This window comes from Myxocyprinus asiaticus, chromosome 15 (genome assembly GCF_019703515.2).
Source record: "Myxocyprinus asiaticus isolate MX2 ecotype Aquarium Trade chromosome 15, UBuf_Myxa_2, whole genome shotgun sequence".
NCBI classification, from domain to species: Eukaryota; Metazoa; Chordata; class Actinopteri; order Cypriniformes; family Catostomidae; genus Myxocyprinus; species Myxocyprinus asiaticus.
Genome location: NC_059358.1, coordinates 43398981 through 43536453, shown reverse-complemented (window position 1 = coordinate 43536453; position 137473 = coordinate 43398981). Strand labels below are relative to the sequence as shown.

The window sequence follows — 137473 nt, the reverse complement described above, 5'->3', positions numbered from 1 at the left end:
GAGTCAGGGTTAGGGGTTAAAGTTAGGGTTGCGTTAGAGCCAGGGTTAGGATAGGGGAACACCCCATCACCGAAGTGGTAGGTTTGCTCGGGCACAGAACTCTTTTCCACACTCAGAAACAAAATATAAAAAAAAATTCCCCAAGAAAAATGTCATTCAATCCATCATTTGTGTATGCATATGTAATAACCTTCTGTAATGTGTGCTGGCAATGATGATGAAGACGAAGATGATGAGAACCCAAGTGCAGTTTTAATTACAGAACGTGAAATCCAAAAACCCTAACTAAATATAAACATGGCTTGACTAAAAACTTGACAATAAACGTGGCCTGACATAAACTTCTACACTCACATTCAATACTTGACCACCAGACAATGAAAACATGAGGGCTTAAATACAAGACATGGGAGAACATAAACCTATGAACAAACAGAACTCATAACAAGCTAATTAAACAATAAACCAATGAAAACATGACACATGAACATGGAGGGAAAACAGAAATCACATGACAAGGGAAACAGGAACACATGACATGAAACAGGAACTAGAATTTCAAAATAAAAGACATGAATCAACAAAATACACCTGACATATCCCCCCCACTAAGGGGTGGCTCCTGACACCCCAACACATAAACAAAATATGTAAAACATGACATAAATTCAAAGTTCTGTGGGGAGCTGGGGGGGGGGTGTCTTGAGGTGTGGGGCGTGGCGTGGCGAGAAAGGGCGAGGGGCATGGGACCAGGGCAAAGTCTGTGGGGGGTGAAGCCATGAGAGGCTCGAGGGGCGGAGCCATGGAAGGTGGAGCCGTGAGAGGCTTGAGGGGCGGAGCCATGGAAGGTGGTGCCCGGAGAGTAGCCGAAGACTCGAAGGGCCAGGGTGGAGCCGATGGCAGGGAGGACCAAGGCGGTGCTGGCGGCTCGGAGGAGCAAGGCGGAGCTAAGGGATCGGAAGACTGAGGTGGAGCCGGTGGGACTGAGGACCAAGGTGGAGCCGTAGGGAAGGAGGTCCCCGGTGAAGCTGACAGATCGGAGGGACGAGGCGCAGCCAGAGGATCAGAGAGCCAAAGCGGAGCCAGGTGACCGACAGACCAAGGAGGAGCCGGAGGGACGAGGGACCCCGGCACAGCCGACAGGCTGAAGGACCGTAGTGGAGCCGAGGGAACGCCGAGCTGAGGCAATGTCGAGGGACCGACAGGCCAAGGCGAAGTCCAGGGCTCGGAGGGTCCAGGCGGGGTCGGAGGGCCGAAAGTTCCCCTTGCCTGCTCAGGAGAACTAAGGGTGGGTATAAGGGTGGGAACCATCTCCAGGTCCCACTGCTCAGGTGTGGCTGTGACGTGGCATGGAGCAGGCTGAGGCGGCGGCCGTGACGTGGCATGGAGCAGGCTGAGGCGGCGGCCGTGACGTGGCATGGAGCAGGCTGAGGCGGCGGCCGTGACGTGGCGTGGCATGGAGCAGGCTGAGGCGGCGGCCGTGACGTGGCACTCTGGCTCGGCGGCGGCCGTGACGTGGCACTCTGGCTCGGCGGCGGGCGTGACGTGGCACTCTGGCTCGGCGGCGGGCGTGACGTGGCAATCTGGCTCGGCGGCGGCCGTGACGTGGCAATCTGGCTCGGCGGCGGCCGTGACGTGGCACTCTGGCTCGGCGGCGGCCGTGACGTGGCACTCTGGCTCGGCATCCGCCTCCCCCACAGTGAACAGGGAACCGATGAACCGTAGGGCGAGGTCGATATATCGAGCCAGGCTGAGGGAACTGTGACCGCCAGGCATCAAAAAAGAAATGGACTCATTCAGACCAAATCTAAAACGGTCTTTGAGGGCAACCTCATTAAAGTCCACCTGGCTGGCTAGACCGCAGAAGTCCTCAACATAGTCCTCCAGGGGACGATTCCCCTGACGTAGGTGCAGAAGTAAAACTGCTGGGTTCATGGTTGGTCAAGTATTCTGTAACGTGTGCTGGCTGCTGGCAATGATGATGAAGACAAAGATGAAGAGAACCCAAGTGCAGTTTTAATTACAGAATGTGAAATCCAAAAACCCTAACTAAATATAAACATGGCTTGACTAAAAACTTGACTTGACAAAAACCGTGGCCTGACAAAACCCGTGGCCTGACAAAAACTTCTACACTCACATTCAATACTTGACCACCAGACAATGAAAACATGAGGGCTTAAATACAAGACATGGGAGAACATAAACCTATGAACAAACAGAACTCATAACAAGCTAATTAAACAATAAACCAATGAAAACATGACACATGAACATGGAGGGAAAACAGAAATCACATGACAAGGGAAACAGGAACACATGACATGAAACAGGAACTAGAATTTCAAAATAAAAGACATGAATCAACAAAATACACCTGACACCTTCACTTAACTCGTTTCCCTATTTCTTCTCTCCCTCTCTTAGGCTCACCCACCCGGTCTCTGCAAGAGCACGTCTCCAGGACATAGGTAAGTTATTTTTCTTCCAATCTTTCTAATAATTTTCATTCAGCCACCTTGGATTGATTGTACCAAGGGAATTAATCTATTTCCTTTCCACCAATTGTCTCTGTTTTTTGTACCAAGTAATATCTGTTTCCAAACCCATTAAAATTAGATGGTCCACATGATGTTCTTTAAAATGTTTATATAGGACACTATCCTTGTCCTTAGAAATGTTATATAAATGTTGTTTTAACCTAACCTGTAGTGTATTCCCTGTCTCCCCAATGTAAATTTTATGGCAGCATTTGCACTCAATCGCATAAACTGCATTTGAAGTCCCTAACTCTATCACTTGCCTAATTAGTTTCTCCAACCCTGAATGTTTATTTATAAAGAATTTTGACATAAGAAAGTGTTTACTTAGGTCTCATCTTGTTTTTGTTTCTGTTAATTTGGCATGAACTAATCTATCTTTTACATTTTCATTCCTCCTGTAGGCTAAAATCATTTGATACCTTTGCAAAGATTCTTGTTCTTTTTGAGCCCGTTGGAAACTCGCCTTAAGACCTCAGTTAAATCTCCATACGGATTGCGAGTAGGTTACTACAAAAGGTATGATACATTTATTGAGTTTTTGTACTTCTAATTGTTCTCCATTCTCAAAACTGCATCTAACCTCTGCCTTAACATATCTCAAAAATCACTTGGAGTAACCTCTACGTCTCAACGCTTGAAATAAGATCCTTGTAGCCTCCTCCACATACTCTCTAAATGTACAGATTCTATAAAAGTGTATTAGTTGAGATTTGATCAACACTTTATTTGTATGTTGTGGGTGAAAACTGTATTTATGCAACAATGCATGTCTATCAGTGTCTTTTTGTAGCCAACTGTTTAACATTTTCCACAGTTTTAATTTAAAAAAACTTGAGTATCTAAACTCCAATTTATCTTCTTGTATATTATGAGAATTGCTGCATGATGCATATCTAATATTCTGTAACGGGTGCTGGCACTGGCAATGATGTGAAGATGAAGAACCCAAATGCAGTTTATTTACAAAAGTGAATGCCCTAACTATACACGTGAACTAAACATAAACATGAACTTGACATAAACCTGACTTGATATAAACTTGGCTTGACATAAACGTGGCCTGACATAAACATCTACACTCACAATCAATACTTGACAACTAGACAATGCAAACATGAGGGCTTAAATACAAGACATGGGAGAACTTAAACCAATGAACAAACAGAACTGATAACAAGATAATTAAACAATAAACCAATGAAAACATGACACATGAACATGGAGGGAAAACAAGACATCACATGACTAGGGAACAGGAACTAAACTTTTCAAAATAAAAGACATGAATCAACAAAATACACCTGACATATTCCTAAAAAGTCTTTAAAATCCTGTATTGAATGTTCCCAGAGGCCAAAAATATAATCGAGATATGTAAAGTAAATCAACAGTAAGTATCTACATTTGGGGAAAGCCCACATGCTCAAATATAAGTTTGCATATGCAGGAGCAAATTTTCTGTAGATAAAGTTTGCCATTGAATTCAAAGTCATTTCTTATGATGCTTAATGCTCTATCTACAGCATTATCTGGTCTTTTGGAATCAGGGAATGTTTTAAACACCCTCCTAACTGCATGTAGACCTAGAGCCATTTCTATGTTTGTATATAAGGAATTAATATCTATGGAGAACAAGAGTGTATTTGAGGAGGTGTGTTGAGATCCAGGAGTTTTGGTTGAAGGTTCAGAGTCTGGTGTGCAATGTATTAGGCACTTGGGTATCATTTTGCCCCAGACTCTGTATTTTGGGTGATGGGGTGGTCATCGACATTGAAAATAGACACATAAAGAGTTGGGTCTTAACCAGTGTCATGATTGCCAGGCAGATCATTTTAAGGGGCTGGAGGTCGGCTGGAGCACCCTCCTTTCAGGAGTGGTGCTTGTAGATGGGAAGGGTGGCGGCCTTTGAGGGGGCTGGTTTAGAAGCATGGGGAAGTACAACGGGTTCATGGAGAAATGGGGCGGGTACATGTAATTTATCGATGGGTGATAATTATTATTATATATTTTTATTTTTTTATTTGTGTGTGTGTGTGTCTATATAGTTTGCGACCACTGGGATGTTGTTGGGGCCAGGGTGTGATTGGGGATTGGGAGGGGGAGGGGTAATAGTGGGGGTTAAGATTGATTCTGTGTATATATGTTTTGTTTTTGCTGTGTTCATTTATGAGAATAAAAAAAAAAATTGTTAATCTGAAGAATGTATTTGAAAACACTTTCACTCCTTTAAGTTTATTCACAAAATCATATGTGTCTTTAATATAGCTAGAATGTTTTTGAGACAACAGATTGATATAAAATTCAATAAACTCTGCTACTCTATAGGATTCTGAGAAGCAATCACTCACGATAGGGTGGCCACAAGGAACCTCAAAGGAAACTGTCCACTTCTCAGGAGGTTTATGGATTTTAGGATGTAAGTAAAATTGTCCTTGTCTAGGTGGATCTGGACCAAAAATATAAGTCATTTGTTGCTTATTTATGTATTAATCCGAGTAAAGTTTTGACACTATTTCCCAAATCATTTTTGGGAATCGTTTCCAATTGGATAGAATGTGATAGTAACATTTTTGAGTTTTATTATTTAATTGTTTATATGCTTCAAATAAATATTGTGCCCGATTCATAATAGCTATTTTTGAGCCTTTATCTGCAGATTTTATCATTATGCTTTGGTTTTGAGTTAATTGTTCTAATGCTTGTTTTGTTGATTTGTCAAATTAGGATTTGTTTCAATCTCAAACGTGAAAATGCAGTTAAGTCTCTTCTTACTAGTGTTTGTATATTGTCTGAAACTAAATGATTTTCCGGTTCCAACATAGATGGACCTGATTATTTCCTGTTTCATAACTGAAGTAATCAAGTATTTTCAATCTCCTGAGGTAGTTGTGAACATCCCTACGAAGTTCCCTATGGCTCATCTGACTCGGGGTGGGGATAAAGGTCAGTCCTTTTTCTAAAACCTCCATTTCTGCTTAAATCAATCTGTAAGATGAAAGACTAGTAACATTTGATTGAGCTTGGGTTGTTAAGGTCACCTCCTCCCCACTCGCAATTTTTAACTGATCTAGCCAAAATTGCAAAATATCTGAAGCAGTCTTTGAAGTCCAATGAATTAGATCATGGAGTTCTGTACGAAAAAGTAATTTGTTCAGATCTAGTTTACCAATTAATCCTTTATACTATATATAATGATATATCTGGTCCGAGCTCCTCCCTCTCCGGAACTACCATCACCAAGGAAACGGGTAACGCCTCTCTCCATGGTTTTAGTAGGTTGATATGGTAAATCTGACGTGCCCCGCCCCTATCCATACCCACTACCTCATAATCGACTTCCCCAACTCGCCGTGTGACCTCAAAGGGCCCTTGCCACTTTGAGTAATTTTGAGCTCGATGTGGGCAGTAATACAAGTACTTAATCTGCCTGTGCAAACTCCCTTTGCCGAGCTCCCCTGTTATACAGCGACACTGCTTCCAGATATCGTGTTGCGTAATCCACTAGGACTAACACAAAGCAATTTCCGTGTGTGGTCCATTCTAATGGCACGACAAGGTCCATGCCGATTCGCTCAAAAGGAACCTTGATCAATGGAAGAGGGCGCAATGGCATTTTTAGTTTGGCCGGCAGATTCACCAGCTGACATTCACGGCATGCCGCACATGTTGTGGCTTCTGCCACCTCTGTGAGAAGTTACTCTCGAAGTCTTGGGGTTTTGATGCCAGAAGATAGACTTTATTATCAGAGATAAAAAAGCTGAGTTGCTTTGCAGAGCAACTCCAGCAACTGGGTTTCTTCCCACTTATATATGATCTACCAAGGCATGGCTAATACATGTCACTATTATCTATCATTTTGTTCTGTGACTCCAGTCCATTTTTTTTAAGGAGTGGACAGGAAACATCTGTGGAGGGGCCTCACGATATATGTTCTCTAGTGTCAACACAGAAAACTCAGTTTACCATATGTGAGCAGTTTACCACATGTGAGCACATTCCATTCCTACACAGGCCTCTAAACAGACACACACAGTAAGATACATGCTTGACCATCAGAAATAATTGTAGAATAAAATGGCTATATTTACATTGATTATACTTGATTAATTTATATTCAATTTGATAAAAATATTCCACACACACCACCAGCGAACATCCCCGGAATCCACCAAGGCTTGGTATGTACCCCCTCAATACTCATGGGTATTTGGTACGTCCCTGCTTGATCTGAGATGGTATGTGGGGTTTCAGGGACCCGGATCAAGGCCCCCACCTTCACTGCATGTGGCCATGTCCCGGCACCCCGCAACTCCAGCAGACCAGCCCAAGCCTTCTGCCCACACTCGTGGATGCGGGCTCCTTCACCTGGAATGAAGAGTGGAGAGAGTTGTTTCAAATGTTTCCCCGTTTCTGGGGAAACGAAATGGGACTGAAGGAAGGAGGGGGGAGAGAGAACAGGGGTGGTGACATTAGTGGAAGGAAAGGCAGGGGGTGTGCCTGCGCATGGATACGCTGCCAGATGGTCCTCCGCAATCTGGAACGCTTCATCCAGCGATGCCAGTCAGTGGCACTGGACCCACTCAGCTGTCCCCTTTGGCAACCAGGAGACGAACTGCTCCAGCACCACCAAGTTGGCGATATCGGCGTCACTGTCCTCCTTGGCCAGCACCCACTGGTGGCAGGCATCGCGGAGCTGCTGGGCGAAGGTCGACCTAACTCAGCGTTAAGGAGCGGAAACGCTGGCGATGTTCTTCTAGGCTACGGCCGATCCGTTGCAAGATGGTCTTCTTCAGCACTGAGCAGTCCAGGAGGTTGGTGACCGGAAACTGTTGCACCGCGATCTGGGCTTCCCCGGTCAGCAGTGGTAGCAGATGCACCGCCCGCTGGCCCTGTGTCCGCTTGAGTGCTTCGGCGGTATGCTCATAGAACTCCAAATATGCTTCAGGGTCATCTTGGGGGCCCATATTGGTAAGCAACATGTGGGGGTGCAATGCTGCCGGGGTCGCGGCCGCCGCCCCCTCCTGAGAAACCAAGCTCCGCAGCACCCGCTGATCTTCTTCCTGGGGCCGAAGGAGCACCTCAAAGCACTGCTACTGCTCTTTTCTGAGTTCCATGAGAGCCTGGTGTTGGCCTTTGTGGATGCTGGCAAGGGACCGGAAGACTTCTTCCAGTGGAAGAACTCCATGACAGCATATACTCTTCCTCTAAATCCCGGGTTTCGGCACCAGTGTAACAAGGTTCATTCATGGAGGAGAGAAAGGAGGAAGCGGGAAGTGACGGATCCAACTCAAAAGTTATTTTATTTTTACAATTAAAGAAAATGTCACACTCGACACTGCGGGCTGCACTGACACACACACACATGCAGGCTCAGCTCTCTCTCTCTCTCTCTCTCTCTCTCTGAGGTTTTGGGCAGCCTTTTCAAATAAAATAAAATCAAATCACTTTTATTGTCACACAGCCATATACACAAGCGCAATGGTGTGTGAAATTCTTGGGTGCAGTTCCAATCAACATAGCAGTCGTGACAGTGATGAGACATATACCAATTTACAATAACATCAAATTAAAACAACACAATTTAAAGTCTAATATACATATAATTACACACAACACAATATACAAATAATAACATACACTGTACAATATACAATACACACAATATAGATACACATTATTCAATAAAAAAAAGTATATGTAGTATATATAGAATGTACAGTAGGTTGTATTGTACTGTATTGACATTCAGGTTGTCGGTTAATAGTAAGTTGTTAAGAGAGAATATAATATAATAATAATAATATAATTTATGACAGTCCAGTGTGAGATACACTATATTGCCAAAAATATTCGCTCACCCATCCAAATAATTTAATTCAGGTGTTCCAATCACTTCCATGGCCACAGGTGTATAAAATGAAGCACCTAGGCATGCAGACTGCTTCTACAAACATTTGTGAAAGAATGGGCCGCTCTCAGGAGCTCAGTGAATTCCAGCGTGGTACTGTGATAGGATGCCACCTGTGCAACAAGTCCAGTCGTGAAATTTCCTCGCTACTAAATATTCCACAGTCAACTGTCAATGGTATTATAACAAAGTGGAAGCGATTGGGAATGACAGCAACTCAGCCACGAAGTGGTAGGCCACGTAAAATGACAGAGCGGGGTCAGCGCACAGTGGCGCATAGTGCACAGAGGTCGCTAACTTTCTGCAGAGTCAATCGCTACAGACCTCCAAAGTTCATGTGGCCTTCAGATTAGCTCAAGAACAGTGCGTAGAGAGCTTCTTGGAATGGGTTTCCATGGCCGAGCAGCTGCATCCAAGCCATACATCACCAAGTGCAATGCAAAGCGTCGGATGTAGTGGTGTAAAGCACGCCGCCACTGGACTCTAGAGCAGTGGAGACGCGTTCTCTGGAGTGACGAATCATGCTTCTCCATCTGGCAATCTGATGGACGAGTCTGGGTTTGGCGGTTGCCAGGAGAACGGTACTTGTCTGACTACATTGTGCCAACTGTGAAGTTTGGTGGAGGGGGGATTATGGTGTGGGGTTGTTTTTTAGGAGCTGGGCTTGGCCTCTTAGTTCCAGTGAAAGGAACTCTGAATGCTTCAGCATACCAAGAGATTTTGGACAATTCCATGCTCCCAACTTTGTGGGAACAGTTTGGGGATGGCCCCTTCCTGTTCCAACATGACTGCGCACCAGTGCACAAAGCAAGGTCCATAAAGACATGGATGAGCGAGTTTGGTGTGGAAGAACTTGACTGGCCTGCACAGAGTCCTGACCTCAACCCGATAGAGCACCTTTGGGATGAATTAGAGCGAAGACTGCGAGCCAGGCCTTCTCGTCCAACATCAGTGTCTGACCTCACAAATGCGCTTCTGGAAGAATGGTCAAAAATTCCCATAAACACACTCCTAAACCTTGTGGAAAGCCTTCCCAGAAGAGATGAAGCTGTTATAGCTGCAAAGGGTGGGCCGACGTCATATTAAACCCTATGGATTAAGAATGGGATGTCACTTAAATTCATATGCGTCTAAAGGCAGATTAGCGAATACTTTTGGCAATATAGTGTATAAGAGTAAGAGTAATAAAGTGCAGTGCTGATGTATTTGATCATGGGAGATCAAGAGTTCAAAAGTCTGATTGCTTGGGGGAAGAAGCTATCATGGAGTCGGCTGGTGCGGGTCCTGATGCTGCGATACCGCCTGCCTGATGGTAGCAGTGAGAACAGCCCATGGCTCGGGTGGCTGTTGTCTCTGATGATCCTCCGAGCTTTCTTCACACACCGCCTGGTATATATGTCCTGGAGGGAGGGAAGCTCACCTCCGATGATGTGTCTGGCAGTTCGCACCACCCTTTGCAGTGCTTTGCGGCTGTGGGCTGTTCTATTGCCGTACCAGGCAGAGATGCAGCCAGTCAGGATGCTCTCTACAGTGCAGGTGTAGAACTGTGTAAGGATGTGGCAGTTCATTCCAAACTTCCTCAGCCATCTCAGGAAGAAGAGGCGCTGATGAGCCTTCTTCACAACGACTTCAGTGTGGATGGACCATGTGAGTTCCTCAGTGATGTGGACACCCAGGAACTTGAAGCTGCTGACTCTCTCCACTGGTGCTCCATTGATGGTGATGGGACTGTGTTCTCTGTCTTTTCTTCTGAAGTCCACCACAAGCTCCTTTGTCTTACTGACGTTGATGGAGAGGTTGTGCTCCTGACACCAGTGTGTCAGAGTGTGCACCTCCTCTCTGTAGGCTGTTTCATCATTGTCAGTGATCAGACCTACCACCGTCATGTCATCAGCAAAATTAATGATGGCATTGGAGCTATGTGTTGCCACACAGTCATGTGTGTAAAAGGAATACAAGAGTGGGCTGAGAACACAGCCCTGTGGGGCTCCAGTGTTGAGGGTCAGTGATGAGGAGATGTTGCTGCCTATTCTAACGACCTGGCGTCTGCTTGACAGGAAGTCCAGGATCCAGCTGCACAGCGAGCTGTTTAAGCCCAGAGCCCGGAGTTTCTCATCTAGCTTGGAGGGCACTATGGTGTTGAATGCTGAGCTGTAGTCTACAAACAACATTCTCACATAAGTGTTCTTTTTTTCCAGGTGGGAGAGAGCAGTGTGTATTGTAGATGCAATGGCATCATCAGTGGAGTGGTTGTTGCGGTAAGCAAACTGCAATGGATCTAGAGAGAGAGGCAGCACAGAGCAGATGTAATCTCTGATTAGTCTCTCAAAGCATTTGCTGATGATGGGGGTCAGAGCAACAGTACGCCAGTCATTTAAGCAAGTGATTTTTGATTGCATTGGAACAGGCACAATGGTGGATGTTTTAAAGCATGTGGGGACTACAGACAAAGAGAGGGAAAGGTTGAAAATGTCCGTGAAAACACCAGCCAGCTGGTTCGCGCACGCTCTGATGACGTGGCCCGGAATGCCGTCTGGGCCCGCGGCTTTGCGGATATTCACCCGTCGGAAGGATCGGATGTACATCCGCTACAGAGACGGAGAGTTAACTAACCTCTGTAGCTTCGGCCGCGAGAGCTCTCTCCGCGAGGGCGGTGTTATTTCCCTCAAAACGAGCATAAAAAGTATTTAGCTCATCCGGGAGAGAGGCAACGGTTTTCATGGTGGAGTTTTTATTCCCTTTAAGTCCGTGATGTTGTTAATTCCCTGCCACATGCTTCTAGAGTTGGTGGTGTTAAACTGTCCTTCAATCTTGTTCCTGTACTGGCGTTTTGCTGTTCTGATTTGTTAACTGGCTTGTTTATGCTCCTCCGCGTTCCCGGAATTAAAAGCGGAGGTCCGCACATTAAGTGCCGCGCGAACATCGCTATTTATCCATGGCTTCTGGTTCGGATAGATCCGTGTTGTTCTGGTCAGAACAACATCCTCCACACACTTTCTGATGAAACACATTACGCTATCAGCATAAAGCTTGATGTCGTCATCAGAGGCGGACCGGAACATCTCCCAGTCCGTGTGATCAAAGCAGTCTTGTAGCGTAGAGTCTGATTGGTCTGACCAGCACTGGATCATTCTGAGGGTGGGTGCTTCCTGTTTCAGTTTCTGCCTGTAAGCGGGCAGAAGCAGAATGGAAGAGTGGTCCGATTTGCCAAATGGTGGGCGGGGGAGGGATTTGTAGCCATCCCGGAAGGGAGAGTAGCAATGGTCCAAAACCCGGTCCCCTCGTGTGTTGAAACTAATGTGCTGGTGGTATTTTGGTGCGACTGATTTGAAACTGGCTTTATTAAAGTCCCCGGTCACAATGAACGCAGCCTCAGGGTGCACGGTTTCCTGCTTGCTTATAATCCCATACATTTCCTTGAGTGCCCGGTCTGTGTCGGGATGTACACAGCAGTGATAATGACCCCTGTGAATTCCCTCGGTAGCCAGAATGGTCGACACAGAAGCATGAGAAATTCCAGATCAGGAGAGCAGAAAGACTTGAAAGAATGTACGTTCCTCTGATCACACCAGGATTTGTTGATCATAAAACATACACCACCACCTCTGCTTTTACCTGAGAGGTCTTTCGCTCTGTCCACTCGGTGCACGGAGAACCCCGCGGGTTCAATGGCTGAGTCTGGAATCTCCGCAGACATCCAAGTTTCCATAAGGCAGATAATGCAGCAGTCCCTCATCTCTCGTTGGAAAGAGATCCGCGCTCTCAGCTCGCAGAGCTTGTTATCCAGAGACTGAACATTTGCCAGTAGAATAGTGGGTAGCGGGGGTCGATTTGCGTGGCGTCTTACTCTGATGAGAACACCGGCTCTGTTTCCCCTTTTCCTCCTGCGTTTCCACGGCCAAGCAGCACAGACAAAGGGCTCCGCTTGCGTGTTTGTAAACAGCAGGTCGGCATTGAGGAATTTGAAGTCGGTTTTACGGTGTGAAATTGCTGAACCAATGTCCAAAAGTGTTTGTCTGTCATAGACAATAAGGCAGACAACATCCAAGACAAAAAACATAAGAATTGTAAACAAAACAAACAAAACACTACCATGTTGTGTCAGAGATCGCAACGCAGCAGCCATACTCGGCACCATCTTGAGCATCTTCCTGCCTCTTTATTCTTATCTCCCCGCCTCTCACTGTGAACACAGAAATCACAATTATCAGCAATTCATCTCAGGTGAAAATCCCCACTGCTTCCTCTCTCCCCAGACGAATGCTCCTATTATACCTTTTTTTAATCTGTCTGAAAAATTTATCAGTGGAACAAAAATTTCAGCATTTGGGAATTTGATCCTACATGTTCTTAACAGTTGTTGTAATTGCTTCCAAGAAGTTGTTGTCTCCTGTCTACTCAAGCAGTTGTTTAAGCCCACAGATGACACAACCTTTTCAGTTAATGAATTTGGTTCTATTTTTTTCTAATATGCCTCGAATATGATAAAAAGAGGCCCCTGGGAAGCTGTCTATTTGAACTCTGGATTAGAAAAGAATGGGATATGGGACAAGTTAGAGTCTCCCAAGATTTAAACTGCCGTTTCCACCTTTATTTCCCATTCAAAGATCTTTCTATTAGTCTCGTAGGTTCTTGACGGCAGCCCCTGTATGCTCATTTTCAAGACATTGGAGGAGGACTCTGATTGGCGGTCACTCTGGAACATATTGTCTTTTGAGGTGTCACCCATCATCATGTTTTGCTTATCTACCTCCAACCTCTCGACCGAGACAACAGCCTGCTCTGTCATCACCTAATAGACTTTCTGATCTAAATCAACAGCAGGAGAAGAAGAAATAATGTAATTACATGGAACTACTACATTATTGTAAATTACTTTCTTGAGGGGAGATGTCTTTTGTTCCCTAACCTTATGAGGCCCTAAGGTTTCTTTCTGTTCAGTGAGGGAGTATCGAAGACCAGCAGGTTCTACATCCACTGACACTTCCACCTGTATTTTTCTTGAAGGCTCCAGTATGGTAGGTGTTATTACATTTCCCTGTGTAGAAATATGAAGTTGTTGAACACTATATTGTTCTAAAGTCTGTGATTTGATCTAATCTTCTTTTCTCCCTTTTTCTCCCATTTTGCTATCACCGTTTCATAGGACATTGGAGTCACTGATTTTCTAGACTTAGTTAAAGGTGAAAAAGACACTTCACCTACAATGGAATCAAAAGTACTGGCAAGTGAATCTTTCATGGTTCTTTGTAACATAGATCTCAATGTTTCAACTGAACTTTATGTAAATTTGTGTTTATATCTCAGTTTACCCCACACCACAGCTTTGTTAAAAGCTTGTATATCAAACTTTTGCATATCGTTTAATCCTATCGCTATCACCATGTCATAATGTTCCTTTGGAATGGACATGTTCTTGTCCATCCATTGGTCTGTATTTTCTTTCACCTTATCCAAGTTTTCAGAATTGGGTGATGAGAGCTTAATGAATGCTTTGAGTTTTGTAACTTGTCTCAACATGCCAGAAGGATAAGACTTTTTAGAAACCGATTCTGCTAAAATCTCTGAATTATGTATTGCTTGAAGCAATTTAAAATATTTCTTGTTCAAGACTAGACCAATTTGGATTTCCTTGTTGGGATTTGTTTGGTGATCATTCTTAGTCAAAACCCATTGAGCCCTATGCTCACCTGAAGGAGTATCCGTGTCTGATAACACATCAAACTGATTGTGGAGAGGAAGGGGGCATTTCTAAAAACAAAGTTTTCAGATCTATAAAAAGGTCAAACTTAAGAGTTAAACAACAAACCAAGAATAGAAAAGAGAACTGAAAATTCAAAAAGAAATAACAAAGTTAATGTAAGTTATAAACCTGGATCAGTTTCACCTATGGCTTTGCTGGTTCTTATTGTAGTAAAACATCACCTTTTCAGTCTTAAAAATTACCTCCACTCCAGGGTTCGTTTGATTATTTCCTCTTTCTCCCCCTTCTCTTAACAGAGTCCAGCCCTCTAGGAAGACCCGAGAAGTTTGGGGTTTAAAAACTACAAAGTCTATCAGTTGAGTTCTGAGTAAATCCTCTTTCAGATCTTCAGTGTGCACACCCTTTGTTGAAGAAAGTAAAACCAGTATTCATGCCACTAATATCTGAAGAGGAAGAAGATCCTTTCTGAGTTGATGGCAAACTTAGTAAGTTGATCCATGTTGAGCTTTGTTGTGAAAGGGGAAAAAAGGATATTTCCCCATCCAAGTCTCAGGTTAAAAACTTTTATAAAACTTTATTATATAAAAAAATGTATAAAACTCACAACATTTAATTATAAAAGATTTTAAAAGGAAAAAAGGAAGACCTGATGTTTTGCTGTTTAGGCTTCATCAGAGGATACTGGTTCAAAGACAAGGTAAGGTTTTAAAAGAACAAAAAAGAGTAGAGTCAGGGTTAGGGTTAGGGGTCTGAGTTAGGTTTTAGGGTAAGGTTTGGGGTGAGAGTTAGGGTTGGGGTAGAGTCAGGGTTAGGTTTTAGGGTAAGGGTTGGGGTAGGGTTATGTTTAGGGTTAAGGGTAAGGTTAACAGTTTAACTACAGATGTAATTAAATGCAGGTACTATAAATGTAAGAACATTGCAACAACACATACACTATGTATATAATTAGTACACTATAAAATGCTTAAGTGCACAGCAGCAAAAGACAACTAGTAGAAAGCAGAACCAACAGTTTTCTTTAAAAAATTTGTTTGTGCTATCTTTAAAATATATTTAATGACTCTTGCTTTGATATTTTATCTAATGCAATGATATTCTTACAATTTAAGTCCAGCATAAGTGCCCATTCTATCCAAATACTGAGGCACTGTGTCATTGAAGTGTTTCAGGCAAGCCACTAGATGGCATAACTATCCTTTTTTAAATTTCAATGAGATCCGGTCAAATCTCTTCAACAGGATATTCAATATTCTTCATTTCTAAGAGATTGTCTGTTTAAGATGAATATGGCCATAATATCTGTTAAAAAGTAAAATATTGATGAAATTTGGAACCGTCATTTATAACAGAGCAGTTGATGTGTGGATTTATTTTTTATTTTTTTTAAACCATAAACTAATATTTGACAAATGGTTGTTTCACACTTGAAATTGTTAACCCAGGATTATCCTAAACCCTGGGTTAATGTAATCCTGGGTTTTCTAGTTTCATATTTCACACTGTTTATTGTTTACTCTGGGTTTATTGTTTTCAGGGTTTCACACTTTAAATTTGTTATCATTTGCATATTTATAGATTGGACGTATATAGCCCTTGACAGCACGCAGCGTGTGTTAATAACTACTTCTCCATGGAACGGCTTATCTGTGGAAATGTTGCCATGCAAATCCGCTCTGTTTGTCTTCAGTCTTCTGAAACATTCTACAAAAACACATGCAAAAGTCATACAGCACTGCCATCACTGTTCGACATTTTTGATGGTATTTTTGGATTGTTAGCGGTGGGATGGGTGGAAAATTGTGGCCTGGTGTAAACAGCATTATAATGTTACCATAAAAACAGGGCCTCTTTAGTGGTGACTGCTTTTTTTTTTGCCTTAAATGAATAGTTCATCCCAAAAATTCTGTTGTCATTTACTCTCATATCTGTTGAAATGCCCATATTGTCTTTCTTCTATTGCACACAATAAATTATTTATAGTAGAATGTCCAAGCTGCTTTTTCCATACAATAAAAGTGACCACAGCTGTAAAGATTTCCAAAGTAAGATTAGTAGTGAAAAGTACATAACTCAAATGTCAGTCTGTTCCTCACACAAAGCTATGTGGCTTCAGAACTCTTGGAGTGGTATGGACTACTTAAAAGATGCTTTTATGGTGCTTTTTTGTACTTTTTGGAGCTTGACGGTTCCAGTCCCCATTCATTTTCTCTGTATGGAAGAGAGCAGCTTGGACATTATGCTAAGTTTCTCTTTTGCATTCCAGGAACAAAATCAAGTTGAGTAAATAATAACAGAATTTTTATTTCTGGTTAAATGATTCCATAAAAATTGACTGAAAATGTACAGTCATTAAAAATGTGAATACCCCCCCCCCCCCACTATGATGAGACTACATTTTACATAAAAATACTACACTGCAAAAAATGACTATATTATCCAGTATTTTTTTTCCATTAAAAAAATAAATAAATAAATAAATGATAAACAAATAAATACAGTAGGTAAAACCTTATTGTTTTGACAGATTGACCCCAAACATGATGAATGTCATAATTTTCCTAAATATACAGTGAATTAATTTGCCCTTTCTTACAAGACTAAACATATATTATTTAATGCCATGAACCTTCAAACAGCACAAAGTATTGTTAACACAATTGTGATTTTGCTGTTATAAAAAATGTTTTTCGTATGCAAAAACAAATGTCATTATAAATATAAAATAAACATTTGTAGCCAAGTGGAGAAATTTCATGTAATTTAACTCACAAATTGACATAATAGTGTAATTTAAGTCATAAATTGGACATGGCCACAGCAATGCCCGCTGTGTTACACACATGTGTGTTGGTTAGAACGTGAGAGCATGTGTTGAGCAGGAGAGCTCTTTTGTTCATCTGTTGATAATTCTTTGGGCAAGTATCACATTTTACACAAAATGCTCATATATTGCATTAATTGAGTGTTTGTTATGGGTTATTTTTGAAGGATGCATATGGATTGCATGTGTGGAGTTTGACCACGTTTATACACACATGCAAGGAACTGAGTATGTAGATACATTAAGTGATTTAGTAAGTTCTTAAATGCATAAAATGCTGTGAATAATATAAGTGTAAACCAGGTCAGACTTGAAAAAATAATACAAAATGTAATAATTGTATTTTCAACCAAAGTCATTTAAAAGATGTAATAAGACTTATAACCAAAGTCGATGTGTAAAATAGATATAAAAAGAGAAGATAAACTAAATAATAATTAAATACGCAAAAGTGTGATGTGTTTAGATGCGATGAAGCTGCGTGTGACATAGTCAGTCAGACAGACTTATGGAAGTAGAGAGAAGACACAGAGTTAAACACGAGGCGTGATGAGAGTGAAGTCTGAGAATGGTGATTGCTGATTTTGAAGCGGATGGTTACTGATAGTTAATCCTCTCAAATCAGATGTGGATTTTAACTGATTGTGAAACCCATGGATTTGATAAGTTTCTTTGTATTTTGTATTTTATTTCTTTAGAAATATGTACCACATACAGTGGCAGGCCGTGCATTTAAAGTCTATGACTTCAGTGTGATTCATGCCATTAAGAAAACACAGTTTCAGAATGAATATGACACCCTATACCTTTGGGCATCATACATTATGTCGCAGCTAACTATTAATACCAATTGGCATTTTAAAAACACGTCCACGCACGAAAGCCAGAACTTGAAAGACACTTTATGCTCAAGCAAGCCTAATTTTAACTGCAGCATGACTGTTTTGTGAAATGAACGTCAAAAATCATAATTTTACATATGAATCTACCAAGGAGGTCTATAATACCTGGAAAAATCTATCTAATAATATTTGCGATTTAAATGTTGCTTTCAATAAATTTCGTTTCGTCAGGGTACACGGTAATGCTGCATTCCATTCAAGTTGAATGTGGGATATTCCTATTTGATATCTCCGACCATAAATGCATTCCATTCCCCGATATTCGGAACTGCAATGCTCCCGTTAGCTTAGCAGGGGTTTGACTCTCATTAGAGTGTCGTGAAATTATATAAAAATATAACAATGTTTAATGAGTGAAAAGTTGAAGATGAAGGTGGAGGACTCTGACGGCGCAGCTGTAGCGGGGAGAGAGTAGAGGTAATGTATATTCCAGGGTGTGAGATGGCGACTACTGGAGCAGAGAGAAACAGAGGTGAGAAATCCTGGTGAATGGAGCTGATGGTAATAGGCAAAATATCCAGACTAAAAAATACAGAGAACAGCATGAGAACACGAGTAACAAAGCACACAACAAGAGAACGATCCGATACTGAACTCACACAAAAGGGCTGCATATAAGGGAGAGAGAAGATAGTGTGCAGGTGCCGAGCTAATCAAGCAGCGGCTGGTAATGAGCATTGCTGGGCAATGCTGCCACGTGATTAACGCCGCACCAGCAACAACACGACGGAGACACAAAGAAACAAACCAGCAGAATTAATCCTCCCATGATAGTACTCTTGGCGCGCTCAGGATGGGTGACCTGCTGCTGATGGAAGCTGTCAATGAGAGAATGGTCAAGTATGTCCCGGGCCGGGACCCAACTCCTCTCCTCTGGACTGTAACCTTCCCAATCCACCAGGTACTGGAAACAGCGCCCCCTCCGTCTAGAATCCAGAATACGCTTGACCGAATAAGCGGGTTCCCCGTCCACGAGGCATGGCGGTGGGGGATCAGGGGCAGGCGGATTAGTGGGAGAATGAATGACCGGTTTAATTTTGGAAATGTGGAAAGTGGGGTGAATCCTTTTGTACGCTAGGGGTAATTTGAGAAGAACTGCTACTGGGCTAATGATTTTGGTAACAGTAAAAGGGCCAATAAATTTGGGAGCGAGTTTATTAGAAACTGAATGCATAGGAATATCCTTAGAAGAAAGCCACACTTTTTGACCTACCATGTACACTGGAGGCTTAGACCGGTGGCGATCGGCTTGGGCCTTAGTGCGTCGTCCCACCTGGATGAGAGTCCGTCTGGCTCTGATCCAAATGCGACGACACCTCTGGATGAATGCATGTGCGGAGGGGACCACGACTTCGGGTTCCAGTGTTGAAAACAAAGATGGTTGGTAGCCTAAACTAACCTGAAACAGAGAAAGGCCCGTGGATGATACTGGCAACAAGTTGTGTTCGTACTCCACCCACTGCTGGCTCCAAGACATAGGGTTGTGAGAGGCCACACACCGTAAAGCTCTCTCTAGATTTTGGTTAGCCCGCTCGGCCTGTCCGTTGCTCTGGGGATGAAAACCAGAAGTAAGACTAACAGTAGCCCCCAGTATTTTACAAAACTCTTTCCAAAATTTGGAAACAAATTGGGGCCCCCTGTCAGAGACCACGTCAGTCAGGAGGCCATGGATTCAAAAGACGTGATCAACGACAGCAACCGCTGTCTCTCTAGCTGAGGGTAATTTGGGTAGAGGGATGAAATGTGCTGCCTTCGAGAATCAGTCCACCACGGTCAAGATGACCGTGAACCCCTGCAAGGGGGGAAGGGCTGTAACAAAATCAAGGGCTTTGTGGGACCAGGGTCTTGAAGGCACCGACAGCGGTTGAAGGAGTCCAGCTGGAGGGGTACAGGAAGACTTGGAAACAGCACAGACAGAGCAAGAATGAACATCACGGGCAATGGATGGCCACCAAAACCTCTGCTTGACTAGAGCCAGGGTACACCCGACTCCAGGATGGCAGGCTAACTTGGAAGAATGACCCCAATGGATGACGTCTGAGCAAATTGATTTAGGCACAAACAACCGACTTGATGGGGTTTTAGACGGGGGCGTTACCCCTTGTAAGGCCGTGTGGACCTTCGACTTGATCTCCCAAGAAACCGCCACCACCACCATTTCGGTAGGAACGATGGAATCTGGGGAGATCGGTTGCTCGGAACGATCAAAAATATGAGACAGGGTATCCGGTTTGATGTTCTTAGGACCTGGACGGTAAGAGATGGTAAAGTCAAAATGACTGAAAAAAAAGCCCACCGAGCCTGCCTGGAATTCAGACATTTAGCAGAACGGATGTATTCAAGGTTTTTATGATCAGTCCAGACGATGAAACATACCCCAGATCCCTCTAACCAATGGCGCCATTCCTTCAAGGCTAACTTGATAGCCAGCAGCTCATGGTTGCCAGTATCATAATTTCATTCAGTGGGAGAAAGACGATGGGAGTAAAAGGCACATGGATGCATTTTGTCATCAGAGGGACTTCGTTGGGAGAGTACCACACCTACCCCCACATCCGACACATCCACCTCTACCACAAACTGAAGAGAAGGATCAGAGTTGATTAGAATTGGGGCTGAAACAAAGCGGCCTTTGAGTTTGGTGAAGGCTAGTTCGGCCTCCTGAGACCACTGAAACTCAGTTTTGGCAGAGGTGAGACCAGTCAGAGGCACGGCTAGTTGGCTGTAATTGCGAATAAAACACCGGTAGAAAGTGGTGAAACCCAGGAATCTCTGCTGGGCCTTGCAAGTATCCGGGGTTGGCCAATCCACCACAGCCTTAACCTTAGCTGGATCTTCCTGAATTCCCTCCGGTGACACAATGAATCCCAGAAAATTTACCAATCGGGAGTGGAACTCGCACTTCTCAGCCTTGACATACAGCCCATTCTCTAGCAGCCGTTGGAGCACTCGCCTGACATGCTGAACATGTTCCTGGAGAGAATTGGAAAAAATCAAAATGTCATCCAGGTAGACAAAAATAAACTGATCAACCATATCTCTCAGCATGTCATTAATGAGAGCCTGGAAGACTGTGGGGGCGTTGGCTAGACCAAAAGGCATAACCAAGTATTCAAAAATGCCCCCTAGGGGTGTTAAAAGCAGTCTTCCACTCATCGCCCTCCCTTATGCGGACCAAATGATAGGCGTTGCGGTTGTAATTCTTACTTAAAGATGCATTCCACTGCACTTTTCCTAGTAGGAAGTTGGAAAATCCGACTTTCCAAATTGAATGGAACGCAGCACTACTTTTCAAAACTTGATCCAACACTGAATGCTCAAGCAGCCTAATTTACACTTAGAAAACTCCTGATGTTGCTATAACAATGCAAAAAGCACTTACCAATTTACCTGAAGTGAAAATCAGTCCTCCTTTCCTGTTTAATAAATTAAGCAATGACACGGTCATGCAGAACATCTCGTGTTTTTAAATCCATAAGGATCTCTTTCTCGATGGCGATAGCGGGATTGATGACGATCTCGCGCTCTTCGCTTTCTAATTACATACATCACTTAAAGCGTGATTGCGTCACTCAAGGCCAACTAGAAGGTCTGGACTGGGACATATCCTAAAGATCACACCCACAAGAACAAATAAATCAATCTGATTGGCTGATGAATCTGACAATCTGACTTTAGTTGTTCATTCATTTGCACTGTTGAGGGATTCTGTGGAAATTCTGAAGGCCTGAGGGGGTGGAGCTCAGATTCACGCGCTGCTTCGGGCATGCGATTTGTGAAACAGTTGTCACACTTTGCTTGTAAGCAAATTAAGAGTGATTAATTAAGAGTGGAAAGTGATTAAAAATACATAGGCAAAAAGGTGATTGAGAATGAAAGGATGAAAAAATATTCATTTATTTGGCATGTTAGGCCAGCAGAAAAGGCTTAGCTGGCCCTGAGAATTCACCACTGACCACATGAATGTTATTGTTGTTTAAAAATGGTTGACTATTGAATGTCAATAGGGAGTTTTGTGCAATGTTGAACGATATACTGTATATTCTAATTAGCCACCCATGAATGCTAATTTGCATGTGGCTATGTTACGACCTGTGGAAATGCTCAATGAAAAGGCTGAAAAGTCATTTTAAAATGGTTCAAGGATAAATTCTCAAGAGATATTTTGTTTAAGAGTCATATTGGTTATCTTTTGATACTCATGACACTGTTTTGGATAAAACAGGTAAAACAGATCAGGTTTATTTGTTGCTTGGATTGAAACTTCTCGGGATCAATATGACAAGCCACCCAGTGATTCGAATTTGATCAGAAAAAAAAAAAGGAAAAAAAGATTTCTGCAACATCGTTATTACAACAAATACTTCTACCATGTGCCAATGGGACAAAGACATAGCAACCATGTTATGTTCTGTTTCCCTTTGTCCAACGAAGGCCGTCTCGTTTAACGATGCTTGTTTAAAAGTGCCTTCTAAGAATTGAGTATTCTTTTTACTGACAGTTGAATTGACAGTTGAAATGAGTCATTGTTGTTTTACTGAACACTACTTTTGTGATACGAGATGTCTTGAGTTTTGTTTGGTTTATTGAACCTGGGATTTATTTAATATTGTACCTACTGTTCTAAGTCATTGTTCTCATATTGGAGTGTTATAAAGGTATAAACAGTGTAAGGGACAAACAGAATTAAATAAGACTAAAATAGTCATAACAAAACCAATGTGGATTAATAGAATATAGGATAATATTATATTATTATTAATAAACCAATGTAGAGAAATAAAACTATAAACTCAAACATAGATACATATATACAGTATGTGTCTGAGATACTGAGATTTTAGTTTTCTGAGTTTAGTTTAAACTTACTTGATTTTGTTTTATTTTTTTAGAATGTTATGTGTGTGTGTTTGTGTGTGTGTGTGTGTGTGTGTATGTGTGTGTGTGTGTGTGTGTGTGTGTTATATCTATCTATCTATCTATATATATATATATATATAAAACATTATGAAAAAACAAAGTCAAGTAAGTTTAAACTAAACTCAGGGAACACAAATCTCAGACTTCGAGGGTGTAAGAAATTAAACTACAGACAAAACGAGGGGTTGAAATTGTTTATTTGTTCATTTATTTTCTTTCCTTTTTCATCCCATTCTTATTTTGTATGTTTCCAAATTGTTATTAACAATCCCAAATACAAACAGGTACATTCCATTTGATTGTCTGCATATTGTTTATCTACTCACAGTATCGGCGCTGCTGTCCCTACGAACCTGGATGCTGGTCCATCTCCCTTGTGCTCTTAGTATATTCTGTTCTGTTTAAGTAACTACTGAGAGTACTTGCTACATAAGCATGTATTAAGGTGATGTATGCTGAAGCATATGGGTATGCTAATACCCTGTTTGTGTTTTCTTTTGACATTAGCCTCTACCATATTTCATAACTGTATTTCACTGAACCATATTTCAGTTTCTGTATTTTCTGTATTTTTTTTAAAATACAATACCGCTGTTTTTTTTTTTTTATTAATTTTTTAATTTATATATATATATATATATATATATATATATATATATATATATATATATATATAAACAACCATCAGAATAAAACCCCAAAAGACATTTTTGTATCCTGTGTTGTTTCTTTACAACCCAATTGCTGCATTTTTGGTTCCAGGAGTGAGGTATCTGACTGTTGGGAGCATATAGGTAAGTTTTTTTTTGTGTGTGTTTTTGTGTGTGCCAGTGGGACACAGAGTGGAGTCTGTCTTCCTTGGTGAAGTTGTCCAGTGAACAGACGTCAGCCAGAGGTGACATGGCAAGGTGACGAGACTGTTGGAGGAGAGAGATAAAAATATGCTGTCCACAGCAGGTTGGCTGAAGATAACAGCTGCCAACAGTTTAGACATACATATCTTGAGTTGGAGGTTGAAACCATGGGTATTACCCTACCAGAGTGTGGTTTCCTACACACTAAACATCATTAGCAGATGCAAACAACAGGTTCATGCAGAGTATGATACTACCCTAGGGGGAGAGTTGCAGTCTGATTGGAGGGAGGCATTTCAGCAGATGCAGAGTGCCAGCAGTCTAGAGAAGCGACACGTAGTCCAAGTAGTTTGAAAAGACATTGTAGACATACCTGCTTCATCAGTTACAACGATAATGGTCAAAGGAGCAAAGAATATGTTACATGATGGTTCATGTGACTTCCTGTTAGAACCAGCGAACACACCCTTACCTGGCAGTCTGATTGTTGTTCCCTCTCTTGTGTCTTCAGAGAAACTTTTGTTTCCTGTACAGGTTGTGAATCCCTCTCTACAAGATATCTGGTTACAGGCAGAACCAGACTTGGTACTCTGTCTTGTGTCGAGAGTGTGAAGTCCACTGAAATGTGTGAGGTGAGATTTCATAGAATTTCTGCTGATATCAAAGAGACCAGTGTAAACACAAAAGACAGTCAGTTATTGGAGGACAGCTCCAAATAGTTTCTCAACAAGCTACATATTGGTAGTACTCCTGAACAGCAGGCAGAGCAGAGAGATTTGTTGATGAAGTACTCTGATGTTTTTGCTCTCGATAATGAAGACCTCGTTTTTACAGACAAAGTGCAACATGAGATTCACATGGTGGATGATGTACTGGTGGTCCAACCTTATAGGCGTATCCCACCTACTCAGTATAGGGAAGTCAGAGAACATATCACCAAGCTCCTTAAGAAAGGAGTGATCCTAGAAAGCACTAGTGCTTATGCTTCACCTATTGTGCTAGTTAGGAAAACTGATAGCAGTCACTAGTGGATATCATCAGGTTGCTGTCCACGATCGAGACAGGCAAAAGACTGCATTTACAACTCCATTTGGGATCTTTGAGTATTCTCGGATGCCCTTTGAGGTTTGCAATTGACCTTCGATGTTTCAACGTCTTATGCAGGCTTCCATGGGTGATCTAATTTTTCAGATCATGCTAGTGTACCTTGATGACATACTAGTGTACTCGCCCACTTTCCCTGAGCACTTGCAGAGGCTGGAGACTAAAAGAAACATGTTTCAAAGTTAAGCCTGAAAAGTGTCATTTCTTGCAGCAAGAAGTAACTTTCTTAGGTCATCATATCTCAACTCGAGGTATTGGTACTGATCCAGGTGAAGTTGAAGTGGTCAAGCAATGGAAAGTACAGTTAAGGAAATACGCTTATTCGTAGAGTTCTGTAGTTACTACAAAAAGTTAATTGAGGGTTTTTCTAGAACAGCCGGCCTCCTCCATGATTTAGTGAACCTGTGTATCAAGCAGTTTGGCACCACAAAGAGAGAGTTTAGTGCTTTGTGGTCATCAGAGTGCCAATCAGCATTTGAGATGCTGAATGAGAAGCTTACTTCTGCTCCTGTATTAGGGTATGCAGATTTCAATCTTCCTTTCACATTGGTGACTGATGCAAGCACTGAAGTCCTGGGTGCTGTCTTATACCAGCAGCAGGGTGAGTGTAGGAGAGTCATAGTTTATGCCAATAAGAGTCTTTGTAAAGCAGAAAGGAATGACAGACATTACAGTAGCATGATGCTTGAGATACTGGCCCTCAAGTGGTCTCTCTCTGAAAAATTTAGTGGTTATCTGCTGGGTTACAAGTTTGTGGTTATAATAGATAACAACCCTCTGTGTCATCTAAAAATGGCCAAGCTGGATCGTTCAATAAGCCATCTTTGATTTTGAGGTGAAATACTGCCCAGGATGGCTGTGGCATGGGGGGGCATGGTCATGTGTCGGTCTGCAGGAGAGAGAGAGCGGTAAGGCTTGTCACCTGGGTTGTGAGTACTCTAACACCTGTCTCTAATTATAGTGATGGCAGAGGGAGACCTGAAAAGGCACGCCAGGGTGTCAGTGTGGGAGAGAGAGTGATCAGAAGGCATGAGAGAGAGTGACCAGTGATTTAAAGTGTTCCATTGAATTTATGAGTTTTTATGTTTGTTTGTTTTTTTTCTTTTCTCCCCAATTTGGCATGCCCAATTCCCAATGCACTCTAGGTCCTCGTGGTGGCATAGTGACTCGCCTCAATCCGGGTGGCGGAGGATGAATCTCAGTTGCCTCGGCGTCTGAGACCGTCAATCCGCGCATCTTATAACATGGCTTGTTGAGCGCGTTGCCACGGAGACATAGCACGTGTGGAGGCTTCACGCTATTCTCCGCGACATCCACACACAACTCACCACGCGCCCCACCGAGAGCGAGAACCACACGTTGTAGTGACCACGAGGAGGTTAACCCAACTCTACCCACCCTAGCAACCAGGCCAATTGGTTGCTTAGGAAGCCTGACTGGAGTCACTCAGCACGCCCTGAATTAGAACTTGCGACTCCAGGTGTGGTAGTCAGCGTCTTTATTTGCTGAGCTACCCAGAACCCCAAGTTTTTACTTGAAGGTTACCATTGAGTGTGTGCCTATCATTAAAGAAACTGACCTTGAACCTGTTTCACTGTCTCCTGACTCCTCCATTGCTCATGAATTCAAAATTATCACAATGGCATAATGCAGCAGCTGATGCCCTATCTTGGCAGCAATCAGCAGGGGAGCCTGTCACTCCTGAGGATGCAGGATATGATGACTGTATTGCCATCTGCAATATAATAAACAAAGAACAGCCTTAGAGCCTGACTTAGTGATGGCTGGTGAAAAGTGCTGTTGGGTTAGACAGATTCGGGCTTTCGAGTGTTGATTAGAGGAAGGCAGTAACCCTCACGGAAGTATACCTACTCTGCCAGGTTATACAACAGCTGAACTGAAGGATTCTCAAATGAAAGATCCCACTCTCAGTTCTTTCAGAACCTTTTGGGAATGTAAACAAAAGCCCACCACTCATAAGAGATCAGGGACCGGTTGCATAAACATACCCATTAACTTAAGACTTCGTCTAACAATTAGTCTGACTAGCTAAAGACACCATAGAAAGCCTGTTGCATAAAACAAGCTCACAGTTATCTTTAGTAAGACAGTCTATTTGCATTGTATTGTGGGAAATATAAGACACTGAACAGCTTAAATAAAATGGCCGACAGTGGGCGTTCAGCACAGTTTTCCTTTGCTGAAAATATTTGCCTATTAGAAGAATGCAATGCTCCAAAATTGATTGTAATGAACAAATTTAGTGATTTTAACCCAAATAATAAAATAAAACGCAAGGAATTGGTTTCCACTGAAGAAGTCAAAGTCTTCTACAAAGTCTCAACTCAAGCCCCTTTTAGCCCTCAACTGAAGCTCCCACTGGCCCAGCTGACAGTTATTTTCCATGGCAACACAGAATGTAAACAAAAATTAGCCTAGGTGTCTGCTGTCTTACATTTTAGATTAAATTAGATGGATCTATGTTTTTATGAACTGACTGAAAAAGTTAAGTCCAAAATTTTAGACAACTAACTTGTAAGGCTAGTCTTAAACAGTTTATGCAACCAGCCACAGGTCTGTCAAAGTCTGTACTGTCACTGATAAAGCAGTGGAAGTGTGTTAGACAGCTGGATAGCTGGTATTAATCATATCTTATTTAATAATTTATAGCTCTGAGTAATTTCCAGTTTAGTGAATAAGTGTAATATGTGTTATACTGTATGTGAAAACGTGTAATGAGAATGATATAGTTTTAAACTGTAATGTATGCCCTTAAAGCCTTTTTAAAAATACATGGAATGTTTTTCCTGCTTAAAATTGGACACTATAACAATATCAGTAAACATTTTCATTATTTTGAAATGTATTTATTTATTAAAAGTTTGTTGCCTCAAGGCAACATTGTACCACAACGGACAAATTGAAAAATTTGACATTTTCATGCAGAAAAAATAAATATATTTATTGAAAACATCAATTTCTTTAACCAAACACTTGAACAAACAGATTTATCTAGTTTTTAATGTATTACACATTTCATATTTAATAAAAAGTAACATTTCATATCCAGCTGTTGCTCTCAGGCAACATTGTACCATCGTGGAACACAAGTATTACCAAACCATCATATCATCAAGTTATCATTTCAAAACATTACAATCAGTGTTGTTTCAAGGTAAAACATTAAATATCACCATAACCTTATCCTAATATGCACCTTATCCTTACAAGCATGCACATACACACACAAGGATCTACATGTACACAAGCACATACACACAAAATCTCCTTCCTCACTAATGGCACCACACTGCTTGTGAAAGTTGAGGAAGCAATTCCTCTCAACAGAAAAACACAGGTAGGTAGCACATTTTAAGCACTGCACTTTTACAATGCCTGAACAACCTGGGTATTTGCATCGCCCCTTTTCTTTCAACCCAAACAGGCCAATGATCTGTCTGATCAAAGCAAACCAATGTTGATGGTCGTGGTTCTACAGGGGGGTTTGGACGCTTTTCAGGCTGTTCTTCCTCACTGTGCTGTGATGGTCTCCCCCTTCTCTTCAAGGCCTTCCTCTCCATACAGAGACATGTTGCATCTTCAGCTTTGAATTTTGCAAGGCTGCACACGTCCTTTGGGGGGATGTCACAGTCTCTGCTGTCTCTCCGGTAGGGGAGTCAGGCCTCAACAACAGCCTCAACAAACAGCCATTGTGGTACTGGAAGGATTGTCTTGCATTTTTCAGAGAGACTATGACCTCATCTTCCTCATCACTATATGACATCTCATCCTCACTCTCATCAACTGGCAGTGCTACCTGTGCTTTATACCTTTTTGAAGTACCATAGAAAACGTGCGGATTCATCTCCTGCATTAAATCATAATATGTGCAGATATAGTATGTGAATTACTATTCTTATAAAGGCATTACAAAATCATGTAAAAATGCAAATACATTTAGATAATTCGAACTCTTTTCCTTACAAATAAAGTGTACTTTTATTCCAACCTAGTATGCCTGGTATAGCCTTATGCGATTCCATTATGTTACAATGTTGCCTCGAGGCAACATGCAGTTTTTTGTAATGTCCTATGATACATTTGATGATATATAATGAAAAGTTTTTGAAAATACTTATTTACTTATCAATGAAGGTGACTCAGATTTTTTGTAGGCAATTATCTGGATGAAAATTTGTGAAAAATGCACTTTTCATTGGAGAAAACATGGAGCCATGTGACATGTGCTGAAAGAGGAAACAAAATGGACCCCTGTGGGTCATGTAACCACTTTTTTTGCGTTTTCATTGGTTAGTATTTGAGTTCTCCTCCCCTGAGATAGCACTGACAAATCATTTTATTAAAAAAACAAAAAAAAAAACACTTTTTTTGTTTTATAAACAGCCGTCAGAATATAACCACAAAAAATAATTTTGTATCCTGTGTTGTTTCTTTACAACCCACCAGCTACACATATAAATATCAATATAAATGGCATGTTTTCTCCTAATACTTTGTATTAAAAAGATTGGTCAGAAGGGACACAGTCGGTAGGGATGACATAAAAGCAAATGTTTGGGGTAATTTGGTCATTAAAGTTGTCACCCAAATTTAAACACAACAGGAGGGTTAAGTGTGATCATTGTGTACTTTATACAACACTGGTTTGAATGTTTTTACTGGACAACAAGACAAAAACTGGGTAAGAAAGTGATTTATTGCAGTGTAGTCATTCAAAATCTGGTTGGTGTGTGGATGTGCGTGTATATTAATAAAGTCTCATATTAAAGTGCTTTTAGCTGTTGAGCAGCGTTCTCTCTCTCATGGGTTAGCACGCTCTCCGAGCATCTGTTCACAGGAACACAAGAGGCCATACAGCCTTCTGAATTCAGATAAAAGCATCTTAATGAGGTGTCCCGCAGGTCACGTGTCCTCATTCACTTCAGTTATGAATTAATTACCCGCATTGTAATATATGGCAGAGCATTTATTTATTTTATTTTTTTTTTCATTATTTGAAAAAGCAAATTATTATTAAAACCCTTTATACTGTGTATACAGCGCAATAGTAGTGTATATAATGGCAATAAATATGTAGTGCCTGCCCTGCTGCCATGTTACAGAGATAATACCATTGTACTTTGATACCATGGTACTGAATGATTACAATATTCATGTACCATGGTATTTACATGGTACTCCAAGGTACTTCAAAGAATACTATGTTACCACCCTCTCTGTAAAAAGTGAATGCGGGCAGTTGTTATCTTGAGGAGCTATTTTTACCTGATCTGACTCTTAAAACAATAAAGCTCTTTTGTATATTTGTTTAGCAGGTGGTAAAAATCTCCACCAGTTGTAGCGAATATAAACTTTTCAAGACAGACAGACCATCTTTGAGGATGTTAATGTGTTCAGGATCATTCTGTCATATTAATATTTTTGACTTGACTACATTTTTTAGGTAGCCTACTTGACTTTTTTTTTTTTTTTTACTGTGCATGCTAGCTTTGCTAAGTTTGCATTGGTTATTGATTGATTTATTTATTGAGCAATATTCTGTATTATTAAGTTTAATGGAAAGTAATTTGCCTGTGTCACAGTCATGACCATCTGATTTGATTAGAGTTTTACTGCAGTTCAACAACATACACCTGACTAGAGTGAAATAGAGTATTATGAAAATTACTGATGTAATGCAAATGTCCCCTGGCTGTTAAAAGGAAATGGAAGCCACATATTTGAGAGTAAAATTGTTCAGATGAGAGAGAATTTCTTTATTTCGCTATGCCATCTAGCAATGGAGGGCTTGTATCTGATCACTTCCTCCTATTTGAACAATTTCTTATAAATGTTGCTGTTTTCATGTTTAATGTTTAATAGTTTTTGCCCTTTCTATAGTCAAGAAAGAGATGTAATTTGACACTGCTGATGAATAAATCATTTTACATAATGTAGAACAGGTGGAAACCAATGTAAACAACATCCTAAACAAGTTTAATTTATATCTAATGTGAGGAGAGCATGTCATTGTAAGATCACATGAGTTGGGTGTCATATACAGTAATTGAATTGGGCTGTGCCACACTTTAGATGTTGTCCTCTAGTCAAGGTGAAATGAGACAGAAGTGAAATGAATAAGACATCCTAATAATATTTCAGGATGTCTGTTGTCAACTAAAATTAGACGAAAGCACCAATAACATAGGGCACTGGAAATGTGACTCCAAAAAGGGGATCAGTGACACAACAAACTATGTGAACATAAAGTATGCAAACAATATTTTAATGTAGTGAAACAATTTCAAGATTTTGGTATGCAATGTTTTGAAACAATAATAATGTTTATTTATTTGATTTTTTTATGCTGGGTTTGTCTTTGTCAGCACCTCCTCAGATTCTTCAAAAACGTTGTCAACTGATACAGTTTCTCAAGTTGACCAATGTTATAGTATTTCTTGCATTTTTTTTGCAAAGTTCAAAATCTCTATTACCAAAAACTTTACATGGTTTTATTCATTGACAGTTCACCAACATGCATAATATACAGTATTTTAAGACCTACTCATTGGCTATGCAAATTTTTCTAGAATAAGGGATGGCACAGCATACCAAATGACACATCTTACCCCACCTTCCACTATATAAATGTGTGTATAAAACATATATGAAAAAATCTGTCATGTAGTTCATGTATTAAGAGCTCAGAGTTCAAAGGTTCTTGAACCCTGTTACAGGCCTTCCCTTACAAAAATTTGCCGCTCGTTATTTTTACATGCAAATGAGCTTGTGATTCACTGCAAATGTTTGCCAGAAGTTTGCAGCTCTCCACTGGTAGTGGTGAACCTCCAGCAAACCTTTAATAACAATAACATGGTGTATTTATAACATGGACAATTTTCTGCAAGTTTTCAGCAAAGATAATTTGCATGTGAAAATTATCTGTGGCGAATTTGCGGCAAATTTGCAGTGAACTCTCAATTTTTGTAAGAGTTCTGTATCTTGTGTCATAAATTTCAAATTTCAGTAATGTAAGACTTGTTTGTTTTCAACACAGAGATGAAGGTTATGGCCAAAATGCATTAGCACTAACACTAGTAGTACACTAGCAGTGTTTGGCTGACTGCTGATCCCCAGGTAAGCGCCATCTTTGCATTTGAACCTTTTTACTCTGTTTTAAGGCCATACCATGGCAATTCATTGTATGCATACCAGCTAGTTTGCTAACTGGTTTCATAGAAAAATGTTAGTATACCTACGTTTTATGCAAGATGATTTGCTCGTTGTACAAATTGTGGTGTTTCCTGGCTAAAACAACAATCACTCATTACCTTTCATACTTACTGTGTGTAAAAGGGCAGATTAACAGTTCATAAAGACTTTTTTTTTTCACTGTTCCCAAACAATCCTATCTTATGGCATCTAAAGACTTTTACTAGTGCATGACTTGTAAGGCAATACCAGAGGCTGTTTCCAATGGGGAAGCCTTCAAAGTTAGCAAACCAGAGTGTAACGTGGCGGTACTCTGGCAAGGATACCAAAGGCCATGTCAATGTAGGAGATGCTTATGCTTCAATACGCTGAATAAACTGCTTTTGTGAGGAAACAGCTCACTTAATGAACTGAGCGCCTGTCCACTAATCTTCAGTATGCTTTGCACTAAACAATTCTTTTGGAGTAACCTATGTGTAGAGATTGCTACGATAATATTGCTGTTTTATAAGAGAAGCCACTGAAAATTTTGAAACAGGAAGGTGTTAATTTACAGCTCTGCCCATTCAATTGTATGGTAATCGCAAACAGTGATTTACTGTCATTACTCTCTGAACACAGTTCACTGTTGTCAGGGCGATTATATGATTGTCTTAGAAGAATCACGTGATCCAAATTGACCATAATGCTCTCCCCAACGGCAGAGTCGCAGAGGTACACTAGCGGCCAAAAGTTTGGAATAATATACAGATTTTGCTCTTATGGAAAGAAATTGGTACTTTTATTCACCAAAGTGGCATTCAACTGATCACAATGTATAGTCAGAACATTAATAACGTAAAAAATTACTATTACAATTTGAAAAAAAAAAAAACTTAAACTACTAAAAATCCTCCACATGCAGCAATGACAGCTTTGCAGATCCTTGGAATTCTAGCTGTCAGTTTGTCAAGATACACAGGTGACCTTTCACCCCACACTTCCTGTAGCACTTGCCATATATATGGCTGTCTTGTCGGGCACTTCTCACGCACCTTACAGTCTAGCTGATCCCACAAAAGCTCAATGGGGTTAAGATCCATAACACTCTTTTCCAATTATCTGTTGTCCAATGTCTGTGATTCTTTGCCCACTCTAACCTTTTCTTTTTCTGTTTCTGTTTCAAAAGTGGCTTTTTCTTTGCAATTCTTCCCATAAGGCCTGCACAGCTGAGTCTTCTCTTTACTGTTGTACATAAAACTGGTGTTGAGCGGGTAGAATTCAATGAAGCTGTCAGCTGAGGACATGTGAGGCGTCTATTTCTCAAACTAGAGACTCTGATGTACTTATCCTCTTGTTTAGTTGTACATCTGGCCTTCTACTTCTCTTTCTGTCCTTGTTAGAGCCAGTTGTCCTTTGTCTTTGAAGACTGTAGTGTACACCTTTGTATGAAATCTTCAGTTGTTTGGCAATTTCAAGCATTGTATATCCTTCATTCCTCAAAACAATGATTGACTGATGAGTTTCTAGAGAAAGCTGTTTCTTTTTTGCCATTTTTGACCTAATATTGACCTTAAGACATGCCATTCTACTGCATACTGTGGCAACTCAAAACACAAAGACAATGTTAAGCTTCATTTAATGAACCAAATAGCTTTCAACTGTGTTTGATATAATAGCAAGTGATTTTCTAGTACCAAATTAGCAATTTAGCATGATTACTCAAGGATAAGGTGTTGCAAATGGGGCCTGTCTAGATTTGATAGTGATGGTGCTGTTTTTTTACATCAGTAATGTCCTGACTATACTTTGTGATCAGTTGAATACCACTTTGGTAAATTAAAGTACCAATTTCCTTCAGAAACAGCAAAATCTGTACATTATTCCAAACTTTTGGCCACCAGTGTAGGTATCTACAGAGGCGGGCACTCTTCTCACAAGATCATTTATGAAAAATATTGCCAGAGTGGCCCAGTGTTTAGCACTGTCGTCTCACAGTGTGAGGTTTGCATGTTCTACCCATGTTGCCAGGAGTTCAGTAGGTGTGAGTGAGAGTGTGAATGTAGTTGTTTGTCTATATGCGTTAGCCCTGTGATGGAGTGGCTACTTGTTCAGGGTGTTTCCCTGCTTCTGCTCCACCTCCCGTCATGAGAGCAGGCTCCTAGTTTGTGTTTGTATATCTGCTGCTGGTTTTAATATGGTTTCACGAGCAATTGGATCCCTGGAACATTTATTAACTTGCAGTTTCATTCTAGGTAGGCCTATATGCATGCCAGAATGCATCTTTATGTTACCAGGGCTACATGGCTCAACCATGTAATTCCTGATAATTTTGGAAAACACTGTCAATATTATCTTTCAATTGATTTTTCCGAATGGTAAAGGGTAGTGCAAGACTTCTGAACCTTTTAAACAGTGCAGTGAGGTTGAATTCAAACAAAGGTTGAAGATTCAAAGCTCCAACCCTGACTGGAATGGAGGCAGGTTGGGACCTTCAAACTTGTAAAACTATTATACAAAAAGGACCTTTGACATTGCCTCTGCCCATTGATCTAGTATGGGCACAGTCAGTGTGTACTTACTGAAAATGTATGTGCTTACAAGAAAACATTTTTCAAGCCCTGAAAAGGAATGTTTAACCAAGGTCAAATCTATGGTCAGGACCTTATTCAGCCTTGAATGCCAACAATGACCAACCCAGGAAACTTGGTGGACTGGCACCTCTCATATTCTTGAAACATGTTCCATCTCAGATGACATGCCTGGCCAATAACATGCTGCCATACCAACTCATTAGTATGTTCTAGACCTTACTCAGTGCTGCTCAGTAACACCAAACTTTTCAAAAATCCCAATTATTTCTCAGTCATGGTCCACTTGTTAGCAAGAAAATCCAGCTTCATGGAGGAATAATTGGACATGTGGTCAATTTGGCCGAAGACTGCAGTTTGCATATGCAATTGGTTGCACCTTCCCTACTTGCTCATGGGAAAGCATAGCTAGCATTCACCTCCTGGCAGAGGATGGTTAGCTGCACCTACAGGAATAAAGGTCCTAGCCCAACCTTGCTCTTCCCCTGACAAAACACTAGGACCCTGAACAACCTTCTTCGCACCCTGCCTGTCTCCAGGAAGAGGGACTGAGTGTTCTGCATTCCTAAACAAGCCACTGGTCAGTCTCCATATTCACTAATGTTCAGCCAAGAAACTGAACTTCATTGGAGCCAGTTGCAGGATGTGTGCATGAAATGGTCCTAGAGCACTAAATCTTCAGGTGATCTTTGAAGGGACATGAGTGCCTAAGGGCTGTTGCGCAAAGTGCAACATGACCAGAATGTCCACTATGCCGATCCTTTTTGTTGGGTAAATTATTGATGGTTATTAGCATCCATCTTCTGTGTATATTATGGCCAGTATATGCCACCTGGATATGGGTCACTGTCAAGAAACCATCTCTTCCAGTGAAAGATATGTGCTGCTAGCTGTTTGGCTAGCTTGCTACCTATTGCTATATGCTGTGGCTAATTTACAAAGGTGGGTAGTAATGTGCTACAAAAAAATACTTTTAGAGTAGGTTTAAAAGTGGGTACTTCTTACTCTCACTCAAGTAAATTTCTAATGACATTTTTTTACTTTTACTTCTTTACAATGGGTGGCGTTCCTGTCGTTACAGTACTGGGTTTATTTTTAATTAATGCGTAATTTATTGAGAGATTATTGAATGGGACTTTTACGAGAGCAGATGTTCACACAGTGCTGTCACAGACTGTCACTCAAGTCATCAGTGCTGCAGTATCAAACTCTTCAAAGTGAAACATTTTCTTCGCTCTGCACAGTGAAAAAAAGAATAGTTTCATCATGCAGTGCCTTCATTTAACACCAAGACAAGCAGATATTTCAAGATTAAAATCACAGCTTCAACTTAAGACAGCACCCTGAGGTAAGTTTTGGCTCTAATCCTAATGCGGGCTTTTCTGTTTAATGTGATGGTCTTTTTCAGGGTGATTCTGTGACTGGGCTCTTATGACATCAGTTTTTAAGTGTACATTTTTAAATCAGTGCAGCAATATATCAGGGCACTTTGTCCCGCATGTCATGAGCAGTATTTACGCATTTACCCTGTGCCCTCGTGGGGGGGTACTGGAAACTATTGCAGCTACTTCAGGCGGATTAACTGTATAAATCCATGTAAACATTCAAGTTAAGTGTAAATAAAAGCCTTGGCTCTGCTGTTTGCGTGACTGACAGCTGGAGCACAAACATTTCTGCGCATGCACAGCGAGTTGCGTGGGGCGCGCCTGTGAGAGATGTGCGGGCATGGGGCGATCATATGGAGAAGAGAGTGGCTGTAACAGAAATCGTTCAATCATTCACTATTTCCTATATAGTGAATGGCAGTTAGTGCACTATATCTCAGCAGTGAGTGAACGAAATTAGTGAATTCGGATGCTGACGTATACACCGAGTGTTGGAGTTCTGGGGCTGTTGCAGAAAAAACATCACATATGAACTTTTAAAATACTTGGGCCTTACTTGTTATTCTTATTAAATAATATATTACTACAATAAATCTTCTTTCTGTTTGTCATTTTTAATATATACTGTGTGTTAATATAAAGAGTAAACACATATGATCAAATAAAGAGTACATTTTAAAATGTCTCTGTTTGTTTTGCCTCTGTATGTTATTATGTTATTTTAATCAAGTAATGATTTGTCAAAAATTAATTTGATACATTCAGCATGAAAGAAAACATTGCAGGAGCAGAGGACGCAGTAAACTCCCAGATCGTACGTCTTCCCCGTGGTGGATTATGGGCAATTAACCATCTTCGAGTCTCGAAATTAGAGTGCATTGTGGGCAATAATGAGTGAACAAAAGTAAGGAACGAGTGGCTCACTCAGAATTCAGACAATCCTACAAAATGGCGGACACTCAAAATAGTGCACTATATAGTGGATAGGGGGCAGTTTCAGACACGAGAGTTCCATGACCGGGGTTGGTGCCCTACACAGGCTGCGTGCTCTGCGCTTAGAGAGCGGAGGTACTGCTGTACAGAACTAATTAACTAAATTCTTTTGACTCTGAAAACTGTAAGTACACTGAAATAAGAATCCACGCAGGACTTTAAAAGCTATGAAATAGCGAAAGAAAGCATTAATAAAGCACGATCTTGCTTTGGTTTATATTTCAGCATTATATATAATGTCCTTGTGGGACATTTTCACGTTTTCACCGTAATAATTACTAGAAATTTTCCCAAACCTCTCTTCTTATTGACAAATTCATCCAGATCTGACAAGAGCCCTTAAAGGGATAGTTCACCTAAAAATTATTTTTTACTCACCCTCATGCCACCCCAGATGTGTGAGACTTTCTTTCATCTGTTGAACTCAAATGAAGATTTTTAGAAGAATTTCTCTGCTCTGTTGGTCCATACAATGCAAGTGAATGGGTGGCAACATTTTAAAGCTAAACAAAATCACATAAGTCAGCATAAAAGTAATCCATAAGACTCCAGTGGTTAAATCAATATCTTCAGAAGTGATGTGATAGGTGTGGATGAGAAACAGTGAAACAGATCACCTTCACATTATTCTTGTGTTTTTGGTGATTCACATACTCTGCATATCGCCCCCTGCTGTCTTTCAAAAGGTTTCTCACCCACACCTATCATATCACTTCAGAAGATATGGATTTAACTACTGGAGTCTTATGGATTACTTTTATGCTGCCTTTATGTGCTTTTTTGGAGCATCACAATTTTGGTCTACAGAGCTAAAATATTGTTCTAAAAATCTTAATTTGTGCTCTGCAGAAGAAAGGAAGTCATACACATCTGGAATGTCATGAGGGTGAGTAAATGGTTGAGTACCCCTATAAAGTGATAGCTCAGCCATAATTTAATATTCTGTCATCATTTCCCTACCCTCATGTTGTTCCAAACCAGTGTGACACTTTGCATTATGTGGATAGAATGTTAGGGACTGACAGTCTCATTCACCATTCACTTTCAAAATATGGAGGAAAAAAACTTCACTGAAGTTAAATAGTGACTCAGGCAAACATTCTGTCTAAAATTTACTTCGTGTTGCATGGAAGAAAGAAAGTCATTCGGGTTTGGAACAACATGATGGTGAATGATGACAGAATTTCCATTAATAATAATAATAATTCTGTAATACATGTTAAATGTGTAGTATGTAATGGAATATAGGGGAGTTAACGTCTATTATGTCATTTGTGAAAGTAACGAGTTACTCACTACTTGAGTACTCTTTTAATTGGATACTTTCTTACTCTTACTCAAGTAATTATTTATGTTAGTACTTTTATTTTTAATTTTTTTTTAAAGTAACTGTACTTTTACTTGAGTACAGTTCTTGGCTACTCTACCCACCTCTGCTAATTTAGCGTACCTGTTTATACCTCTGTTCTGAGTAAAATGCTTTGCATTCCAATTATTATGCATCTTTTGTATATCTGTACGTACTCAGTTTTCAGGGTTCATTGTTTTTAACTTTCTAGTAACTTTCGTAGTCGAGCCATGTTACTCTTGATAACACTGCTATTCTCTGAAAACAGAGAATTATTGTAAGTAGTTTTATGAGTAGTACTCCTTTTTGCAGCCATAAATAACTTTTAAAGTTTAAAATGTTCTTTAGTGTTGTTGGATTTTTAAAATTGTATTTATTTATTTTTAAATGAAATTTGCACTAGAGGTCTTCACTGGTCCACCCTAACCCGAGAACCTGAGACCCAACCTGGGACCCATCCGGGTTTGGATCCATATTTTATACAGTCAGCCGGGTCCGGGTCGCGTCCCATTCTATTGCTGCAGGTCACGGGTCTGTTTAACATTATGTGTAATACCCGAGGCAATCCGAGAAGACCCAGCCATGATCAGACAGCACTGATGATGATGGTGCTGTGTGTGTGTGTGTGTGTTGTAACTTGCAACATTGTAAAATTAGGATGAGAAAGTGTGGGCTGAGGAATAAGGTGAAAAATGGAGTAGAGCCAGAATGAGCTGAGTGACGTCAGAGGCAGAGCAGAGTTCAGGCACATGATAGCAAATTAGCAATGCTAATGTTAGCAAACTTGGCAATGAACGAGCAATTGTTATTATAGTTCAAAAGGACAAACAGACGAAGCTATCTTATGTGAGAAAAAAAAAACTGCAAAGCTGATTCTATACAAGTCACGTTTGTCATCCATCACCGTGACAGCAAGTGGACATTTGAAGCTGAAATAATGAGTGGATTAGCTATGCTGTTTCAATCTGCTTTCTTGGCAAGGAGGATGGATTATATGCATCACAGCCAGGCACAGGGGAGAAGGCTACTAATGTTACATTAGGTAAGACACAAAGTTTTGTTTTCACAACTTGTAAATTAACTTGTTAATAGCAATCAGCTGTGGAATCAGTGTCGATCAGGTCTGTGTCTCCCGGCCGGGTGCGGGTCCAAGCTTTCAAATAATAGACGGGTCCGGTTCAGTCCGGGTAGAACATTTCCGGGTCTCTTTGAGTTCGGGCACGAATTTTTGGACCCGTGAAGACCTCTAATTTGCACTGTAATAGTAATAATAATATTAGTACCAATAAGCATTAGCCAACACATTTAACCCAGTGGCGAGCGGTGACTTTTTCAACTGCGTATGCTGTGTAACATCCCAATCCCAATTCCAACCCAGGTTATGTTATGATACATGACATGCCTAGCTACGTTTTTTTTTTTTTTTTCTCCATGTTTCCAGATAATGTGTACTTTGTGTATGTCACAAATGTGGGGGAATATGTTTTCAGTGAATTTTCCCAAATTGATTGGTTTGAGGAAAACATGAAATTATACAGTTATGGTTTACTTATTGTTAATTTGATTTAGTTGAGTTAGTTTGGCAACAGCTGCATTTAAGTGATTTTCTGTAATTAAAATGTGGCAACAGTACCTTGTTTTTCAGCTTGGGTGAGCAATTTGGGTACAGCTTTTCTAGCGTATTAAAACCTTCTACATGCAAACCAACTAATGAGAATGCGGAACAATGACGCCGATTCATAACAACAGAGCATAGGCATCAAAGCTACTGTGGATCGGCTCACCTGAATCCCTCTGTAACTGAAACAGATTTCAGAAAACTACTGTTGTTTGGCAGTGGAATAATTTGAGGACAGAGACATACATATTTCCAACTATTTATTATGTAAATAAGATTTATGTTACACCTTAAATGAAAATGAAATTCATATTAATGTTAATAGTAATAAGCAAATCCTCTCACTCATTCTCTCGAATGGCTCGGGTATGCAGAGCATTTGCAGCTTATATAGACCGCACGCTGTTGCTGTAACCCTGTTCTGTAGTTATTTTTGTTGTTGAAACAATTATTTACAAAAATGTTGATATAGTTTTTATTATATATACATCACCATGGTTCACATTGTCTTAAAAACGAAGAAAAAATAATAAAATAGCAGCCAGCTTTTTTATTATTTATTATTATTAGGTTTTTAAATCAAACTGAAGCAGTGCCTGTATTGTGGTACAGACGGGGACATCTTGACAAACATGACTAGCAGCTTCACCTAGCAAACTTATCTCATAGCATTAATAGAGAGTTGAATACATCATTTTGATTTGGGCACAGCTCATCATCTAATTTTAAGCACACAATTAGCAGACCAATATCATCAGAGTTTCCACTAATTAGGAAACCTTTCCTCTGATGTCACCAGACTGGAAGGGTAAATAGCAAGGGAGAGAGAGAGAGAGAGAGAGAGAGAGAGAGAGAGAGAGAGTGTGTGTGTGTGTGTGTGTGTGTGTGTGTGTGTGTGTGTGTGTGTGTGTGTGTGTGTGTGTGAAAAAGCATTTGATTCAATCTGGCACAATGGATTATTTTACAAACTTATTGAAAGTGGCATAGGAGGTAAAACATATGACCTCATTAAATCAATGTACACTGAAAGAAAATGTGGCATTAAAATCAAGGTCATAGCAGCCACAGGGGACATGGGGGACATGTCCCCTGCACTCTTTAAAAAGGTGATTTTTGTCCACCGCACTTTTCCAAGCTAAACCCATACCGAGTCCAAATGGTGGATTTGTATACAGTATTATCTGCATTTTGTTACTTTGGGCTGATTGAGCAACCATCCAGCCAATCGCAGGTGAGTTTCATGAGCCGAAACAGCCCTTATGTAATAGACCATCAGTCAGACAGTCTAATCAATATGGCTCCGTTCATTTCTACAAAGTAGCTTTCAACAATGCTCATTTATCCATGTTTTTATCGACATTGATCTAAATGAATAATCTAGAGATGAGGAACACACAAATGAGAGTTATTTATCGCCATATCGCTCTTGATTGGCAGCATTACGTGAAATGCACTGCAGAAAAAAAACAAAAGACAAACCTTCTTTTAAGCACACATTGTAAGTGGAGTTTATATCAGCACATGAGTCTTTATTAAGTTATGCTTTTTATATTATGTTTATGAGGTAATAGTTTGATTGGTTGTTTTTGCCAGTTTAAGCAGATTACTACATCTGTGTTAAATATGTAAAGCTATTTTTAATATCAGTTCCTGTTTTTTACCTCTGTGTTGGTGTGCAGTCGACAAACTGTAGGGAAAAAATGCTGTGTTCTTAGAACACTTGTATTTTACTGAAGTGAATAGATAATAGACACACTTTTTTATACATGAAAACATATGGATGTTATTCAAACTCAATATAATTATTATAAGACTATTATTGTTGTCTTTTGATAAAAGTCATGCTCAGCAGCTCACAAACTGTAGGGAAATTATAGATTTGCTTTGTTCTTATAAAGTTTGAAACCTCTACTAAAGTCTTTTTGTAATTACAACAATGTAAAGGATTAAAATGTTCTTTTGATCGTTGATTCAGTGACTAACTCATTTCACACAAGACACTCATTTGTCACTACCTTCTGGCATCACCAGAAATGGTGACCTGCTACAGCAATACTGTCAGACCTGGGCCCTGACAATAAACCTCAATAAAACTAAAATCATGACCTTCCAGAAAAGATCCAGATCCCAGGGAACACAATGAACATTCAATCATTAAATGGATCTGAACTCATTTTGGTGAACATAGTCAAAAACTCGAGCCACTTGGATACATTTAAATCCCACAATGCACAAGCACAGAGTAAAAAATAAAATTGTGCACATGCACAATTGTCATTATATTAATTGATTAAACAATTTATTCAGGACCAGCTTGTGCTCAGTCTTTTATTGTCATGTGTGAAACAGAAGCAAGTGCTCCACAAGATGCACTTTATTTTTGCAACATTTTGCAGTTCTTGATTCTTTAAAATATTACAAATATTAAAAGTAAATAATATGTATATATTAATATAATACTTGTATCATACTTATATATTAATATATACTGTAATTTATTAATACTGCACTGTAAGTGTTGGGTCTGTGTGAGCCACCTACTGAATGCATCAACGAACAAGCAAACAGTCTTGAGGGATCTACAGCCCCTGTTCTCACTCTATGCGACTCAGAAATCAAATGCCTGCTGTATGCAGATGACCTAGTACTGTTGTCTCCCACTGAACAGGGTTTACAGCAGAACATGGACCTGCTACAGCAATACTGTCAGACCTGGGCCCTGACAATAAACCTCAATAAAACTAAAATCATGACCTTCCAGAACAGATCCAGATCCCAGGGAACACAACGAACATTCACATTAGGAACTAACCAAATAACACACTCATCACACTACAATTATCTAGGACTAAAAATCACTTCCACTGGAAACCTTAACCCTGCAGTGAATGAACTGAGAGCTCGCAGGGCCTTCTATGCCATAAAACGACAATGTCCTATAGAGATACATATTAGAATTGTATTAAAATGTTAGAATCAGTGATTGAGCCGATTGCCCTGTATGGCAGTGAGGTGTGCGGTCCACTGACAAATCCAAATCAAGAATTCACCAGATGGGAAAAACATCCAACAGTGACCCTGCATGCAGAATGCTGTAAACATATTCTACAAGTAAACCGGCACATAACAAATAATGCATGCAGGGCGGAATTAGGCAAATATCTACTAATTATAAAAATACAAAAATGGGCAATCAAATTCTGGAAACATCTAAAACTCAGTGACCCCAAGTCATACCATTATAAAGCCCTGCAATACCAAGAGTTGAGAAAAGAAACCAATCCCCTCTCTCAGTTGGTCTGGAGCTTTAGTCCTGATGCTTCCCCAACATCTACCAGTCCTGATTTCATTGCACTGGCTCCTCATCAAATATAGGATTGATTTTAAAATTGTATTATTTGTGATCAAATCCCTGAACAATCTGGCCCACAATATCTTTCTGAGTTATTGAACCCTCACAGACCATCTAGATCTCTTAGATCTAGTGGTCTTGACCTGCTTACTATCCCTAGAGGAGACATTTGCATTTGCAATTGCCGGTTCCAAGCTCTGGAACAGTCTCCTGACTCATATTAGAACTGCCCCTTTTATTTCAGTTTTTAAAACTCGACTTAAAACTCATATATTTTCTATGGCTTTTAACCTTCCTTGAATCTTCTCTGTTCCCTGTGAGTGCATCTTAATGTTTGCTTGTTTGATTTGTATGCTTTTGACTATACAGCACTTTGGTCAACCTTGGTTGTTTTTAAATGTGCCATATAAATAAATATTGATTGATTGATTGATTGATTGATCTACTAACCCTCATCACACTAAAGACCTGGACTAGAACAATACTGCTAAACTAACTAGATACAGCTAAATTACAGCACAAATAAAACATTATTATATCACTTATCAGGAAACTCAAACACAGCAACAGAGCAAAATGCAATGCTATCTGGCCCTAAAAAGAGATTACACCATGACAGACTATCTGCACACAGTGACAGACAAAAAACTGAGAGCCACCTTGACAAGATGCAGACTCAGTGAACACAACCTCACAATAGAAAAGGGCAGACACAGGAAAACATGGCTGCCACAGGAAGAAAGGTTGTGTCCACACTGTGATCAAAATAAAATCGAGACAGAGCTACATTTTCTAACAGAATGCACAAAATACACAGACATGCGGGAAATATTTACCACAAAATTAAACGTATTCACAGCACATTTGACCATTTAACAAACAATAAAAAACTGCTCTTCTTATTAGGAGAACACAAGGAGTGCTGTGTGATAGCAGCACAATATGTGTCTGTCTGCCACAGAATGAGAGACAGTGAGTGAACTGACCCGAGTATGTGTCTCCATTATATTTTACTAAGGCTCTTCCTTATAGTTTTCAAGTAATATTTTATTTATTTTGTTTTATGTATAACTTCATTTTTATTATTTAACATTATCTTTTTGTACCAAATCTGTCAAGTAAACATATTTAGTCTTTTTTTTCTTATAATATGTACATTGTTTGCACTGTTTTATTTGTATGCAGCTCAGCTGTAAATGCTTTGACAATACGAATGTACAAATATATGTCATGCCAATAAAGCACCTTAAAACTGAAACTGAGAGAGAGAGAGAGAGAGAGAGAGAGAGAGAGAGAGAGAGAGAGAGAGTGAAGATCAAATAGGCACTCTTAACACCATCCACAGCTGTTTACAACTCCAGTCTAATCCGTGCCTCCCCACCGTGCACTGAAGGTAAGCAGTTGTTCCAGATTAATACAAATTTAGATGCTGTAAATGTATCAAATGCATTTTTAGAAACATGTACCACTGTGGGCTTTAGGTGTATCCAGCAAGCTCTCAATGGAGCAGGTTGCCAAGTTTTCAAACCAGTGTTACCACAAGTCTAGAAATCATGAAGATTCAAGGTACTGCATATGATAGATACGGAAAAGTGGAATGTTACATGTTTGTATTTAGTCTGAAAATACTGACGTAAATGTCTTTTGATATTTGCACGGTGTATTTTTTTTAATTTATTTTTTTGGAACTACAACTGTGCGATGGATAATTATTTTCTTATATGTCAGCAGTTTAACAAAATGATAAAAATAAATTTAGTCTGCTAAATGACGACGTAAATGTACACAGAATTAAAAAATATATATATTTATTTAATAAATAAAAAGGTTTGTGCCGCAGAAATGCTTTTAAACAAAGCTGGAACAGATCATTATAAATTCATCATCAGTTCTTTACATATTTAAGCATATTAATTATCATCAGGGGCCGGATTCACAAAAATGTTCTTAAGAAAATAATTAAGAAAGTTCTTAAGATAAATTATAAGAAGTTTGTAAGAACGTTCCTAAGTGCAGTTCTTGAAAAATTCTTAAGAAGTTCTCAAATATTTTCTTAAGAACATCTTAATTGTTTTCTTAAGACTAAAAAGACAAGCTTTGACATTGTCTGATCAGCCTGCTAATGGAGTTGCCTTGTCTAATAACCTACAACATATTCAATACTTCAACACTGGTAAATCATAACAATTTACCTTTTTTTTTAAATAGCAAGCACCTCACGATCATTTTTTTTTTTTTATGTGAAGTGCGTGAGATGTGTTAGTTTAACGACATTAACCGTCATAGGCCAATTTACTTGCTGCTAACCATTTGATAACTTTTAATTTGACATGGAGGAAAAGAAAAGAAACAAAAACTTTAGTAGACAAGAGGTTCTTGTTGAGGAAATTACTGCAAGGAAAAAGTTCTCTTTGGGAAGCTTGATAATTATGCTGCCTTCACGTGCTATCGGAATTATCGGAATTCCCACTCGGAAGTTGCACATGAACGACCCCTCAACTTGTAGTTACGACTGGGAAACTCAGAGATCATTTTGATACCCAAGTTTCCGAGATGGGAGGAGTCGTAAACTTTCAACATTGTGGAGAAGTCTACAGTTTCTGTAGTTAATGACAGGTTTTATTCATTTTTCTAAATATAGTTAATTGTTAGCGCTTACCGTTTTGGTCAGCAACCAACCTATGCGTGTTGTACATTTGTACACCATAAAAATAGCTTGTATTTGACCAAAATTCCATTATTGTCAGCAAGCTGAGTAATATTTTTTTATGGTGTCAACATGAAAGTTCCTCAAGAAATATATATGAATGAACAATTTTTTCAGACAACAAAGCACTTGAACGTGATATTCTCGTAATTACCTTTTCAGAAGTGGGAAGTAGGATAATTCTGATAGCACATGAAGGCAGCATTATATCACGTCATAAATTAAGAGGCGGGTAAATGGGAAAGGGTGGTGGAGGCTGCCTCTGCTGTGTCCAACCAGAAATTATTTAGCAGAGATGGGCCACTTCTATTTAAATGAATGGGAGAAATTGGAACGCTCAACCAAAAATCTCTAGCGCCCAATGGTCAAAGGATCTACAAAGGAAGTCCTGCCTTAAAGATAAAAGAGCCAATCACCTTTTAGATGCAGACATCACCTGTCAATTAACTTTGGAACGCCACGTGCATTAGCTATACAAGCCGGGAAAATTGTGTTTTTTTTGTGTGTGTGTGTAATATGAGGTAAAGAATCACGATTTATGATTCCAGTATTGTCTGATTTTATTGCTGATTTGAAATATGTTCTTTGATCATAATCAACTGAGATTTTGGTCTTTCTCCATTCAAGTAGATAGAAGCTGCACTGGCATGACTGGAAATAGCTTCCTGAGAGCGTTCCAAAGATGGCCGACAGTGAACTGACTTGCTAGAAAGACTTTGGTCCAACTCCGATAGGGATGTGGATGGGGGTGAAAAAGAAAGTCTCAGCTTTCTAATGTTATAATTATTATGTTTCTATGAACGCTAAAGATCGTGGAGAGAGAGCGCTATATGCAGCGCATCCATTTGAATTAGCATGGTTGGTCACCACATTAAGAAGCTTCAAACAACATTTATTGTTTGAATTTGGTGATCAAATTTAAATGGTTTGAAAGCTGGAAATAAAAAATATAATTAATCACAAAACAGTCAGTAACGTGTTTTGGTCAAAAATCACAATTCTGCTTAAACAGCCCATTGTGACTTCAGACTCAACATGAAAATCCAGTGAATTCACTGTCTATAGCTTCAACATATTACCTTTTAGAATTTAAGACAACTGTGAGGTTATTCTAACTTTAAGAGGTTATTTATGACAATTTTTAAGAATTCGGTTTTTTTTTTGTTTTTAGTTTTTTGAGAATTTGAATGCTTAAGAACAATCTTAAGAAAAAAGATAAGAACTTTCTTAAGAAGTTTTTTCAGGAATCCAAAATATTATTAACTTTTTTCTTTAGTTAGAAATTAAGAAGAAAATGGTAGTTAAGAATAATTTTCTTCATAAGAATATTTTGTGAATCTGGCCCCAGATTAATTAATTGGTAAATTCAGGATTTCAACAGAAAAAAGTATGACATACTCTCTTCTGTTGAAATTCTGTATTTACCAATTAATTGTATGTATGTGGGTTGACATGAAATACTTTTCAAAAGAAAAAACAGTTGACGTGTTGCGGTGTGGTGTTGCTAAAAAATGTGGTCAAATATTTTATAATTATATGCAGCTTTTATTACCTTACATTAATTGAGTGACTACATGGAATATTTTTTTTTAAAATTATTTTCACCACAGGACCATTTAAAATGAAAAAGTCAAGGCAAAAAGGTGACTTTAATTGCTGAAAAACTTGTTGAGCAGTCAGAGCAGCTAAATGTTCACTTTCCCTTATACATCTGTATAAATTTGAACTTTCTTGATGTCTCGATATTCATTTAAAAAATAAAAAAAGTCCATGGACATTTTACATTCCAATTGCTCAAATGCTCAATTTTATCTTAAGACGATCAAAGTGCTCAAGTCAGAAAACAAAAACAGATCTCATCCAATACAGGATATGAGTACAGTGGAAGAAACAGTGGAAGAAAGACAATTTGGGAGAACCAATGTTTTCATACAGGACATGGTTTCCAGGGTAGTTTCCTAAAGGGGTTGTGCACTGCCTCATGGGGAAAGGGGTAACAAGCATGCTTTGCACTTACGCCCGGGGGACTCACAGAGAACAAACAAGTTGTTAATTGTGTGAGTGGGGAAAGGGGCCCCATTGCAAGTGAGCATTTATGGTAACCATGGACCTGGTGTGCCAGTGAAACTGAACTGATGAACCAAGGATTGTGACTTCTGTGATGTAACTTTGATGTTTCAGTGTAATGTTTTCTGTTTCAAATTCAAATACTGTGGAAACAAGAGCCCATGGCAGCACAGTACTATTGCCTATTCTATACATGAACCAATTTAGGTGTGCTGCAGCTAAACAATTGGCATCTATTGGAATAAATTGACTGTAATGACATTCTCCAATGCAGATCAAAGCAGAGACCTGTGCTCAGAGGTCATGGGAGGTTATCCATGTTCTGCTATGGCAATTATCAACAGGGCAAGTTTGTTCCCAATGTCATGGATGCAAACCAGCTTTATCATTAATCTACAGGGAAATGGAGTTTGCTGTAAATGAGAATAGAAACTAATGCTTGGCGCTGTCCTTTTCGCTGGTTTGCGGAGCCATTAAACCTGATATATGAATTGAATTGATTGCTTGTTTGACTAAGTCAAATGAATGCACGAAACCAAACCCTTTTGTGAAACCAACATCTATAAACGTTTCTCATCATGACCTCTGAATGAATCATAGTGTGTAATATGTTTATACAGCCGTTTACATTCCTACATTGTAAAAAAACAAGTGTACAGTGTAAGGATAAACAAAATTTCGTTCTTTCAGATGGTGTCAGGAGATGTTTTTAGCACTTTCAGGAAAAGTAAGACTCTGAGATCTTGCATAAAAGGTTAGTTTTTATACCGTTTCATGTGGTGGTACTGCATGTTAATTAATGTTTAATGTAATTTTATTTGTTGTCAACCAATTTACAGATAGCCTACCTCTGTAGTAAATATGAAAATAGAAATCAGTAATGCTTGCCAACACATTGATTCTGATGCTTTAAGTGAGCTTGTTGTTCATGTATTTCTCCGCAGGGCATGATACATTTGACCACATGCAAATATAGTAAATGTTTTTCTTTATCTTTTTTTTCCAACAGTCTTCCTGTTTTTTATATTACTGCAAATGAGTCTGCCCTCTAATGTGTGGGGGGAGACATCGAATAGCACAACTGCTTCTTACAGCCCAATACCGACATCTATTTTAGTTCAGAACACAACATCTCCAACCATGAGTCCAGACAGTTCAAGCGCCTCCGCTATAACAGAACAGGCCACACCAGGCTCTGGAATCACTGATACTAACATGACATCTGAAGCTTCCAGTTATCCACCGAACACCTCACTGAACCCCTCACCAAACACCTTACTGAACCCCTCACTGAACCCCTCACCAGACACCTCACTGGGCACCTCACCGAACCCATCACCGAACACCTCACCAAACTCCTCACCGGACACCTCACCAAACCCTTCACTGAACCCCTCACCGAACCCCTCACCAGACACCTCACTGAACCCCTCACCGAACACCTCACTGAACCCCTCAGCGAACACCTCACCGAACCCCTCACTGAACCCCTTATCGGACACCTCACCGAATCCCTCACCGAACACTTCACCGAACACCTCACCGAACCCCTCACCGAACACTTCACAAAACACCTCACCGAACCCCTCACCAAACACTTCACCGAAAACCTCACCAAACACTTCACCGAATCCCTTACCGGACACCTCACCGAACACCTCACCGAACCCCTTATCGGACACCTCACCAAACCCCTCACCGAACACTTCACCGAACCCCTCACCGAACACTTCACAAAACACCTCACCGAACCCCTCACCAAACACTTCACCGAAAACCTCACCAAACACTTCACTGAATCCCTTACCGGACACCTCACTGAACCCCTTATCGGACACCTCACCGAACCCCTCACCGAACACTTCACCGAACCCCTCACCGAACACTTCACAAAACACCTCACCGAACCCCTCACCAAACCCCTCACCGAAAACCTCACCAAACACTTCACCGAATCCGCTACCGGACACCTCACCGAACCCCTTATCGGACACCTCACAGAACACTTCACCGAACCCCTCACCGAACACTTCACAAAACACCTCACCGATCCCCTCACCAAACCCTTCACTGAACCCCTCACCGAACCCCTCACCAGACACCTCACTGAACCCCTCACCGAACACCTCACTGAACCCCTCAGCGAACACCTCACCGAACCCCTCACTGAACCCCTTATCGGACACCTCACCGAATCCCTCACCGAACACTTCACCGAACACCTCACCGAACCCCTCACCGAACACTTCACAAAACACCTCACCGAACCCCTCACCAAACACTTCACCGAAAACCTCACCAAACACTTCACCGAATCCCTTACCGGACACCTCACCGAACACCTCACCGAACCCCTTATCGGACACCTCACCAAACCCCTCACCGAACACTTCACCGAACCCCTCACCGAACACTTCACAAAACACCTCACCGAACCCCTCACCAAACACTTCACCGAAAACCTCACCAAACACTTCACTGAATCCCTTACCGGACACCTCACTGAACCCCTTATCGGACACCTCACCGAACCCCTCACCGAACACTTCACCGAACCCCTCACCGAACACTTCACAAAACACCTCACCGAACCCATCACCAAACCCCTCACCGAAAACCTCACCAAACACTTCACCGAATCCGCTACCGGACACCTCACCGAACCCCTTATCGGACACCTCACAGAACACTTCACCGAACCCCTCACCGAACACTTCACAAAACACCTCACCGATCCCCTCACCAAACTCCTCACTGAACCCCTCACCGAACCCTTCACTGAACCCCTCACCGAACCCCTCACTGAACACTTCACCGAACCCTTCACTGAACCCCTCAACGCACCCCACACTGAACACTTCACCGAATCCCTCACCGAACCCCTCACTGAACCCCTCACCGAATCCTTCACTGAATGCCTCACCGAACCCCTCACTGAACACTTCACCGAACCCTTCACTGAACCCCTCACCGAAAACCTCACCAAATACTACACCGAATCCCTCACCGAACCCCTCACTGAACCCCTCACCGAACCCTTCACCGAACCCCTCACTGAACACTTCACCGAATCCCTCACCGAACACTTCACTGAACACCTCTCCAAAGAGCAATACACCTACTGTTCCTTCAGTTAGCACCAGTATGATCACAGGTATCTAGCTATCTATCTATCCATCCATCCATCCAGTCAGTCAGTCAGTATTTATTTTATGTTAACAATGCCTAACTTGATCCCTGCATTGTATTTTGTCTATAGCTTCAAGCAATAGCTCATTAATGGGAAATGACACAGTGGTGAGTGCTGAGCAATTCATGTTTGCATTAAAAAAATCTTAAAAGCATAAGGCTCTGAATTGCAGCTCGTTTTTGTTTATTTTTAGCTGCTCTCCTGTCCAGAATTTACTTGCACTACAAATTGTTACACCCAGTTCATGAATGAGACGGCAAATCTGTGCCCATCCAATGATTACTCCTGCGAGGTCAGTCTACTGCACCATCATTGCTCATTTTCATTTTTTTCCGAAGGGAACCTTGAGTGGTAAATAATCCATGCAAATCAATTGTTGCAACTCATGATGATTAAAGAGTTGCTTCTTGCTCTGTTGTCCTTCAGTTAACAAAACAGGACACAAGTTATTCTGTCAACTGCAGTGCCTCATGTGGCGTGTCCTGTGGGAATGCGACTCTCAATAATTGCTCTGTGGACTGTTGCAACACAACCAACTGCCTCAACACCACTCTGTTTGCCATGACTAATTCAGCCACTACAACAGGTTAATACAGCAGTTATAGTATACAAGTAGTAGCATGTTATAATTTTAAATTTTGAATTTAGTTTGCAGTCCTATTTTTATTCCATTTGTCTTTTCAATTAAGTTTAGTTTTCGGTAGTTTTCTCTAAGGCTGGGCGATAAAACGATCTTGATATAAAAATAAAATCCTTGATATCGATGAGAAACTTTTGAGTAATTTTCAATATTTAGCCTATGTTCTACATCTAGACAATCAGATTAGTGTCACTAAAAATGCAAACAGTTCGGCAAAGTGATACACACAACTAGCTAACTGAATCACAGTCATGATATCAGCCGGTTAGGAAGTACTAGCTGGCTAGCGGCTACCTAGCCCTGCTGTCATGTAAACCAGTAATGAGGCTAGCCAGTTATCCGGGTTTTCTACAGCAGTTTTAGTATTTTAGGACTGCCAAAGTTAATGCATTAAATGATATCATTTAAATATGTTAAATGCTGTTTAATTTCCAAATGCTGCCAAGTGTTATCGCTATCTAGTGCCAATTTCAGGTTAATGAAGGTGAGTTGTAAAAGTTAAACATTTTATAATATTTTGTGTACAGTTGCAATCAAAATTATTCAACCCCCTGACCAGCAATACATTCTGGTGATGTGAATTAAAACATATCAACTAAAACCTCAGTAAACAGTCAAAGTATGTTTTTAATACACATTTGAATGATTTTGAAAACAAAGAGTTCAGTTTACCCAAAATTTAAAATAAAAAATAACTAATTCTCTCCAAAAATATCATGTCAAAAATACTCAACCCCCAAAAGTCAATCATTTGTGGAGCATCCTTTATCATTAATAACAACAAATAAATGTTTCAGGTAAGTGTTCTCAGGCTTCGGACACCTCTCTATTAGAATTTTTACACATTTCTCATGAGCAAAAGCTTCCAGCTCATTGACATTCTTTGGTTTCTGTGCTGCCACTGCTTCCTTGAAATCCCAACAAAGGTTTGCAATGGGATTTTAATGATGGACTGAAAGGGCCATTTAAGGTCATTCCACGACCTATCTCTAACCAGATTTTGGAAAACTTGGATGTATCCTTGGTGTTATTGTCTTGCTGGAAAGTCCAGTGATCACGAGCTTCAATTTAAACACTGAAGGCATCACAGTTTTCATGCCAAAATGGCCTGATACTTGAAAGAATCCATGGTGTCAATCACATAGTCAGGATAGCCGTTTCCTGCAGCCGCAAAACACCCCCATAACAGGACTGACCCACCTCCATGCTTGACTGTGGGGATGGTGTCGTTCTTGTCATCATGATGTCATCTTACTCCAGATGTACTGCTGAACCATGGGTCTAAAACTCATTTTCAGTTTAGTGTCATACATCTATAAAACATTCTTCCAGGACTCCACAGGTCTTTCCTAATTACTTATTGAATATTCAAGTCAACGTTTTCCTTGAATTTCCGTGAATTTTTGCTTTCTTCCACACCCCAAGAAGGTTGCTGTTGGACCATATTTAAAAAATGTATGAATGATGCTGACAACTTTGGGGGTAAATAATTTTGATTGCAACTGTATATACAGTTTGCATACCCTGGCAGAAATTGTGAAATTTTGGCATTGATTTGGAAAATATGACAGATCATGCAAAAAAGCTGTCTTTTATTTAAGAATAGTGATCATATGAAGCCATTTATTATCACATAGTTGATTGGCTCCTTTTTAAATCATAATGATAACAGAAATCACCCAAATGGCCCTGATCAAAAGTTTACATACCCTTGAATGTTTGGCCTTGTTACAGACACACAAGGTGACACACACAGGTTTAAATGGCAATTAAAGGTTAATTTCCCACACCTGTGGCTTTTTAAATTGCAATTAGTGTCTGTGTATAAATAGTCAATGAGTTTGTTATCTCTCACGTGGATGCACTGAGCAAGCTAGATACTGAGCCATGGGGAGCAGAAAAGAACTGTCAAAAGACCTGCGTAACAAGGTAATGGAACTTTATAAAGATGGAAAAGGATATAAAAAGATATCCAAAGCCTTGAAAATGACAGTCAGTACTGTTCAATCACTTATTAAGAAGTGGAAAATTTGGGGATCTCTTGATACCAAGCCAAGGTCAGGTAGACCAAGAAAGATTTCAGCCACAACTGCCAGAAGAATTGTTAGGGATACAAAGAAAAACCCACAGGTAACCTCAGGAGAAATACAGGCTGCTCTGGAAAAAGATGGTGTGGTTGTTTCAAGGAGCACAATACAACGATACTTGAATAAAAATGAGCTGCATGGTCGAGTTGCCAGAAAGAAGCCTTTACTGCGCCAATGCCACAAAAAAGCCTGGTTACAATATGCCCGACAACACCTTGACATGCCTCACAGCTTCTGGCATACTGTAATTTGGAGTGACGAGACCAAAATAGAGCTTTATGGTCACAACCATAAGCGCTATGTTTGGAGAGGGGTCAACAAGGCCTATAGTGAAAAGAATACCATCCCCACTGTGAAGCATGGTGGTGGCTCACTGATGTTTTGGGGGTGTGTGAGCTCTAAAGGCACAGGGAATCTTGTGAAAATTGATGGCAAGATGAATGCAGCATGTTATCAGAAAATACTGGCAGACAATTTGCATTCTTCTGCATGAAAGCTGTGCATGGGACGCTCTTGGAATTTCCAGCACAACAATGACCCTAAGCACAAGGCCAAGTTGACCCTCCAGTGGTTACAGCAGAAAAAGGTGAAGGTTCTGGAGTGGCCATCACAGTCTCCTGACCTTAATATCATCGAGCACTCTGGGGAGATCTCAAACGTGCGGTTCATGCAAGATGACCAAAGACTTTGCATGACCTGGAGGCATTTTGCCAAGACGAATGGGCAGCTATACCACCTGCAAGAATTTGGGGCCTCATAGACAGCTATTACAAAAGACTGCACACCATCATTGATGCTAAAGGGGGCAATACACAATATTAAGAACTAAGGGTATGCAGACTTTTGAACAGGGGTCATTTCATTTTTTTTCTTTGTTTCCATGTTTTGTTTTATGATTGTGTCATTCTGTTATAACCTACAGTTGAATATGAATCCCATAAGAAATAAAAGAAATGTGTTTTGCCTGCTCACACATGTTTTCTTTAAAAATGGTACATATATTACTAATTCTTCAAGGGTATGCAAACTTTTGAGCACAACTGTATATAAACAAATATTTAAATGTTAAAATTAATTACAATTCTCCGTATTTTTTTATGTGACTTAAGTTAAAAAATGTATTTTAGTTTCATTTAATTTTTTCCAATTATGCCTGTTTTATTTTTATTTCAGTTAACATTTTTTTCCTTTTGTTATTTGTGAGCGATAACAGCTCATTGGGTCTCATCCACTAATAACTGTATACATTGCATGGATTCATAAAATTGTTCTTACCTTCACTCTAATGTTGACAAATCCGGATTATTCTAAATAATGGAGCACGTGCCAGAAGTAAGTATTTTGCATAAAACATGGCAAATAATCTCTATTATATATATAAAGCTTTTCCTTACAACCTCACTCTCGTCTGAGCTCACGCACAGCAAGATTTTTGAGGAAAGTCAAGCGTGCCATTCTTAAAACCAGCTGAAACACAATCAACACCTTTTATACGGGCCTAGACTACATGTGATATGCTGAATTTTCATGCAGAACCAATGCCAGATCAAGCTATATTGCACATAATTTTTGTTAATCTGAAATAAGCAAGATTTAGTTCAATGTTGTGATGTTTGAATTTTGACTTGTTTTCTGTTTTCTTGCTATGAACAGCTACAACAAAAGCCACTACAACAACCACAACCATTAAAGTCACAGTTGCACCAACTCAAGCAAATAACGTAAGGACACATGCTGCAAATCTTCCCCCTGTATGGCACAAATTTACACAGTATTCTGCAAGCTTTTGACTTATGTTGGTTTGCTTTGGTTTTTTAACTCCTGAAAAGGGCAAGAAGTGTCATAATTTCACTTGTAATGGGGTATCGTGTTTCACCGGCTTTACCAACACCATCATGATGTGTCCAATTACTCAAGATTACTGCATGGTAAGGTTTTTTTAATCTATACTATATAGTTTTGAAATCCATTAGTTAGGTTTAATGGCTCTAATGAAAAAAAAAACTTGATGGACATTGGAAAATTCTAGACAACATGATGTTATTGCTTAATATTATTTTTTCCACAGCCTTGGTTACATCACCACAAAAATTTTTTTTTATTGAAACAATATATGTAAGAGAAGTCCATGTGATGAGGTTGTAACAAATGTGGGGGCTCGTCCGGGATAATATTGCTGCAATTTCCTGCAACGGTTTTTATGTGGTGGATGTCACTGCCTGAGGTGTTGCATGTGTATTAAGAGTATAAATAGGGTCAATATTGATTTCATGTTGTCTTTTAACCATCAGTACATTCAGTGATATTTAGAAAACAGAGTACTAATCTATCATCATAATACACAGTAACGTAAAGCTCAGCAACATATTTGCTTTCTTTTTGTAGCTAAAAAAGACAACTTCCACAAATGGAGAAACTTGGCAGGGCAGTTGCAGTACAGATTGCAGATTGCAGCAATCTTGCACAGCCTCAGTCATTCCTTGCTACTTGGAGTGCTGCAACGCCTCGACTACCAACTCCTGCCTCAAACTATCAGGTCAATTGAACATGCCCAGCTCCGCCACCTGGGGTCCTCACTCTTCTGCACTGCTCATGGCCTCTTTACTGCTCCTCTTGATACTGAGAGCCCTTGCTTGAGGGTAACAGTCACATTTACGAAGCAATTCAGGGAAGAGCCATTTTCAGTTTACCACTTGATAATTTTGTGATTGAAAATCTAATTTACACCTGGAAATAAAAAGAAAGCTTAGAATTTAAAACAAAGCAATGTTACGACATAAAATGAAAAATTAAGATTCTGCACTTTTTTTACAGGCTACTAATCAAATAAGCAAATTTGTGGAAAACATTGTGGGGAAAAAAAAGTTTTTCAACTTTCACAATTTGTAATGATTTTTGTTTTCTTAAATTAGAAAAATGCAAAATATTACATTTTTGTTTACTATGGTCTCAAACTCTAATGGCATATATACTAAAAATACTTCTGAGATTTCCCATGAGAGTCTTGGAATCCAAATTCTGATATTTCATTATTTTATGACAGCAATAACAAATTGCTTGTACAATCAGGCAGATTTGTGTCAAGTGTGTCACCCTGTGTACACTCAAAATAATATGAACAAACAAGTTAATGCCAATTAAATAAAGGAGTATGCACTTTACGCATCTAAATAGATATTCGACAGTTGTAATATTTTTAATACATTTATATACTGGTCACATGAAAGCCTATATATCCCTAGGCACAAAAACAGAAAGCTTTATTTTTGCAGAGAACAATGTTTATTGAAATATAAGTGTACAGATATATGAGAATTATCTAATTTTATTAAAGAACTAGTGATAACATCTGATTTCAGAATTTCTGTCTATTGCATGTTCAGATACTAATTTCCATTGAAACTAGAAGCTATTTTCAAAATATTATCATTGATCATTTAATAAATGTTGTTATATATATAAGGGTTACATTATATGTATTTCTCTGCAATGCTTTCATCTGAAAATAATGAAATAATGGTATATAGTCACATGAGATGGTAATCAGTTTCAGCCTTATAAATGTGACAGATGTGAATAATTGCTTTTTAAATGATTAAATAAATGCTTTATCTTCTCAGGACCCAGTCTAGCATTTATTTGAATGTGCACTTGTACATTTTGTTGTTGTAACACAGTTCAATGGAAAGGAGGAGTCGAGAACCGGCTTGGCAGTATAAATGATAATTTAATGATAACCTTAACCAAAAAGACAAATACACACACAGGTATCGGGCAGCTGCCCGTAACTCTCTCTCTGTCGCACTGCCGTCTCCGGTCGCCTTTATCCCTCTCGGGCTTGATCAGCCTGATTAGGGGCCAGGTGTGAAGAATCACGACCCGGCCCCGCCCTCCGCCCTGCCACAGTTGTGTTTTACAGTCTCCTACAAAATGTACTACATACGTTGAACTTGAACTACTGTATGAGCTTACCTTGGATATGAAGACTCAGGAATTTAGTATTCAGATGGATGAAACACTAAGTTTTAAGAACATGGAGGAATCATTCATATAGGCAATTCAGGAATTCAATGAATATGTTAAGAAATATCATATTACCATACTATCCCTAACCCTAAAAATATGCAGTATACATACCTGTATGTCAGCAGTTTATAATGCCCCTTTTAGGGCAGAAGAAAATCCTACTTCTTAAGAAAAAAGAAAATCTGGATGATTAGGCTGTTAAAAACATATTAGAGAAGCTTTGATAATAACAAATGATTTGAGTTTTTTTACTGCATGTGAACTAACATGTTCAGAATGGAATACTAGCATTCTGCTTTGTGAACACTGTAGTGTACCATTTTTTTTTTAAATTATGATGTGAAACAGTATGCATTATGCCACGATAAACATTTCAAACATTAAAACTGCAATGTTGTCATATGACCTCATCAAATTTCATGTGACTGGCATCCAGTTATCATCTTGAAGGGAAAAAGTAATTATTTTGCATGTTTACTTAAATTTTGTGTAAAGATGTCTTAAAGGAATAGTTCACCCAAAAATGAAAATTCTCTCAACCTCATGCCATCACAGATGTGTCTGACTTTCTTTCTTCAGCAGAACACAGATGAAGATTTTTAGAGGAATATTTCAGCTCTGTAGGTCCATACAATGCAAGTGAATAAAGCATATAAAGGCAGCATAAAAGTAATCAATGCAACATTATTTTAATTAACATCTTCTGAAGCAATCCATATTCTTCTTAAAACCTTAATTTGTGTTCTACAGAAGAAAGAAAGTCATACACATCTTGGGATGGCATGAGGGTGAACTATTCATTTACCATTTGGCAGTCTGATTTAATAATGAGTCAAGAATGAGATGTTAAAAATTGCTTTGAGTTCATTCATCACTCTGGATTTGGACTGTATCTCACACAGTGTGCAATGTGGCACTGTATACTTCACATTTTCCAAATTTGGTAAATCATCAGGGTATTTAATTCATACGAAAATATTATATACAATGCCCAGTGCATAGGTTACTATACACTACATAAATATTAATAGTATAATTAACAATCAATTATATAATCATAATAATTATCATTAATCAGAATTCATAGTAATTACATTTGCATTGATGCATTTGGCAGACATTTTTATCCAAAGAAATTACAGTGTTTTTAAAGATTTTTTTATTTATTTATTATTTTTTATTTTTTTGCATTTTGTTAGTTTGTCAAATACGGTAGTATACCGTTCCATTGTAGTATCTATAATGTAATCTAAAGTATCTATTTAATTCATGAGTTTTCCAGAATGAAAGTGTTCAATAACAGGACAGTTACTGAGATTAAGTGAATTGTATTCAGCTGGTCATGTGATCCAAACATGGCCGCCTCCATGAGGGGACCTCATAAACCAGCTTTTACAACAGTATAAAACAGCTTTAATGTGGTTACTGAATGGAGTCTACATCTCAAGTGAGTTTTCATGATATTATATATATGTTTCAGAATCGTTATTCGTTTATTTTGTACTTGTTGTAATGACGAAAAAACTACCGAGTGCACCTTTAAGTGAAAACGTGAATTCACTTGTATTGCGCCATCTAGTGTCGAGCAGATCTGAGTGCGCATGTCTGAGTTGGGGGTGGGATTTAAGACCATCCAAATGTACTTCTGCTTGTCTCTGACGCCCAGAATCAAAATAACTCTTCTGAAGAAGAACATTAGAACAAACACGTATCTGATTGGATCACTATGAACTTAGTAGCTGGTGTAATAACAAATAATTTGAGTTTGTACACGGTACTGTAGACGAACTTTGAAGTGAACATGAACTCTTGACTCTGCTGCGTGGCATTGAGGACGGTGGTTCGGGAAAGTGTCACGTGGACCCGGACGGAGCAACCATAGCATGAAGACACTTCAGACCGTTATTCAGGACACTTTAAACGACTGTTGGGGAATGCAGATGAAAAGTAATCACACGAGAAAGCATCGGGTGCAGATTAGCTCCGAATAATAATGGATCAGTCCGTGGCAATTCAAGAGACTTTGGCTGAAGGGGAAAACTGCATCATAGTATCCTTTCAACATTCCTCTGAAACCGCTATTGCATGGCAAACATGTCAATCTGTTCAAAGCAATGCGGAGCTTTTGAAATCGACTGCGTTTTTGTTACAAAGTTAGGAGGCTTACGAATGTTTGCACTTCTCTAAATATAGACTGAGCCATGCAGACCAGCAAGCAACTGTTATGAGCAACACTCAGTCTGTTCTGCACATTTGACTAAGCATACGCTTGTTTTTTCCTGTCATTTTGGTGCATGCCCAGTTTTATTGGAAAAAGGAAATTCCAGAGTGTCATTCTGCAGATGTCCACCAGATGTCTCCAGATGTTACCAATGGCTGTTCTTGTGTAAAGTGAACACGAGAGATCTTTATTATTATTAACTGTTTCAAATATACGAACCAATTCAGACTTTCAACATGTGGGGTTTTAAATCACCCCACTTATACTCTGTTTTTATTAGGAAAATATTATATTCATCAAATACATTTTACCCTTTGAAATGTCATATTTATTTGAGTGAAGTGAAACGTTTGAGATATTGAGGGCTAAATTCATTTTCAAACTCAGAAATAATATTGGTAGATTTTATGAATTGTGTTGCAATAGAAATGTAGATGTCCTTAACAGCTGTAAACATGCTGTGGATTGTGTCTCACTGCTGGATGATGTGAGAGAGAGCAGACTTATGGGACTGGTGGAGCAAAACAAGGAACATGCGTGAGTTTATAGACTGTTAATAACTTAATATCACTAATAAATATTACTACATTCCCCATTCACATCCATTGGAAGTGCCTCACTGTAACCCAGATTTTTTTTTTTTTTTTGTGGTAATCAATATTATTCCACAAATGCTGTCGATTGACCTGAACTTGAACTGAACCCAGAATATTCCTTTAGTGAATATTATTGTTAATGTTATTAGAAAGTGTTACTGAGTTTTAATAATAGCTTGTAACACTTCTGTGCTTCCTGTTTTATATTACACAAATCTGCATACATTAAGTTGTAATGAAACAGCAGCATTTCTGTCTCTGGTGCAGTAACTGCACCAATTGCTATTTGAGATACAAAAGTCATTAAAAATGTTCTGCTATTGGTTGTTAAAGTAAAAGTTGGCAAAAATTTAAATTCTGTCATCATTAACTCAACCTCATGTTGTTCTGAACCTTATGCCTATCTTTCTGTCTTTCTTTGAAAAACTGTGTTAGGCAGCATGTTAGTCTCAGTCACTATTCACTTTAATTAGGGAGCAAGGACCGAAGGTATATGTTAGTGTTCGTATTGTTCTTATTCTTCCGCACTCGAGTCTATGGTAGCCCATAGAACCGTACATAGGAAAGTTCTGAAACTTGGCACACTGACAGAGGAGACTCTCAAATGTATTTGACCCAAACTTGGGGACTCTCCCTCATACCCTCTAGCGCCACCAACAGTTAAAAGTGTCACTTAAGTTTCGATCAATAACTTTTGTCAGTAAGTCCTAGAAACAAAATTCTTTTTTTTTTCTCTGATTCTTTGGGTCATGAGAAACTGCATAATTTTTCAGCTCTGCCCTCTCGATTTTCCGCCATTTCGATTTCCAGAAAAACATACTTTTTCCGAACTCCTCCTAGACCGAATGTCCGATTCTCTCGGGAATTTAGCACGTAATGTCTAGAGACACTCATCATCAAAAGTTATGAGATTTATTATGATAGACCTAACCGTTCTCGTATAAATCTTCAATGAAGTGTTGCAAACACGCCAAAATGGATGTGATATTGTATCTTCGCAACACTTTAGCGTGTTGACAGGAAACTTGGTTTATATCATCACAAGCACGACCTGAGGGTACCTGCAACATTTCTACACAATGCCACTTGGTGGCCAGGAGATATGAAAAATTGCTATTTTTACTGATAACTTCTGAATAATTTGGCCTAAAATTATGAGGCTGGTCTCTTTAGATTCCTTGGGTCATGCCGATTATTTTGCCATTATTTGGCATACTTCCTGTTCAACATTTAGAATTTTACAAAAACGTACTTTTCCAAACTCCTCTTAGACCGTTTTTTCGATTCGCTCAAAATTTGTCATGTTTCATCTAGGAACACTGCTGACAAAAGGTTATTAAAAGCTTTTTGATAGACCACACCTTTCGTGAAAAACGCTTCAACAAATTAGACTGCAGGCACGCCAAAATGGATGTGAGGCTATAACTACGCAATGCTTTAGCGTATTGAGACGAAACGTACAATATGTCATCACAATTTTTTGAGATGTTAGATATGAAAAATAGCTATTTTTACTTAACTTCTGAATAGTTTGGCCTTAAATCATGAGAGATTCCTTTGGAAATACAGAAGTCGAGTGATACCCAATTTTCCTATGTCGGCCATATTGGGTATTGGCCATTTTAAATTTTGTCTTAATTTGTCATTCTATCTTACATCTTATTTGTGTTCAACAGAAGAAATACATGAAGGTGAGTACTTGATGACAGAATTGATTCAGGCAGTTTCATTGAATCTGCTTCATGATGTTGTACACTGATGTAGTCCTTCATCTTGTCCTGTTCTCCTCCAGGTTATTCATGTACTCCCACAGAAGAATGGCCATCACTGGTGATGATGTCACACTGGATGAAATCATTCCCATTTCTTATGACTTTTCAGTTGTTGAAGGTGAGACTTTAGCAAATACACACTGGAAGATTGTTTTCATTCATTCCACAGTGCTTTCATGAAGATTGTATCTGGTATCTCCACAGTTTCATCTCCGGATGAGCTTGCTGTGGTCGGTGAGTGATGATGGTATTTCCTGCCTCATGTCTGAAGAGCTAGAATGACTGCATAAACTTTCAAAAACTTTTTTTATTGGCTGATTTTTTATATATTTTTATTTATAACTGCATAGGTGCAGATACTCGGGTGCGAGTTACGTTTTTTGAAGAGGAGTTGGAGCTAAGGTTACCTTTTGGCTCTCACACACGTCTGTTCCTCAGTGAAGTCACAAAAGCATGGAGTGGTAAGACACACCCTCTCCATTTCAATTGTTTTTCATTAAACAGTTAAGGCCATACTATAGGTATGTTTTCATAACACTATGTTCTGTCACACATATTCTAAGATGATCATTTTCAGTGTGTATGGTAAACAACACGCCAACTGTCATGCCACTTTAGAGAAGCAGAAATGGTGGATTGGTTGAACAACATTGGTTCACTGAAATTAATGAGCTAAATGAAACTTCTCTGGTCAATAAGTAAGGAGTAATGGACATTTAGCTGGTCATTATTGCAAAATAAATGCATAGTGGCAAATTATTTTAAGAGTTTTATGATAAAGACCAGCTGACTGTACATTATCCTGCTTATCATATGGTAACTAGCTAAATAAACAAAAAATGGACATGAAATATTGATTTGAGTTTAAATCATTTTATTAGTGAGAAGGAGATTGTGGAGTGATTCAAGAGACATGAAACAAGCGCAGCTTTGTAGGAAATTTGTTGTCTAGGACAACGGTCAATTATAAAGATATAGCAGTCATTATAGGAAATATTTGATGATTGACCAATCAGAATTACGAGCTGTGTAAAAGAGCACGACAGTGTCAGCACATTTTGTCAGCTGCCTTGGTTCCGGATGTGTTTTTCCCATTCATTTCTTCAAAAAGGATTCCATAAAATCAGTCATAAAAGAGTTGTAAGCCATGAACAAAACCAACCAGCTCTGAGGTGATTCACAATATCACAAACTTTTTTTTCTTGATTTTAAGCAAAACAATTATTTAATAAAAATTAATATGGATGCATATATGTAAACTGGCGGCCAAAAGTTTGGAATAATGTACAGATTTTGCACTTATGGAAAGAAATTGGTACTTTTATTCACCAAAGTGGCATTCCACTGATCACAATGTATAGTCAGGACATTAATAATGTGAAAGGTCTGTTCGGACTGGATCGCGGACAGCAGGGAAAGAACAATGCCATGGGTCTCCCATTGAAGATATTTCAGCGGCTGCCCAAGTGATAGCCTACTTAAGACTGCCGAGGCAGATTTAATGATAATCTCGCAATCAGCTAAATGCTTCTCATCTGCACTTTCGCACGAGTGTAACGGAACCAGCTCACGATCATGATATACTCTGTTCTCTGGCGCACGCGTGCAACAACCGGGCTTCCCTCAATATTGCTGAGCGCAGACCTCAAAACTGATGTGACCAATTTCAATTCTCGTGAGACTTTTCTAGTTTAAAGCGTTAGGGAGGAAGTCAAGTCGAACCTCTCAAACAGTTGGCAGCCCTGACATGCCAAACAGCACTGAGGGGGAAAAGAGCAACACTGTGCTATGCGCTAATTTGTTTTTCATTAAAAATCATCACCTTTACAAAATTGTTTCACGATTTTACATGAATAAAAGTAACTGTTATATTTTTACAAAAGTTATAGTTTCATACGAAACAATCTAAAGGTAGAATCTATTAGACCTCATTTTATATCAACAGTGGCATTTTTCAAGATGTGTTTCAGCTAGTATTTATTTTTTCATAAATACTATAATTTGTTATTATTATTACTGTTATTTAAGACTAGCTACACTGACCTAACCATAGTAATGAGGAGCCTTTCCTCCTGTGTAATATGTATGTTCTGTTTGAATTATGTTTGAAATTAGGAAACAAACGGGTTAATGATGGGCTCATTATTATTACTCATTATTATAAATAAATATGCTCTTCAATTTTTAAAAGGGGGAGAGAAAACTTCCTGTCGCTTTTGTTGTTGACGTCAACAACAAAAATAATGCCACTTGATGCATGTCCTTGTACTTGAAAACCATGAACAAAACTATGCAACATAAAAGGAAATGCGACCCAGGATACATTAAATACAGGTTGCTTTTTTACTATGGTGGGTCACCACTTGATTTCCAATGTAAAATCTGGATCCTGAAGCAAAACCAGTTGAGAACCACTGGTCTAGCTGATCCCACAAAAGCTCAATGGGGTTAAGATCCATAACACTTTTTTCCAATTATCTGTTGTCCAATGTCTGTGTTTCTTTGCCCACTCTAACTGTTTCTATTTGTTTTTCTGTTTCAAAAGTGGCTTTTTCTTTACAATTCTTCCCATAAGGCCTGCACCCCTGAGTCTTCTCTTTACTGTTGTACATGAAACTGGTGTTGAGCGGGTAGAATTCAATGAAGCTGTCAGCTGAGGACATGTGAGGCGTCTATTTCTCAAACTAGAGACTCTGATGTACTTATCCTCTTGTTTAGTTGTACATCTGGTCTTCCACATCTCATTCTGTCCTTGTTAGATCCAGTTGTCCTTTGTCTTTGAAGACTGTAGTGTACGCCTTTGTATGAAATCTTCAGTTGTTTTGCAATTTCAAGCATTGTATAGCCTTCATTCCTCAAAACAATGATTGACTGATGAGTTTCTAGAGAAAGCTGTTTCTTTTTTGCCATTTTTGACCTAATATTGATGTTAAGACATGCCAGTCTATTTCATACTGTGGCAACTCAAAAACAAACACAAAGACAATGTTAAGCTTCATTGAATGAACCAAACAGGTTTCAACTGTGTTTGATATAATGGCAAGTGATTTTCTAGTACTAAATTAGCAATTTATCATGATTACTCAAGGATAAGGTGTTGGAGTGATGGCTGCTGGAAATGGGGTCTGTCTAGATTTGATCAAAAATGACTTTTTTCAAATAGTGATGATTCTGTTTTTTTTACATCAGTAATGTCCTGACTATACTTTGTGATCAGCTGAATGCCACTTTGGTGAATTAAAGTAACCATTTCCTTCCAAAACAGCAAAATCTGTACATTATTCCAAACTTTTGGCTGCCAGTGTATATATTCAAAGGCCTGTATGGTATCCTGTAAAAATTATTTTGCTGTTTAGTTATTATAACTTAAAAAAATGATAAAATATGAATATAATAGAGGGATTGGACATTGGTCTCTCATCATCACCTGGCTATTTACCATCAAATGGCAGTTTATTTTACCTCTGACAATGGGATAGCACTTACTACTTCCATGGTTATAATTAATATCAAATGATATTATAAGTAATTTAGCTTTTATATTCGGTCTGAATAGAATTAGAAAGAAGTTGATTAAACTAAGAATGTCAAGTTTACGTAATTCCTTATAATAAATATTTACATTAAATTATAAAAGTTTAAAATAGAAGCATTTACACTAGTGAATCCCACTGTATATTTCCAAGAAAACATAAAAACTTTTCCCAAATGAAAATAAAACACACACACACACAATAAAATAAATGCTGAATAAAAAAAAAAAATCAAGTACACACATAAATAGACAATTTAAAGCGTGTTAGTCAAGTTTGCTTTTGATCTTGAGTGGTAAGTCTATGATATATCGATCCTATGAGGTTGCTTTTGATGCAAATGGTGCAGTTGTGCAGCTTTGTAATAAACTAAGAACAATTGCTACTGCATATCAGTGAATTTGGGAAATGGGTGTGCAGTGGATTCCATATTTTGCATTTTCTACGCATCAGAGATCGGACCACAGAGCACAGAACTGGAATGTGTGTCTGTATGCGGGGCGCGCAGTCTCGTGCCACTCTGGAATATCCTGCCTCTACCAGTGTCCGCAACTGACTAGAGCGAAACATAATGAACTTGAAAGGTTTTTAAGCAAGTAGCTACAGTGCATCCGGAAAGTATTCACAGCGCTTCACTTTTTCCACATTTTGTTATGTTACAGCCTTATTCCAAAATGGATTAAATTCATTATTTTCCTCAAAATTCTACAAACAATACCCCATAATGACAACGTGAAAGAAGTTTGTTTGAAATCTTTGCAAATTTATTAAAAAAAAAAAAAATAATCACATGTACATAAGTATTCACAGCCTTTGCCATGACACTCAAAATTGAGCTCAGGTGCATCCTGTTTCCACTGATCATCCTTGAGATGTTTGTACAACTTGATTGGAGTCCACCTGTGGTAAATTCAGTTGATTGGACATGATTTGGAAAGGCACACACCTGTCTGTATAAGGTCCCACAGTTAACAGTGCATGTCAGAGCACAAACCAAGCCATGAAGTCCAAAGAATTGTCTGTAGACCTCCGAGACAGGATTGTATCGAGGCACAGATCTGGGGAAGAGTACAGAAAAATGTCTGCAGCATTGAAGGTCCCAATGAGCACAGTGGCCTCCATCCGTAAATGGAAGAAGTTTGGAACCACCAGGACTCTTCCTAGAGCTGGCTGCCCAGCCAAACTGAGCGATCGGGGGAGAACCAAGAACCCGATGGTCACTCTGACAGAGCTTCAGCATTTCTTTGTGGAGAAAGGAGAACCTTCCAGAAGAACAACCATCTCTGCAGCACTCCACCAATCAGGCCTGTATGGTAGAGTGGCCGGACGGAAGCCACTCCTCAGTAAAAGGCACATGACAGCCCACCTGGTGTTTGTCAAAAGGCACCTGAAGGACTCTCAGACCATGAGAAACAAAGATTGAACTCTTTGGCCTGAATGGCAAGCATCATGTCTGGAGGAAACCAGGCACCGCTCATCACCTGGCCAATACCATCCCTACAGTGAAGCATGGTGGTGGCAGCATCATGCTGTGGGGATGTTTTTCAGCGGCAGGAACTGGGAGACTTGTCAGGATCGAGGGAAAGATGAATGCAGCAATGTACAGAGACATCCTTGATGAAAACCTGCTCCAGAGCGCTCTGGACCTCAGACTGGGGCAAAGGTTCATCTTCCAACAGGACAACGACCCTAAGCACACAGCCAAGATAACAAAGGAGTTGCTCCGGGACAACTCTGTGAATGTCCTTGAGTGGCCCAGCCAGAGCCCAGACTTGAACCCGATTGAACATCTCTGGAGAGATCTGAAAATGGCTGTGCACCAACGCTCCCCATCCAACCTGATGGAGCTTGAGAAGTCCTGCAAAGAAGAATGGGAAAAACTGCCCAAAAATAGGTGTGCCAAGCTTGTAGCATCATACTCAAAAAGACTTGAGGCTGTAATTGGTGCCAAAGGTGCTTCAATAAAGTATTGAGCAAAGGCTGTGAATACTTATGTACATGTGATTTTTTTTTTTTTTTTTTTTCTTTTTTTATTTTTAATAAATTTGCAAAGATTTCAAACAAACTTCTTTCACGTTGTCATTATGGGGTATTGTTTGTAGAATTTTGAGGAAAATAATGAATTTAATCCATTTTGGAATAAGGCTGTAACATAACAAAATGTGGAAAAAGTGAAGCGCTGTGAATACTTTCTGGATGCACTGTAAATGGAGCTGGAATGTGTGAAAAGGATCAAACAAAAACCGTGATGGAGCATACAAGAAAATTGAAAGGATTAACAAACAATCATTTTTCTTTTTGTAATTATAGGTGCCGGAACGCTGTTCCATTTTAACCCGTTACTTAACATTTGTCTTGAGGGAATGAACTACAATTCCATGAAGCTTTGCAAATGACATAATTGATTGGAAAATTATGGAAAAATATAAAACTATTGGTTTAAAACTGTTAATTATAGTGTAGAAATTATATATTTAAATTGTATCGCAAAATATTCAGAAATAAGTATAAGCTTACCACACCTGGAGTCACGAGTTCCAATCCCAGGGCGTGCTGAGTGACTCCAGCCAGGTCTCCTAAGCAACCAAATTGGCCCGGTTGCTAGGGAGGGTAGAGTCACATGGGGTAACCTCCTCATGGTCGCTATAATGTGGTTCGCTCTTGGTGGGGTGCGTGGTGAGTTGTGCGTGGATGCTGCAGAGAATAGCGTGAAGCCTCCACACGTGCTATGTCTCCGTGTCAACGCGCTCAACAAGCCACGTGATAAGATGCGTGGATTGACGGTCTCAGACGCGGAGGCAACTGAGATTCATCCTCCACCACCTGGATTGAGGCGAGTCACTACACCACCATGAGGACTTAGAGTGCATTGGGAATTGGGCATTCCAAATTGGGGAGAAAAAAAAAATGAAATAAGTATACGTTTTAGAGTGACGTGAGAGTGAATCGATTGCGTCATTCACAGTGTGTCAGAGGAGCTCTTCTGGCACGCTTTCTCAGCTGTGATTCTCTGATTGGTGGATCGCATTTACCTCATTTTTGTGACGTTGCTTCAACTTTCGTTTTGAAACCGGAAGAACGAAATGGCTCAATAAAACAACAAAAAATAACCACTTTCCCCTTAACAGCAAACATTATGAGTGCTATCGTTGTTTTCAGTGATGTGCAACATGTACTTATCTGTTCACATCTCAAAAAATGTGTTTTGGGGTTTCATGACCGTTTATAGGTGCTGTAAGCGATTTTAGCATTCTGAAGCTTTCACGTGACTGGGTCGTTGAGTTAGCCACACCCCCTCATTTTAACCAAAACTGAGCACAAGTGCAGCGTTGTTTGCTACTGTTGAATTTGATACCCACAGGAAAACAGTAGCGCCCTCAACTGACAAACATTAGTATTGGAACCAAGAAGTACAGTATTTGGACATTTAAATTGCTATTGCATGAAATAACAAAATATCAGACCAAGTAGCATTTATTTTAAAGAAATGTTGCAGATTGAAAGATTTGCTTGCAGATGACACCTGGTTTAATGTTTTTGCATCAAATGTCCAAATACTAAAAAGAAAATTAAAGTGTATTAAACTTAAACATGATTAAGCTTAATTAAAATTTTAAGTCTCCAAATACTATTTGAGCATGTGCTTCTCAGAAAGGCAACACTTCCCAAAACTCACAAGCTGATCTTAATGGGGGAGCTGAGGATGTGTATTTGCTTTCATGTTAAATGACCCATTACTTGGCAGGAGAGTCACATGGGAGTGATTCAAAAGAAAACTAAAAGAAAACTTTTCAATGACATCATCCATAGCAGACCTGCCAAACGAGTTTTACTGTGTGTTTTCGCATCCAGTGATGAGAACGTGTTAACAAATGCTGAAACTCATTCACAGATATGCTTGAAAGTGAAAGACAGTCGTCGATTGATCTGCTCTGTCATTCATTTACCTGTTTAGATGGTACTTTGGGAATCGTTATGTAACAAGTATTTGCATGGAAGCCATGCGGCCTCCGTTTTTCTTGGTAAAATAAGCTGAAATAGTCTTTAGGTTTTTCAGACTGGAAACAAAAAGTAATGCCAGTGAGCTCAACTCTCAGACAACAGTCGGATTTAGCATGTAAACGTAAAGGAAGAAGAGAGATTGTGCATAAGATTGCAGAACGGAAGAGTGTATGAGGCGGAGTTTGGGGGGAAATAAGTCTTAGGTTGTCTGCTGTGGTTGTCAGTTTGTGGTTACTAGCAGTTCAGAATGAGGAGTTATATTTTTTTCATTTGATTAAGGATCTACAGTACTTTTATTTTTATTTGAAATAATTTCGTCTGAAGGATCAAACTAAAGTCAACCACATCCATATTTAGTGTTTGGGAATCTGAGAGAAAATATGTGTTTACTAAGAAGTATTTTACAAACGCTGTGAGGGCCCATCATTGAGTGATGGCGAATATCAGGGTCCCGAAAAAATTGAGGAATGTACAAGGTAAGCAGCACCATGGTCATATTGACACTACTTAAACAAAGGGAAGCTACAGTATGAGTGATGAGTGTATTCAGCGGTGGGTGTTCATGTGGTTGGTGTGAGAGAGATAACCAGTAAAGAAAAGAAGAACCGATACACTTCCCCTTTACTCTTCTCAGAACATACAGAATATCATTGATGTTCTTAGAGACAGCACTAAGCTTTTCTAGATGTTCATAGGAATGTGTTTTATTCTGAAACTGGAACTATCTGTCTGCACAAGTGATTTAAATCGAGTCATTTACATGCCTGCTGGAGACGAAAGGTACAGTATACACTTAAATAAATACTCAAATTATTTTAATTGAATAATAGTTTATGCCCAGGGTTTTTTTTAACCAAGGACCCCTGATATGAATTTTGCAGTTGGTCTGTGGACAGAAAAATAAAACATATAAGGTTTTATTTAAAAATTATATATTTCTAAATGTAAAATATATTTATTTATTTATTTATTTATTAATGGTTCATTATTGAGATGCAGGTTTGAGGAGTAACGGAATACATGTAACGGGATTACGTATTTAAAATACAAAATATAAGTAACTGTATTCCACTACAGTTACAATTTAAATCATTGGTAATTAGATTACAGTTACATTCAAAAAGTATTTTGATTACTGAAGAGATTACTTTGCATTTTATTGTCATTTGTTTCATTTAATATTTAGTCCTTTCAGATGGAAAACATTTATACATATAAATGATGCGATCCAAAGTGCATTTGAACAGTGGTGAAACACTTTCTTATGATGTGTTACATTCATACGAGCAGACAGAGAAGTAAGTTTGAAGTAAGTTTGGAGCAGAAGAAATAGAAATAAACCTTGTGTAAATTGTCATCTTTACGCTAAGCTAAAATGCTATTTCTAGCCATTTTACATGCACATATTACCAGGCATGATCATATTTTTTTATCAAGAAAATTCATGCTGGATCATAATTTCTTTTTTCTAGTAAGACCTTTGATATTAGGGCAAAAATCGTATTCTTGATAATAATTTTTGTATTGTTTTCCTGTAAAAATATCTAAAAATCCTTAAAACAAGATCAATTAGATTTATCTTGTTTTAGAAACAACACTGCATAAGATATTTAGGTTTTTAAGAGAACATATTTTTAACATGTGTATTTTGTCTTATAGTCAGAACAAGTGAAAAATCTACCAGTGCTGAAGAAGTAATCCAAAGTATTTAGAATACGTTACTGACTTTGAGTAATCTAACAGAATGCATTACAAATTACATTTTACAGCATGTATTCTGTAATCTGTAGTGGAATACATTTCAAAAGTAACCCTCCCAACCCTGATGATATGCTAAGCAGTAAAAAAAGTAATGTTGAGTGTTTCTTCAACTTTGGGCACTTTTAGCACTGTGGACTTTTAAAGTCTTGTCATTTTTGTCTTTTTTTTTTTTTTCCTAATGAAAAAAGTCATGAAAATTCCCACCACAGTGTCATTTCCAGCACATCTCAAATTCTGTATTGTGTTTAATAGAATTCTGTGTGGAAATGATGCTGTTGGATATTTTTAACATTTTTGATATAAAATGACTCGCTCCTCTGCTTCACTAAGGCTTATTTCATAGCTAACATTTTATGCATCCTAAATACACACAATTAAATAACTTGCCTAATTTGGCAAAATTGCAGATTGATCGGAATTCGGAAATGATGCTTAATCAAATTATTCTGTTCACAAGTGATAGTTACCTTGATTTTTTTTTTTTTTTTTTTTTTCTCAAACATCACTTTAATATTTAAATATTTCATATCAAGCATGCTCTTCACTGACACTTACATTAACTTTTGGAAAAACTTTATTAGGGGCAAAATTGATTGCCGTGGTGGAAATGACGGCACAACTGTGGGACAGTCGTACTTTTTGAAATATTGATAGAAATAATTTTCACTCAATAAATAACTGAGTTTATATTATGAGTTTGTTTATTTCATTTTTTTTGTGTGTGTGATTAACATTTTTTTTTTTATTGATTCATATATTAAACAAAGAAAAGCAAAACATACATAAACAGAATCAATAATTAACCCCTACTATTACCCCCCAAAATCTGAGATCGAATGCATAATAATAAAACAAAATCTTGGATAGGCCAAGCCCACCTTTGTCAGTCGGCCTATGTAACTTACTGAAATGTAATCTGGGATGTTTACCATTCCAAATGAAGGACTTCACTATGCTATTAAATTACTTGAAGTAAGAGGGGGACATTTACAGGGAGAGATTGTAGCAGGTAGTTACATTTTGGAATACAATTCATTTTAATATCATCAACCTTCCCAATCATAGATAAATGATTTAGGCCAATTGACTCTGTATCCTGAGAACTTAGAAAAGGAATGAATAATTCTGTGGAGGCAAGGCATAGATCTAGTGGGGTCGGAGACGAATAATAAAATATCATCTGCGTAAAGCAAAAGCTTATGCACCACACCTCCCACCATCACCCCTGGAAAATTATCTTCCTTTCTTGTCGCAGCTGCTAATGGTTCCAGGGCAAGACAGATCAATAATGGGGAAAGAGGGAAACCCTGTCGGGTGTCCCTATCCAGAGTAAAAAAAATTGAAATTAATCCATTTGTTTGTACCGCCACTACCGGGTGTCTATAAAGTAACTTAATCCATCCAATAAAAATATTCCCGAACCCATACAATTTCTTAAAAAGATAATCCCATTCTACCATATCAAACGCCTTTTCAGCAGCGACCACTGTCTGATCATTCGCCACTGACCACATGATATTGATGAAACACCTGATGTTATCAGAAGAGCTACGGCCCCGAATAAACCCCACCTGATGTATAAGAGAAGTCATAACTTTACTTAATCGGTTAGCCAAAATTTTTGACAATTTTTACAACTAGCTGGATTAGGGAAATTGGATGGTAACACTTACACTTGCTTACACCCGGCTGACTGTACATTTTCCTGTTATTACATGACTACTAACCAAATAAATCATTAAAAGGACATTAAATATTGATTTGTTGAAATTATGTAATTATGTGAGAAGAAATAAATCGCTGAATGGCTGAAATCCACCTTCATTTTGCATCAGAGTTGTGTTGGTGCTCTTTTGTAAAAAAAAAAAATATATATATATATATATATATATATATATATATATATATATTTAATCATCTGACTCATTATCCAGCCTATGACAAGACTACTTGCCAAATAAAGAAAGAAATGCACATGAAACAGCGATCCAAGAATTAGCAAAGATGACTCGCAATACCCGGATGAGCGGTCTGAAATGTGGATGTTACTGAGAAATATCAGACAGTTAGATGGCGCCATTGACCAATCAGAATCGAGTATTCCAGAGACCCATGTATTAACAGTATATAATGGTACCTTATACGGTGGAGTGCTATTTAAATGGATTGGTTTTTGCTTTATTATGACCTTACAGTATGTATTCACTTGTCTTTTGAACTTTCAGATGTCTGTGAGCAACATCCAAAGGAAGAACCAAAATTTGACTGGCTCACCAAATACCGTAAGGTGTCTAAAGGGGCTCGATCACTAAGGAAGTCTTTACCATCAATTGTTTCTTCCAGGATGAGTCAGATTAAGAGATCAGGTAAGCTTTGGTTTTTTCCTGCGTCCCATATACAAACAAGGCTTCAAGGATCCTTTCCAAATTCACATCAGTGTGTCAGATCACACACCCCATCCCCTCTTCGTGTTCCTGTGACATGTCTCTGCTGTATTTAAATTGGTGACATAAAACCAAGAGAGAGTTGGTTTTAATGTGCTCCCTCAGTGAAGTGATCAGTTTTGCTCATAATCCAAACACTGACAGCCTTACAAAAGAAACTGGCCATTTGCTCTTTCAATTTGCATAAGCTTCTTTTAGTAAACAAACCAGTATAGCCACATGCCAGCACTGTGTCTATTATAGTGCGTTTTTTTTTTCTAAACTTAGTGTAACCCGGAGCTCGTTAGATAATTAGTTTGGCTTGAAAAAGCCAAACTACTCTTCTACTATTTGAATTTATTATTATTATTCTTCTGAGACCAAATTTCTCAACGCTACTCCTACAGCTTTCAAGCTACAGACTCCAGACTCGGGACATACCTTCAGGCTGTTCTTAAGTTCCTAAATCTTTTCGAACTGATTGGAATTCCCGTAGCAGACTTCCAAAAGGCCGGAATTTCCCATTGACTCCCATTCAAAATTTCTGACTGTAATAACTCCTAAAGCTTTCAAGCTATATCCACTAAATTTGGGATATAGCTTAAGAGGCCAGCAGGCAACCTTTCTGTAACACTGTAACAACTGCCTTGCCACTCCCTAGCACCCATATGGAACACTCTAGCAACTGTATAGCAACACTTATATCTCAGCAGCAGAATGTTGTAGAGATGTGGAAGTAGGGCTGGGCATTTTCTCCGATTGTTCTGATTGATTCGAATTTGCATTTTGACACAATTTTTTTATTGAGAAATCGAGATGTTGCAAAAAATATTGCAAACACTATAGTTAGATATGTTGTAAATCCACCAAAGGCTGAATAAGGAAGAGAAAAAGAATACACAGCACTTGTTTTAATGCGCTCCCGATCTGATCAGCTGCACGTGTGTGGCGTGCTCCAAATGAACCTGACAGTTGAACAACACGGAGACTGATATTAAAGACAGCGGTAATGTTCCCAGTACGATTGTACGCAGTGTGATTGTAGCTCACCTTCATCTGTCATGCAGGTATACACCAGCTTAAAGGAATAGTTCACCCAAAAATGAAAATTTGCTGAGAATTTACTCACCCTCAGAGTTTCTTTCTCCTTTAAACAATGCAAGTGAATATCCTCCATTTTTTGACGGTCCAAAATGCATATTTAGGGTGCATTAAAATAATCCACACAACTCCAGTCGACAAATAAAGTTCTTCTGAACCCAAACGATTGATTATTTTGAGAAACAAATCAATACTTATATAATTTTAACTACAAATGTTCGCTTCCGTACATCTCTGTGACGTGCGCTCATGAGAGGGATGACGTAAGCTCGTTGGTAATGTCACGCATCAGTAGTTATAACCTATACTATGTGTCAAAATGTCAAATTGATTTATGACCCCCCCGTCACCCTTGATTGACAGGTATGTGTAACGTAATTTTTGACCCCCCTGTCACCCCTGATTGTCAGGTAGAAGATAGTCCGGACGTTAAAGAACATGTTTGGACATGATCTTCCAGGGATGTGTTGGCCAGTCGTCGGATGTCAATGATTGTTTATGGTGTGTTAATGTTAATGATGTCTTACCTCTCACCATTGTTCCTTCCTGGTATGCTTTTCACACCTACATCACTACCTACATCCTGAACTTGTTGTTTAAATAATGGTTTAAGATGCCGTAGTTAAAACACAGAAGACACTCTGCAACTGTATGCTACAATGGCTGCTCCGAGAACTCCTAAAACCCCTAGAAGAGTGATGTGTATTTCACCAACAAGAGGACCTGTTGAAATGAGAGAGGAACTGACTTTTGCACCAAGGAAAAAACAAAATGTTAGTTTGACAAAGTTTCTTCATGAAAATGTGGATTTTGCGAAACGTGATTTCTCATTGTCTGGTAATCATGTAGGAAGATATGTGTTTGACAAGGTGATGCGGACTGTGAAACTCTATGCTGTGGATATTGGAGATGATTTTACATCACAGGAACCCTGCCTGATTTTCCCTGCCAAAGACTGGTTTATGTTTTACAATTACGTTTGGAGAGATTTTAATGAATTTGGCAATGAGCCACTGAACATCGGTGAGTGGGATGCCATGACTCCTTATATTTTTTGCTGCAATGACAAGACAAAGCTCCACGAAAGTGTATGGCCTATTCCTGAATCTGAGCATCACATGTACTATGACATTAAATTTTTGTTTCAGCGAAAAGATGTTCATATGCTTGATGACATTTTCACCTGCATTGACAAGATGTTTAGATGGTGTGACATGTATGATCGCTACAGTTCTGTAAAGACAATATTGTTTCACCCGGAGCAGGGCGTCAACAACCCCAAAGACCGCCTCTTAAGTCCGCCCCCATATTACAGCCATTAAAAACGCCAGCAGTTCGGTACATTCGCTACATATGTTCACCATGTCTCAAGAATCTATGACTGTCTACTGCTACACCAACACTCCTGAGACTACACCGGCGATGCCTGGTGACAATGCAACACCGTTGGAGCCCCACCCACAAATTGTGACAACAACTGGTTGGATACATTTTGCAAAGATCTGGGGTATCACAACCTGACCTTCCTTACAACGCCGTAAGGCAATGCTGGAGCAATAGCTGGACCTGCGGCCTATGCTGGGATTGATGACACAGACATTTGAAGCCTCTCTGACGGCTTCAAAATCATAAAAGCGATTGTCGTGGTCCTTCTGGAACATCTCATCAATAAAAAGCTGAAAGAACTCTGTTTGGACTGCGAGGTGGACCATCCGAATCAGATTAGACATTCCTGCTTGTTTGAACCTGACGCCTGTTTCTTTGACATGTACCTTGAGGAACTGTCACGTAATCTGGTTAAACCAGGACTTAAACACATCATAGCTCAAGCATTGAGCCGGTGTGGTTTGAGGATTCACCCCCAGAGGATTCAGGGGACAGTGGACACCATTATGCATGAACTGCGTGACGAAGTTTACATTGTGGAAAAGCTTCGTGAAGTCAGAGAGAAAGTTGTGGATGTCAGCAGCAAACAGATTGTCTATGATGCCGTGGACAACTGGAAAGGCTTCGCACAAGTTGCCTGTGTGTGATACTGAAATGGGGAACACATGCTGTCCAACAGGACTGGCAAAGTGTCTACTTAAATGTCGTATTAGATGTGAGATGACCGACTTAATGTACAAAATCATTAATGACTGTGTTGATGTACCTGTTGCTGTAAACGAATGCGGTGTTGATCCCAAATGTTTAACAAACCTCAAGAAGCAAATGTATGTTGTAAGATGCATGTCAAATGAGTGGACAGATATGGTGCGTATGTGTATTCATGCCGGTGATCCAATTTGTGCAACTATCAGAAAAATACTAGACCTGGTGACTGAATGTGGCAGTTGTATTACAATTGCTGACATAATCTGTATGTGTACGTATGTGACTGATTTATGTGTAATCACAGTGTCAAGAAATGACCAGACTGATGTTTGTGAAATTACTGAAACACTAGTTGATTACATTCTTGAGAAAAACATTGTGATGTGTATTAAAGTTCTACAGTACCTCGATGCTTTATGATGCCAATGTTCTCTTTTACTGAAATAAAAACACAAAACACTTGAACCATCTGAGTTATTCTTTTGTGGATACTGTAGTGACAATATGTCCAAAGAAATGAAAAATATTTATTACACACCTTCTAACCCGGGTTCTTTAGGAGGTAAAAAAACGTTTAAAAGATGGTGTTTTAAAAGAAACGGGTGTTCGTTTAACCGATAAACAAGTTTCGGCCTGGCTCGCCGGTGAGGATGCTTACACACTACACAGAACTGCCCCTGTAAAATACAAAAGGAATCGGGTTTTTGTCTATGGTATTGATATGCAGTTCCAGGCCGATCTAGTTGATATGTCTGAATACGCCAAGGAAAACGACAACAATCATTTTCTGTTGACGTGCATAGATCTGTTTAGTAAATATGCATGGACGCGTGTGTTAAAAAACAAGAGTGGCGCCGAGGTGACTAAAGCTTTTGAATATATACTGAAAGAGGGACGTGTGCCACACAAATTACAGACAGACAAAGGAAAGGAGTTTTTTAACAAGCATTTTCAAAGCATGACAAAAAAGTACAACATCACACATTTTGCACCCGCCACAGAATTAAAAGCCTGTGTCGTTGGGCGGTTTAATAGAACCTTAAAAGTTAGGATGTGGAGGTATTTAACAGCTACAAACTCCAAACGCTACATCGATATACTTCAAGACATCATGGATGGATACAACGTCAGCTATCACAGAAGCATCAAGATGAGACCGGTTGATGTGAACAAAGAAAATGAATCTGTGGTGTTTCATAACCTATATGGGTCTAGTGGGGGTTGCAGTGTCACCCCAAAATTTAAATATAAAGTTGGTGACATTGTTAGAATTTCTAAAGTAAGAGGCCCATTCACAAAAGGGTATGAGGAAAACTATACGCAGGAGTTTTTCACTATAACAGTGTGCATCCCACACGAACCACCTGTCTACAGATTGTGTGATTATGACGGCAATGTCATCAACGGCGTTTTTTATGAGGAGGAATTACAAAAAATATTTGTGAACAAAAACAAGACATTTAAAGTGGAAAACATTTTAGATAAGAAGAAACAAGGCCGGAAAACGTTAGTGTTGGTTCGCTGGCTCGGATGGCCTGCAAAATTTGCATCATGGATCGACCAGAAAGAATTGGTTGATGTACAGAAGCCATAAAAACAAAAGACCTACATAGGTAGCACACATTCATGTAAAAAACCAACCATGACTGAGGGTGGATTTTATGTCACGCTGCCCTGCAACGCCTCGTTATCTGTTCATCCTGAAAACCGCATATCTAGTTATACAACCAGTGTTGGGCCTCACGTATTCAGATAGAAGACAAAGGCAGGCCTAAAAGTCGTAAAACCTCCACATCAGATGAGGAGTGCAGTCAGCACATATCGCTTATCAAGTCTGGAAATATTAGACTGGAAGCTCGATTTAGACAACCGCTACACCAAGCGATCAACTTAATTGTTTATGCCATATTCGACAGCATCATCGAGGTGTCAAATCGCCGACAGATCCTGGTTGATTACTAATATGTAAAAATGGACGCTGTCCAGCTTATGACTATCATGGATAAGATCTCATGCAACATCCATTTTCTCGGTGTACTCCCGTGTGACTATCTACCAAAAGACCCTTTCAGAAAATTACCATCAATGGTTATAATCAACACACATCCTTCAGGACTCCCAGGTGAACACTGGTTAGCCATCTACATAAATGAGGATGGTGAGGATGGTGTGATGGTTACATCATAACCCTTCTCCACAGCCTTTAACAGTTTGATACTGACTCAGCAGCCTGAAATAGCCCTTTCCTCATCATTGTGTCTACATGGGGTGGTCTGATTCGGCTGATCCGCACATGTACGGCAGAGCGGAAACATAAGCTTGCCACCAATCCTATAGGGAAGGACGGGGTGAAGCAGTTTTCGCGGGGGCAATACTGTGGCTTTGACAAATCCATAATAATTTTCAAGAGGTTCAAAATCCTTAAATTATTTGGGGGTGTCCTATGGGGTAGCATTTCTTGGCCTGGCAAAAGGGGTACAAACACACCCCCTTGTTTACTCCTTGCTGTAGTCACATTTAGATCCAAACTATCATCAACCCGCACTTCAGAGTTACTTTACATTATCTTTTCAATCTGATTTGTGAAGACATCCACACTGTAATCGTTGCTAGGTGACAAGACAGTTTTATGTTAATTAATCCATTATCCCCAGCCAACAGTCTGGAAAATGACACTATTTCGGACAAAATATCATGCAAAAATATAGCGTAGGCTGCTAAGTCTGTGGCAGATATCATACTCAGATTTATACACCGATGTATCTCCAAACTATTGAATCTGAGTCTCGGGACCACAGTATAACCACCAATGTCACCACCTTCTCTTACAAGTATGTCAATATCAGTGGGTGTTAATCCCATATTTGGTGCTGTAGGATCAAATAAATGATACGGATGGTTATCTGTACCCTCGTCCACCTGCTGAGAATTGAAAACACTGTCTAATGCTGAATTTGGATCTGGTTGATCGTCTGACATTGATCTCACAATGTTTAATAATGTGTCGCTATCACTTGTTTAATCCAGATACCTTGTTGTTGTAGTGTGGCCGTCACAGACTGTTTATAGTAATCCTGCTTCTTCTCAAAGGTATCCAAGCGCTCCTCAGTGGCGTTAAAACGTCCCTCAATGGTCTTGAAACCGTCCTGTATCAGTCCGATTATGTGTTGACTGTCTGTAACGGAATGTGTTCCCCGTCTGTAAACCTCCTGATTTGAAGGCAGAGCCTCAGGGTCGGAATCTGCCGCAGACACCATGCGTTCCTTGGATTGATCATCCCGTTGTGTTTCTTTAGGTACCTGGGAAAATGCACAGGCGTCCCACGATTCTATCAGTTCATCACCGCAGCCCCAAACATAATTTACATCGGGTACCGCATGGTCATCCACAACCAGCTCTGTGAAGAAGAAAAAAAGAGTTAGGGAGGATATATGAATTAGGAAAAATATAAAATCATGTTTTTAACATATTTATTTATGTAGTCTTTGAGAAGTCGTACATATTGTTATACTATTTAAGACTTCAAGCCAACATCAATGTTTGTTCACAAACTTTAGCATCTAGTTACACACACACACACCAGCTGATGCTCTGAGCGAACGTCTTGACTGTTTCCGTTCTGGTGTCTGTGGTATGAAATCAATATCTCTCACACCTCCATCAACCGGAGCGTGCACCTGGGCAACCGTAAACGCTTCACGTTTGAGTCTTTTCGGCTTTGTTGCAACGTCACGGCCGCTAGCCCTCACCATGTGATTTTCGCTTCCAGACACACTGATCTTGTTTACAAGGTTTGATAAATCTTCTGGGAAAAAAAAGAACACCACATAAGAACGTTTTAAACAAATCCAACAAATCATGTAAATAATGCTGCATTACAAACACTTACTGAGTGGCGGGATGTTTGTACTGTCTTGCGGAGACGCACGCTCTGATGTTGAACTATGCTCCGGATTCGGCATTTGGAATATTAAAAATATGATCATTGTACGTAGATATGTAACGTATATAATTAGGTATACGTACCACTCGCATGGTTCAGGAATTGAATTTCCTCAACAATGTCGGAAAAGTCTACATCATCCACAGCACCTGGAGCATTAGAGATCCTGTTTAAGCATTGCATCAGAGCCGTGACTCACTTATAAATAAATGTTCTTAATAATAATAATACGAGATAATAAAACACACTTACTGTTAAGATAGACAGCCATCTTCTCTTGAAGTACGATTACGTTTCAAAATAACAAAACTTGCCGGAAAAAATTAATTTGAGAACGAAGATTCACTTATACCTCACAGACGCTAACACAACTGTATGGTTTGATACTGACTGGTGTGTCTGACTCCGTTTTTAAACACCACATGTACGCATTGGGGGGCTCACGCTTAAAATCATTTACATAAACACACCATAAACAATCTTTGACATCCGACGACTGGTCAACACATCCCTGGAAGATCATGTCCAAACTATCTTCTACCTGACAATCAGGGGTGACAGGGGGGTCATAAATTACATTACACATACCTGTCAATCGGGGGGGGTCATAAATCACATGTCATAAATCAATCAATTTGACATTTTGACACATAGTATAGGTTATAACTACTCGCGTCACGTAGAGGAGGAGGCAGGAAGCGCGTCATTGTTTACATTGTGTTTTTATTTATTATTATTTGGAAATGATTTTGTATTTTATTTTATATTGTTTTGAAATTGTTTTGGACTGTTTTGGTTTGTGAACGGTGCTTGGTCTGTGCTCTGTGCAAGTTTCTCTTGTAAACAATGACGCGCTTCCTGCCTCCTCCACTTGACGTGTGACCTTACCAACGAGCTCACGTCATCCCTCTCATGAGCGCACATCACAGAGATGTACGGAAGTGAACATTTGTAGTTAAAAAGTATAGAAGTATTGTTTTGTTTCTCAAAATAATCAGTCGTTTGCATTCAGAAGAACTTTATTTGTCGACTGGAGTCGTGAGGATTATTTTGATGCACCCTAAATATGCATTTTGGACCATCAAAAAATGGAGGACATTCACTTGCATTGTTTAAAGGAGAAAGAAACTCTCAGCAAAGTGAGTAAATTCTCAGCAAATTTTCATTTTTGGGTGAACTATTCCTTTAAGACCATAACTGGCCTCGGCGTGCGCAGGTTGATGCACATGTTCCTTTCTTTTCTTTTTACCCATAAAAAGTATCAAAAACTATCAAATAATTTGGATAGGCTATATATAGTTGAATCAAACATCCACCACTCCTTTTGTCATGATGATTCAGATTGGTCGCTAATTATTGCGTTGTTCTGTGACGTGTTTCAAGTGTACAGCATCTATAGCCAACATTTGGCAAGCGGTCATTTTGACAAACTTTCCTAGTTGAATTGTAATGATAAATTATTTCATATTGTTGCGCTGCCCAGCGTGAACCGCTAGAGGACACGTCTTTATCTGCAGGGGTTTATGAATATACACACAAATTGTTTGATGTACAAGGAGTACTTTCTAGATAAACTTGATAATTTATAGGTATTGATTTCTAGATAACTTTCTAGATAGATTTGTTTTAAATAAAATGAATACCTACACTGGCTAAGAATTATTTTGCAGTTTCTTATTCTATTATTTCTGAACATCTGGGTTTATTAGATTTTAATTTATTTTACATTTACACTCTGTTGACAACTTTCCACTGATGTGCACTTGTTCATTTTTCTTGCACACGATTGTTTCCTATAATGAAAAGAACTTGGATTTCTCTAACCAGTTTGCTTTGCATTCTAATAAAGAACATACAATTTGAATCATGTTGGAGTACAAAAAAAAATCGAATCGTGAATCATCCATAAGTTTGACTCGGGCTGGCAACCTTTTCATAATACCCTACCAACTGCCTAGCCACGCCCTAGCAACCAGATGGAACATCCTAGTAACCGTATAGTAACACTCATATCTCAGCAGTAGAATGTCATAGAGGCATGAAAGTAGGTTATTTTGTCTCAGGCTGGAAGCCCTTCCATTACACCCTACCTAGCCACACCCTAGCAACCAGATATAACACCCTAGCAACAATGTAGTTACACTCACAGTTTAGCAGCAGAACATTGTAGATGGTAAAAGTGGGTTCTTTTGACTTGGGCCAGGAGGCACTTGGTAGCGTGTTTCTTTCCTTTGACCTCCTTTCCTACTATTTCCAAACTTTAAACTTTTTAAAACTTTGAACAGGCCTTTTCAAGCCAAACTCAAAAAGTTTGTTTACAAACTTTACTTTTCTAGTTAAAATTGAAATGGTATTAATAAGAGTAATTATAATGTAAGGCTTAATATAAGACTTAAATAAGTCTAATGTATTGACTGTTTTGTTTTGCTTTTTTCTCTCATTATAATTTATGATGTGTGTTTTTAATAAGTGTAGTCTGGACTAGAAAATCAAATAGTTAAGACTATAGCAATGCATATATAAGTCAACAGGTGTGTGGAGAGTTCAAACACACTGAAAACACTGCAGATGTTTATTCTGAATCGATTGCTCCTTTTTGGCACTTCAGATCTGTAAACGTACTTTCAAAAGAAACCAAAGTCTCGAATCCTACTATGGCGAAGGCTTAGCATATGAATATTAATTGTTAAACGTGACGCTCACCAGTACGCCTAACTGATTGGCTAAAGAAGTCAATGAACGCTACAGAAGTCATGGCTCATGAGTATTAACAAGCGTACGTGACTGGACGCTTCAGGAAGGTCACGAGGCGACGTCACCATATCCATATTAATATTTATGAGCCAAGGCTTCACCGTAGTAGGACTTGGCCCTGGAGTCGAATAAACTCGAGTGGATCCGCGTGTGTCTACAGTCAGAATGCAAATTCAGGGAAATGTCTAATGCGACAAGATTAAATGGTAAGAAAACTGCTGTCGTTTTTCGTCACTTTAGCTCCAAGTAAATAGTATTACAGCTGTATGTCAGTAGAGAATAGGTGAGTGTACTTAATATACAGCGTTCAATATGCAGCGCTTGTGCTGATATATGTGTACAGAACAAATCTCGTGTGTATTCTGTTTGTTTGATTTGAGAGGTTGAGGAGACATCATGCATCTCCGCTCCACAAGTGAAGCGTGTTCAGACGTGAATGACTGTGGCTGCGTCTCAAAATCAAGTGAGCTACCTACCTAGACAGCACTTGTAAGCGTGTTCTGACCGTTTGCAATGTAGCGTCAAAAATGCGCCTGTGATGCTGTCTAAATAGGCAGTTTTGAGTTTTGAGACTCTGAATGAATTCTAATTTACTAATCGCGTAGTGTATTCAGCCTTCAGTGTGAACGGACTTATTTTGTTATCATAATGATAAATATACTAGTATAGTTAGTAATATTATTTTACGAATTTCATTTTGTATTTTAGACTTTTGGGACACTGAAAACCCTATTAAGTTGACCCTACTCAATTGATTGAGTAAACTTGTTCCCACAATTGCATTGAGTAATGTCATTAAGTTCACTTAACTTGCTGTTCATATAGAATGAACTATTTAAGTTAAGGTAACTAGATGCAAGTAGACTTAACTCATATTTGCTATTTAAATGTTGTTTCAGCTTAATAATTTAAATTGAATGGACACATATTGAATACATACACAATAACACAGCTTTAAGAATGAAGATTATTACTGATTCTAGGTCAGTTATTGAACTATTTTCTCCACAGAACTGAGATAGTGTGAACAACTTGACCAAAGGGGACACACGAAACAACTATTTGCAACAAAACAACATTAATAACATGACAAAAGAGCTAAAACTTTCATGAATGCTTAATAATAACTATTTAAATGCCCCTATAAGTTCCCTTTGACCAAGGACACACAGCTAAATCGTTCAAGCGCAAGGCATTGTTGGTATTCCCCCTAGCCTTAATTTTGAGTCAATAACACCTATAATAACAAGTCTATAGATTTGTAAGAAAAATAAGTTCAAGGAACTTAGATATTTGAGTTATGAGCCCAAAACTTCACATTTCAAGTCTCTTTTAATTCAGACTACTTCTTTTTTCCAGTAATGATGACATTAGGGTTTACAATGATGTTCTGAAGCTTTAACACACAGAGTTACCAAACCATTGCTTTGACATTTCCTGCCGTTCGTGAAATCTCTACGAGGAAGTTTGTGTTTGTTTTGGCCCCTCCCACATTTCTCATTTCCACACCCTGATGACGTCAGATTCCAGAGGCCTCTTCCCAACTGAGGAGGGATTCTTTCATTGTAGTGGCACTTTGACCTGCTCTGGCCTGCTTGTTATCAGAAGAGATACTTTTCCTACTTTAACAAACTCAATTTTAAAGTTATCTGGGATTGAAATGCTTGTTAACTGAAAGGGTTTAGTCACTTTCAGTAGTCTGATGCTGTGCACCTCACCATTACTGAAAAACGGTCACATCTGTAATTATGAGATCTCACAGGTTTACCTGCAGTCCTCAAACTGTCTCATTTACTGCATTAATGAGTGACTGGTGTCTTAACTGATGTTTTTGAAATGATCTTTGATAAGCACTGTCTCTGAAAACTGACTCCACCTTTGCAGAGGGACCGCACACAACTGACAATAGCGGACTGCACAAAGACAACGAACAGAATAGAGGAGACAGCGGCAATGAAAGGTAGGCCTGAAGTAGTTATTTGGAGCTAGTCTCTTAACAATTTGCATCACTTTTACCTAGTTTTACTTTTGTTCCTTTTCTTTTTTGCCAAGAGAGCAGCTTAAGTGAAAATGGGCTCATCTAATTCTCCTCAATATAAAATGGTCCAAACAACATACTGTTTACAAGCTAATACAATGTAGCAAGTCTGTAAACTCTTTAACAGCACGTGCATCTATTTGTAGGCTAGTCAATGCTTTGAGTAGGCTTTGTGAAATCAGTTGTGGTCCTGGTCTCCCATGCACAGGGCATTTGTGACACTTGCATAGAAATATTCATAGTTTTCTACTGGTTCCCAAAATAAAGAATCGTGTTAGACACACATGCTTGCACTCTGTTGCTGGTAATACACTGTATGTTTTAAATGGTTTAAGTTAATATTGTCAATTTAAAATAGTATTGTCACTGATTATATTCATTTGTACCAAGGGTCTGTTGAATGCTTGATTCTGATTGGTTGACAGACGTTCTAAGGTGAGCAATAGAGCGCAACAGTGACCGCCCACTTATTCAGCTGTGTAGATTCTAGAAATTTTTTCCCCATTCATTTCTTCCATAGACTTTTCGTAAAATCCTCCATTAAAGGTGAACTCGGTCATTTTGTTCCCCATTAAAAAAGTTTTACTCCTAAAGAAATGAATTTTGAAACACACTGTATAAAATCTCGACCACTCACATGAGATGAGGACTCTAGTTATTTCAGTAACCTTATAAAAGCTCTTTTATTGCTCATGGGGCAGGGGCGCCCTCATGGGGGCAGCCATTTTAAAATCACATGACCAGCTGAATACTACTCGCTTTATCTCAGTAACCGTCTTGTTATTGGACACCTTCACTCTTGGATTAAAGAAATCATGGCATCTGTGAATAGTGAATTTCTACAATGCCACCTGTAACTGAAAACTATTGATTTTGAATTATGCTGCATCCACACCACTAGGTGTCACTGTAAGTCCAAGATGACATGAACAAAAAGTTACTGAGTGAACATTTAAAGAGTTGTAAAGCAAGAACCAAACCAACCAGCTCCGAGGTGAATTGCAACATTACAAACTTTGTTTTAAGGCAAAAATGTATTTGAAAATCCGACAAAAAGTCAAAGGAACAAGTCTGTGTACTTAATCGAATATAAAACTATGGAAATTTATAAAACTATTGATTTTATCTTGTTGATTATAAGTTTAAAAACAATATAGTTTATTGCGAAATATTCCGATATGCACAAATTTATAAGTAGTTTAAGGCATGAAGGAAGACCGACTCGTTTGAGTCATTCACAGTGCGTCATGGGAGTGGGCAGTCGCTTCCAGGCTTATTTCGTGGGCTTTCTTGGCTGCAGTTCTCTGATTGGTGGATCTTTCTCTGCTGGATCATGGGTAATGTAGTTGTTAAATAGGAATTCCACTATTAAACAGGTTTTTTTAAACAATGAATTTGAGAAATGCAGATGAATGACTTCAGCGGTAGCATATAGCATCGATGAACAACATCAGAGCTCCATTTTTGAATGGGATTTTTACTTCCTGAACCAGGCTATTGTGCTCTATTATTTTCCAGTAGACGCATGGCTGTTAAGTAGTTCCAGGTCTTGACTGCATAATGGTTTCATATCACTTCATCAAATTATTTCAGTAATTTCAAAGAGCTGTACAGGATATGACAGCAAAATAACCAACTAAAACATAGAGTGGTTAGGTTCATTGGTTAAGAATGACGATATATAACATGTATTTACATTTTGGTTGAAAAGCACCCTTGCGCTCTCTTCTCTCTCTGTCTTGCTCTCGTATCGCCCACACTCACACACGCTGACACACATACATACACACACACACACACACACACACACACACACACACACACAGAGACTTGAGTCGTGACCAACAAACAGAGCCGTACCCCCGCAACTTGATCAATACAACAGTTTCTATATAATCCAAAATAACTTCTAATATGTTTTTCGATGTATTTTGGCCTAATCAGCCTCCCAGAGTGGAAAGCACCCTCTCTCTCTCTTTCGCTCTTACTCACGCACACACAAACACACACGAGCAACAAACAGAGCCGACATGTCAGCCCACCCCTGCACCACAGTGGGGTGGTAAACAGTTGTTTAGCAATGAAAATACTCTATACAGAATGGCGGCACTTGCTGCTGCTGAGAAGTATACTTCAACTTCCATATTAGCAATTTGAAGTGAAGTTACTGCTGAGGAGATCTGCATCAAACAGGTAAACAGGCTCAGGCTGTATCAAAGCTAGACGCTGAATCCGTGGCGGAAGAAAGTAGTTCTACTTACGAGCGTTTTAGGCACGAAAACCAGAAAATATCTTTAGATAAACCCTGAACAATGTGTTAAGGTGTTGGAATCGTGGTGTAAGTGGAATAATTGACCCTCTGCTGCGCATCGTGACTGCATTACCACCTTAATGTATGCATTATTTTTCAATAATTAAACGAGCTGGAGTCAATTATTCTTTAAAGCCTTTTCACACCAAACGCGAACCTTCGCCACAATTTCTCTGCGCAATTAAAATTTTTTACGGAAGCAATGGATTCCTAACGAGCCCTTCACACCTGGAACGAACATTCGCGCCGAATCGCGCACCGACAAAGCAAAGCTTTTTTTACTTTTAGTGTGTCAATTTTTTCTTTGCCTGGCAAAGAAACAGCCCAATCAATAAAATTTGAGCTGTGAATCACGTGTCAGGAGCTGCTGCAGTTCCCAAAACCAGCTGAACAGGTGACCCTAAATCACAGAAAGCTGTTTTGACTAGGGCTGTTCGAATCCAGACATTTTGGAGTCGATTCCGATTCCTGCTTTTCGGAATCGATGGAACTACCTTTTGTAAACTAAATAAAAATGTCCAAACATACACTTTAGTTTTATTTAAAAATCCAGATTTTTGTACTGGTTTATTTCATATAATATTACAATATTTTTCATAATTCGTGTTTGAAATTTTGGTTTTGTATTCTATTTCATCGAATAATTTTAATGTAAAAATTGTGTCAGAATGAAAAACAAATATGCAAAATGTTTTAAAACATAGGCCTACTGTAAAAATATTGAGAATGAATAGAGAAGTGTTAGACTCTTGCATTTATGAGTGCAGTCCATTCATCATTTAAACTTTAACCTACCGATTTATTGATGTGAACTGGGAAGATAACTTGCTGTTACTTGATCCTCTGCTATCTCCTGATTGCAGACAGGTGTTGTAACATCGGTGAAGTTGCTACTATACAACAATTTTCCATCACAAATTTGCCATTTTATTGGATTAGTAATTTGATCCAAAGTAAAATGCTGGCAGACTACAGTATAGGTCTGGAAAGCAGCTGTCCGATGTGTTGAAAGGGTTTGTGCGATTCCGTCATACAGATTTAGGCAAACGGAGAACATTTTAACATTTCAAAAGATTCAGAATAAGGTTGATGATCATTTAGCTGAAGTAATTTTATAGTCCTTTTGTGAATTGAATTAGTGCTGTTAAGGCTTCTGGAATGTGTAGTAGTTCAGTGGTCACAAAAATGAACATATCAGTCCATTTCCCCAAGCGTAATTCCAATTCCAAGCTTTAGAGTCGATTCTCGATTCCCAATGCCTCGGAAATGAGGAATCGATTCTTTTTGGAATCGATTCCCAGGTCTAGTTTTGACCACCGACATTAAACGCTGAAGGAACTCCTGTGTGCTGTCCTTGGCATGTATTAAAGTATCTAATAATGGGTCAGACTGAAGATTGATTTTGTTTGTTGAGATCTGTGTTGTATTTCTTGCATTATATAGACTCTTTGAGCATTTAAATGCCTTTACATTTAATTAGTACCATGTTTTGAGCAAATTTGGATAAACATGCAATAAGATACAGTCAGTATAGTTCAAATTGACAACATCTGTTACAGCAGTCATTCTAAGTGTACATTATGCATTTATTTTAAACAAACTAACACAAGTATATAGAGAAAGGCAGTGGCATGTAATAAGCATTGTTCCAAATGATAACATGTATTAACCGTTAATATTTTTTACACTCGATTCTTTCTAATCACCCCTCCGACTGTGTACACATGATAATACTGCCAGTCAGCTCGTCCTGCAGGTGACCTGAAATAGTTTGTGAAAGTGTCTTAAGTTTTCTTTCTCATTGAGCAAATCAACTACAAACTCTTCATCACTGCTGCAGCTTATAGAGAAATCTTTTTTCTTTTTTCGATCTGCTTGTAAAGTACTTTCTTCTGCTCATCTGTCATAGGCAGAGGGCAGACTAGTTGAAAGGTGCACTGAGCCAACTACCGTACCAGGGTAAAATTGCTTGTCGATTAGAGCCACCTACTGTAAAGGCGTGAATGTGCTACCTGCGGTCATTCGCTTCGCTTTCTATTTGCAAGGGCCATTCGTCGGTGATTCGCCTCATATAATCGTGTCGCCTTTGGTGTGAAAAGGCCTGTACATAAAATATATATATATTTTTAAATGGCATTTTAATGCCAGTAAATGCTTATCCTGTATTATAATGTAGCTACTGGTGAAATCCAATATTTGACAATATGAGGACTGTGCATTTTCTGGGATTGCCTATCTTGAGAAAGATACAGTAGAAACATTTGAATTTGGTCAGGAAGCCTTGGTCAGGAAGTGCTGCCTCTGGAGGTTTTGGAACAGGTAGTTTTTCTTTAGTATTCTACATTTATGCTGTAACTTTATATTTGAATCCTTTTTGCGTATAACGTACAGTATAGCATGCAGTATAAAGACTTAAAGGGGTCATGACATGCCTTTTTTTAGATTAATTTTAATATGTTTCTTGAGGTTCACCTATAAAATGACAAAAGTTTTTTGCACACACACACAAAAAAAACCCCATTAGTATATTTGTAAAACATGAACATTTTCCACCCTCATTCAGTCAGAAATGCTCTGTTTTGGTGCTGCTTCTCCTTTAAGACTTGATCGTAAATGCCCACTGTTCTGATTTGCTTTCTGCTCTCTCCTTTTGTCATCTCACTGCTCACAGCTACTGGGCGGGGCTACAAAAGTGATAAGGTAAAGTAGGTACTGATGTGTTGTTGTGGAGGCAGTCAGATGCAAATGTCTACCACAGTGTGATATCACAATGTGGAGGAAGTAGAGAACGAATCGTTTTAGCAGCTTGGTTTCAACAAACTCCTTTTGCAGTGAGGAGGAAATTTTGAGTTCTGAGACTTACAGGATGTTTTTATAGTTCAATGACCTCTTATATGTTAAAAGATCAAGGAAAATGTGATTTGTCATGTCATGACCCCTTTAAATTTGCATATTGTTTGAAGGAGAGCACTGGGCAAAATGCTGAATAACATGCTTTTTCAATGAAATGGTTAAAATCAAATTTTAATCTTTTAATCCAATTTATTGGAAGAAAAACTGATTTCAGAATATCATGAGTATGATTATCAGAATAGATGTTAGTACAGGCCTAGAGTGTTTCTTGCAGCGATTTAGAAAAAAAGAGAGCTTTACTGTAGTTTCTTGCATGAAGAAATGTATTGAAGGTAAACACCAATAGCACAAATGTTTTACTATGTCATTTCTATATAAGCAGTGAGCGATCTTTGCACTGTACAATTATAAACATTTCTACTACTCATCACTGCTCTTAATGGAAATTTTTAATCTGTTGTCATTCAAACAGAAAGTGAGATTAAAGTCAGATTTTGTCTTGTCAGTTTTTGTTTGGATATAAAGAATTGCACCCGGTTTTGTTTCAGTCAGGAGCGAGTGCGGGAAGAGGTGAGAGATGACCTGATCCGATCATCGCAGCCCATCCAGTCAAACAAAGCTCAGATGCTCGGGATGCCTCAGTTTGGTTTGCGCGATAACCTCATCAGATGTGAGCTCCTCAAGAACGAGGACTCCTACACTCACGTCCAGAACTACAGGTGTGCCATCTGCTCAGCATCACAGCTGTCATGCCTGATGGTTATACGTGTCTGTTATACTATTTTAACTGCTGACAACTTCACATTTTTTTGCCCTGATTTTAAGGGACAGTCTGCTGAATTCTGCAGAATGGATTTAAATGAATATGATACAATTTCTTAAACAGAGCTTAAGGACACTACATTCTTATTGAAAGCTGAAAGCACTATCAAATTATCCAAAATGTTGAATAAATTAACACGTAAGGGGTAATTGATGTTCCAATTTTGAGAAAACAACTGTGCAGCTTTCGACAGAGTTCTGTGGGTACAGATTCTGTGTGTGCAGCAGAGCAGAAAAGGGAACATGTTTTATTTTAGTGCAATAGTAGTATTACTGTAGTGTTACTTCATGTTTCATTTTAGATTTTTAAAGATTTTCTGGTTAATTTGTCATTACTGCAACACATCTGGTTTCAAAATTAGGGCCATTTAATGTAATGTAAACTATTTACAAAAAAATCATTAATGTATGTTGTACCCAAGATCCAATAGTAAATGCAAAAAAAATTATTTGATTTCCCAAACATCGATATCTGGATAATAGTTAAAAAAACATTTCTCTGTTGAGGTCTAATATGAATGGATTAATTATTTGAGTGTTAGTGTATAGTGTCCATACCAAATAAATTGGTACTTTTATTCACCAAAGTGGCATTCAACTGATCACAATGTATAGTCCGGACATTAATAAGGTGAAAAATTACTATTATAATTAAAAAAAAAAAAAAACTACTAAGAGTTCTCATCAAAAAATCCTCCATGTGCAGCAATGACAGCTTTGCAGATCCTTGGCATTCTAGCTGTCAGTTTGTCAAGATACACAGGTGACATTTCACCCCACACTTCCTGTAGCACTTGCCATAGATGTGGCTGTTCTTACGCACCTTACAGTCTAGCTGATCCCACAAAAGCTCAATGGGGTTAAGATCCATTACACTCTTTTCCAAATATCTGTTGTCCAATGTCTGTGTTTCTTTGCCCACTCTAACCTTTTCTTTTTGTTTTTCTGTTTCAAAAGTGTCTTTTTCTTTGCAATTCTTCCCATAAGGCCTGCACCCCTGAGTCTTCTCTTTACTGTTGTACATGAATCTGGTGTTGAGCGGGTAGAATTCAATGAAGCTGTCAGCTGAGGACATGTGAGGCGTCTATTTCTCAAACTAGAGACTCTGATGTACTTATCCTCTTGTTTAATTGTACATCTGGCCTTCCACATCTCTATCTGTCCTTGTTAGAGCCAGTTGTCCTTTGTCTTTGAAGACTGTAGTGTACACCTTTGTATGAAATCTTCAGTTTTTTGGTAATTTCAAGCACTGTATAGCCTTCATTCCTGAAAACAATGATTGACTGATGAGTTTCTAGAGAAAGCTGTTTCTTTTTTGCCTCCGATTCTGAGACCGTCAATCCGCGCATCTTATCACGTGGTTCGTTGTGCATGACACCGTGGAGACTCCGCACATGGAGGCTCTTGCTACACTCCGTTATCCACGCACAATTTACCATGCTCCCCATTGAGAGTGAGAACCACTAATTGTGACCACAAGGAGGTTACCCCATGTGACTCTACCCTCCCTAGCAACCGGGCCAATTTGGTTGCTTAGGAACCCTGGCTGGAGTCACTCAGCACACCCTGGATTTGAACTCACGACTCTAGGGGTGGTAGTCAGCGTCAATACTCGTTGAGCTACCCAGGCCCCCCTTTTTTGCCATTTTTGACCTAATATTGACCTTAAAGCCCAAAGTATACTTTGCCTGTCCGCATTGCACGACGGTCCGCGCACAGTCTGCGTGACGTAATTTTCGTCATCAGGAGTGTCTGCGCACAGTGTCCACATGCAGCCAGATTTTTCTGTCTGCACGGACAAACACACCTGTGCAAGGTTGACTGTTGAGATTGAAGAGTCCACTAGGTGGCAATATGCACGGTTGGGCTGTACTGTCAAACAGTATTCGAAGAACATATTCTTCTCCATCGTTTTGTTGTTGTTGTTCCTGCTTCCTCTAATGGCGTATCCTCAGTTTTTCTTCTACTTTATCCTTCAGAGTGGATGTCCTGGAAATGACACAACTCGGTGCTGCCCTCTAATGTCTGGTAGCATATAACAAAGCAATTGTACTGCGCATGTGTCGAACGCATCCATTCACGCTCATCCATGTGAGAAATACTTTCAAAGCTGTGCGCACACAACTGTCCGTGAAGTATACCAGGGCCTTAAGACATGCCAGTCTATTGCATACTGTTGCAACTCAAAAACAAAGACAATGTTAAGCTTCATTTAATAAACCAAATAGCTGAGGGGGACTGGGTAGCTCAGTGGTAAAAGATGCTGGCTACCACCCCTTGAGTTCACGAGTTTGAATCCCAGGGCATGCTGAGTGACTCCAGCCAGGTCTCCTAAGCAACCAAATTGGCCCGGTTGCTAGGGAGGGTAGAGTCACATGGGGTAACCTCCTCGTGATTGCTATAATGTGGTTCGCTCTCAGTGGGGCATGTGGTGAGTCGTGCGTAGATGCCGCGGTGAATGGCGTGGCCCTCCACACGCGCTATGTCTCCATGGTAATGCGCTCAACGAGCCACGTGATAAGATGCGCGGGTTGATGGTCTCAGACGCGGAGGCAGCTGAGATTTGTCACTACGCCACCACGAGGACTTAGAGCAAATTGGGAATTGAACATTCCAAATTGGGAGGAAAAGGGGAGAAAACACAACAAAAAATAGCTTTCAACAGTTATTGATATAATGGCAAATGATTTTCTAGTACCAAATTAGCAATTTAGCATGATTACTCAAGGATAAGGTGTTAGAGTGATGGCTGCTGGAAATGGGGCCTGTCTAGATTTGATCAAAAATGACTTTTTTCTAATAGTGTTGGTGCTGTTTTTTACATCAGTAATGTCCTGACTATACTTTGTGATCAGTTGAATGCCACTTTGGTGAATTAAAGTAACAATTTCCTTCTGAAACAGCAAAATCTGTACATTATTCCAAACTTTTGGCCGCCAGTGTATACATGATGAGGTAAAACCATCCAAAACGCTTTGAAACTAGCAAACTTTCACTTCTGAGACATAGGTATGGTATACAATAAAGCTGCACAATTGATTGAGTTAAGATTGAAATCGCAATATGGTCTTGCATGGTTACTAAACCTGGAAAGCTTAAAAATAGACTGCATTTAGTGATTCAGGCAGCGCTTCAGTCAGAATTGTGTGAGCAAGCGGCACCCTCTAGCGGTGTGAATGGTATTAGTCATTACACCACGATGGAACTTAAAAGGGCGTTTTGCTCCTTTGGTAACTTTTTATTTTTCCATAATGTGGTTGACATTTCTGTGGAATTGCCCAACATATGCATAGTATGAATTAGGGCTGAAACGATTAGTCGACGTTATTGACAACGTCAACGATTAAAAATTGACGACAAAAATTTTCGTTGTCGAATAGTCGTTTGATCTTAATGTAACATAAGATCATATGAAACTCTAATGATTGCACACAAGAGAAGCACTGCAGCTCACGCCTGACTGAGGAGAGGAAGAAAACACATCTCACAGTCCAGACGCACTCTAAACTTTCCAAACAGCTTCAGGTGATGTAGATTGCAAAGTATGAGGGAATTATAATGCAAAAATACAAATTAAGTAAATACAGAAGCACTCTTGTTGTGGAATAAGCAGAGCCGGAACTGACGCTCAGCTTAAGCAAAACTTGAGTTTCGAGCGTCTTTAAAGAAAACACCCCGGCGTTACATCTGTAATGCAGTTCTATTTAATGCGTTATAGCTTTATTAAAGTTCAAATAATAAGGAAACTGGCATTTCTCTGTGCAGTCAGCGCCTCTTCTATGAGTTGCGCAAAGTGTCCCGATCTAAGAGGGAGAGATTGAAACTGCACCCGGCTGAGGTACACTCCGTCGCGGGGACGTTCATCCCTCGAGTACGTGCGCTTAATGCAGCTAGGTTATAACGTGATGGCAACTCATTGAATCATAATATGTCGTGCATTTCTTATCGTGAAGAAAATTGGCAATACGCAGCTTTTAATAAGAGAGAGTTTGTATTTTGTGAGTTAAAGATGGATTGAGGTGAACAGAAAGTTGAGAGAGGGTAGTCTTTGCCCCATTATACACTGCAAAAAAAATTTCTTTTTTTTTTTTTTTTTGGCTTGTTTTCCAATATAAATATCTAAAACTCCTTTAAAACAATGTACATTTACTTTAGCAGCTATACTGCAGAATATATATATATATATATATATATATATATATATATATATATATATATATATATATATATTTTTTTTTTTTTAACTGAGAATGTTGAATATAATATTAAAAATACAAACATTTTAAATATCTAAAAAAAAAGATGAAATATAAATATCCTTTAAAAAAGATGCATTCACCTGAGAAGCAGCATATAAGATATTTAGACTTGCCTTTAGAGGATAGATCTTGAATATAAGTGTATTTTGTCTTTACTGCACTCGCAGAATTATAACCAAGTGAAAAAATCCTAACCCTAACCCTAACCCTACACTTATATTTAAGATACATTCTCTTAAAGCAAGTCTAAATATCTTATATGTTACTTCTCTAGTAAATATATCTTGTTTTACAGATTTTTAGACAATTTTAAATGGAAAACAAGACAAAAACACTTGTAGTGAAATTTTTACTGAATTAAACTTAATAAAAAGTATTTTTTTCCCCTTTAATCCAGTGAATGTCATTTAGAGGTATTTTTAAAAGATGATTTTGTCCTCTTTATTGTTAGTAAGCACATTTAATACAACCTTTTAAGTCGGGCACAAGCTGAATAGTCGGTTTAGAGTTAATGATTAATCATTGCAATAATCGCCAAATAGTCGAATAATCATTCTAATAATCGTTAGATTAATCGATTATCAAAATAATTGTTAGTTGCAGCCCTAGTATGAATATGTGATGATTTATTATATACAGTACATACGTGTAAAATGTGAGTTCTGTTATTTTGAACTGCAAAAACAGAAGTGCAAAAATGTTTTAGAAGTAAAAAATAACATTTTTTCACATTAATCATCATGCTTTGATATCTAGTTATTTTAAAAACATTTTTATCTCTTTATCGTCTATTAATCTTTTACTTTGGCTCTCTTTAAAATTTTGGCCTGTCATGTGTTCAACAGATCCAGTCCATGTTCAGTGGGAATGTTCAATGGCTGTTGTACCTCTGTACATTTTTAAAACATAATTTATGAGCAAAACTGTGATCTGATGACCAAATACATGGCAACATATCTGTATCGGCTAAAAAGTTTTTGTTAAAATTGGTATCGGCCAAAATTGTTCATATCAGTGCATCCTAAGCATATACCAATAGCTTAAGAATTTAGACAGACAAGAACATTTTAACAATTACTAAATGATACATTTATCTTTAGGTTTTCCATTATTAATAAATACTATTTACGTTAATCTGAAAAATATGGTGTAAAATTAGCTGCCGTGTTGTGGTAACGAGATATATTATTTTATATTAAATTTGATACACAATGAATCATTTTGTAGACAAAATGTTTACATGTTAAGTGAAAACCGTTTAAAAAAACAAAACAAAATGTAATCAGCTTTTAAGACTTTTGGCCCGGGTTATTTTGTGTTGCAGTAATAAGAAGTTTTCTGGACGTATTACAGAAATTGTTGATTAAAAATGTTCATATTTTGTCTTTAATAGTGCTTACAGTAATTCAGACCTCCATTTTCATTTTCCAAAAGAAAAGAAACAATATTGCATAACCTGAATGAAAACATGAATGAAAGCTCTCATGTACTTGTTTTTTTTTTTTTGGCAAAATGATCAGGGCAATTTTTTGAAAACAAACCCACTGATTTGGTCTGCGGTCTAGTCTTACAATGCAGAAATAGTTTATAAACACCACGTTAAAAGCAGAACAATGAGACAGATGTTAAACAGGGACAGTACTGTTACTGAAGAGCACTTATTAATAGGCTTCGGCTGTAACTTATGCACTTCTTTGCAGAAGTGTCTGAAGTGGTGAAGCAATTTTCAGTACAGTGTTTTTTCTTACACCACTTACAATTACAGTAGAAGTATTGACATTTGTGTAAACACTGCCCCCTTTTGGACGAATACATGTACTAGAGCTGCACAGACATGAAGAATAAAAAAACCCAAGAACGAACAGACGTTTACTTACAGAGTTTCCATCTGTAATCATGTGTGTGATCATTTAATGGGGGCTTTAATAAATTCAGTATCAGTCATATTTAAACATAACATTTAAAATATGCTGCTTTACTTGTTTCTTAATTTACTCTGGCAGCTTCTCTCTTTGGCTTGTGTTCTGAGGTCATGTGGGTGAGTTGAATAGCTCTCTCTGTTCTCATTGTGTGCTGACAGCTTTTTCCTGGGCACCTACAATGTGAATGGCCAGAATCCAAAGGAAAGTCTCAGTCCGTGGCTGGGATTCACGCCAAACCCTCCGGACTTTTACCTAGTGGGGTAAGACTGAAAATGAATGTCATTTTCCTATCATTTTAAAGAAATTGTTCACCCAAAAATGAAAATTCGATCATCATTTATTCACCATCATCATTTATTCACCATCGCCCGTGTGACTTTCTTATCTCTGTGGAACATCAAAGACGGTATTTTAACGAATCCTCATGCAGCTCTTTTCCATACAATAAAAGTGAACTGGGACTGAGGCTGTAAAGCTCCAAAAGGAAAAAAAAAAAATACCATAAGAAAGTCAGACATGTTTGGAACAACATATAGGTGAGCAAATTATTGCAAAATGGTCATATTTGGGCGAACTGTTGCTTTAAGGTCAAAAATGTGAACTTTGCTCATCAATAGAGAAAACAAAGACTTTAAATAGGAATAGAGATAATCAAATAAATGTTCTTTGCAAAGCTTCCAGGAGCTGGACCTCAGTAAGGAGGCTTTTCTCTTCAATGATACTCCTAAAGAGCCAGAGTGGATGTTGGCAGTGTACCAGGGTCTCCATCCAGATGCCAAGTACGCTTTAGTAAGGACTTCCACTGGCCTCTCACCCATGAGCTTCTGTTTGTGCTAAAGCCCATAATCCAGATCTATAACGGTCTTTTACACATCGAAAAGGTTATCAAAATTTACTGCTGATAAAAACAGCTTTTCATTAACTTTGTTCATTAATAAATAAATAATGAATCTCGTGATTTCTTTTGAATGTGATTTTTACTTTTGTTCTATATATACTGTATTTATATTTCTTTAAATGGGTGTTTTTTCAACTTCAAGCACTTTTAGCACTGTGAACTTCTAGAAAGAAGTCTTGAGAAAACATTTTTCTCTAATTTATTTAATTTGTCTACTTATTTACTATTTTACACTTTTTGCATACGGTAATTTGTTAAAATTACTGCTTGATTTGTAACGAAGCCCAATTAAATATTCTGTTCACAAGTGATATTTACCTTGAAAACTTTTTTTTTTACATTCTAACATCATTTGTCTCATATTTCATCTCAAACATGCTCTTCATTAGCTGGGTTTCCATCCAACTATTTTATGCAAATTTTGAAATTGAGCATAAGAAATTCTGAATGGAATTGCTTGATATGCTAATAAACTCTTAAAATTCATTTAAAAGTTTAAAGGGGTCATGACATGAGGAATTCAATTTTCCTTGATCTTTTAACATATAAGAGGTCATTGAACTATAAAAACATCCTGTAAGTCTCAGAACTCAAAATTTCCTCCTCACTGCAAAAGGAGTTTGTTGAAACCAAGCTGCTAAAACGATTCGTTCTCTACTTCCTCCACATTGTGACCGCCTTCACAACAACACATCAATGCATACTTTACCTTTCACAGTGGTTTTCTAAAACCTTTTTTTGAAGAACGCCCCCCCTAATCTTTCTTGAATTCATGCAGATGGAGGGTTATATCTGGGGCCTATAAAATGAAAATGCGAAGAGAGAAACTAATAATAAAAGTGCTATTGTTAATATATTTTACATTTGCCTTTTTCAACATTTTTATTCATTAATTATTTATTTGTATAGTTTTAACAGTGGCATTTGTAACAAGGCTATAGTAAACATATGGAAGCATGGATCTGCGCTACCATGGTTAGATGTAGCATGATTTCTTTAAAACAAACTATGGCATTTTTGTAATTATAAATGTTAGATTTACTCTAAGCACATGTAAAAACAATAAATACAAAATATAATATTTATAAGTTGTAACAAAAATTATATTCCCTCACTCCCCTAATGTAGCCTATGACATATTTAATATAGCTGAAGTAGTGATCTGATAATATTTATTATCAATCTATTTCTCCCTAAAGTATAGTTAGTGTTACTATATTAAATTCAAGGGTGGTGATGTAGAATTCTGTGCCGAATTCAAAAGTTTTCCGCTTCTCGCACCTTGCTTCTTACTGATTCTCACAGAGCTGCGAGTTTAAGAGCTCAAGTCCGGTCTGCGAGTAAAAACGCACCTGCTCTGCGCTCGCGCTGCTTTGTTTATTGAGCCGTATCCATCTACAGAGCTATACAGATGCATTAGTCGAGGTTGTGCCTCTGCCTGTGTATTTGATGCTGCTAAACCAGATGCGTCGGTAGACTTCAAAATCAGATGAACCGCGATACAAATGAGTACCAACCCCTATAGCTGAGAACCAATGGATATACTTCAAGTCAGATAAATGTTTTAATGCAAAGAGGAACTTGACAGAAGATTTAATTAATATGACTGATAAATGCCCCCATTTGTAATCTGATACCCCCCTCTCTACTAATGTGCTCTCAGCAACCCCTGGCATCCTTTGAACGCCCCCTGGGGGGCTGCATTATCACTTCTGTAACCCCACCCAGTTGTGGTGAGCAGTGAGATAGCAAGAAGAGAGAGAGCAGGTCAATCAAGAGCAGAGAGCCAATTAGAATGGTGGGCGTTTACTGTCAAGCCTTAAAGGAGAAGCAACAGCAAAACAGCGTTTCTGACAGAATGAGGGTGGAAAATGATCATGTTTTACAAGTATATGACTGTTTATTTTTTGTAAAAAACTCATTTTATAATTGAACCTCAAGGAACATATTAAAATTATTAAAAAAAAGGTATGTCATGACCCCTTTAAAGTTTATGTGCAAGGATGGGGTGGATTTTCTTATCATAATAAAAAATGTGCATTCAGGTGATGGAAACCGTTTATTCACATAAACAACGACATGTTATGACCATTCGGTCGTTTGTTTATGCTCCTTTTCAGGATTCTTCAAACGTAGCCGTGGTTAGTCAGAAGTGCTTCACCCGCAGCTCATCATGTGGGTCCACAACTGTGGGACAGGAGACATTTTTCAGATGTTCATATATACTTCTTTTTTTTTTTCTGTTTCAAAGTGCAGTTCTACTTGAAATTCCTCCATATAAATGGTGCAAATGACTGAAAATTACACATCTGGACATAATTTATGAATAAATTTAGCATAAATCAATTTAGATTGAATAATTTAGTAATTTATTAATTTATTAATTATGGTAACTTGGCAAACCTACTAACTAGCATTTCTTTTGTTATTGTTTTGCGTATTTTATGTTTTCACTTGTGTGTACTTTCATAAAATGTCTAATAAGGCTTGGCTGCTTTTGATTTCAATAGGGATGCACCGATATAAAACAATTTGGCCAATACAATACTGATTTTAACAAAAAAGTATAGGCCGATACCGAAATTTGCCACTCACCTTATTTTGTCATCAGAGCACTGTTTTACTTAAAGGAATATTCCGGGTTCAATACAAGTTAACTCAGTCGACAGCATTTTTGGCATAATGTTGATTACCACAAAAATGTATTCAGTCTCGTCCCTCTTTTTCTTTTAAAAAAAGCAAATATCAAGGTTACAGTGAGACACTTACAATGGAAGTGAATGGGGCCAATTTCTGAACATAAAAATAACCACTGTTTCAAAAGTATAGACACAAGACATAAAGGATACGTGTGTAAACATGATTTCAGTTTGATGAAATCGCTTAGTAGCCTTTTCTGTGTAAACTTTAGCTGATTTTACAACTTCGTTGGAATGACGATGTCAACAAACCATAACACTACTGTAAAAATGATTTAAACAACTTTACAGCTCAAATAATGCATGAGTTTTAATAGAAGAATTAATGTATGTGCTTTTATAAAATTATAAGCTTCACATTTTTGTGTTTAAACCCTCCAACAATTGACAACATTCACTTCCATTGTAAGTAATATTTGTAAAACAAAAAGGTACAAAACCTTATTCCCATTAAACATAGATTTGATCTGTTGAACACATGACAGGCCAAAATTTTAAAGAGAGCGACAGTAAAAGATGAATAGAAGATAAATATATTTTAAAAGATACAAAAAATAACTAAGTATGATTACATGATGTTTGATAAGAAAAAAGCAATTTTGTTCTTCTAAAACACTGCTCTTTTTTTTTCTTTTTTTTTTTTTTTTTTTTGCGGTTCAAAACAATATGATAAAACATTACAAAATCATACTATTCATATGTTCCATGGAAATGTCAACCACATCATGGAAGAATAAAAAGATTTAACCAAAGAAATGAAACCCCCTTTTAAATTTTGTTTCATTGGTATAATGGATAACGCCGTCCAGACCGCTAGAGGGCGCCGCTTGCTCACACAGCACTGACGATATTTTGAAACATAGCCTTTTAAGGTTTAGTAATTGCGCAAAGCCATATTACGATTTCTGTCTTAATTCAGTCAATCATGCAACATTAATAGATATTATACCGATGTCATGTCTGCTAATTTCAAAGCATTTTGGATGTTTTCCCTCATCATGCAGCCTATACCTAAGTGCCGCTTTCACAACTGTCTGTTTATGGTGGTTTTTCTACATTAACGTAAGAACGAGAAAGAATAAAAATTAAATATTACATGTACTTAGGAGTGCCAACCCTTCAACATATTGTGTATATTATTATTTCTATGTGCCGATGGATTTAATTTGGTCAATAATTGGCTGATAAATATTGATACATCGGTGCATCCCTAAATGTTATTTATTTAGTTATTTGTTTTTTGGCCTTACTCTTGTCTTTGGACAAGGAGTTAAGCATTGAAATTGACGTCCTGTCATTCTTCAGCTCTTATCATTGTAAGAATCCTGTCATTTGCATGTTTCAGGTAAAGCTGGTCCGGTTGGTGGGCATCATGTTGCTGTTCTATGTGAAGGCGGAGCATGCAGCGCACATCTCTGAGGTGGAGGTGGAGTCTGTGGGCACGGGCGTCATGGGACGAATGGTGAGAGACGTTTTATTTGATGATTTGTTTTGATTCAGTCAAATGATCGTCGGTGCATTCAGAAAGCTTTCTCTGTCATTCAGGGTAATAAAGGTGCAGTGGCCATTCACTTCCGATTCCATAACTCAGACATTTGTGTAGTGAACTCCCACCTCGCCGCACACACCGAAGACTACGAAAGACGCAATCAGGACTTCAAGGACATTTGCCGCAGGATGCAGTTTGGACAGGACCCCACACTACCACCCATCACTATCATGAAACACAAGTATGACTTATACTGAACAGATAAGAGTGAGAGGCTTCTGTTTGTCACTTACTAGAAAAGGTGCTGTCGGTCTGTTCTCCTCACGACTTGTCTCTTCTCTCTCAGTGTTGTGTTATGGCTGGGAGATCTAAACTACAGAATAAGTGACCTTGAAGCTGATCATGTGAAGGACTTGATAGCTAAAAAGGATTTTGAGAGCCTGTATAATCATGACCAGGTAAAGCCTTCACACAGCTGGGGTTTCTGTGGATGGTGTTGAGTTGGACAGCAGTATGAATGACGGTGGCTTCGTGTGTTTCAGCTGAAGAGGCAGATGGATGAGGAGGCTGTGTTTGTAGGCTTCATCGAGGGAGAGATTGATTTCCAACCCACTTATAAATATGACACTGGCTCCGATCACTGGGACACAAGGTTAAAGAACCCAGAAGAGCTTATGTTCTCTACAGTTGTGCACTTGCATTTATATTTGAAGAAAACTACAGGATAACATTAAGGCCAAACCCATATGCAGGAAGTGAGAACTGATTTGTGGGCCAAATTTAAGGATGATTTAAAGACTATTAACATTTGAATGTTAAAAACTAGTTTGCAGCTGAGCATGGGCAAAACAGGATTTTTGTTCCAAACTTTATTATTTTTAGCCTGATTGTTTCATCTCAGCAAAGTTTGTGTTTCTGCAGTGAGAAGTGTCGAGTGCCGGCGTGGTGTGACCGCATCCTGTGGAGGGGCAATAACATTAAACAGCTTCATTATCAGAGTCACATGACCCTGAAGACCAGTGACCACAAACCTGTCAGCGCTCTGCTGGAGATCGGGGTAAGAACACCCTCAAACTCATCCTCAGTTTAGAGCTGCATCATATAACAAAAACGATTATTTATATATTTCAGCCTTTGGACAATTTTCAATATATACCTTGATATTTATGCATTTTCTCTGAAATTGTTTAAAAGTGTTTTTTTTCCCACCAATCAGAGGAACCATCATTTTGACCAAACAGCCATTGTATAGATTTAAAGTAGATTTAAAATGTGTAATGTAAGGGCTGAAAAAACAATACATGGTAATAAGCAGAAATATTTACCTATATATTTTTAATTAAACATTTTAAAATACTGAATGAAAAATACCATGCAGAGACATCTGCGGACAATTTTAAATGACAACACAGATCAAAGTTTCGAATAAATTCATTAACAAGGACAGGTTGAACTTTCACGGAACTGAGTCGCACAGAGCAAATGTAACGCCATTTTTGAGGCGCCAGTAAAACTTCATGCTGTAAAGGAAGGATCGCAAAACTAATTTTATGAATCTGTCTTAAGAAAACGTAATTGCTAAATAAAATGAATATTCCAATGAATACCAGTTAATTTGTGGCATGTTGTTGATTACAACAATATCGACTTGTCCCTCCTTCTATTTAAAAGAAAAAAGAAAAAACACGGTTACATTAAAGCACTAACAATGGAAGTGAATGGGGCCAGTTCATAAACTTTAAAATACCCACTATAACGTAACCATTATACATGTAAACATGATTTTAGTGTGATTTAATCAGGGATTTTGTGGTGTTACAGCATTTACCATATTACAGGGTTTACCGGCATTACGTTGTCATGACAACAACGAAGTTGTTATTTTGGATACAACTTTACACAGAAAAGTTTAGCAAGTGATTTTATCATGTTAACACACATATTGTGTACTTATTTTAATGTTATTTTAACTTACTGACCCCATTCTCGTCCATTGGGAGTGCCTCACTGTAAACCTTTTTTTTATTTATTAAAAGAGGGGCCAACATTATGCCACAAATGCTGTCGATTCAGCTTTGCTTGTTTTGAACCCAAAATATTCCTTTAAAATTATTGTGATATTCACAATGAAGCTTAAAGGAACAGTTCACCCAAAAATGAAAATTCTCTCATCATTTACTCACCCTCATGCCATCCCAGATGAGCATGACTTACTTTCTTCTGCTGAACACAAATTAAGATTTTTTTAGATGACTATTTAATATTGAAGAACATTGAAGCTCCAAAAATCGCATAAAGGAAACATAAAAGTAATCCATAAGACTTCAGTGATTTAATCCATGTCTTCAGAAGTGATATGATAAGTGTGGGTGAGAAACAGTTCAATATTTAAGTCCTTTTTTTACTATAAATTCTCCTTCCTGCCCAGTAAGGGGCGATATGCATGAAGAATGTGAATCGCCAAAAACAAAAGAAGAATGTGGAAGTGAAAGTAGAGATTGATAGTAAAGAAGGACTTAAATATTGATCTGTTTCTCACCCACACCTATCATATCACTTCTGAAGACATGGATTTAACAGAGATATTCATTTGTGTTCTGCTGAAGAAAGAAAGTCATACACATCTTTGATGACATGAGGGTGAGTAAATGATGAGAGAATTTCATTTTTGGGTCAACTATCCCTTTAAGTTTATATTGCCATTAAAACATTGTGAATATTGTAACAGTTTGAAATATTGCACAGACCTCACTTATTCTCGTTATTGATGTATCCTTTTACTCCGAACAGATTAAGGTGGTGAACGAAGAGTCCTACAAGAGGAAATTTGAAGAGATCGTGAGACACATTGACAGACTGGAGAATGATTGTATTCCTTCAGTGTCTCTGTCTCAGAGAGAGGTGAGCAGCCATGTTCATGATTAAGTCTCTCAATCCAGGCTTCCTACATTCATAGAAAATCTGGAAATGTCAGGAAATTTTAAAGCTGATTTGCTGGCCTGGAAAACTCATGGTAATTTCTACTGTAAATATAATTTGTTCTAGTTTCGCACTGTTAGAAATGACATGAAGACTCACAGAAATGTATCAGTCATGAGCTGATGGAACCCCGTTAAGTTCTTTAATGCCCATTTAACCTCTAAATGGATGCTTTAGACTTCTGTTTTCCTTTTATGAATGATCTGTCTGTAGTTCCACTTCAAGGATGTGAAGTTCATGCAGCATCAGGCAGAGACTGTGAGCGTTCACAATGACGGACAGGTGCCGTGTCAGTTTGAGTTCATTCCGAAGCTGGATGAGCCCGCCTACTGCAAGCCCTGGTTAACAGCAAACCCAGCCAAAGGCTTCCTGGCTCAGGGTGAGATGAAATTACCGTAATACCCAAACATCTACATTCATCTGTATGCTAATATTTTATTTTTGAAAGTCGATGGAATGATATCCTGTGAATCTTTCCGAAACAACCAGCTGTTAGTGTTTTATTGAGATTTCTATGTCCTCCGTGAACGTGAAATGCTGCTTGAAGCAAGAAAATCACAACCAATCAGATTCTATGCTTGGTGTTTAATATACAGTTATGAACTAACAAAATTTCACTGTGGGCGGAGTTTGCAACGTGGTGAATACAGAAACCATGCGACAAACAAAATGTCTTTTCGCACTTCACTTGTGGTCGCAGCTGGTTAGGACAAAAACTCATGCTGCCTTCAAGTTCTCCTGGGATGTTTAACGAGTAAGGGTGTCACATATGAGATTTTCATTGTCACAAAAATACTGCAGTATTACGTTATCATGTTATTAAGGTGCATTTCTCTAATATTAATATTATTAAAATAATAGCATAATAATATTATAAAAAAAAATTATAAAAGTAATCAGTAATCAGATTCCAAACAATACCCACTGAAAAATAAGGATAACTTTTAACTAAACAGTGTGTACATAAAAACTATGCTCACTTTCTTCTGACATTGTTTATTACAATCAAAACTGATTATTCATTCAGTACTTTTTATTTTTTGCTATCACTGTCCATTTCCTGTATGCCTAAAGCATTTTTTTATTTTATTTTTTGAAGTTCTGAACAAATGAAACATATTATTGGTAGTAGTAACACATCGTTGTGGTGCACTTAAGCAAATAAATGCATGAACAAACAGTTTGTCTTCATGCTGTAACGTTTCATATAAGCTCTAAAATTCGTTTGTTGCGAATGTGACAAAGCAGAAATATAATAAACTTTATGAGGCTAGGGATGCACTGATCCGAAACGTGGATCGGCATTGGCTCCGAGACTGACGTTTTTAACCAGATTGTGTATCAGTTCGACGAGCCCCATCCAAATCTGATACTTTGTGTTATTGTGTGTCATGGTCATTACTGTCAAGCTAAATGACATTAGAAAACCATAAAAGCACCATTACAATAGTTATATGACTTGTGCATTTTATTTAAAGTCTTTTGAAGACGTGTGATAGCTTTGTGAATAGCAAAAGGCTGCATTTAATAAGTAAATATACAGTCTGCATGCGCTGCGCATTTCCGTGAATGTGCACTGCTCTGTTGACACACATACGTAGCATGTGCTGCTGTTTTTAGGTGTCAGAGCGGCACGCAATATGTGAGCGCTACTAATGCTGCTGCTACAAAGGGGCCCTGGGGGGCCGTGCCCCCCCACTTCGACCACATTTCAACTACTGACCTTTAAGTGCAGTGGGTGGACTTTTCAGACGGTCCCTTACTCACCAAAGGCGAATATACAACAAACTTCAAACATAAAACTACCCTGCTTAGAATTAATGGTCTGCCCATGAAAAAGTCTCTTTAATAAGAGGCAAAACGGATGATAATAGCACAGCACTGTACAAAGGGTTAAGATAATCAAATCACAAAATAAGATGTGCCCCATGTGCAAACAGTCTTCATACACTGACATGCAGTTTCTTTTCCCTAAAAACAAGAAAGAAATCAATGCGTTTGAACTTGAGCTCTTTATCACTTTGTATCGAAGTTCACACTGATTTTTAGTTTAAGTTCGTTCATTTTTCGTAGTTCATTTTATTTTAACAGAAGGGGAAACAAAAGAATATTCAAATAAAATGGCTAATAGCCTTTTAACTGCTCGTCTTCGTTACGAGGGAAAAGAGGCGATGTTAATTTCAGAGCTATAAGGGAATTGTTGTCCAAAGGCCGCCCCAAAATATGATTTAAAAGACCTTCTCACTCAGAAAGGAAAGATCATGATGCAGTCATCTGTGGCTAATTTCTGTTTTCAATAGATAAGTGGCGAACGTAACGACTTTTACAACAAATTTGCGGAGATTCTCATGGCGGGATGCATGGAATTCGTGTTCAAGTAACAGTGCATGGGAATACATTGAAAAATGTGTTAAGGACTGTTGGTCATAGCAGTTGCATAGCATTATTTCTGGTTAGTCTGATATGTGGGTATGATTTGGTGAACTGAATTGACTGCTGTGAAGGATTAGATAGGCTAGTCATATAATGCGGTTTGAAATTCAAACTGTATTGCAAAAGGCTCTGGAGTGATCTGGGCCCCAATAACGAAATCTTTATTTTTGCGGTTAAGAGCATTTTCTACTAGCAATTTTACAAACGTTTGTTATTTTTTACATGCGTTTCCCAAAACTGCACTTAACATAAATGAGCGAGGATGCGCTTTAAGTGCTCCTAGAGTTGTTGTCCGTGTGCGAGGTTCTGAAATGTGACTGTATAGTGCTGCTCGTCAGTGTAACTTCATTATATTTGTGCGTAACTTTATAAACATTTGTAATTTACCTCTCTGGAAATGTTTATACACATTTAACCAAAATAATTACACAATTACATATTGTTTTAGAATAATTTTGAGTAGAACGATCTATTTATTTTACACAATCACTGCTTCTTTCATTTTATATTTCGTTTTCACAAATTGCTCTGTTGGTCGAGATGAAAGTTTCCAGGATCAGTGAAGACAGCGGAGATCCTGTGTATGGTCCTGCCAATGACAAGCATTAATTGAATATATAGTGCATCAGGAAAGTATTCACAGCGCTTCACTTTTTCCACATTTTGTTTTGTTACAGCCTTATTCCAAAATAGATTAAATTCATTATTTTCCTCAAAATTCTACAAACAATACCCCATAATGATAATGTGAAAGAAGTTTGTTTGAAATCTTTGCAAATTTATTAAATAAAAAACGAAGAAAAAAAAAAATCACATGTACATAAGTATTCACAGCCTTTGCTCAATACTTTGTTGAAGCACCTTTGGCACCAATTACAGCCTCAAGTCTTTTTGAGTATGATGCTACAAGCTTGGCACACCTATTTTTGGGCAGTTTCTCTCATTCTTCTTTGCAGGACCTCTCAAGCTCCATCATGTTGGATGGGGAGCATCGGTGCACAGCCATTTTCAGATCTCTCCAGAGATGTTCAATCGGGTTCAAGTCTGGGCTTTGGCTGGGCCACTCAAGGACATTCACAGAGTTGTCCCGTAGCCACTCCTTTGTTATCTTGGCTGTGTGCTTAGGGTCGTTGTCCTGTTGGAAGATGAACCTTCACCCCAGTCTGAGGTCCAGAGTGCTCTGGAGCTGGTTTTCATCAAGGATGTCTCTGTACATTGCTGCATTCATCTTTCCCTCGATCCTGACTAGTCTCCCAGTTCCTACCGCTGAAAAACATCCCCACAGCATGATGCTGCCACCACCATGCTTCACTGTAGGGATGGTATTGGCCAGGTGATGAGCGGTGCCTGGTTTCCTCCAGACATGACGCTTGCCATTCAGGCCAAAGAGTTCAGTCTTTGTTTCTCATGGTCTGAGAGTCCTTCAGGTGCCTTTTGACAAACTCCAGGTGGGCTGTCATATGCCTTTTACTGAGGAGTGGCTTCCGTCCGGCCACTCTACCATACAGGCCTGATTGGTGGAGTGCTGCAGAGATGGTTGTTCTTCTGGAAGGTTCTCCTTTCTCCACAGAGAAATGCTGGAGCTCTGTCAGAGTGACCATTGGGTTCTTGGTCACCTCCCTGACTAAGGCCCTTCTCCCCCGATCGCTCAGTTTGGCCGGGCGGCCAGCTCTAGGAAGAGTCCTGGTGGTTCCAAACTTCTTCCATTTACGGATGATGGAGGCCACTGTGCTCATTGGGACATTCAATGCTGCAGACATTTTTCTGTACCCTTCCCCAGATCTGTGCCTCGATACAATCCTGTCTCGGAGGTCTACAGACAATTCCTTGGACTTCATGGCTTGGTTTGTGCTCTGACATGCACTGTTAACTGTGGGACCTTATATAGACAGGTGTGTGCCTTTCCAAATCATGTCCAATCAACTGAATTTATCACAGGTGGACTCCAATCAAGTTGTAGAAACATCTCAAGGATGATCAGTGGAAACAGGATACACCTGAGCTCAATTTTGAGCGTCATGGCAAAGGCTGTGAATACTTATGTACATGTGATTTTTTTTGTTTTTTATTTTTAATAAATTTGCAAAGATTTCAAACAAACTTCTTTCATGTTGTCATTATGGGGTATTGTTTGTAGAATTTTGAGGAAAATAATGAATTTAATCCATTTTGGAATAAGGCTGTAACATAACAAAATGTGGAAAAAGTGAAGCGCTGTGAATATTTTCCGGATGCACTGTAACGAGGTTCACCGTTATTGCAGTGCGCAAAATGAGGAGATGTGTGGAAGCTGCGCTTTAGGGACATTCACCAATCAAAGGGAAAACTTGAATTCCATAAGTGATAACAGTAACAACACTGCTACACAACATGTGCAGTGCAACACAACGTGTGGTGCAGGTGAGAGCACCCTTGGGTGTCAGAGATGAAGAGGAGATGAGGATGAGGAGTCAATATATAGATGAATTTTATGCACGGCAGCAAGTTAATTACATTTTTCCTTCTCTCTCTGACATATGTATAATGATATTAATTGATCATAAAATTTAGCTATCACAGAGTCTGCTTAAAATATATAATTAAGGGGTGCAGAGTATCAGATAGGGATATCCTACTGTATATCTATATGCATTTATATGCACTTTGCTTGCACATTTAAAAGCATTGTGCATTGTCTGTTGTCGATGGGGGTGGGTTATCATTCACAAAATGTGGCCCCCTCTGAAATTCTACATGCCCCCCCACATATTTCATCCTGGCGCCGACTCTAAGCGCTACACACAAACATCTCAGATGTAGATGCTCAGTAGTTCGGTTCGCTTATAACATGCATTGAGCATGGCACCAAATGAGCATTTCACCAGATTTTGAATAAGAAGTGTATTAAAATACTGTGAGTTGGGCTAAACACACACACACACACTCAAATGACTTTCTGGAGTGTTCCGATCATCAAATAAAAGCTAGAGGGTTTTAAAGTTAAAAAGGCATGACAGAATATATATTACTATTGTATAACACATTTCTTAAATTTAACTGATAATAATAATATTTATATATAATTATTATTATTATTATTATTATTTGTTTACAAATTACAACATTTAAGTTGGCTTGGTTCCAAAAAAATTATTGTGTGAATGAAAAGTGGACTGATATCAATTTCAGTCAAACAAAGTGATCAAAAGTCCAGATACAAGTTATAAAAAAATTATAAAAAAATAAATGTGCAAAGAGAACTGACTTCTTTCTTCTGAAGACTTTCCTGCAATCAGTTCTACACAGTGAGGTCAAGATATTCAACCATAACTGACTAAGAGAAAAAAACACTGGTATTGGATTTGGATCGGTATCGGCCGATACAGAGTTAGGGTTAGGAAACAGACTATTTTAAAACGCTAATTTAGAAAAAACTACTTTCTATCCATGCAGTACTGTGAATGAGAATGTCAACGGTAAGAAATACGTAGTATCCTGTGAAACCATTACATCCCTTCGTGCAAGTTTTATAATCATGATCTGATGTGCAATCAAGTGATTTTGGTCAGAGTATAATGAGCGCATTTGAGAATGTGCTTTTTCTTTCTCTCTTTTTCACTTACCAACAATCACATGAAACTTTAGTGCTAGCACAACTAAATGAAAAGCAACAGATGGCACGTTACCACAAACTACAAAATGTGCACAAGCTAACAGTCGACATTAACAACTTATTTTATACGTTTAATACCAATTTTCCGGCCAAGATACTTTAATCAACATGCCCTCAGCTTTCCACTGGTGATTACCACATTGGGGTTGTGTTCATGTGCTCATGTGTGCTTATCTCATAAATATAAACATTCTGACATGACTTGAAGGTAGAATCAGAATAACATGAAAGAGATTGAAATTCTCTCTTAACACTTGCGGTACGCGTTAAGCAAAATTTGATTCCACACTGTTTTAAAAAACATTTTCTGTATCCATAACAGCGATTGTTGTTATTTGTACAGATCACAGGACAGTTTTAACACTCCTCAGCAGCAGACCGTAAAGTGAGCTTCATTGTTGGCATTGTGTTGTGTGTGTGTGTGTGTAGGTGCCAGTGTGGACATTGATCTGGAGGTGTTTGTGAACAGTTCTATGGCTCCAGGGCTGAACTCAGGCCAGCAGCAGCTTGAAGACATCCTGGTTCTTCATCTGGAGCGAGGCAAAGACTACTTCATCTCCATCACAGGCTCTTACCTGCCCAGCTGCTTCGGTTCTTCTCTCAGTACACTGTGTCTGCTGAGAGAACCCATCCAGGACATGCCACCTGACACCATCCGAGAGATGGTGAGATGCAGTGTGTGAAATGATGTGTATCATGTTATTTAGAAAACCTGTCCAATTAGAGACAGCGATGTGCCGCTAATCCTTGCCCATTTTAGGATTCATGCAATCTGTTCGTATGGGTTAAATTTAAAATTAAATGTTTTCAGTTGAACTTTTATCAAACAATGGAAATTAGCTTTCAAGTCATGGAAAAGTCATGGAAATTCATTGGCTGAAAAGAGTGGGAACCCTGTTATTTATTTAGTTATTAATTTTTGCAGTGTTGAGCAGTGTATACAGGGTTCCCATGTTCACTGAATCCCTGGAAATGTAATGGCATTTTAAAATGGTGTTTTGCAGACCTGGAAATGTAATAGAAAAAAACATAAAGTCATGGATATTTCTATAGTGAATATATTTTTCTAGTTTTTCTAGAAATATTTAATCAATTAGATAGTCCTCTTGCTTAGGGTGAAACATGCTTGCAAGCCATATTGATGTCTGATTTGTCAGTGAATCATTCTTTTGAGCAGGATTGTGCAAAATTTACAATTTCAGAATTAACTTGCTTTCAATTCATGAATTGGAATTTGATTAGAATTGGCCAAACTAGAATTTGAATTTGATTTGGAATGATAGGAAGTGGAATTTACTGAGGGGATATTTACACTTGGTCACATGCGTTTTTACTGACTGGATTGCTATCTATATTTACATTTTGTCATTTAGCAGATACTTTTATCCAAAGTGACTCACAAATGAGGGATATAACCAGCAATTTGCCAAAAAAGTCAACAATATCTTAAGTACCACACTGCCACGTTCTCACAGTGGCTGGAGTAGTAAAGATTCTAGTGCAGAAGTTTTTTTGTAATTGTTAAATAGTAAGTGCATTTAGTGTGGATTGGTTAAATGCTCATGGAACAGATGTGTTTTCAGCTGGTTCTTGTACGTTGAGTTGGTTTCAGCAGATCAGGTGGAGGTTGGAAAATCATTCCACCACAGAGGAACAGAGAAAGTGAATGATCATGAAATAGACTATGTGCCTCTTTGCGACGGGACCACCAGGCGCCACTTGTTCAATGATCGCAGAGAGCTAGTTGGGACATAGACCTGGAGGAGTGAATTGAAGTAAGAGGCTGCTGTTCCATTGGCTGTCCTGAAGGCCAGAGTCAAAGCCTTGAATTTGATGCGGGCAGCTACTGGTTGGCAGTGGAGTAAAATCAAGAGTGAGGTGACGTGAGCCCTCTTTGGTTGATTGAAGACCAGACGCACTGCAGCGTACTGGACCATCTGCAGTGGCTTAATCGTGCTAGCAGACCGGCCAACAGAGTCTTACAGTAGTCCAATCTTGAAATGATCAGAGCTTGGATCTGATTTTCCTGTTGTTATAAAGCACGTAACTGCAAGATTGGGCAGTTGATAAGATGTGGGCAGTGAAGTTAAGCTGGTCATCTGCATAGCAGTGGTATGTGACTTAATGATCTGTCCAAGTGATGATGTGTAGTTTGAGAAGAGAAGGGGTCCAAGCACTGATCCCTGAGGAACACCACTCCTCTCCAAGAGACCTTGAAGGATCTGCCTGTGATGTACAACTCAAACTATCCAAGAGCAGATCATGTGGTGCCCAGGTCGTAGAGGGTGGACAGGAGGATCTGATGGTGTACCATGTCAAAAGCAGCAGACAAGTCAAGGAGGATGAGGACAGATGAATTGGAGTTAGTTCTCGACAGTCGCAGGGATTCAGCAACTGACAAGAGGGCAGTCTCCATTGAGTGTCCTTTTTTGAAGCCAGACTGATGTCTGTCGAGTAGGTTGAAGGTTCTGTGAAAGAAAAGCAGACAACTGGTTGAAAACAACCCTCTCAAGAGTTTTAGCCAGGAAAGGTAGGAGAGAGACTGTAGGGTCTGTAGTTATTGACTGCTGTGGGGTTATGTGTTGTTTTTTTTTAGCATTGGTGTTACTCAAGCCTGCTTGAATGTGTTGGGAAAATTTCCAGTTGTATGAGACATGTTGATGATGTGTGTGAGTGCAGGTAAGATTGATGAAGATGCATCTAAAACCACCTCTGTTTGGGAATATGTCCTTCTCGAATCCATCTTGGAGGGCATTTATGCTTTGTCTTTTCATGATCGGATAGCAATCTGATCAGTAAAAATGCATGAAGTGACCAAATATAAATACCCCCTGAATTGCATTTCAAAGAAATTTAACACAGTCACACTACAGAATTTCATTAGTCCAAGACACATTTGGTGACAAATACTTTAGTTATTACTTTATACGAAGTATGTAAGGAATAATTGACGATGGACCGTTGAATTATTGAAAAATAATGCACACCCGAGGTGGTAATGCGGTCACGACGCGCAGCGGAGTCCCTGCACGGTAGCGCTTCTCCACAAAATGCATTCACCTGCGTTTTGTAAACAACAGCGCTTCTCCTACAGCGTTTGAGTCAGAGATGTGTGAGCGTGGGGTTATGAAATTATGAAAGTGGTTATAGGTGGCACTTCAGCACAGAAACATAATATACATAACACATTACAGTTTAAATCATCTTGCATCGTCTTGCTGGACAGTGAAAGTGCATTTAATAGGTCCTGATTTCAATCTCTCACCCTCAGTGCAAAACAAGCTGAATTCCATTATTTTAGCTATGCTGATGAAAGTGGTTAGGAAATGTTTTCAGTTGTTATAGAGTGCAACAGTGACCACCCACCTTTTCAGACGTCTGGGTTCCGGATGTATTTTCCCCATTCATTTCTTCCATAGACTTTTAATAAAATTCTTCATAAAAGAGTTGTGAGCCATGAACCAAACCAACCAGCTTCGAGGTGAATCACAACATCACAAACTTTGTTTTGAGGCCAAAAATTATTTGAAAATCGGACAGAAAGACAAAGGTACAAGGATGTGTACTTAATCGTGTTTCATGAGGGCACGGACTACAATCCCATGAAGCATTGCGAATGATGTCATTGAATAAAAAATGATGGGAATATATAAAACTATTGATTTTAGGTTGTCTATTATAAGTATAGAAACAATATATTTTACTTTTATTGCAAAATATCTTGATATGTACAAATATATAAGTAGTTTAAGGGTGAAGGGGGACCATCTCAATTACGTCATTCACAGTGCGTCATGGGAGCACGCGGTCGCTCCGAGCCACGTTTCGTGGGTTTTGTTGGACGCGGTTCTCTGATTGGTGGATCATTCTCTGCTGTGCCATGGGTAATGTGGTTGTTTACCATGAATTCCGCTATCAAACACGATTTTTAAACAATGAAGTTGAGGGGCCTGGGTAGCTCAGTGGTAAAGACGCTGGCTACCACCCCTGGAGTTCACTAGTTCAAATCCCAGGGCATGCTGAGTGACTCCATCCAGGTCTCCTAAGCAACCAAATTGGCCTGGTTGCTAGGGAGGGTAGAGTCACATGGGGTAACCTCCTCGTGGTCACTATAATGTGGCTCGGTGGGGCGCATGGTGAGTTGAGCGTGGTTGGCGTGAAGCCGGGTTGACGGTCACAGATGCGGAGGCAGCTGGGATTCATCCTCTGCACCCGGACTGAGGCGAATCACTATGCAACCACGAGGACTTATAAGCACATTGGGAATTGGGCATTCCAAATTGGGAGAAAAAAAACAAAAAAAAAACAATGAAGTTGAGATAACACAGACAACATCGGAGCTCACGGTAGGTCTGTATTTAAAGGTTTATAAGATATAGTTGAAAATCTATTCGTCTATAGCGTGAATGAATGGGATTTTTACTTGCGGAACCAGACTGTTCCGCTCTGTAGTTCACTCTGCTTGCTCCGTAATGTTATGTTGCTATGGTTACAAACAGTGCATTAATATCGAACATTGATTAAAATGACCGGAATTACCTGTGCATTAAATGGTTTGAACCGCATGCATTCCAGTTAATCAGAATCGAGTATTAGAACAGACCATGGTATAAGCCTATTTATTTCCATTTTTTAACTTATAGAAATTTCCCACTTTAATTTTTTTTTTTTATAAATAAATAAAATCAAAAGGTCCACCACATTGTTTTCAGATAACGTTTTATATATATTTATATTGTTACTAGAATTATAACTAGAATTAGAGCCTTTCTGGAAATGAAGTATTCTTCCACCATATTAAGTATATTAAATATATTGAAATAAATTAAATAAAAAAAAAAATTTAAATTCAGAAAAGAAAAAAAAAATAGGTGGCATTGTAAACATTAATACATTATATTTATTATAGATTTTTAATACTGTAAAAAGTGATGTGTTTGTAAAACTTAAAGAAATTAATTTTGCATTGTTGTATTTATTTCATTTTAAGTAGATTAACTGAACTTAAAATGCAATTGGCCATGACTTTATTTGACAAATTAGTTTATTTAGACATGCTAGCTGTACATATTACATATTTACAATTGCATATTTAAATTAAGTTAACTTTAAGAAGATTTCTTAACTTTGTCAACTTAGTCCTATGACAATTTCTTCCTTTTATTTACATTGTTTTCAACTGTTCAATATTGTGAGCATCTCTGCACATTTTTATAAACGTGCTTGCGGTCTTAAACCAGTAATATCAAATTTTTGCACATCATAGAAAAAAACTAAAAACACATTTAAAGTATTTTAAAATGGCACGCACAGACCTCGACATTTGGTACATAAAACACGACAAGGTTCACAATCAACAAATTGATCATTTAATTAGAGAAACTCATCCTAAAATGGCAAAACAACAAGTTACCTACCATGACAACAAAATTAACAATAAAGCCATGCCAAAGGCTAAACAATGCAACCCTATTATTCATGCCCCATTGCATGCTGGGAAGAGGGTAAATAGGACTGAACTGCTGTGCTTGGTGGTTCGACTTACAAAGAATCGAAGTAAGTTGTAATAGAAAGCTGCATTGAGATGCATTACATGTGTTCCTTAAAGTTGTTATGCCCAAAAACCTACAGTAATCAAGTCAATCTTTCAATGTTTTTTCAGCATTGTTTACTTGATCTAAGAACATTTTTTACAGTGTAATGTTTCTGGAAATACCCCAGTTGTTATGCATATGATAAAATGAGAACATGTTTCATGGTATTCTGAAAAAATCTAATGTATTATTAAAAAATAAACTTAAAAAACAGTCACATGAAATCTTTGAATTCATTCCATTTTAATTCTACTTAAATTCAAATTCAAATTGGAGTTCACTCCAAATTCTAGTTTTGAGTCAGTAACTTTTTCAATGAACTTCTGCAAATCAGTAAAAATTGTTTTGAGAAATCTGTATCCAGTACCACAAGTGCCTGGAAATGTTATGGCCAATTCTTGGAACTTCATTGGTCAAAAATGGGGGAACGCTGTGTACAGCACTCTTTTGATTGACAGGAAATAATCGGCTCTGATCATTTGCTAAATTTAAACTTTTTTTTAAACATTGGCTAAATTGGCTAAACATTGGATATCATAACATTGCTCTTAGAGCATCCTAACCAGCCCGACACATCAGCTTTGGCTCAACCAATGGTGTGGGTTTGGGGTGGGACTATCTGCTTGTTTGACCAATGACAGATGTGGGAAGAGTCCGGAAATTAATTTTGGCAAATTATTTCTGTTGCCGAAATTACACACTTCATCTTGTTTCATGTCTGAAAAATGATGTCTTTAAATAAAAATCTGTGTCCTTGATTATTTTTGTTTGTAGTAACTGTTTTATAAAATCAATAAGGCACTCGAGGCCATGCTTGGTTGTGAACACAGTCAGTCCGTTGCCTTCATCTGTGACACTATTCACAATATAACATGACTTCTCATACCAAGAATGAGGTACTTTTATTAAAAGTTGAAAATCATTTGAAATTAGATGTTTGGGAAAGATTAAACAGATGTCTTGTTTTCTGTTTTCTATCAGATTATGAAGTCAAATAATCAAATGAGCGACCCAGAGGCTGACAAACCTCAAGAAATCCCGAAGGAGATTTGGATGATGGTGGACCATCTCTTCCGTTATGCTAAAAAACAGGTCAGGACAGGTCTTTCTCTGTTGTTCATGTATTACATTGTTTTTGAACTTGTTCTGTCAGTGCTTGTCTTTTAAACTGTGCTGTTGTAACTTTAGCCCTCTTACAGACTGTTTGTCTTTTTTTATGGCTCCCATTGAGCTCTCTTCCATAGCAACACCAGCACTAAAGCAGGAATCTGTCGAGGTTATTAACTACTGGTTGCCTTAGAAGACGTTTCTGTAACCAGAAACAAAAAACAGCTTCCCCAAATCATTCTTTGTTGTTCGGGCTTGTCAAAACTACTTTACTATTCTAAATGTGTTTCAGTGCATTGAGGCTAAATTGACATTTTGAACTATAATGTCTGGAGTTCATCCAAAGTAGCAGTGATGAAATTGCATTTTGTCATTGTATCACAGGAAGATCTCTTTCAGCAGCCTGGCTTACGCAGTGAGTTTGAGGAGATTCGGGATTGTCTGGACACAGGCAGCTTAGACACTCTCCGTATCCTTCCAAGCGGTCACTTTGTAATAATTACATTAAAGATCAGTGTGTCACTGGTATGACCTGATTCAGTGGCCCCAGAAACACCTGGTATTAACATCAGATTTGGGTGATCTGATCACTCAAACCACATTCTGAGGTGCAGTTGTCAGAAATGAATGTGAACACACTACATTAGTAGTGTAAATGCCAATGCATCCCTGACAACAGAAAGACTGGTTAAAGACCGGCAACTTGCCTGCCAGTGAAGCATTGGACCAAAACAACTTTACTGTTCTCTCTTAAGGCTGTACCTTTGGGGGGCCTGGGTATCTCAGCGAGTATTGACGCTGACTACCACCTCTGCAGTCGAGAGTTCGAATCCAGGGCATGTTGAGTGACTCCAGCCAGGTCTCCTAAGCAACCAAATTGGCCTGGCTGCTAGGGAGGGTAGAGTCACATGGGGTAACCTCCTCGTGGTCGCTATTATGTGGTTCGCTCACGGTGGGGTGTGTGGTGAGTTGTGCGTGGATGCCGCGGAGAAAAGCGTGAAGCCTCCACATGCGCTATGTCTCCGCGGTAACACACTCAACAAGTCACGTGATAAGATGCGCGGATTGACGGTCTCAGACGCAACTTTTTAAATATAAATATTAGGTCTGTCGTGATTATTAAATAACCATCTGAAGCACACAATTAATCGTGAAAGCCCTGAAAGATACAATTAATCATCATAGCCCTAAAACAGACAATTAATTGTCATAATCATAATTATTTGTCATAGTTATTTCATAATTGTGACAGCCCTAATAAATATCAATCCTGATTATATGGTTATAAATCTGCATATATAGCTATAAATATGAATATGAATACTCATAAATCTTTTATACCAGTAGTTAGAAATCCTAAATATGTACTTATGAATCTGAATATATAAATGTAACTGTGAATATATAGTTATAAATCTGAATATATAGCTTTAAATCCAAATAAATGAATACTCATAAATCCAAATATACAGTTAGAAATTCAGAATATATAGTAATAAATCAGAATATATAAATACAAATCCTTAATATATAGTTATTAATTTGAATATGTAAATATAAATCATGAATATATATAGTTATAATTATAAATATTAAAAATAAATCCTGAATATTTAGTTATATATATATATATATATAATGTCTTAATACTAAATTTAACTTTGATTGTAGTTCTAAATCTGAATATATAAATATAAATTATAAAAATATTGTTATAATTATAAATATTAAAAATAAATCCTAAATATTTAGTTAAAAATCTGATTATAAAATGTAAATATAAATGTATAAATATAACATTCAATATATAAATGTGAATCCTAACTATATAAATCCTAAATACTGTGTGTATATATATATATATATATAGATGTAAATCTAAAATCATAGATATAAATCTGAATATGTTATTATAAATCCTTAATAAATATATATATATATATATATATATATATATATATATATATATATATACATACACACACACAGTGCATTCAGAAAGTATTCAGACCCCCACATTTTGTTATGTTGCAGCCTTAAGCTAAAATGCTTTAAATAATTTTTTTCACATCATTCTACACTCCATTTCCAATAATGACAAAGCTGATAACTGCAAATTGATGATAACTTTGTACATTTATTAAAAAGAAGAAAAAATATCACATTGACATAAGTATTCAGACCCTTTTTTATGACACTTGAAATTTTGCTCAGGTGCATCCCATTTGCCTGGATCATCTTTGAGATGTTTCTACACTTTGATTGAAGTCCACCTCTGGCAAATTCAATTGATTGGACATGATTTGAAAAGGCACACACCTGTCTATATAAGGTATCACAGCTGAAAATGCATATATGAGCAAAAACCAAGCCATGAGGTCAAAGAAACTGCCTGCAGAGCTCAGAGACAGGATTGTGTCAAGGCACAGATCTGGGGAAGGTTCCCAAGAGCACAGTGGCCTCCATAATTCTTAAATGGAAGAAGTTTGGAACAACCAGGACTCTTCCTAGAACTGGCCACTCGGCCAAACGGAGCAATCGGGGGAGAAGGACCTTTGTAAGAGAGGTGACCAAGAACCCGATGGTCACTCTGGTGGAGCTCCAGAGATCATGTGTGGAGATTGGAGAAACTTACAGAATGACAACCATCACTGCAACACTCCACCGATCTGGGCTTTATGGCAGAGTTGCCAGACGGAAGACACGTAAAAAAGCACCTAAAGGTCTGTGAGAAACGAGATTCTCTGGTCTGATGAAATGAAGATTGAACTGTTTCGCCTCAATTCCAAGTGTCATGTCTGGAGGAAACAAGGCACCGCTCATCCCCTGCGCAATACCATCCCAACGGTGAAGCATGGTGGTGGTAGCATCATGCTGTGGGGGTGTTTTTCAGCGGCAGGGACTGGGGGACTGGTCAGGGTTGAAGGAAAGCTGAACGCAGCAAAATACAAATATCCTTAATGAAAACCTGGTCCAGAGCGTTCAGAACCTCAGACTGGGCCGAAGGTTCACCTTCCAACAGAACAACGACCCTAAGCACACAGCCAAGACAACGCAAGAGTGGCTTAGGGACAACTCTGTGAATGTCCCTGAGTGGCCCAGCCAGAGCCCGGACTTGAACCCAATCGAACATCTCTGGAAAGACCTGAAAATGGCTGTCCACCGACAGTCCCCATCCAACCTGACAGAGCTTGAGAGGATCTGCAGAGAAGAATGGCAGAAAATCTCCAAATCCAGGTGTGCAAAGCTTGTCGCATCATACCCAAAAAGACTTGACACTGTAATCGCTGCCAAAGGTACTTCAACTAAGTACCGAGTTAAGGGTCTGAATACTAATGTCAATGTGATATTTCAGTTTTTAAAAATCTTTTTTTTTTTTCTTTGTTATGATGGGGTATGGAGTGTAGATTGATATGAAAAAATAAATAAATAATTGAAAGCATTTTAGCATAAGGCTGCAACATAACAAAATGTGAGAAAAAAAATAGGGGTCTGAATACTTTATAATTGTAAATGTAAATCTGAAAAATATAATCTTGAATATATAAATGTAAATCTATGAATATGTAATTATAAATCCTGAATATATAGTGAAATGTATAAATATAACTTAAAGTATATAAATGTGAATCCTAACTATATAAATCCTAAAAACTGGATATATTTAAATATAGATGTAAATCCTGAATATAGAAATGTTAATCTGAATTCATAGATATAAATCCAAATATGTAATTACAAATCTTGTGTATATGTATATAGGTAAATATTCAAATATATAGTTATTAATCTGAATATAAATGTAAATCCTGAATGTATAAATGCAATTCTATCTCTCTTTCTGATATATAGTGACACATATCATGTTAAGTACTTGGAAACATCACGTTTGTAATGGTGTGCCAACTCGTTATGCAGTAAACACACTGACGGAGTAAGTGATCGATGATGAAATCCAATCACACGTGGTCACAGGAGACTCATTTGAGACGCACCAAGTGTAAATGGTGATCTGTTTCATCCCGATCACCTGAGAAGGATGTTTATACCAGTGCCTGTGTGTCTGCCGTGACCTGACGGTTATGAGTGTCCTTAACCCAGAGAAATATTAGCTGGTAGTAGCCACTCAGTGGCTGAAGCTCTGCTGCTGTTCCTGGACGCTCTTCCTGAGCCGGTGATCCCCTTCTCTTTCTACCAGCAGTGCTTGGACTGTTCCTCTGACAGCAGCCAGTGCAGACAGGTTTGTGCCCTCAGATTTCAACTTCTCTCATAGAACTTCTCCCATGTATGACTTATGGCTCTGTTCCAAAACCTAGTGAGCTGCCATGCTGTCTACTGCCTATATACCTTCAAAGGCAGCACCTTAACTGAACTAAAACCTCATAAGTGACTGATTTAGGACACTCCACAGTACAGTAGGCTGCCTTAGATTTTGGCTAAAATCGGGGGTCTTTGTATAATCCTGCTGCCTAACTTTTGGAACAGCGTGCATGTCGGGAGCATGGCTATGACGCCTTAAAATGCTGCCTACAGAGGCGACTCAACAATATCTTTTAGTCATGTTTGGTCGTGTAAGTACGTTATATTCTGAAAATGTGTTTGTGTAGTCATAGTCATGTGTCGTGGTGCACATGAGATCCTGATTGCAAAATATGCCTGGACTTTTGGAAACTGTGACCCTTCTTACATAATCATCACAGTATTTTTAATGAAATGTATTTTTCCATCCACAGATCATTTCTATGCTACCTCAGTGCCATAAAAATGTTTTTAACTATTTAATGGCCTTTCTGCAAGAGTTGTTGAAGCACTCTGCACATAATCGGCTGGACGTCAATATTTTAGGTAGGATGACAATGCACTTTCACTACTTGTTTTGGAGGATTTTGGTCAGCAGATTCTGAAAGCACAGGCCATTTCAGTGGAAAGCAGAACTCTCAAGAGCTTATTTTACTCATAACTCATTCAGTACTGAAGATGAAGTAAATGTGGTTTGATTCTAGGTGTTTGCCAGTGTCATCTTAAAAAAAGTTTTTTTTTTTTTTTAATGTGTATATATAATATATTTAATTGATTTCTCTTTTGTTTACAGCCTCAATTTTCTCTGGCCTCTTGCTCCGGTCACCCACAAAGCAAGATATTACAAAGAAAAGGAAGGTGAAGGAGTTTTTCCTTCATTTCTTGGTCCAGAGCCCCTCTGACAGAGGCATTCACGACAAATTACCTGAATAATATACTGCATCATGTTGCCTACCATTCCTAGTTTTTTTCACACCTAGGATCAACAGAATTATGTGTATAAACTTTGTAGTAGTTGCCATTTCATTCAAAGCATTTTAAACAGCTATCAAAACTAATTTGTTTTATTATAAAATTGATGGGAGACCGATTGTTTTTATTTGAAAAGTAGTGGTTGATGAAATATATTTGTATTTTGATGTTTGTAAATACACCCCAGCTGTTTTTTATATTAAATATAAACTACGTTATAAGAAGTATAACAATCACTAACCTAGTTTTCATCCACTTTTCATGCTATTTCATTATCGACAAAGTGAAAATGTGTAAAAAAAATGTTTGGGAAATTTGCCGTCTTCTGCCTGTTGCCATTCAAATGGCCTTTTATAAATAAAAATGGTGTGCGTGATGACGTCATGCTTAACAAAATACTTTGTTGCATAAGTTTTGGTTTATCGCAAAACAAATCTGCCCTTAAGCCGTTTCCATACAGAAATGTGTGTTTATCACTAATTGTGTACCTTTCGCCTCCCAGATGTCCCTAATTTTTTCCCCCCCTAAGTTTTGGTAAAATGGGGAGAGTATTGAGACAATTTATTGAAATTAGCCAGTTTACTGTCATTTTAATTTCACAAATAAATGCAATCAGAAGGGAGCAGTTGCCCTTCTGATAGGACTTTGGCAGGTTGCCACCGGTTCCAACACGAAAGTGAATCGTCATGGCCCTGTTCAAGCTGGAAACCTGCACCAAGTAGTGGGGAAACTTTCAGTCTTGGCATAAGGATCATCCATCGATGTGAATATGCTGTGTGCTGTGAAAAACTGATGCAGTGTAATATCAGGGTTTACATATGATAAATTCCTGATATTCAATAGGCTATTTTGAACAATCATCTAATCTAAAGCATTGCCATCTCAACTGCATTATGTCCCGTATATTTGTCCCACAACTTTTAACGACCAACTGAACTTGATTATCTAAAATTAATTTTAGCGTCAAAATGCAATTTACATTTTCCGAAGAAGCTCAGCAAATGCGATCCGAGGTAAAGAGGGTTAGATTTAAAATATTTAAACATTTTAAGATGTTCAAAAGCTAGTTTTCTGAAAGTGAACGCATTGGGCAAATAGTTCTGATAGTTTATAGTCTTGAAATAAGTGTAGAAAATTTTGAGAATGTCATTCAGCTGACTCTTTTCATTTACAGAACAGGGTACGGCTAATTTAAGTTTGTGTAAAGAAAAGGCAAGTATATAGGCCTAACAATATAGTTTTTTTGTTTGGTAATTTATTTTTTTAATTTAATGTTTTGTTTTTTTTATTTGGTAATTAATTAAATTTAATACAGGGAATTTTGCCGGCATTTTTTCAAAAGTAAGCTAAACAATAATTTAATATAATTGGGCTATATGTTAGTGTTCCAAAAAAAACACACTGAAGCTTTTCTCCTAGTATTGTGTATTTATTTTAAATTTAAAACATCTTTGTGCACAGAAATTATATGTTTTTTGTATCGTGGGCTAATTCCATGACGCCGTCTATTATTTTGAATGGTGCAGAAAAGCAAATTTAATAAATAAACGGATGGCTACCATGATTAAATTAATCACAAAGAGTGGCCATTCATATGTTTTCCGTCCACTTGTCGATGACAGGTGCATGATACGATATATTTGATTTGACACTCCTGGAAGTGTCATGACACACAGATATGTTTGCAGCATCGGATCTGTGCAGATACGCCATTAAGACCAATCCATAACAGTGCGAGTAATGCTTCACGTACAATAAATTGGCTTTCAAGGATGTATTACTTGTTGTCATGATTAACACAGGCTAACGATTGGGGTATATTCTGTCATGTGACACTACATTTTTGCATTAATGCCTACTTTCTCGACAAAAAGTATTTCCAAACCAGTTTTCCGTGACATTTGAAGTATCGACATAGGGTTTATGCGCTAGAGTTAAATGGAAAAATATTATGTCGACACTTGTGAAATTTTTGCGATAATTTGTGTTTCCATCAGCTATATCGGTAAATATATATATTTTGATGCAGATAACAAATGAATAATCCTATGTCAGAAAAAAATATATACTGGTCAGGTACATTTCTGTTCCAAGAGGAATAAAATATATAAATGCATGTTTAAATGTACAAAATAGGTCAAGTGATTCATATAAAGTACATATTATTGTCATTATTTTTTTATTATCATCATATAACAGTAAATCTGCATTTCAACAATGAAAAAAGAACAAAAAGAAACCTTGGATGGAAACACAGTACTGTGTTTTACTTTCCCTTTTATTTCTTTTAAATAGTTGCACATATTACAAGTGAAAATGTGAAAGCAAAATCATTAAGAGAATTACATTTTAAATATAGAATATCTTAATTTCCATACTCATTGTAATAAAGATCATTCATAACCAAATAATCCATGAGCATTAAAATAATGACAGGTTTAAGTAAATTTTTAATTGTTAATTTTGATTTTAGTACCTCGTTTTGGAGGTACTATAGTAATTATTTCAACATTTACTATCCATTCCAAATCTCCATTCCAATTATTCCCAGATAGAAACTGCACTTACTGTTCAGTTACTAGTAACACAACAGTTACATTATCATTCTTACAATTTGCAATGCCAAAATGGTTACTTGATAAGTGAAATGCATAATCTTACTAGACTTACACAAGTAATACTCAAAATAGATACTAGTCATAAGCAAATCTTGAAATCTAAACCACAGAGGCCAGGACAGTCTTGTTACTATTGGAAAAGTTACTAGTACCTAGTTACTAGTTCTAATGAACGGTTAGCAATAAAACTGAAATAGATGCTTTCTGTAGAGCCGAGGAGGGCGGGGCCGGGCTGGAATGAGACACACCCGGTCCCCAATCAGCCTGATGGGGCGCGCGAGGGATAAAGGCGGCCGGGGACGACAGTTAGAGAGAGAGAGAATTACAGACAGCTGTGCTGTGGTTTTAGTTGTGTGTTTTTGGTTGTGTTTTTGGGTTAATAAATTATTATTTAAGTTGTCAAGCCGGTTCTCGCCTCCTCCTTTCCTCGGAACCCCCTTACACTGGTGCCGAAACCCGGGAAGGAGGAGGGATTCCCGTCGCAGGGTCCTCACACTGCCGTCCACCCAGGGGAACGCCGCTGCTGTTCGACGGGGGACGGAGTAGCCCGACCATCCGGACGCGGGGAACGGCCGCCGTCCGCGAGGCGAGTGGGGACGGGACTACCCGACCGCCTGGAGCGAGGGAGCCGCTGCCGGGGGCGGAGGAGTGCCCTGCCGTCCCCCGGGAACGCGGAGGGGTCGAGAGAAGACCGCCGTCCGCGGGGGGAGGAGGGAAGCGACTCCCCGAACCCCTGGAGTGGTAGGGCCGCTGCCAGGGGCGGAGGAGTGTCCCCACGGGACGCCGGGAACGCGGAGGGGCGTTCTGTCCGCTGGGGGCCGGAGGTCTGACTCCGGTCCGCCCGGGGAGGAGCGGCTGCAGTCCGCCTGAGAGGGTGGAGTAGTGATCGAGGTCCACGCGACGGCGCATCAGAGAACCGGCTTAATAATATAAATAATAATTTAATGAACAACTTAAACACAACACACAACCAAAAACACACGGTACAGCTGTCTGTAATTCTCTCTCTCTCGAACTGTCGTCCCCGGCCGCCTTTATCCCTCGCGCGCCCCATCAGGCTGATTGGGGACCGGGTGTGTCTCATTCCAACCCGGCCCCGCCCTCCTCGGCTCTACACTTTCATTATCTGAATTGTTGCTAGTAACTGCATAATAAATCCGAACAACCGAAATAACTCTTAAATTATATCTGAACAACATAGCCCCATATAATTCAATGCATTACCAGTAACAGTGAAACTGTTGACATTTAAGTAGATAGCAGTCACTGTTGGAATAGATAGGAGAAAGAAAATGCATTATCTTTAAACAGGTTTATACGGTGTGTAGAATAATAGTTTTTTGCAATAATATCTGGTAAAAATGTGTGATGGTGTGGATTTTTGTTTTTTGTGGTCACTATAGAGAGCAACAGTCTGGTTCAGGAAGTAAAATCCCATTCATTTTCTTTATAGGGGAAATTAATTTTAACAATAACTTATAAACCTTAAAAGGAAGACCTACCATGAGCTCTGAGGTTGTGAATCGATGGTATATGCTTCTGTTCAAATCAAAATCAAATCAAATCACATTTATTGTCACACAGCCATATACACAAGTGCAATGGTGTGTGAAATTCTTGGGTGCAGTTCCGATCAATATAGCAGTCGTGACAGTGATGAGACATATACAAATTTACAATAACATCAAATTAACACAACACAATTTAAACATCTGATATACACATAATTACACTCAACAATATACAAATAATAACATACACTGTACAGTATACAATACACACAATATAGATACACATTATTCAATAAAAATGAAAAATAAAAATATATAAAGTATATATATATATAGAATGTGCAGTATTGTACTGTATTGACATTCAGGCTGTCGGTTGATAGTCAGTTGTTAAGAGCGAATATAATATAATAATAATATAATTTATGACAGTCCGGTGTGAGATATAAGAGTAAGGGTAATAAAGTGCAGTGCTGATGTATTTTGATCGTGGGAGATCAAGAGTTCAGAAGTCTGATTGCTTGGGGGAAGAAGCTATCATGGAGTCGGCTGGTGCGGGTCCTGATGGTGCAATACCGCCTACCTGATGGTAGCAGTGAGAACAGCCCATGGCTCGGGTGGCTGGAGTCTCTGATGATCCTCCGAGCTTTTTTCACACACCGCCTTGTATATATTTCCTGGAGGGAGGGAAGCTCACCTCCGATGATGTGTCTGGCAGTTCGCACCACCCTTTGCAGTGCTTTGCGGTTGTGGGCGGTGCTATTACCGTACCAGGCGGAGATACAGCCATTCAGGATGCTCTCCACAGTGCAGGTGTAGAACCGTGTGAGGATGTGGCGGTTCATTCCAAACTTCCTCAGCCGTCTCAGGAAGAAGAGGCGCTGATGAGCCTTCTTCACAATGACTTCAGTGTGGATGGACCATGTGAGTTCCTCAGTGATGTGGACACCCAGGAACTTGAAGCTGCTGACTCTCTCCACTGGTGCTCCATTGATGGTGATGGGACTGTGTTCTCTGTCTTTTCTTCTGAAGTCCACCACAAGCTCCTTTGTCTTACTGACGTTGAGGGAGAGGTTGTGCTCCTGACACCAGTGTGTCAGAGTGTGTACCTCCTCTCTGTAGGCTGTTTCATCATTGTCAGTGATCAGACCTACCACCGTCATGTCATCAGCAAACTTAATGATGGCATTGGAGCTATGTGTTGCCACACAGTCATGTGTGTACAAGGAATACAAGAGTGGGCTGAGAACACAGCCCTGTGGGGCTCCAGTGTTGAGGGTCAGTGATGAGATGTTGCTGCCTATTCTAACCACCTGGCGTCTGCTTGACAGGAAGTCCAGGATCCAGCTGCACAGCGAGCTGTTTAAGCCCAGAGCCCGGAGTTTCTCATCTAGCTTGGAGGGCACTATGGTGTTGAATGCTGAGCTGTAGTCTACAAACAGCATTCTCACATAAGTGTTCTTTTTTCCAGGTGGGAGAGAGCAGTGTGTATTGTAGATGCAATGGCATCATCAGTGGAGCGGTTGTTGCGGTAAGCAAACTGCAGCGGGTCAAGAGAGAGTGGCAATACAGAGCAGATGTAATCTCTGATTAGTCTCTCAAAACATTTGCTGATGATGGGGGTCAGAGCAACAGGATGCCAGTCATTTAAGCAAGTTATTTTTGATTGTTTTGGAACAGGCACAATGGTGGATGTTTTAAAGCATGTGGGGACTACAGACAAAGAGAGTTAAAGGTTGAAAATGTCCGTAAAAACACCAGCCAGCTGGTTCGCGCACGCTCTGATGACATGGCCCGGAATGCCGTCTGGGCCAGCGGCTTTGCGGATATTCACCCGTCAGAAGGATCGTGTTACATCCGCTACAGAGACGGAGAGTGAACTAACCTCTGTAGCTTCAGCCGCGAGAGCTCTCTCCGCGAGGGCGGTGTTATTTCCCTCGAAACGAGCATAAAAAGTATTTAGCTCATCTGGTAGAGAGGCAGCGGTGTTCATGGCGGAGTTTTTATTCCCTTTAAAGTCTGTGATGATGTTAATTCCCTGCCACATGCTTCTAGAGTTGTACTGGCGTTTTGTGGTTCTGGCGTTCTGCGGTTTTTCGGAGGGTATAACTGGCTTGTTTATGCTCCTCCACGTTCCCGGAATCCGCACATTAAGTGCCGCGCAAACATCACTATTGATCCAAGGTTTCTGATTCGGATAGATTCGTACAGTTCTGGTCAGAACGACGTCCTCTACGCACATTCTGATGAAACACATTACGCTATCAGCGTAAAGCTTGATGTCGTCATCAGAGGCGGACCGGAACATCTCCCAGTCCGTGTGATCAAAACAGTCTTGTAGCGTAGAATCTGATTGGTCCGACCAGCACTGGATCGTTCTGAGGGTGGGTGCTTCCTGTTTCAGTTTCTGCCTGTAAGCGGGCAGAAGCAGAATGGAAGAGTGGTCCGATTTGCCAAATGGTGGGCGGGGGAGGGATTTGTAGCCATCCCGGAATGGAGAGTAGCAATGGTCCAAAACCCGGTCCCCTCGTGTGTTGAAACTAATGTGCTGGTGATATTTTGGTGCGACTGATTTTTAACTGGCTTTATTAAAGTCCCCGGTCACAATGAACGCAGCCTCAGGGTGCGCGGTTTCCTGCTCACTTATACTCCCATACAGTTCCTTGAGTGCCCGGTCTGTGTCGGCTTGTGGCGGGATGTACACAGCAGTGATAATGACTGCTGTGAATTCCCTCGGTAGCCAGAATGGTCGACACAGAAGCATGAGAAATTCCAGATCAGGAGAGCAGAAGTCTTGATAGAATGTACATTCCTCTGATCACACCAGGATTTGTTGATCATAAAACATACACCACCACCTCTGCTTTTACCTGAGAGGTCTTTCACTCTGTCCGCTCGGTGCACGGAGAACCCCGCGGGTTCAACGGCTGAGTCTGGAATCTCCGCAGACATCCAAGTTTCTGTTAGGCAGATAATGCAGCAGTCCCTTGTATCTCGTTGGAAAGAGATCCGCGCTTTCAGCTCGCAGAGCTTGTTATCCAGAGACTGAACATTTGCCAGTAGAATAGTGGGTAGCGGGGGTCGATTTGCACGGCGTCTTACTCTGATGAGAACGCCGGCTCTGTTTCCCCTTTTCCTCCTGCGTTTCCGCGGCCATGCTGCTCGACAAAGGGCTCCGCTTGCGTGTTTGTAAACAGCGGGTCGGCATTGAGGAATGTGAAGTCCAGTTTACGGTGTGAGATTGCTGAACCAATGTCCAAAAGTGTTTGTCTGTCGTAGACAATAAGGCAGACAACATCCATCAGTTGAAGCCATCAGTCCATGTTATTTCAAACTCATTGTTTAAAACTCGTCTAATAGTGTAATTCCTGGTGAAGAACTGCACTACCAATGATCCACCAATCAGAGAACCGCAGCCAACAAAGCACGCTAAAAGAGCTCTGCAGCAACCGCCGAGTTGGTCTCCCTTCACTCTCATACAACTTGCATATTTGCAGATATCGCAAAATTTTGCAATACAATTAAAATATTTTGATTCTATACTTATATTTATGTTTTTTCATTGTTTTTAATTTGATTACATCATTCGCAATACTTTGGATTGTCATTTCATTCCATCGTGGAAGACGTTAAGTCTTGTCCCTTTGTCTTTTTGTCAGATCTTCAAATGAAAGTTTGTTAAGATGTGATTCAGTTTGGAGCTGGTTGGTTTGGTTCAAGACTTGATTCATTTTTATGAAATTCCTATGTTAAAAATAAATAAATAATAATAGGAAAAATATAACCACTTAACCAGCAGTCAGTTATTAACTTAATAGAAATGAATTGTTTCTGAATCAGAACTTTCAAATACCAGTTTGGTAATGAAACCTAATAAAGCTACTCCCAGATAATGTACATTTTTTTATTTTTTTATTTTTTATTTTTTATTTCTGTAACTCTGCTGCAGAAATGTGTTCTCCTGTCACTTCTCATTACCATCTTATTCTTTAAAATGTTTGTTGTGATGGTAATGACAGCAGTATTGGGGACAGCGATCCTTTGTTATGCGAGTCAGTGTGACGCTCATTGTTTTGTCCAGATCTATGAAGTTATTTGAAAATACATGAAAAATGCAACTAACACAAATCAATTACTTGAATACACATCTTCTATGATGAACAAGGGGTAAATTAAAAAATGTATAAGTTATGGAACCACTGGAGGCAGTACAAATAAATAAATAAATAATTGGTTGCGTTAAAAGCTGAAATTCTTGAAAATAATTTTTGGGAATAATAGTTTGGAATAATCTTTTATTATTTAAAAAATAAGCAGAGAAACTATTGTTTTAAATTATTAGGCTATTAATAATAGAAAGAAAAGTATTTTAAAACCTTTTACTTGATGTTTACAGCACTTTTTTTTGTCACATATTAAACTAGACAGATCAACTCTGTGGCAAAGTAGAATTTCCCTCATTTTAACACTTATTATAGGCTACCTACATTTTAACAGAAGGGAATTCTGGAGAGGGACCCAGAATTAAAACAGAAAATTCTGCCATATTTTAAATGTAAAGTGCTTAAAAAATATATATGTATAAATATATATACACTGGCGGCCAAAAGTTTGGAATAATGTACAGATTTTGCTCATATGGAAAGAAATTGGTACTTTTATTCACCAAAGTGGCATTCAACTGATCACAATGTATAGTCAGGACATTAGTAATGTGAAAAATTACTATTACAATTTGAAAAAAATGTTCAGAACTTCTTAAATTACTTCAAAGTGTTCTCATAAAAAAATCCACCACGTGCAGCAATGACAGCTTTGCAGATCCTTGGCATTCTAGCTGTCAGTTTGTCCAGATACTCAGGTGACATTTCACCCCACACTTCCTGTAGCACTTGCCATAGATATGACTGTCTTGTCAGGCACTTCTCACGCATCTTACTGTCTAGCTGATCCCACAAATGCTCGATGTTGTTAAGATCCAGAACACTCTTTTCCAATTATCTGTTGTCCAATATCTGTGTTTCTTTGCCCACTCTAACCTTTTCTTTTTGTTTTTCTGTTTCAAAAGTGTCTTTTTCTTTGCAATTCTTCCCATAAGGCCTGCACCCCTGAGTCTTCTCTTTACTGTTGTACATGAAACTGGTGTTGAGCGGGTAGAATTCAATGAAGCTGTCAGCTGAGGACATGTGAGGCGTCTATTTCTCAAACTAGAGACTCTGATGTACTTATCCTCTTGTTTAGTTGTACATCTGGTCTTCCACATCTCTTTCTGTCCTTGTTGGAGCCAGTTGTCCTTTGTCTTTGAAGACTGTAGTGTACACCTTTGTATGAAATCTTCAGTTTTTTTGGCAGTTTCAAGCATTGTATATCCTTCATTCCTCAAAACAATGATTGACAGATGAGTTTCTAGAGAAAGCTGTTTCTTTTTTCTTTTTTTGCCATTTTTGGCCTAATATTGACCTTAAGACATGCCAGTCTATTACATACTGTGACAACTCAAAAACAAACACAAAGACAATGTTAAGCTTCATTTAACAAACCAAATACCTTTCAGCTGTGTTTGATATAATGGCAAGTGATTTTCTAGCACCAAATTAGCAATTTAGCATGATTACTCAAGGATAAGGTGTTAGAGTGATGGCTGCTGGAAATGGGGCCTGTCTAGATTTGATCAAAAATGACTTTTTTCAAATAGTGATGATTCTGTTTTTTACATCAGTAATGTCCTGACTATACTTTGTGATCAGTTGAATGCCACTTTGGTGAATTAAAGTACCAATTTCCTTCCGAAACAGCAAAATCTGTACATTATTCCAAACTTTTGGCTGCCAGTGTTTTTTATATATATATATATATGTATGTATATTTGTATATGTATATTTATATATGTATATGTGTGTGTGTATATATATGTGTGTGTGTATATATATATATAAATATGAAAAAAGTAATTAACATGACAGTAAAAAGTTATTATTATCTATTTGTTTATGTTGTATCTGGATTTTATTTTTTACTTTCCACATTTGGAGGGGGGAAAATTATAACATGTCAAGATAGCCAGCAGTCATTTGAGCATGTTTGAAAATCTTCCTCTAATTGAAAATCACACAGAAGTGGAATGCTGTTGTGATCCGGGAATATGGAGATGGAAATGTTTCATATTAACATACAAATGGAAAAAGATTCACAACTAGAAAGTTGGTTCACAAATAAATTGAATGAGATCCATAAATAAATGTAAGGAGTTTCACAAAAATTAAATTAATTCACAAATAAAAAGAATGAGATTTGCAAATAAAAAAATGTATTTACAAAAATATTTTTTTAACTCTCAAACACAACTCTATCCAGCATTCATTTGTGAATCACACGCATTTATTTGTGGATCATTTCCTGTGCATTTGTGGATCGCTACACGCATTTGTCGATTTTTAAACAAATCTAGCATCAAGACGTGCACTCAAATCAACAAACAGGCGGACTCCATCCATCGTCTACTCAAGCCAATCAGATAACGACCACATTACTCGGACCAATGGTAGCACATTCTATCGTCAACCAATCACGCTTCGTTTTTACTATCAGGGCGGGACCAGAGTCACAGCTCTCATGAGCATGGAATCAAGCACATTCAGAAAAACTCCAAGGCCGCAAACTTTGAAGAGATGGACACCATCAGAGGAATACTGTGACTTAAGGTTCGTATAATTTTCTCTCAGTTATAAATGTGTAGTGTCTTGTTAAATGTCGACAGCTGAAAATTGTCCATTTGCTCGTGATCATTAGCTTTATAGCTAACCTGGCTGACTGTACGAGTCTGCTATTTTAATTTTAACCAAGTTTCTTGACTGAAATGTGTCATCAAAACCTTTACTCTTAATGTTACATGGCAGATCCAAACAAACACACTTCTAGACACAACAAAAGATCAGTAGTACAGATAGTGTCTTTATAAAACATTAATCATATTAGATGATCTTTGGAACACAAACCATAAATTAATGAGTTCTGCCATGCCAATAATTTGGTTTCACATTATGTTAATGTATTTAATAAAAGTAGTTGTAAGGTAATATTTTTTACCTTATACATTTGAGTACATTTGAGCACTTTTGTGTGATTGTTTTAGGAGGTACTATTACGGGGTCCCTTTCTAAAATACAGCATCATGTTCTGACAGTGATAATTGATTCATTGATTATTGCCATCTTTTTCAGATATTTCCCCTGTGTACTGCCCATCAACTTTAAGCACTTGACTCACCTGCTCCAATACAGGACCTTTTAAAATGTGTAATATGAGATTGTTTATTTTTCTGTTATGTCAGATTTCTTTTAAGTTACAATTCTGTGTCTTGAAATGAAAGTGCAATACAAAATTTAAATAAACTGTAACATTGTCTTTGGGTTGACTTATTTAAACATGAAAATTCTGTCATTTACTCACCCTCATGTTTTTTTAAATGTGTACTATTTCGCTTCTTCTGTGGAATATGACAATACATTGTAAAACGTGGATGCTACTAATGAGGCTGAAATGAAATCGAAGCTATATATATACACTATATTGCCAAAAGTATTCGCTCACCCATCCAAATAATTGAATTCAGGTGTTCCAATCACTTCCATGGCCACAGGTGTATAAAATGAAGCACCTACGCATGCAGACTGTTTCTACAAACATTTGTGAAAGAATGGGCCGCTCTCAGGAGCTCAGCGAATTCCAGCGTGGTACTGTGATAGGATGCCACCTGTGCAACAAGTCCAGTCGTGAAATTTCCTCGCTACTAAATATTCCACAGTCAACTGTCAGTGGTATTATAACAAAGTGGAAGTGATTGGGAATGACAGCAACTCAGCCACGAAGTGGTAGACCACGTAAAATGACAGAGCGGGGTCAGCGGATGCTGAGGCGCATAGTGCGCAGAGGTCGGCAACTTTCTGCAGAGTCAATCGCTACAGACCTCCAAAGTTCATGTGGCCTTCAGATTAGCTCAAGAACAGCGCGTAGAGAGCTTCATGGAATGGGTTTCCATGGCCGAGCAGCTGCATCCAAGCCATACATCACCAAGTGCAATGCAAAGCGTCGGATGCAGTGGTGTAAAGCACGCCGCCACTGGACTCTGGAGTGACAAATCACGCTTCTCCATCTGGCAATCTGATGGACGAGTCTGGGTTTGGCGGTTGCCAGGAGAACGGTACTTGTCTGACTGCATTGTGCCAACTGTGAAGTTTGGTGGAGGAGGGATTATGGTGTGGGGTTGTTTTTCAGGAGCTGGGCTTGGCCCCTTAGTTCCAGTGAAAGGAACTCTGAATGCTTCAGCATACCAAGAGATTTTGGACAATTCCATGCTCCCAACTTTGTGGGAACAGTTTGGGGATGGCCCCTTCCTGTTCCAACATGACTGCACACCAGTGCACAAAGCAAGGTCCATAAAGACATGGATGAGCGAGTTTGGTGTGGAAGAACTTGACTGGCCTGCACAGAGTCCTGACCTCAACCCGATAGAGCACCTTTGGGATGAATTTGAGTGAAGACTGTGAGCCAGGCCTTCTCGTCCAACATCAGTGTCTGACCTCACAAATGTGCTTCTGGAAGAATGGTCAAAAATTCCCATAAACACACTCCTAAACCTTGTGGAAAGCCTTCCCAGAATAGTTGAAGCTGTTATAGCTGCAAAGGGTGGGCCGACGTCATATTAAACCCTATGGATTAAGAATGGGATGTCACTTAAGTTCATATGCGTCTAAAGGCAGGTGAGCGAATACTTTTGGCAATATAGTGTATATAAAAGTAAAACGAAGCGTGATTGGTTGAAGATGGAACGTGCTACGATTGGTCCGAGTAATGTGGTCATTATCTG

The 137473-nt window shown here is 38.8% G+C and overlaps 3 protein-coding genes across 8 annotated transcripts; 2 read left to right on the top strand and 1 right to left on the bottom strand.

Annotated features, from left to right (window-relative positions):
* Positions 1–49046: 49046 nt before the first annotated feature.
* Positions 49047–51285, bottom strand: LOC127452704 (fibroin heavy chain-like). Its single transcript, XM_051718319.1, has 4 exons — positions 51276–51285; positions 51229–51245; positions 50195–51166; positions 49047–49990 (listed from the first exon to the last, which is right to left on the bottom strand). The coding sequence occupies exons 1-4, from the start codon at positions 51283–51285 to the stop codon at positions 49244–49246; spliced, it is 1746 nt and encodes a 581-aa protein (XP_051574279.1). The 3' UTR covers positions 49047–49243.
* LOC127452549 (uncharacterized) lies at positions 51050–57720 on the top strand. Its single transcript, XM_051718079.1, has 6 exons — positions 51050–51305; positions 51392–51490; positions 51625–51784; positions 55579–55646; positions 55755–55853; positions 56311–57720. Exons 1-6 carry the CDS (start codon positions 51288–51290, stop codon positions 56560–56562), a joined length of 696 nt encoding a protein of 231 aa, XP_051574039.1. The 5' UTR covers positions 51050–51287; the 3' UTR covers positions 56563–57720.
* A 1844-nt stretch (positions 57721–59564) lies between these two features.
* inpp5b (inositol polyphosphate-5-phosphatase B) lies at positions 59565–124874 on the top strand. Of its 6 annotated transcripts, none has more exons than XM_051718021.1 (23): positions 59565–60002; positions 60631–60709; positions 62561–62658; positions 62745–62774; positions 62891–63001; positions 74062–74202; positions 86036–86111; positions 91902–92072; positions 98515–98616; positions 99031–99145; positions 103299–103415; positions 103499–103683; positions 103789–103900; positions 103985–104094; positions 104364–104499; positions 106233–106343; positions 106635–106800; positions 112936–113171; positions 119082–119192; positions 119592–119676; positions 123320–123447; positions 123941–124052; positions 124300–124874. In XM_051718021.1, the coding sequence occupies exons 1-23, from the start codon at positions 59945–59947 to the stop codon at positions 124437–124439; spliced, it is 2730 nt and encodes a 909-aa protein (XP_051573981.1). In that variant the 5' UTR covers positions 59565–59944; the 3' UTR covers positions 124440–124874. The 6 variants fall into 6 exon arrangements, with proteins under 6 accessions (XP_051573981.1, XP_051573983.1, XP_051573984.1 ...); XM_051718024.1 differs by having other exon boundaries at positions 59566–60001; positions 60628–60709; XM_051718023.1 differs by lacking the exon at positions 62745–62774.
* The last annotated feature ends 12599 nt before the right edge of the window (positions 124875–137473 follow it).

What these genes read in the sequence shown, in the direction of transcription:
- LOC127452704 (XM_051718319.1), bottom strand. An exon ending in TCGGTGAGGGATTCGGTGAG is followed by an intron (nt 49,991 to 50,194) that starts GTGTCCGATAAG and finishes GTGTCCGATAAG; the next exon opens with GGGTTCGGTGAGGTGTCCGG.
- inpp5b (XM_051718021.1), top strand. Translation starts at nt 59,945, where the DNA reads ATGGATCAGTCCGTGGCAATTCAAGAGACTTTGGCTGAAGGGGAAAAC. An exon ending in CAGATGCCAAGTACGCTTTA is followed by an intron (nt 99,146 to 103,298) that starts GTAAGGACTTCC and finishes TGCATGTTTCAG; the next exon opens with GTAAAGCTGGTCCGGTTGGT. An exon ending in TCCGTTATGCTAAAAAACAG is followed by an intron (nt 119,193 to 119,591) that starts GTCAGGACAGGT and finishes ATTGTATCACAG; the next exon opens with GAAGATCTCTTTCAGCAGCC.
- LOC127452549 (XM_051718079.1), top strand. An exon ending in TAATTCAGCCACTACAACAG is followed by an intron (nt 51,785 to 55,578) that starts GTTAATACAGCA and finishes TGCTATGAACAG; the next exon opens with CTACAACAAAAGCCACTACA. An exon ending in TTACTCAAGATTACTGCATG is followed by an intron (nt 55,854 to 56,310) that starts GTAAGGTTTTTT and finishes TTCTTTTTGTAG; the next exon opens with CTAAAAAAGACAACTTCCAC.